Genomic DNA, 144,179 nt, shown 5'->3' with positions numbered 1-144,179 from the left:
TCCCCCTGGTTTATTCAAACAGGACAGGTTCGTTCCTGTCAGAGACCAGGCCACTCCCCCTGGTTTATTCAAACAGGACAGGTTCATTCCTGTCAGAGACCAGGCCACTCCCCCTGGTTTATTCAAACAGGACAGGTTCGTTCCTGTCAGAGACCAGGCCACTCCCCCTGGTTTATTCAAACAGGACAGGTATGTGTAACGTCAGTGAAATAAAACACCTGATTCCTCTATTCATCCTCTGAAGATTTTCACTCCCATCCCTCGTTCCTGTTCCATTACAGAGTGTTTGCATCATGCTGTTATACAAAAGGGCTTTTATAAGGACTTTTTCTTATAGAACTCTACACGTAACTGTCTATACTGAGTCCATATTACTGACACGTGTGCTCTCAAGGGTTGCTTCATACTGTTATGAGTTATACAAATACTGTGGGGGTTTTCTTACGGGTTCCTTTTATTGGTTCAACAAGCAACACTTTGTGTACCGACACATTCATAGAACCACGAATACACACGTATAACCACACACACATAGAACCACGAATACACACGTAAACACAAATAGCCAAACCACATCCCCCAGCATCTATACACACACACACACAGACGCACACACACAGACACACCTGCAGACACACACACACACACACACACTGCATAACCTAGCAGAGAAAACATGTAGAGACCCCCAGGGTCCCCTTCCTAACCTGGCAGTGATAACATGTAGAGACCCCCCAGGATCCCCTTCCTAACCTGGCAGTGAAAACATGTAGAGGCCCCCCAGGGTCCCCTTCCTAACCTGGCAGTGATAACATGTAGAGGCCCCCCAGGGTCCCCTTCCTAACCTGGCAGTGATAACATGTAGAGGCCCCCCAGGGTCCCCTTCCTAACCTGGCAGTGATAACATGTAGAGGCCCCCCAGGGTCCCCTTCCTAACATAGCAGTGAAAACATGTAGAGACCCCCAAGGTCCCCTTCCTAATCTGGCAGAGAAAACATGTAGAGACCCCCCAGGGTCCCCTTCCTAACCTAGCAGTGATAACATGTAGAGACCCCCCAGGGTCCCCTTCCTAACCTAGCAGTGAAAACATGTAGAGACCCCCCAGGGTCCCCTTCCTAACCTGGCAGTGATAACATGTAGAGGCCCCCCAGGGTCCCCTTCCTAACCTGGCAGTGATAACATGTAGAGGCCCCCCAGGGTCCCCTTCCTAACCTGGCAGTGATAACATGTAGAGGCTGTGTGTGTGTGTGTGTGTGTGTGTGTGTGTGTGTGTGTGTGTGTGTGTGTGTGTGTGTGTGTGTGTGTGTGTGTGTGTGTGTGTGTGTGTGTGTGTGTGTGTGCATGTGTGTGCGTAACTGATCATCATGTTTACCTAGACAAAAGAGAGGTTGTTATGGAAATAGTTTGGCCTGTAGTGTTTGTTCCTGTTTACTTATGAAAACACTCATCAACGATGATGGAAACAGCATTACTTACACAACTAACCTAGACCGGAAACAAACTATTCAGGGAATTCTAGGTAATGACATCGCTGAATTCTTCCACCATGTGACTCCATCTCCCAGCATGCTGTTCACTCAGCTACAGTTCCCCGGTTGAGCTCTCTGTTTCGACAGCAGCTGTGATCGATACACATGATGTCCTCAGGCCTTCTTTATGGGGTCAGTGGATAAGAGACCACAGACAGAGCCCTTGATAAAATACACCGTAATGTGCCAATGTGTTGTGTTGTGTTGTGTTAGACTACAGCATATGCAGTAGTCTTACATTTTTTGACTAGTACCCAGTCCTAATAGCATCATCAGAGTTCCCTCTGGTCTGGCGTCACCCCAGTTCCCTCTGTCCTCTGAGTCTGACCTAATGGTTCCATAGTGTGATGGAGTGAGAGTAGTACTATGGGTATCAGCATGTCATAGATATTGATAGAGAGTAGTGTAGAGTCAACCTGGTCTCAAGAGCACTTCGCAATATTCTTTACGTAAATCTGAGACGCTCCGTTTAGTATGATATGTTATGTTTTGGATGGTATGTACTAATTTGTGAATGTCCATCACCCATTTAGTATGATATGTTACGAATTACAATTCATATGTTACAATTTTACAAAACATACAATATGTTACACAATAAAATCATTTTCAAAACGCACAATAATTTACCGATTTGCCAATACGTTACGAATTCTAGCTAGGTGGCTAACATTAACTAGGTTAGGGGTTAGGGTTAAGATTAGGAGTTAGGTGAAAGGGTTTAAGGTTAGGGTTTAGGGGAAGGGTTAGCTCAGATGCTAAGTAGTTGCAAAGTATATAAAAAGTTGTAACTCGTTGAAAAAGTTACTAATTAGCTAAAATGCTAAAGTTGTCTGGGATGAGATTCAAACTCACAAACTTTTTGCGTTATATTCCCACCCCTCCATCCCTCCCAACTACTCTACTCTTGTGTTTTGTCTTAAGTAGCCATACTAAACGGAACATATCATACTGATTTGAACGTCTCGGCTTTATGTTGACTATTTTACGTCTAGTCTATGAGACCAGGCTGGTAGAGTAGTAGTGGTAGTGTCAGCACGTCATAGATATTGATAGAGAGTAGAGTCAAATAGCTATAGTGCTGTGAGCCAAGAGATCCGTTTGGCAGGCGCCCGTCCATTCCTAGACAGCTCTCTCAGACCACTTACAATACTACATTCATGTGGTGATTGAAAGCGGTTGGACTGATTTAAAAAGCTTGGTGATGGTGTTTACAGAGTTAGACTAAGGTCAATGAAAAGGGTCCTGAAAAGCAACGGATATGAAATTGGCACAATTTCCAAATTATGATCCAATTTTGTGTTCTTGCCAACTCCTTTGCTGTCTTTGTCAAGCCAAACACTGGCACCCAGGCTAAGTTTAGAGGTACAGACTGACTGGCACCCAGGCTAGGTTGAGAGGTACAGACTGACTGGCACCCAGGCTAGGTTGAGAGGTACAGACTGACTGGCACCCAGGCTAGGTTGAGAGGTACAGACTGACTGGCACCCAGGCTAGGTTGAGAGGTACAGACTGACTGGCACCCAGGCTAGGTTGAGAGGTACAGATTGACTGGCACCCAGGCTAGGTTGAGAGGTACAGACTGGCTGGCACCCAGGCTAGGTTGAGAGGTACAGATTGACTGGCACCCAGGCTAGGTTGAGAGGTACAGACTGGCTGGCATCTCCAGGTGTTTCACTCATTATGTCCTTTACGTTTCCACACAGCATCCAGCTATTCACAATCTTGTGACATGCTGCCCATGATGGTGTCATGACTCCACACACACACACACACATGCACACACACACAGACGCACACACACAGACACACACACACACAAACACACACACACAACACACACACACACAAACACACACACACACACAAACAAACACACACAAACACACGCACACACACAAACACACACACACAAACACACACACACACAAACACACACACACACAAACACACACAAACACACACACAAACACACACACACACACACAAACACACACACACAAACACACACACAAACACACACACACAAACACACACACACACACACAGAGATGCCACTGTATGTTTCCTCCAAGCATCCCAGCTCTAAAAAATATCTGTTAATTGACCTATTATGAGACCATAAGTGGAACAAAAATGCTTTAAAAATGCAGGAAATAGAAAAGGAAATGAATACATCAGTTACAGTCACTGTTGCGTCACCAACCGCCAAACCGGAAACGGGCTGTCACTCTAAACGCTGCCGACACTAGGACCCTGTACTATCCCTGTAGTGGTGAGTAAGTGGGGGAGTTTCCTTTTTTTTCCACTTCGCTGACGTCGCAGTTCTCATACGTGCCGGAGTGAACGTGATAGAACAGTACAAGGTGGCAGAGAGAGCGACCAGGATAGCATACAGACCGTTCTGAGATCCGCGAGCAGAGCATCCCTAAGGTACGTACCACTATCACTGTCATTATAGGCTGTAAAGGAAATCATTGTTGGAAGAGGGGCAGAGGGACAACAGGATAACGATGACACGATGATTTGGTTATTATCTGTTATGGTGATGATGATGATGATGATGATGATGATGGGAGTGAGAAATCCTCCTCAGCTGCCACAATGGGATGTAGTTATTTTGTATGGAATTGGGAACCAACCATGCTGTTGCTGACTGTCTGGAAGGTCGGTTGAGTAACTGAGGCTATGTAACGATGGAGACTATCAAAAATATGTCATTATGACAGAGAGAATGGGATGGATGGATGAGAGATTATGAAATGATTATTTTTTAGTATATTACCTTTTAAGAATGTGTCTATTTCTATTATTTTATAAGTAGGCATCAGGGCATGGCATTTTATTATTGCCCAAAAATAGTATATTATAAATCCGTTATTAATAACCCTTATAATAAGTGACAGGCCATTCATTCAGCTGGGTGTGCGCTATAGTCGTGACACCGGCCACGGCATACTGGGCACCGGTTGGGGGGTGTAACAACAGGTTCCTCTCTTCTCCGAACAGCGTGTCGCCATCAACATCATAAAATGTACGATGTCTATCACAACCGCTGAGAGGCTCAAATATCAACCTGTAGCTTCGGTAAGTCTGTTTTTGGTTACACGTAGGCTTAATATATTTTACATTTTACAACGGTCCAGTTAACAACGGGATAAACATGTAGGCTATGCGCCAAAACCAACGCTCAGATGGAACTTTGCGCATCATCGCAGAGTGGGGCGACTGTAGTGACGTAGCCTAGATGACATAGCTCCGGGAAATCTCTATACTGTAGTAGGCCTATCTCTAGCCCAGTTCTAGGGTCCCCTGTCCCCCAACAAGCTATGTGGGATGAAAAGAACATGAAGTAGTCTATCGACATCATACCAGGTCCGTGTTATGTGTCTGTGAGTTTGGAGATGCCAAACTCTATTTTGAGCGCACCATCATATTTCACGGTGAACGCGCGCACCTGTAATGTGCTTTTACTTTCACGTCAATCGTCATCTCGTTGGATCTCTCACTATTTGAAGAGTCTATCTATGTGGTTCCTCTGCCGGGTGCCCACATTAGCATCTGCGCAGAGTTGCTCAGCTGATGTAACAATACCTTGCGAAGCTGAAACCATGTATTCTCACTCCACATCTCTCAGGGACCAGGTGTGTGTGTGTGTGTTTGGAAGTGTTTAAATATACCAGAAGTCCCCACAAGAATAGTAGACAAACAAACATTTGACCAACTGGGTACATTTTGTTGGTCCCCACGTGGTCAAATGCTATTTCTGTGGGGTTTAGGGTTAAGGTTAGAATTAGTGTTAGAATTAGGTTTAGGGTTAGGAGCTATGGTTAGTTGTATGGTTCGGGTTAGGAGCTAGGGTTAGGATTAGGGTTAAGGTTATGTTTTTGGGTTACGGTTAGGGGTTAAGGATTTTGGGATTTTAGGATTTTGAATGGGACTGAGTTGTATGTCCCCACAAGGTTAACTGCGCAATACTGTGTGTGAGAGAGAGAGAGAGAGAGGGAGAGAGGGGGGGGGGGGGGGGGGGGAGAGAGGGAGAGAGAGAGAGGGAGAGAGAGAGAGAGAGGGGGGGGGGGGAGAGAGAGGGGGGAGAGAGAGAGGGAGAGAGAGAGAAAGAGAGAGAGAGAGAGAGAGAGAGAGTATATCATCCATGATCCCCATAGCACGTTGTTATAAATCATTGATCGATTCAGCACGCTGGTCACGTTCCAGACGCACCAACACAGGCTGACTTGCTGTACCGCGTTGCTAGGTAATTGTGGTCAGCGAATCCATCTCTGTCCTGTCCGGTGAATGACCCACAGACCACAGACCCTGTTAGCTTATGCACACGATCACACTTTATAAAGCAGAGACCCTAACAACAACATAAACGTCAAACAGTGACATCGGAGGGTTCACTCATTGACGGCGGCGGGCTGCGTTCACCTCAGAGTTTTCTGTTAAAGGAGAGTTCTGTGAAGTGATGATAATAATGATGGGAAAGTTGATGTGGTTCAATATATATATATATTTTTTCCATTATTATTTATTTTTTACTTTACCCTTTTTTTCGCCCCAATTTCGTGAAATCCAATTGGTAGTTACGATCTTGTCTCATCTCTGCAACTACCCTACCGACTCGGTAGAAGCGAGGGTCGAGAGCCATGCGTCTGAAACACAGCCCTGCCAAGCCGCACTGCTTCTCGACACACTGCCCGCTTAACTCGGAAGCCAGCAGCACCAATGTGTCGGAGGAAACATCTTCCAACTGACAACCGCAGTCAGCCAATTTTGACTTTGTGGCTGTGGTAACTAGTGACAACCCCCTTATAGCTTTTGGCTTTCCATAACCGTTAGTGATGCGCGCACCGTATCTCTATAAGACATTCCGAGCGCAGTCGACGTCTTGTCTTAAAAAGCTCATAAGTTTTTGGACATTCAAATAAAAACATTTGTTAATACTGCTGTTTTTATAATACTATATTTGCTGTAGGTTAGGTATTCAAAGGACCGTTATGCCCGCACAACATAGGCCATGTACAGTGGGCTATGGTAGCAGGTCTATTTATGAGATAGGCCTATATGTCGGGTCTTAAAGGGGAATGTATTTGTTTGGGTTCTCAGTATCAGTCTTTCTTCAAGATGGAAACAGAACTGTGTCACCGTCAATCCTTCCCTTTAAAGCTGCGCTCCAGAGAATTAATCGAACTTGGAGTTTTGGCTTTAAACTTGTCCACGTGAAGACATTCCAAGGATTTCGCGGGAAAGGAGAGCGACCCCAGATGTTTTTACACATTCTTATTTCCAATGACGGCCTACCCCTGGCCCAACCGCTGGGCCCGTTGTGTGCCGCCCTATGGGACTCTCAATCACGGAGCTAAGCAGTGTTCGTCCCTGGATGGGAGACCAGATGCTTCTGAAAGTGGTGTTGAAGGGCCAGTGGGAGGCACTCTTTCCTCTTTCCTAACTCTTTCCTTCTTCTCTAACGGATTCGTTCTCGCGCAGGATCATATTTTTTTTTTTTTTTTACCTTTATTTTACTAGGCAAGTCAGTTAAGAACAAATTCTTATTTTCAATGACGGCCTGTATTAGGTTATAAGCGCTAATTGGGCTACAACAGGTGTCAGTTAGGCTATAGGCCCACTGCTAGACTAGACACACCAGACATAGATCTACTACCAACCTCTATAGACTAGACACACCAGACATAGATCTACTACCAACCTCTATAGACTAGACACACCAGACATAGATCTACTACCAACCTCTATAGACTAGACACACCAGACATAGATCTACTACCAACCTCTATAGACTAGACACACCAGACATAGATCTACTACCAACCTCTATAGACTAGACACACCAGACATAGATCTACTACCAACCTCTATAGACTAGACACACCAGACATAGATCTCATAAAGCTCATTAGTATATTAACAGTGCCACTAACAACCTCTATAGACTAGACACACCAGACATAGATCTACTACCGACCTCTATAGACTAGACACACCAGACATAGATCTACTACCGACCTCTATAGACTAGACACACCAGACATAGATCTCATAAAGCTCATTAGTATATTAACAGTGCCACTAACAACCTATTATAGGAAAAATCCTGTCAAGTGTTTTAAAGGATCTGGCATTGAGAATATTTGATTAAAGCCAGCCTCAAGCATATCAGAATAGCCCCATTGTGTTTACGGAAGTTAAATCCATTATTTCTGAGAAACTGCAGCACAGATAACTCCTTCCTGTGTGTGTGTGTGTGTGTGTGTGTGCGTGTGTGTGTGGCTAGCTCTCTGTATCGATGGTGTCTAGGTCATAAATATCCCTCAGAGAATGCTTGGCCTGGGGGGGGGGGCCTGCCATGGTTGCTGATGTGTGGCGGTGGCACTAAAACCCATTGCTTTCTCCATTGCTGAAGTGAAACTGTAAATCTCCAGAGTCCATTACGGCTCTCCATGGAGCCATGGCTAGCCATTACTCAGTCAGCCTCCTGTAGCTATGTTTGTAAATCTAATATATTGTGATGGTGGTGGTGAGTGTGATTATTACAGACTGTGTGTATATGGGGGGAAGCAGAATATATTTCTGAAAGTACACACACAGCAAAGATGATTGCAATACTGTAGTGTCCTCCAGGTGTGCAAGGTCACCTGGCCGGGATACGGAGAGTAAATAATGGATTGTGTTTATATTGAACATTGCAGTCTGGTTTAAATCATTGTTGCTGACCGTATTCCAACCTGCTGTTGCACAATGAATACAGACCAAGGCCAAGTCACTTCATGCAATTCTGTTCATCAATATGTCATTTAATCAATATGTAATTTAATCAATATGTAATTTAATCAATATGTCATTTAATCAATATGTCATTTAATCAATATATCATTTAATCAATATGTCATTTAATCAATATATCATTTAATCAATATGTCATTTAATCAATATATCATTTAATCAATATGTCATTTAATCAATATATCATTTAATCAATATGTCATTTAATCAATATATCATTTATTCCACAACATTTATTAATCTAGGGGCTCCCGAGTGGTGCAGCGGTCTAAGGCACTGCATCTCAGTGCTTGAGGCGTCACTACAGACACCCTGGTTCGAATCCAGGCTGTATCACAACCGGCCGTGATTGGGAGTCCCATAGGGCGGTGTACAATTGGCCCAGCGTCGTCCCGGGTTTGGCCCAGCGTCGTCCCGGGTTTGGCCCAGCGTCGTCCCGGGTTTGGCCCAGCGTCGTCTGGGTTTGGCCCAGCGTCGTCCCGGGTTTGGCCCAGCGTCGTCCCGGGTTTGGCCCAGCGTCGTCCCGGGTTTGGCCCAGCGTCGTCCCGGGTTTGGCTGGTGTAGGCTGTCATTGTAAATAATAATTTGTTCTTTAACTGACTTGCGTGGTTAAATAAAGGAGAAATAAAATTCAACAGTAATAATTAAGGCAATGACAACATGGTTACTGGGCTTAGGATACAGATAGGCAGCTGTGTTACTACCGATATACAATGATAGATCTACGCTGATTATGCACGTTCTATGACTTCTATTTCTATTGTAGCGACCTTTATTCCCAACACCTAGCAACCTCGTCAAGAGCTTTGGATCTCTTGGTGTAACAGCTAAGGTGTTGGGTTGACAGACGCTGGACCTGGGTTCGAGTCCCGGTCAGGACTAATCCCAACACCTAGCAACCTCGTCAAGAGCTTTGGATCTCTTGGTGTAACAGCTAAGGTGTTGGGTTGACAGATGCTGGACCTGGGTTCGAGTCCCGGTCAGGACTATCCCCCCCCCCCCCCCAGAGTTATCTATACCATAACCCACCCCCTCCTCTTTCTCCTCTCAGATCCAAAGTTAGAGGACCATGGGAGGTGCGGTGGTGGACGAGGGACCTGGGGGGGTGAAGGCACCAGACGGGGGGTGGGGCTGGGCTGTGCTGTCCGGCTGTTTCGTCATCACTGGGTTCTCCTACGCCTTCCCCAAGGCTGTCAGCGTGTTCTTCAAGGAGCTGATCAGAGAGTTCGACGTGGGGTACAGCGACACAGCATGGATCTCATCTATACTGCTGGCTATGCTGTACGGCACAGGTAGAGGATGTACACACACACACACACACACAGGCAGGTACCCGAGTGGTGCGGTGGTCTAAGACACTGCATCGTTGTGCCACTAGAGATTCTGGGTGGGCCGGGCGCAATGCACGCTGACACGGTCGCCAGGTGTTCGGTGTTTCCTCCGACACGTTGGTGCGACTGGCTTCCGGGTTCAGTGGGCATTGTGTCAAGAAGCAGTGCAGGTTGGTTGGGTTGTGTTTCGGAGGACGCACGGCTCTCGACCTTCGCCTCTCCCCAGTCTGTACGGGAGTTGCAGCGATGAGACAAGACTGTAACTACCAATTGGATGATAGTTGGGGAGAAAAATAAAAAAGACAGGTACACTGATACTGTCTAACACAAAACACACACACACACGCACACACACACACACACACAGATACTGTCTAACACAAAACACACACACACACACGCACACACACACACACAGATACTGTCTAACACACACACTGACACACAGATTCAATATGTGTGTGTTCCTCTCCCTGCAGGTCCTCTGTGCAGTGTGTTGGTGAATCGTTACGGGTGTCGTCCGGTGATGATGGTGGGGGGACTTTTTGCCTCTCTGGGGATGATTCTGTCTTCCTTCTCCACCAGCATCCTCCACATCTACCTCTCTACTGGAGTCATTACAGGTTGGTCCACATCTACCTGTTTACTGGAGTCATTACAGGTTGGTCCACATCTACCTGTCTACTGGAGTCATTACAGGTTGGTCCACATCTACCTGTCTACTGGAGTCATTACAGGTTGGTCCACATCTACCTCCATACTGGAGTCATTACAGGTTGGTCCACATCTACCTATCTACTGGAGTCATTACAGGTTGGTCCACATCTACCTGTCTATTGGAGTCATTACAGGTTGGTCCACATCTACCTGTCTACTGGAGTCATTACAGGTTGGTCCACATCTACCTCTCTACTGGAGTCATTACAGGTTGGTCCACATCTACCTCCATACTGGAGTCATTGCAGGTTGGTCCACATCTATGTCTCTACTGGAGTCATTACAGGTTGGTCCACATCTACCTCTCTACTGGAGTCATTACAGGTTGGTCCACATCTATGTCTCTACTGGAGTCATTACAGGTTGGTCCACATCTACCTCTCTACTGGAGTCATTACAGGTTGGTCCACATCTACCTGTCTACTGGAGTCATTACAGGTTGGTCCACATCTTCCTCCATACTGGAGTCATTGTGATACTGTATGTCTCCTAATTCTTTGACAGTCCTCTCCTGTCCCCCTGTCCTCCAGGTCTGGGCCTGGCGTTGAACTTCCAGCCGTCTCTGATCATGCTGAATCGCTACTTCAGTGAGAAGAGGCCCCTGGCTAACGGCCTGGCTGCTGCTGGGAGTCCTGTGGCCCTCTGCTGCTTATCACCTCTGGGACAGGTACAACACAACACCCCTAATCCCTGACCCCTAACCATAACTCTGCTGCTGGGAGCCCTGTGGCCCTCTGCTGTTTATCACCTCTGGGAAAGGTACAACACAACACCCCTAACCCCTGACCCCTAACCCCTAACCATAACTCTGCTGCTGGGAGCCCTGTGGCCTTCTTCTGCTTATCACCTCTGGGACAGGTACTACACTACACCCCTAACCCCTGAACCCTAACCCCTAACCATAACTCTGCTGCTGGGAGCCCTGTAGCCCTCTGCTGTTTATCACCTCTGGGACAGGTACGACACTACACCCCTAACCCCTGACCCCTAACTATAACTCTGTTGCTGGGAGCCCCATCACCCTTTGCTGCCTCTCCCCTCTACATTACACCTCTAACCTTTGACCCTAACCCTGACCTTAACCCTGCTGTCTCTTCCAGCTGTTGCAGTACCAGTACGGTTGGAGAGGAGGCTTCCTCATCCTCGGAGGGCTCCTGCTCAACTGCTGCGCCTGCGCGGCCCTCATGAGGCCCCTAGTGGCCCCTCCTAAACCCCACCAGCGGGAAGACGTAGAGAAGGAGGGAAAAGAGTTGGAGGTAGAGAAGACCCAGTCCAAACCCAAACCTCTCCTGGACTTCAGTGTGTTTAAGGACAGGGGTTTCCTGATCTACACCATAGCTGCATCTATTATGGTGAGTCAGAACAGGAACAATACTGTCCCAAATGGCATCCTATTCCCTACATAGTGCACTACTCCTGACCAGAGCTCTATGGCACCCTATTCCCTATATAGTGCACTACTCCTGACCAGAGCTCTATGGCACCCTATTCCCTATATAGTGCACTACTCCTGACCAGAGCTTTATGGCACACTATTCCCTACATAGTGCACTACTCCTGACCAGAGCTCTATGCACACTATTCCCTACATAGTGCACTACTCCTGACCAGAGCTCTATGCACCCTATTCCCTATATAGTGCACTACTCCTGACCAGAGCTCTATGGCACACTATTCCCTATATAGTGCACTACTCCTGACCAGAGCTCTATGGCACACTATTCCCTATATAGTGCACTACTCCTGACCAGAGCTCTATGGCACCCTATTCCCTATATAGTGCACTACTCCTGACCAGAGCTCTATGGCACCCTATTCCCTATATAGTGCACTACTCCTGACCAGAGCTCTATGGCACCCTATTCCCTATATAGTGCACTACTCCTGACCAGAGCTCTATGCACACTATTCCCTACATAGTGCACTACTCCTGACCAGAGCTCTATGGCACCCTATTCCCTATATAGTGCACTACTCCTGACCAGAGCTTTATGGCACACTATTCCCTACATAGTGCACTACTCCTGACCAGAGCTCTATGGCACCCTATTCCCTATATAGTGCACTACTCCTGACCAGAGCTCTATGGCACCCTAATTCCCTATATATAGTGCACTACTTCTGACCAGAGCTCTATGGCACCCTATTCCATATATATAGTGCACTACTTCTGACCAGAGCTCTATGGCACCCTATTCCCTATATAGTGCACTACTTCTGACCAGAGCTCTATGGCACCCTATTCCATATATATAGTGCACTACTCCTGACCAGAGCTCTATGGCACCCTATTCCCTATATAGTGCACTACTCCTGACCAGAGCTCTATGGCACCCTATTCCCTATATAGTGCACTACTCCTGACCAGAGCTCTATGGCACCCTATTCTCTATATATAGTGCACTACTCCTGACCAGAGTCCTAAGAAAAATTAATTTACAAATAAACTACAAAGTAGAAGCTATAGTTCTTCTATGTTTTTAAATTTGTTTTTTTGTATTCATGTCACTTGACTGCAATGAAATAGTCTGCCTTCGTTTCAAATTGACATGGTTAAGAGTTCATCTGATCCTAGGTTCTGGGTCTGTTTGTGCCACCGGTGTTCGTGGTGAGCTATGCCAAAGAGCTGGGCAACGAAGACACCAAGTCGGCCCTCCTCCTATCCATCCTCGGCTTCATAGACATCTTCGCCCGGCCCACCTGTGGCATCATCGCTGGGCTGAAGTGGGTCAGGCCCAGAGTTGTTTACCTGTTCAGCTTTGCCATGATCTTTAATGGATGCACTGACCTGGTGGGATCTCAGGTAGGGCTGGGCGTTTAATTACAGTAATGTGTTGGCTTGTTGAGGTTGATTTGGTTGTCATGTGTACATTTCTGTTTGTTGTATTGACTAATGATATATACAGCATCTAAACTATACATATGTGCTGTTAAAATCCCTGTTGTTACTGTATCAATACTGTTACTGTTGGTGTCCTGTAAATACTGTAAAATGTTACTGTAAATACTGTAAAATGTTACTGTAAATACTGTATACTGTACAATGTTACTGTAAATACTGTAAAATGTTACTGTAAATACTGTATACTGTACAATGTTACTGTAAATACTGTAAAATGTTACTGCAAATACTGTAAAATGTTACTGTAAATACTGTATACTGTACAATGTTACTGTAAATACTGTATACTGTACAATGTTACTGTAAATACTGTAAAATGTTCCTGTAAATACTGTAAAATGTTACTGTAAATACTGTATACTGTAAAATGTTACTGTAAATACTGTCAAATGTTACTGTAAATATGGTATACTGGAAAATGTTACTGTAAATATGGTATACTGTAAAATGTTACTGTAAATACTGTAAAATGTTACTGCAAATACTGTAAAATTCTACTGTAAATACTGTAACATTTTACTGTAAATACTATCTGGTTTCCATGTCACCTGCAGGCGAAGGACTACCCGTCTCTGGTGGTGTTCTGTGTGTTCTTCGGGATCTCCTACGGCATGGTCGGGGCGCTACAGTTTGAGGTTCTCATGGCGATCGTTGGCACGGAGAAATTCTCCAGCGCTATAGGACTGGTGTTGCTCATGGAAGCTATTGCTGTGCTGGTGGGACCACCTGGAGCAGGTTAGTACACACATGATTAACAGGTGGAGGTTGGGTTAGGGCTAGGTTAGGGTTAAGGTTAAAGTTAGATAAATATAATGGAGAATTTATCCAGTTTCCTCTCCCCTCTGATCTCTCTCCTCCTCCCTCTCTCTCTCTCCCTCCTCCTCCCTCTCTCTCTCCCTCCTCCTCTCTCTCCCTCCTCCTCCCTCCCTCTCTCCCTCCTCAGGTCGGCTGCTGGACGCCACTAAGAACTACATGTACGTGTTCCTGCTGGCAGGAATTGAGGTGGTCCTCGCCGCCGTGGTCCTGGCCACGTGTAACTTCCTGTTCATCAGGAAGAAGCCCACGGAACCCGCTGCGGAACTGGAGAACGGAACGGTTTCCGCGGAAATGGAGCTTCTCAACAAGCCTGTTGCTGCTGAGGAAGAGGAGGAGGAAGTAGAGAAGGGGGAGAAAGAGGTGAAGGAGATGAAGGAGAAAGAGGAGAAGGAGAAAGAGGAGGTGAAGGAGATGAAGGAGAAAGAGGAGGTGAAGGAGATGAAGGAGATGAAGGAGGAAGCGGTTGAGAAAGCAAAGGAGGACGAGGAAGACAGTGAGAAAAAGAAGGAGGAAGAGAAAAAGAAGGAGGAGATCAGGCCTGAGAGCGTAATGGTGGTCTCAGAAGAAGTGGAGAGCTTCCTTAAAGAACCAGAAGAACAAAATGGTGCCTTGCTCTCCAGTTTTGAGACACGTCTGTAGGAGGAAGAGAACCTGGCACAGGACAAACTACAGACTTTAAACTTAAACACTGCCAAGGGCACTTTAAAGGGCACTAAGAATTGTACTCCGCAGTGTACTTTGAAGGGCACTAAAAAGTGTACTTAGAAGTGGGCCAAGAAAGTGCTTAGAAAAGCATACTGGGGAAGACACAGCTGGTCCTAGCAGTATCCTCCTGTATCTAGTTGAGGTGTTGTTGTGTTGTTATGTTGTGTAGCTGTTCTCTGTGGGCTGTGTGCCATATCAACAACAATAACACACACACACACACACACACACACACACACACACACACACACACACACACACACACACACACACACACACACACACACACACACACACACACACACACAATCGTTAAGTGAAACTGATAAATGTCAAGTGAATAGCCGTGTTAATAGTGTTGTGCCCTGCCGTGTGAATTGTGAAGCTACCAGTGTGTAGTGCTGCAGGGCGATATATGGTAGACACCATGTTGTTGTCTGTAACAATGTGGAATAAATACCGTCACTTCCTACCACTGTTACTCTGGAACACAACATTACAAGTGTTCCGGAACTTTAACTAAACCCAGCGTGGAACATTCCGCTGTCAGTCAACATTCCGCTGTCATTCAACATTCCGCTGTCAGTCAACATTCCGTTGAGTGGCAGAATGAGGAATGAATGGATAGATATCTGGCTACTGTTATGCATATCATTTCACTCGGAGCTTTGGCACAGACGTTTAAAGGTATAGTGATGTTGAATGGTTGAATTTCACTCTGTAACCTTGTAGAGATTGTAGACTTTATTAGACTAGGACACACAGAGAGAGAGAGAGATGCCAATGAGAACACTAGACTAGTATCCCTGGTTACCTCCCTAATGGCACCCAGACAGAGAGATGCCAATGAGAACACCAGACTAGTATCCCTGGTTACCTCCCTAATGGCACCCAGACAGAGAGATGCCAATGAGAACACCAGACTAGTATCCCTGGTTACCTCCCTAATGGCACCCAGACAGAGAGATGCCAATGAGAACACCAGACTAGTATCCCTGGTTACCTCCCTAATGGCACCCAGACAGAGAGATGCCAATGAGAACACCAGACTAGTATCCCTGGTTACCTCCCTAATGGCACCCAGACAGAGAGATGTCAATGAGAACACCAGACTAGTATCCCTGGTTACCTCCCTAATGGCACCCAGACAGAGAGATGCCAATGAGAACACCAGACTAGTATCCCTGGTTACCTCCCCAATGGCACCCAGACAGAGAGATGCCAATGAGAACACCAGACTAGTATCCCTGGTTACCTCCCTAATGGCACCCAGACGGAGAGATGCCAATGAGAACACCAGACTAGTATCCCTGGTTACCTCCCTAATGGCACCCAGACAGAGAGATGCCAATGAGAACACCAGACTAGTATCCCTGGTTACCTCCCTAATGGCACCCAGACAGAGAGATGCCAATGAGAACACCAGACTAGTATCCCTGGTTACCTCCCTAATGGCACCCAGACAGAGAGATGCCAATGAGAACACCAGACTAGTATCCCTGGTTACCTCCCTAATGGCACCCAGACAGAGAGATGCCAATGAGAACACCAGACTAGTATCCCTGGTTACCTCCCTAATGGCACCCAGACAGAGAGATGCCAATGAGAACACCAGACTAGTATCCCTGGTTACCTCCCTAATGGCACCCAGACAGAGAGATGCCAATGAGAACACCAGACTAGTATCCCTGGTTACCTCCCTAATGGCACCCAGACAGAGAGATGTCAATGAGAACACCAGACTAGTATCCCTGGTTACCTCCCCAATGGCACCCAGACAGAGAGATGCCAATGAGAACACCAGACTAGTATCCCTGGTTACCTCCCCAATGGCACCCAGACAGAGAGATGCCAATGAGAACACCAGACTAGTATCCCTGGTTACCTCCCTAATGGCACCCAGACGGAGAGATGCCAATGAGAACACCAGACTAGTATCCCTGGTTACCTCCCTAATGGCACCCAGACGGAGAGATGCCAATGAGAACACCAGACTAGTACCCCTGGTTACCTCCCTAATGGCACCCAGACGGAGAGATGCCAATGAGAACACCAGACTAGTATCCCTGGTTACCTCCCTAATGGCACCCAGACGGAGAGATGCCAATGAGAACACCAGACTAGTATCCCTGGTTACCTCCCTAATGGCACCCAGACAGAGAGATGCCAATGAGAACACCAGACTAGTATCCCTGGTTACCTCCCTAATGGCACCCAGACGGAGAGATGCCAATGAGAACACCAGACTAGTACCCCTGGTTACCTCCCTAATGGCACCCAGACAGAGGTACCCTGTTTCTGTTTGTTTCAGTGTCATAACATTAACTACGATGGCAGAAATAGGTCACACTGTTTCTAGACTTCACAGTTTAATCTGTAGATGCTGGGTGAGTCCCAAATGGAACTCTACTCCCTATATAGTGCACTACTTTTTTTTATACCAGGGTCCCCATAGGGCTCTGTTCAAAACTAGTGCACTATATAGGGAATAGGGTTCCATTTGGAACCAGTCTGGCAGAACTAGCTGACAGAAACCATTCAGTCCGGAGGAACCAACGACCTCCCATGCAGATCTAAAAAACACAGAACTTTAAAAAATGTATTGATACATGTATTGATAAATGTATTGATAGATGTATTGATAAATGTATTGATACATGTATTGATACATGTATTGATACATGTATTGATAGATATATTGATAAATGTATTGATACATGTATTGATACATGTATTGATAGATATATTGATAAATGTATTGATACATGTATTGATACATGTATTGATAAATGTATTGATACATGTATTGATAGATATATTGATAAATGTATTGATAAATGTATTGATAAATGTATTGATAGATGTATTGATAGATGTATTGATAGATGTATTGATAGATGTATTGATAAATGTATTGATAGATGTATTGATAGATGTATTGATAAATGTATTGATACATGTATTGATAGATGTATTGATAAATGTATTGATAGATGTATTGATAGATGTATTGATAGATGTATTGATAGATGTATTGATAAATGTATTGATAGATGTATTGATAAATGTATTGATAGATGTATTGATAGATGTATTGATACATGTATTGATAGATGTATTGATAAATGTATTGATAGATGTATTGATAAATGTATTGATAGATGTATTGATAGATGTATTGATAGATGTATTGATAGATGTATTGATAAATGTATTGATAGATGTATTGATAGATGTATTGATAGATGTATTGATAGATGTATTGATAGATGTATTGATAGATGTATTGATAAATGTATTGATAGATGTATTGATAGATGTATTGATAGATGTATTGATAGATGTATTGATACTTTATGTCAGTATTAGTTAAGGAAGGCTAATATCCGTTTCATGCTAAGCTATATTTATATCCTTGTTCACTGCGTGTTCTGTTTTCTCAGTGCTGCATGTTAACAGATAAAGACGATGTTGACGTGGAGGTGTGGCTATTAGTCTACCTTGGATGCATCCCAAATGGCACCATGTTCCCTATGTAGTGCACTATTGTCCCTGGTCAAAAGTTTATTTATTTATTTAACTAGGCTAGGTCAGTTAAGAACAAATTCTTATTTTACAATGACGGCCCAAACCCGGATGACGCTGGGCCAATTGTGCACCGCCCTATGGGACTCCCAATCACAGCCGGTTGTGATACAGCCTGGAATCGAACCAGGTGTCTGTAGTGACGCCTCTAGCACTGTGACACAGTGCCTTAGATCGTTGCGCCACTCAGGAGGGACTAGGGTCCCACTAGGGTGCATTAACTCTACCTACATGTACATATTACCTCAATTACCTCAGCTAACCTGTGCCCCCGCACATTGACTCTGTACCGGTGCCCCCTGTATATAGCCTCCACATTGACTCTGTACCAGTACCCCTGTATATAGCCTCCACATTGACTGTGTACCGTAACACCCTGTATATAGCCTCCACATTGACTCTGTACCGTAACCACCTGTATATAGCCTCCACATTGACTCTGTACCGGTACCCCCTGTATATAGCCTCCACATTGACTCTGTACCGTAACCACCTGTATAAAGCCTCCACATTGACTCTGTACCAGTACCCCCTGTATATAGCCTCCACATTGACTCTGTACCGTAACCACCTGTATATAGCCTCCACATTGACTCTGTACCGTAACACCCTGTATATAGCCTCCACATTGACTCTGTACCGTAACACCCTGTATATAGCCTCCACATTGACTCTGTACCAGTACCCCCTGTATATAGCCTCCACATTGACTCTGTACCGTAACCCCCTGTATATAGCCTCCACATTGACTCTGTACCGTAACCACCTGTATATAGCCTCCACACTGACTCTGTACCGGTACCCCCTGTATAAAGCCTCCACACTGACTCTGTACCGGTACCCCCTGTATATAGCCTCCACATTGACTCTGTACCGGTACCCCCAGTATATAGCCTCCACATTGACTCTGTACCGGTACCCCCTGTATAAAGCCTCCACATTGACTCTGTACCGGTACCCCCTGTATAAAGCCTCCACATTGACTCTGTACTGGTACCCCCAGTATATAGCCTCCACATTGACTCTGTACCGGTACCCCCAGTATATAGCCTCCACATTGACTCTGTACCGGTACCCCCTGTATATAGCCTCCACATTGACTCTGTACCGGTACCCCCTGTATATAGCCTCCACATTGACTCTGTACCGGTACCCCCTGTATATAGCCTCCACATTGACTCTGTACTGGTACCCCCTGTATATAGCCTCCACACTGACTCTGTACCGGTACCCCCTGTATATAGCCTCCACATTGACTCTGTACCGGTACCCCCTGTATATAGCCTCCACATTGACTCTGTACCGGTACCCCCTGTATATAGCCTCCACATTGACTCTGTACCGGTACCCCCTGTATTTAGCCTCCACATTGACTCTGTACCGGTACCCCCTGTATATAGCCTCCACATTGACTCTGTACCGGTACCCCCTGTATATAGCCTCCACATTGACTCTGTACCGGTACCCCCTGTATATAGCCTCCACATTGACTCTGTACCGGTACCCCCTGTATATAGCCTCCACACTGACTCTGTACCGGTACCCCCTGTATATAGCCTCCACATTGACTCTGTACCGGTACCCCCTGTATAAAGCCTCCACATTGACTCTGTACCGGTACCCCAGGTATAAAGCCTCCACATTGACTCTGTACCGTAACACCCTGTATATAGCCTCCACACTGACTCTGTACCAGTACCCCCTGTATATAGCCTCCACATTGACTCTGTACCGGTACCCCCTGTATATAGCCTCCACATTGACTCTGTACCAGTACCCCTGTATATAGCCTCCACATTGACTCTGTACCAGTACCCCTGTATATAGCCTCCACATTGACTCTGTACTGGTACCCCTGTATATAGCCTCCAGATTGACTCTGTACTGGTACCCCCTGTATATAGCCTCCAGATTGACTCTGTACCGGTACCCCCTGTATATAGCCTCCACATTGACTCTGTACCGGTACCCCCCTGTATATAGCCTCCACATTGACTCTGTACCGGTACCCCCTGTATATAGCCTCCACATTGACTCTGTACCAGTACCCCCAGTATATAGCCTCCACATTGACTCTGTACCGGTACCCCCTGTATATAGCCTCCACATTGACTCTGTACCGGTACCCCCTGTATATAGCCTCCACATTGACTCTGTACCGTAACACCCTGTATATAGCCTATATACCCCCAGGTATAAAGCCTCGCTACTGTTATTTCATTATTGCTCTTTAATTATTTGTTATTTTTACATTTTCTTCTATTTTTTATTAATTAATTTTTTACTCCACTTTATTTTAGTAAATACTTTCTTCACACTTATTTTTCTTAAAACGGTATTGTTGGTTAAGGGCTTGTAAGTCAGCATTTCACTGTGAGGTCTACTTACACCTGTTGTATTTGAAGTATGTGACAAATAAAATTTGATTTGGGATGCAGCCCTTGTTTATCTGTTGGGAGCAACACAATGAAACTAAACACCTCAAAGAGTTGGAAATGAAAACACCACAGAAACAACAAGCCACAATTTAAAGTCAAGGTTTATTGTTCTTGTCAGTGGCTCAGTATAGACGATATGTTGAAAATCTTATTCAAGATTAGATCCTTAATATCTAATTGGAGTCAGTTCTGATTATTTTTGTTATTTGGCACTTCGGTTACATCAGATAGTAGATGAGACATGAAGACTCACAGTACCTTTGAATATTTCCCAAACTCATTTTGGTTATCCGAGCACTTCCAAGCACGACTCTGTGGAACCATGTGTGTTTCTGTCATACTTGTTCTGAGTATACACCTTGACTCTGTGGAACCATGTGTGTTTCAGTCATACTTGTTCTGAGTATACACCTTGACTCTGTGGAACCATGTGTGTTTCAGTCATACTTGTTCTGAGGATACACCTTGACTCTGTGGAACCATGTGTGTTTCTGTCATACTTGTTCTGAGTATACACCTTGACTCTGTGGAACCATGTGTGTTTCAGTCATACTTGTTCTGAGGATACACCATGACTCTGTGGAACCATGTGTGTTTCTGTCATACTTGTTCTGAGTATACACCTTGACTCTGTGGAACCATGTGTGTTTCAGTCATACTTGTTCTGAGGATACACCTTGACTCTGTGGAACCATGTGTGTTTCTGTCATACTTGTTCTGAGTATACACCTTGACTCTGTGGAACCATGTGTGTTTCAGTCATACTTGTTCTGAGGATACACCTTGACTCTGTGGAACCATGTGTGTTTCTGTCATACTTGTTCTGAGTATACACCTTGACTCTGTGGAACCATGTGTGTTTCTGTCATACTTGTTCTGAGTATACACCTTGACTCTGTGGAACCATGTGTGTTTCAGTCATACTTGTTCTGAGTATACAACTTGACTCTGTGGAACCATGTGTGTTTCAGTCATACTTGTTCTGAGTATACACCTTGACTCTGTGGAACCATGTGTGTTTCAGTCCTACTTGTTCTGAGTATACACCTTGACTCTGTGGAACCATGTGTGTTTCAGTCATACTTGTTCTGAGTATACACCTTGACTCTGTGGAACCATGTGTGTTTCAGTCCTACTTGTTCTGAGTATACACCTTGACTCTGTAGAACCATGTGTGTTTCAGTCCTACTTGTTCTGAGTATACACCTTGACTCTGTAGAACCATGTGTGTTTCAGTCCTACTTGTTCTGAGTGATGAATAATGACTGAATAAACTGCCATGTTCTAGTTCTGGGGTTTTGTTGACGTCACTCCGGTTGATGTTAAATAAGGAGAGAGCTGCTCTCGCTACCCTGCCTTCCCCTGTGGGTGTGTGTGTGTGTGTGTGTGTGTGTGTGAGAGAGAGTGTCTGTGTGTGTGTGTGTGTGTGTGTGAGAGTGTGTGTGTGTGTGTGTGTCCTCTTTTTAGCATCTGCTGCTTCCATTGAACATGTCGCCTCTTTCCTCCGGTTCTGTGGTAAAATCGTTACACAAACCACATGCACGTACACAGACACTCACACACTGACACAATCACAATGTTCCACGCTGAGGTCATTTCCTGTGTATGTTCCTTGTTGACATTCTGTTGGGTTCATTTGTCAGTTGAGCAATTTCATTTCTGTTTAAAACTTCCTAAAGAATACAAACAGAGTAGTCATTTTTATTAATAGCACAACTACTGAACACACACTACACAAATATGTCCTTTGTAAAATATCGTTCTTCTCCTAGTTTCAAACCGCTCTCACGACCCCCAAAAACAGACGTCTCTAGGGGTGTATTAGTGTTTCTATGCTGTGGTACTACGACATGTATCACGAAGGTCTATACTACAGTCCTAACCGCTCTATGATCTACGTGTGTATTGTGTTCAAAAGTGTGTGTACCGTTTGTCAATGTCTTCGGAAAGGCTAATAATACACTTCTTGTATTTAAATGCATTGATGTACTTACACAGGCCTCTATGGGCCTGTATTATATGTGAACATCTGGGTGAACCTGGGGCGTACTCATCAGGAACCAATCGGGAAAACAAAACGGATCAAAACAGGGAGGGACCTTCGTGAACTCGTCCAATAAGACGCACTGATCTGTAAGCGGTTGAGCTGTGGAAGCAAATTGTTCATAAGCATCAGGGATAATTATTTCTCGCACCTACATCCTATAGTTTCAGATCTGTGTGTAGACGAAGCAGAGGACGCGTCTTTAGACGATTGGGACGCAGCCATAATGTGGGCTGAATGCAGGCTATGACCTCACCTGGCCTCACCTGGGTGAAGATTACGTTTGCAAAATTCCAGGTACTTTCAATAAATAACATTCCCTGTTTTCCCAGAAATCCTGGTAGGAGGATTCTGAATTTCCAGCTTATTCCCTCCGGAATAAAAAAAAAAAAAATTGCCCAACCCGGATTTCGGGAAATTCAAGGAATTTATTGCAAGATGAACCCAGAGGTGCGAGAGAGCGAGAGAGAGGAAGGACATGGTGCCCATACTGGATCTACACATACAGTATGTGACGTAGTGACGCAACTTTCGAGGGACCACTTTTGTCTCATGAGCGCTACTTTCAGAACTACTGGCTAAGAAGTATACAGAAGCACAGGGGAATCTCTTTAAGACCGGTAAGACCCAACTTCAAATCAACACGTCTCCTTCACCACTAGAGTCGATACAGTCCTAGGCCACTGTTACTCTAACCACAAGCAAGCATACAAGGCCCTCCCTTGTCCTCCCTTCGGCAAATCAGATCACAACTCTATACTACTGCTTCCTGTCAACAAGCAGAAGCTCAAACAGGAAGTACCCGTAACGTGTTCCGTTGAGAAATTGTCCATTCGTTACAATCACTCTAAGAAGATCCATTGTAGAAATAGGCAGGGTTTATGACATTGTGTCTGTGGTAACTAGTGACTAACGAGACTATGCTACAAGACTGCATTGCTAGCGCTGACCTCAGTCACCGGCTTCATTTAGGAAATGCATCTCCAAAGTTGTCCCCACAGTGAAGGTTCGCCGCTTCCCCCAATCAAAAGCCCAGGATTAAACACAGAGGTTGGTGCTAAACTAAAGGACAGGGCTAAAGGACAGGGCTACCACACACAGAGCTATCGCAGCCAACCCAGAGGCTACGGCTGAGGACAGAAACAACAAGTCCTGCTACGACCTCCTCAGAGCCATCAAACAAGGTGGAATCATATATTACACAGGCTCGGCCTCCCACCGCATGTGGCAGGGCTCACAGTCCCTTACAGATCCTAAAAGGAAGACCCAGCCGTGGTCTGCCCAACGATGCCCCTCTACTAGACCAACTCAATGCATTTTATGCTTCACGCTACAACCAAAAACAACACAGAGCCGTGCATGAGGGCCCCCGCTGACACGGGTCTTGGCGATCTCGCTCTCCAATGCCGACATGATTAATATAGACTTGTTTAACTGTCCTGTTACAGCAGTGGGTTAATGGGGAAGGGGCCTGTTGTCCCACAGCGCTACTTAGTGGGGGACTACAGTGGTACAGATTGTCCATACTATGTTCACACCAACTTCTGTTCAGCTTGAAGTCGACACTAACTTCTAGCAACGCTACAAAACAGAGTCTAACAAAGCTACAAAAAAAGTGTCTAACAACGCTACAAAACAGAGTAACGTTATAAAACAGAGTCTAACAACGCTATAAAACAGAGTAACGTTATAAAACAGAGTCTAACAACGTTATAAAACAGAGTAACGTTATGAAACGGAGTCTAACAACGTTATAAAACAGAGTCTAACAACGTTATAAAACAGAGTCTAACAACGCTATAAAACAGAGTAACGTTATAAAACAGAGTCTAACAACGTTATAAAACAGAGTCTAACAACGTTATGAAACAGAGTAACGTTATGAAACAGAGTCTAACAACGTTATGAAACAGAGTAACGTTATAAAACAGAGTCTAACAAAGTTATAAAACAGAGTCTAACAACGCTATAAAACAGAGTCTAACAACGTTATAAAACAGAGTAACGCTATAAAACAGAGTCTAACAACGTTATGAAACAGAGTAACGTTATAAAACAGAGTAACGTTATAAAACAGAGTCTAACAACGTTATGAAACAGAGTCTAACAACATTATGAAACAGAGTAACGTTATAAAACAGAGTAACGTTATAAAACAGAGTAACGTTATAAAACAGAGTCTAACAACGCTATAAAACAGAGTCTAACAACGCTATGAAACAGAGTCTAACAACGTTATAAAACGGAGTCTAACAACGTTATAAAACAGAGTCTAACAACGCTACAAAACAGTTTGACTGCTGAAGCCACATGCTCATCAATGAAAACTGTAGTGACACCAGTGTACAAGGACTTATTCATTTATTTACACAATTTTAAAATACACAAATACAGTGGCGTTACAAATGACAAGACTTCCCATGACTCAGTGAGTGATGCATTGTGGGAACCGACGCAAGGTGTCCGGAGTCCGTCCCCACGTAGAGATGCAAACACAAAACAAGAAGGACATAAAGAGAGAGAGGGGAAAGACACGACATCGACCCAGAGAGAAACCAGAGATCCCACGTAAAGAACTGTACTTAACACAAGTGTACCTTGATCGTCATTACCCACAATCCCACACTGAAGAGAATGAGGTGGGAGGTTCTTTTTTTTTTTGAGACCATCAGCCGGTCGGTTCGAGGGTTTAAAACTAACTTACCCAAAACTACAATGGAGTGAAGCATTCATCCCCCCCCCCCCATACACTACCTTCATCATCATCATCATCATCATACTACACACAGTGGCTAATACAGAGCTGGAGGTAGAACTTAACCCTAACCACAGATCTAGGATCAGGTTATCCAACTAACTCCTAACCTTAACCATTAGGAGGATAACAATACATCTGATCCTGGAACTGCTACCAGCTCCTAATGCAGACATGATATTTCACCGTTGAGTACTAGGTACATCTTATATACATGACAACAGAAGACCGACGCACTAAACTAGACTGGTCCCAGATCTGGTTGGACTCTCTTGCCAACTCCTTGTCACTCATTATAATGCACTGAGTGATAAAGTTGACAAGACAGCACAAACTGATCCAGGAACCACTAAAGCCCCTTTAACCCAGACTACAGAAAAGGCCTACAGCACCCTGAGGCAGTACTACACTGAATGATGTGACGAGTGGGTTGGCCCTCTTCCTGAACTAACCAATAGGACAACCAGAAGAGAGAGAAACGTAGCATTGGTCGATAGTCTCCTGTACATCCACCAAACCAGACTTTGCCCTCTGGCAATTATCAGATCACTTTTTTCTTAGAAACGTAGTCTCATTACATTATAAACATTTTAAAATATTGATTGATAACAAAATAAAAAATAAAAGTTTGAGATTGTGGATTGAAAGCATAGGTTGAAAAAGGCATTTTAAAGCAGACCCCCCCCCAACACACATTTAACTGACCAACAAGTTCAACTACAAAAATAACTGCTACATGAGTGTGGAGACGGGTGATTCACAGCTTTCAGCCCCAGAACACCAACAGCAGAAGAGGAAGAGGAGGCTGAAGAGAGACGAGGTGATGGAGAAACAGACTGACTAGCAGAGAAGACATCGGCAACCCCCCCCCCCCATCCCTATGGACAAACAACCAGTCCTTATTTAAAACTGTCACACACACACACAGTCACCTTCAGAACAGTAGAGGATTTGCTTTCTCCCAGTCCCCTTTAAAAACAACAGAGAGGGACACGTCTCAAACAGCACCCTAATCCCTATTCAGTCCACAAGCATGTAGCTACACACACACATCGGCTGAACACGTGTAGTACGTGACCAATAAAATGGACCAGAGCCCATAGGGAGTAGGGTGGTGTTTGGGACACATTAAAACGTCTTCCCTCTAAACAAACCCGCTGTCCAGTTGGAGAATAGTACTCTCTTTCTCAGCATTGCATTGTGGGGATTAAGAGAGTCTTTTGAGGACATAAAATGGAACCCAGGCCATCTACCGCTGCACAAACAGACCTCTCTCACATGACCTTCAGAGCTTCAATTAGGGGGGTTATTCATTTAATATTACTTCCATCGTCTCTCTTTAAAACAGGAAACACACTTGACTTTTCACACAGACACCATTAATGATTTGGCATTCGTCAGTTGATATTCAGCCACCGTATAAAAACAGCAACACACACAGTCAGTGTAGTCAGAACAGAACACTGCCAGTACAAACAAACTTTTAATCAACTTCACCTAAAATACAAACACAGAGGAAAAAGTCAAGTAAATAAAGTAAAAAAAACAACAGGAAAGAGAAACAAGCTGATGGTTTTTATCAGGACAGCAACTCTGGAGGAGAACTGTCTGGCTGGGAGGAGCATCTGGTTCAGCATGGAGGAGGAGAGAGAGAGAGAAGTGATGGAGGAGAGAGAGAGAGAGAGAGAGAGAGAGGGAGAGAAGTGATGGAGGAGAGAGAGAGAGAGAGGGAGAGAAGTGATGGAGGAGAGAGAGAGAGAGAGAGGGAGAGAAGTGATGGAGGAGAGAGAGAGAGAGAGGGAGAGAAGTGATGGAGGAGAGAGAGAGAGAGAGGGAGAGAAGTGATGGAGGAGAGAGAGAGAGGGAGAGAAGTGATGGAGGAGAGAGAGAGAGAGGGAGAGAAGTGATGGAGGAGAGAGAGAGAGAGGGAGAGAAGTGATGGAGGAGAGAGAGAGAGAGGGAGAGAAGTGATGGAGGAGAGAGAGGGAGAGAAGTGATGGAGGAGAGAGAGGGAGAGAAGTGATGGAGGAGAGAGAGGGAGAGAAGTGATGGAGGAGAGAGAGGGAGAGAAGTGATGGAGGAGAGAGAGAAGAGAGAGAGAGAGAGAGGGAGAGAAGTGATGGAGGAGGAGAGAGAGAGAGAGAGAGGGAGAGAAGTGATGGAGGAGGAGAGAGAGAGAGGGAGAGAAGTGATGGAGGAGGAGAGAGAGAGAGGGAGAGAAGTGATGGAGGAGGAGAGAGAGAGAGGGAGAGAAGTGATGGAGGAGGAGAGAGAGAGAGGGAGAGAAGTGATGGAGGAGGAGAGAGAGAGAGGGAGAGAAGTGATGGAGGAGGAGAGAGAGAGAGGGAGAGAAGTGATGGAGGAGGAGAGAGAGAGAGGGAGAGAAGTGATGGAGGAGGAGAGAGAGGGAGAGAAGTGATGGAGGAGGAGAGAGAGGGAGAGAAGTGATGGAGGAGGAGAGAGAGGGAGAGAAGTGATGGAGGAGGAGAGAGAGGGAGAGAAGTGATGGTAGAGGAGAGAGAGGGAGAGAAGTGATGGAGGAGGAGAGAGAGGGAGAGAAGTGATGGAGGAGGAGAGAGAGGGAGAGAAGTGATGGAGGAGGAGAGAGAGGGAGAGAAGTGATGGAGGAGGAGAGAGAGGGAGAGAAGTGATGGAGGAGGAGAGAGAGGGAGAGAAGTGATGGAGGAGGAGAGAGGGAGAGAAGTGATGGAGGAGGTGGTGTGTAAGGGGCATTAAGCAGGTCTGTGCCCCATGTCAGTGTCCTCACTGGGGTTCACGAAAGCAGAGGGGTGGGGGGGGGGGGCAGTGAATGTTCTGGGTGTGCCAGGGGCAACAAAATCTCTCCTTCCCCCCTCTCCTCCTCCATCCCCGTCTCATCTCCTCCTCCTCCTCCATCCCCGATGAGCACGGCTGAACGCTCTCTGAGTCGTGTGTGTGTGTGTGTGTGTGAGAGAGAGAGTGTGTGTGTCATCCACCCTGTTACAACAGCATGAGCTTGTTACTTAGCAGAGATCAGTTGATGTCAAAGAGGCATAGCATCAGTCTGTGTGTTTTGATTGGCTGGTTGGATGGATGGAGTTGCTAGCGGATGACGAGGTCCTTGTCCTGCCTTTTGATTGGTTGATTGTGTAAGAGTCCAGGCTTCTGATGGGTTGACTGGTTGTTTCAGTAAGCGTCCTCCAGGTATTGAAGTGTGTGTTGGTGTGTGGTATGGTTAGGGCCGTGCATGGTCTAACCCTCCAGGGTGGTGACGGTGGTGGTGATGGGGGCAGAGGGACTCATCGAGGGGCTGCTGACTGGAGGCCACTGGGGGTGACACGAGAGAGAGCCTGGAGACGACAGAGAGGGCAGAGAGACAGAAGTTAGTACAGTAGCCATAGATCGTGACATTACACATTAGAAAAGGGGACTTGGAGGGATTTAAGAGGTTGAACACAACACACAGAGGGAGGGAGGGACAGCCCTCAAATACTACAGTCTATAGTCTACAAACATCCAGGTTATAGAGACAGCCAGCCAGCCAGCCAGCCTGCCAGCCAGGCTCCGTAAGAAGCATCTCAAGGTCCTGGAGTGGCCAGTCTCCAGACCTGAACCCAATAGAAAATCTTTGGAGGGAGCTGAAAGTCCGTATTGCCCAGCGACAGCCCCGAAACCTGAAGGATCGGGAGAAGGTCTGTATGGAGGAGTGGGCCAAACTCCCTGCTGCAGTGTGTGCAAACCTGGTCAAGAACTACAGGAAACGTATGATCTCTGTAATTGCAAACAAAGGTTTCTGGACCAAATATTAAGCTCTGCTTTTCTGATGTATCAAATACTTATGTCATGCAATAAAATGCAAATTAATTACTTAAAAATCATACAATGTGATTTTCTGAATTTTTGTTTTAGATTCCGTCTCTCACAGTTGAAGTGGACCTATGATAAAAAATTACAGACCTCTACATGCTTTGTAAGTAGGAAAACCTGCAAAATCGGCAGTGTATCAAATACTTGTTCTCGCCACTGTATATGGGGCAGCAGCCTCTAAGGTGTAGGGTTACATAACAGGGTGGAAGGCGGCTAGTGATGGCTACTTAACAGTCTGATGACCTTGAGATAGAAGCTGCTAGTGATGGCTACTTAACAGTCTGATGACCTTGAGATAGAAGCTGCTAGTGATGGCAACTTAACAGTCTGATGACCTTGAGATAGAAGCTGCTAGTGATGGCAACTTAACAGTCTGATGACCTTGAGATAGAAGCTGCTAGTGATGGCTACTTAACAGTCAGATGACCTTGAGATAGAAGCTGCTAGTGATGGCTACTTAACAGTCTGATGACCTTGAGATAGAAGCTGCTAGTGATGGCTACTTAACAGTCTGATGACCTTGAGATAGAAGCTGCTAGTGATGGCTACTTAACAGTCTGATGACCTTGAGATAGAAGCTGCTGTCGGGCATTTTTACAAATATTTTAACCAAATTCTTATTTACAATGACGGCCTACACCGGCCAAACCCGGACGATGCTGGGACAATTGTGCGCCGCCCTATGGGACTCCTAATCACAGCCGGTTACGATACAACCTAGAAATTGAACCAGAGTGCCTGTAGTGAGGCCTCAAGCACTGAGAAGCAGTGCCTTAGACCGCTGCACCACTCGGGAGACCACTCAGGCAGATGTGCTTCTAGCTCCTAAGCAGCAATAACATCCACTAAATAGGTGTATGGACCAATAACATCTGTTAAATATGGACCAATAACATCTGTTAAATATGGACCAATAACATCTATTAAATATGTGTATGGACCAATAACATCTGCTAAATATGTGACCAATAACATCTGCTAAATATGTGACCAATAACATCTGCTAAATATGTGACCAATAACATCTGCTAAATATGTGACCAATAACATCTGTTAAATATGTGTATGGACCAATAACATCTGTTAAATATGTGTATGGACCAATAACATCTGTTAAATATGTGTATGGACCAATAACATCTGTTAAATATGTGTATGGACCAATAACATCTGTTAAATATGTGTATGGACCAATAACATCTGTTAAATATGTGACCAATAACATCTGTTAAATATGTGTATGGACCAATAACATCTGTTAAATATGTGTATGGACCAATAACATCTGTTAAATATGTGTATGGACCAATAACATCTGTTAAATATGTGACCAATAACATCTGTTAAATATGTGACCAATAACATCTGTTAAATATGTGACCAATAACATCTGTTAAATATGTGTATGAACCAATAACATCTGTTAAATATGTGTATGGACCAATAACATCTGTTAAATATGTGTATGGACCAATAACATCTACTAAATATGTGTATGGACCAATAACATCTATTAAATGTGTGACCAATAACATCTGTTAAATATGTGACCAATAACATCTGTTAAATATGTGACCAATAACATCTGTTAAATATGGACCAATAACATCTGTTAAATATGTGACCAATAACATCTGTTAAATATGTGACCAATAACATCTGTTAAATATGTGACCAATAACATCTGTTAAATATGTGTATGGACCAATAACATCTGTTAAATATGTGACCAATAACATCTGCTAAATATGTGTATGTGACCAATAACATGTGATTTGATAAGCAACAGGATTGTGGAGAGGACTGAGGCTGGGCTGTAATGTGGCCTCCCTCCACTAGAGGGCGAGAAGGGGCCATGAGTGACAGAGAACAAAAGAACCAAAACAGACACTGTTGTCTTGAACATCATGGTCTTTCTATAAGCTGACTGAAGGATGTATTAACGTGACTAGAGGATAGTGATTATGACTCTAGAAAGGAAGAGAGTCGAACTGAACATCCAGTGGGCGGCAGGGTAGCCTAGTGGTTAGAGGCAGGGTAGCCTAGTGGTTAGAGGCAGGGTAGCCTAGTAGTTAGCGGCAGGGTAGCCTAGTGGTTAGCGGCAGGGTAGCCTAGTGGTTAGCGGCAGGGTAGCCTCGTGGTTAGAGGCAGGGTAGCCTCGTGGTTAGAGGCAGGGTAGCCTAGTGGTTAGAGGCAGGGTAGCCTAGTGGTTAGAGGCAGGGTAGCCTAGTGGTTAGAGGCAGGGTAGCCTCGTGGTTAGCGGCAGGGTAGCCTCGTGGTTAGAGGCAGGGTAGCCTAGTGGTTAGAGGCAGGGTAGCCTCGTGGTTAGAGGCAGGGTAGCCTCGTGGTTAGAGGCAGGGTAGCCTCGTGGTTAGAGGCAGGGTAGCCTCGTGGTTAGAGGCAGGGTAGCCTCGTGGTTAGAGGCAGGGTAGCCTCGTGGTTAGCGGCAGGGTAGCCTCGTGGTTAGCGGCAGGGTAGCCTCGTGGTTAGCGGCAGGGTAGCCTCGTGGTTAGCGGCAGGGTAGCCTCGTGGTTAGCGGCAGGGTAGCCTCGTGGTTAGCGGCAGGGTAGCCTCGTGGTTAGCGGCAGGGTAGCCTCGTGGTTAGAGGCAGGGTAGCCTCGTGGTTAGCGGCAGGGTAGCCTCGTGGTTAGCGGCAGGGTAGCCTCGTGGTTAGCGGCAGGGTAGCCTCGTGGTTAGCGGCAGGGTAGCCTCGTGGTTAGCGGCAGGGCAGGGTAGCCTCGTGGTTAGAGGCAGGGTAGCCTCGTGGTTAGCGGCAGGGTAGCCTCGTGGTTAGGGGCAGGGTAGCCTCGTGGTTAGAGCGTTGGGCCAGAAACTGAAAGGTTGCTAGATCGAATCCCCGAGCTGACAAAGTAAATATCTGTCGTTCTGCCCCTGAACAAGGCAGTTAACCCACTGTTCCTAGACCAGTTAACCCACTGTTCCTAGACCAGTTAACCCACTGTTCCTAGACCAGTTAACCCACTGTTCCTAGGCCGTCATTGTAAATAAGAATTTGTTCTGAACTGACTTTCCTAGGTAAATAAAGGTCAAACGCTTAGGGCGTTTGCTGTATTCAGTCCATTCAAGGAGGGCAGGTTGCACACACACTGAGAACATCAAACTGAAATGAGAGTTTGGATGAGGGTGTTTGGATGCAGCAGGTGGATTATAGTTACTGCATTATTTCTGTATAAACGCAGTCAGGCATTTGGCAGTGGCTGTTACATACAGAAACCCAAGCAGAGACCTTACAGAAACCCCAGCCATCTCAGAGACCTTACAGAAACCCCAGCCATCTCAGAGACCTTACAGAAACCCCAGCCATCTCAGAGACCTTACAGAAACCCCAGCCATCTCAGAGACCTTACAGAAACCCCAGCCATCTCAGAGACCTTACAGAAACCCCAGCCATCTCAGAGAACTTACAGAAAACTTCAAAGTGGAAGAAAAATTCTAACTTGTATTTTTTATTAAATGGAAAACAACACAGTAATATATACTGATTAGATAAGTATTCAACCTCCTGAGTCAATACCTGTTGGAATCACCTTTGACAGAGATCTGGGAGCAGGCGATAGAGACTATTGGGAGTCTTTCTGGGTGAGTCTCTCAGAGGTTTACACACCTGGATTATACAAATATTTGCACATTATTCTTTCTAAAATTCTTCAAGCTCTGTCAAGTTGGTTGTTGATCATTGCTCGACAGCTATTTTCAAGTCCTGCCATAGATGTTCAAGCTGATTTAAGTCAAAACTGTAACTCGGCCACTCAGGAACAGTCAATGTCGTCTTGGTAAGCACCTCCAGTGTAGATTTGGCCTTGTGTTATATGTTATTGTCCTGCTGAAAGGTGAATTCATCTCCCAGTGTCTGGTGGAAAGCAGACTGAACCAGGTTTTCCTCTAGGATTTTGCCTGTGCTTACCTCCATTCTGTTTATCTGAATCCTTAACTTTCTAGTCTTTGCCGATGACAAGCATACCCATAGCATGATGTAGCCTAACCCATAGATATTTATATAGGGGGGGGGGGGGGGGGGGACATAGCCTAACCCATAGATATTTATATAGGGGGGGGGGACATAGCCTAACCCATAGATATTTATATAGGGGGGGGGGGGGGGGGGGGGACATAGCCTAACCCATAGATATTTATATAGGGGGGGGGGACATAGCCTAACCCATAGATATTTATATAGGGGGGGGCGTAGTCTAACCCATAGATATTTATATAGGGGGGGGACGTAGCCTAACCCATAGATATTTATAATTTATATAGGGGGGGGGGAGACGTAGCCTAACCCATAGATATTTATATAGGGGGGGGGGGCTTAGTCTAACCCATAGATATAGAGACGTAGCCTAACCCATTGGGGAATGCGGAACATGGAAAGAATGTGGAACTGAATCTGTGGATAGAACTCCATCTCTTCTTTATTACATCACCAAGAGTTCCAGAATGGAATGTTTCCTGTCCTCCAGAACCAGAGATTCCAGAGTGGAGCCTTACGGGGTGTATCTACTATGGCATACTCTGGAACTCTGAGTGTAAAATACCATTTCACCTGTCTGATTCTTTCAGGTTCAGTTCAGATGAAGGAGAGGAGACATGGGGATCAAGTCACTTTAGACCTGAGTCATACTATATATAGACTCGGCTAGAGACTATTGAGATGTGACCTGTTTCTATAGGGGGGTTAGGGTGAGGTCGGGAGCTGACAGTCTAAAGAAGGTATGGTAACAGTGTGGCTATCAAGACGTAGCCTAGCCCATAGATATTTATATAGGGGGGGGACGTAGCCTAACCCATAGATATTTATATGGGGGGGAGACGTAGCCTAACCCATAGATATTTATATACGGGGGGGGGACGTAGCCTAACCCATAGATATTTATATGGGGGGGGGAGAGACGTAGCCTAACCCATAGATATTTATATAGGGGGGGGACGTAGCCTAACCCATAGATATTTATATGGGGGGGGAGACGTAGCCTAACCCATAGATATTTATATACGGGGGGGGGACGTAGCCTAACCCATAGATATTTATATGGGGGGGGGAGAGACGTAGCCTAACCCATAGATATTTATATAGGGGGGGACGTAGCCTAACCCATAGATATTTATATGGGGGGGGGAGACGTAGCCTAACCCATAGATATTTATATGGGGGGGGGAGACATAGCCTAACCCATAGATACTTATATACGGGGGGGACGTAGCCTAACCCATAGATATTTATATTGGGGGGGGGGGAGACGTAGCCTAACCCATAGATATTTATATAGGGGGGGACGTAGCCTAACCCATAGATATTTATATGGGGGGGGGAGACGTAGCCTAACCCATAGATATTTATATACGGGGGGGGGACGTAGCCTAACCCATAGATATTTATATAGGGGGGGGACGTAGCCTAACCCATAGATATTTATATGGGGGGGGAGACGTAGCCTAACCCATAGATATTTATATAGGGGGGGACGTAGCCTAACCCATAGATATTTATATGGGGGGGGAGACGTAGCCTAACCCATAGATATTTATATAGGGGGGGCGTAGCCTAACCCATAGATATTTATATAGGGGGTGTGGGGGCATAGCCTAACCCATAGATATTTATATGGGGGGGGGGGGGGGGGGGGGACATAGCCTAAGCCATAGATATTTATATAGGGGGGGGGGGGGGGACGTAGTCTAACCCATAGATATTTATATAGGGGGGGGGGGCGTAGCCTAACCCATAGATATTTATAATTTATATAGGGGGGGGGGGAGACGTAGCCTAACCCATAGATATTTATATAGGGGGGGGGCTTAGTCTAACCCATAGATATTTATATAGGGGGGGGGGGGGGGGGGGACGTAGCCTAAGCCATAGAATTTATATAGGGGGGACGGACGTAGCCTAACCCATAGATATTTATATAGGGGGGGGACGTAGCCTAAGCCATAGATATTTATATAGGGGGGACGGACGTAGCCTAACCCATAGATATTTATATAGGGGGGGGGGGGGGACGTAGCCTAAAGGCGTCAGCATGCTTCCATCCATCTGGAGCCTAGCTGAACTCAGCTGAACCCAACGTGTGTGCTCACATACTCCCTTAAAAAAAACAGCTTGCATAACGAGAAAAAAAGCGGCAATAGTACTGTTTGTCCATCTCGAGACGCCGTAGCCAGATTTCTGTCATAAATTGAAGGTTTTTTTTTTTGCCAAGGAGTTCTTAGTCACGTAACTTCACATCTAAGATCGGTGGAGCATTTCTCAATGAAAGAAATGTGCATGAAAAGAAACTCTCTCTCATTGAATGACAACAAACACTTCATTGAAGAATCCCTAGTGTGGACCAGAAGCCCGCGGACGCCTTCAGCCTATAGATATCTCTCCAGGGAGGGGATTAGATATCTCTATAGATATCTCTCCAGGGAGGGGATTAGATAACTCTATAGATATCTCTCCAGGGAGGGGATTAGTGTTGAAGGGACACCTACACTCTTACCTAACATTACTGTGTCCAAAATGGCACCCTTCCCCCCCCTATATTATAGTGCACTACTTCCCGACCACTACCTCTATAGGGCCTGGTCAAAAGTAGTGCACGACATAGTGAACAGGGTGCCATTTGGGATACCAGTAGTGACTCACCAGCCATTCACACCACGACGTGACGAAGCTGCTACTTCCTCAGATGATGATGATGGAAGGAAATGCTATTCTGAGTTGGTGAGAGGAGGAGGGAGAGTCAACCGAGTGTGAGGTAAAACTGGCTAATAGCACCTAGAGGTGTGTTCCAAATGGGATCCTATTCCACATACAGTACATTCAGAAAGTATTCAGACACCTTCCCCCTTTATACACATTTTATTAAGTTACTCTTATTCTAAAATGGATTAAATGTGTTCCTCATCAATCTACCCATTAACGACGAAGACACAAATACAAAAAAACTGAAATACCTTATTTACATAAGTATTCAGATTCGAAATTGAGCTCAGGTGCATCAAATCCTGGTGCATCCTGTTTCCATTGATCATCCTTGAGATGTTTCTACTACTTCAATTGATTGAACATGATTTGGAAAGGCACACACCTGTCTATATAAAGGTCCCACAGTTGACAGTGCATGTCAGAGCAAAAACCAAGCCGTGAGGTCGAAGGAATTGTCCGTAGCGCTCCGAGACAGGATTGTGTCGAGGCACAGTTCTGGTGAAGGGTACCAAAACATTTCTGCAGCATTGACGGTCCCCAAGAACACAGTGGCCTCCATCATTCTTAAATGAAAGAAGTTTGGAACCACGAAGACTCTTCCTAGAGCTGGCCGCCCGGCCAAACTGAGCAGTTGTGGAAGAAGGGCCTTGGTCTGGGAGGTGACCAAGACCTCGATAGTCAGTTCCTCTGTGGAGAGTGGCCAAACGGAAGCCACTCCTCAGTAAAAAGGCACATGACAGTCCGTTTAGAGAGTTTGCCAAAAGGCACCTAAAGACTCTCAGACCACAAAAAACAAGATTATCTGATGAAACCAAGATTGAAGTCTTTGGCCTGAATGCCAAGCTTCACATCTGGTGGAAACCTGGCACCATCCCTACCGGAGAAGCATGGTTGTGGCAGCATCATGTGGGGATGTTTTTCAGCGGCATGGACTGGGAGTCTAGTCAGGATTGATGGAAATATGAACAGAGCAAAGTACGGATAAACCCTTGATGAAAACCTGCTCCAGAGAGATCAGGAACTCAGACTGGGGTGAAGGTTCACCTTCCAACAGGACAACAACCCTAAGCACACAGCCAAGAAAATGCAGGAGTGGCTTCGGGACAAGTCACTGAATGTCCTTGAGTGGTCCAGCCAGAGCCTAGACTTGAACATGATTTAACATCTCTGGAGAGACCTGAAGATAGCTGTGCAGCAACACTTCTCATCCAACCTGATAGAGCTTGAGAGGATCTACAGAGAAGAATGGGAGAAACTCCCCAAATACAGGTGTGCCAAGTTTGTAGTGTCATACCCAAGACTCAAAGCTGTAATCACTGCCAAAGTCACTTCAACAAAGTAATGAGTAAAGGGTCTGAATACTTATCAAAATTACTTTGTCATTACGGGGTGGTATTGTGATGTCATTACGGGGTGGTATTGTGATGTCATTACGGGGTGGTATTGTGATGTCATTACGGGGTGGTATTGTGATGTGATGTCATTACGGGGTGGTATTGTGATGTCATTACGGGGTGGTATTGTGATGTCATTACGGGGTGGTATTGTGATGTCATTACGGGGTGGTATTGTGATGTCATTACGGGGTGGTATTGTGATGTCATTACGGGGTGGTATTGTGATGTCATTACGGGGTGGTATTGTGATGTCATTACGGGTGGTATTGTGATGTCATTACGGGGTGGTATTGTGATGTCATTACGGGGTGGTATTGTGATGTCATTACGGGGTGGTATTGTGATGTCATTACGGGGTGGTATTGTGATGTCATTACGGGTGGTATTGTGATGTCTTACGGGGTGGTATTGTGATATCATTACGGGGTGGTATTGTGATGTCATTACGGGGTAGTAATGTGATGTCATTACGGGGTGGTATTGTAATGTCATTACGGGGTGGTAATGTAATGTCATTACGGGGTATTGTGAGGTCATTACGGGGTATTGTGAGGTCATTACGGGGTATTGTGAGGTCATTACGGGGGTATTGTAATGTCATTACGGGGTGGTATTGTAATGTCATTACGGGGGTGGTATTGTGATGTCATTACGGGGTGGTATTGTGAGGTCATTACGGGGTGGTATTGTGAGGTCATTACGGGGTGGTATTGTGAGGTCATTACGGGGTGGTATTGTGAGGTCATTACGGGGTGGTATTGTGATGTCATTACGGGGTGGTATTGTGATGTCATTACGGGGTGGTATTGTGATGTCATTACGGGGTGGTATTGTGATGTCATTACGGGGTGGTATTGTGATGTCATTACGGGGTGGTATTGTGATGTCATTACGGGGTGGTATTGTGATGTCATTACGGGGTGGTATTGTGATGTCATTACGGGGTGGTATTGTGATGTCATTACGGGGTGATATTGTGAGGTCATTACGGGGTGGTATTGTGAGGTCATTACGGGGTGGTATTGTGATGTCATTACGGGGTGGTATTGTGAGGTCATTACGGGGTGGTATTGTGATGTCATTACGGGGTGGTATTGTGATGTCATTACGGGGTATTGTGATGTCATTACGGGGTGGTATTGTGATGTCATTACGGGGTGGTATTGTGATGTCATTACGGGGTGGTATTGTGATGTCATTACGGGGTGGTATTGTGATGTCATTACGGGGTGGTATTGTGATGTCATTACGGGGTGGTATTGTGATGTCATTACGGGGTGGTATTGTGATGTCATTACGGGGTGGTATTGTGATGTCATTACGGGGTGGTATTGTGATGTCATTACGGGGTGGTATTGTGATGTCATTACGGGGTGGTATTGTGATGTCATTACGGGGTGGTATTGTGATGTCATTACGGGGTGGTATTGTGATGTCATTACGGGGTGGTATTGTGATGTCATTACGGGGTATTGTAATGTCATTACGGGGTGGTATTGTGATGTCATTACGGGGTGGTATTGTGATGTCATTACGGGGTGGTATTGTGATGTCATTACGGGGTGGTATTGTGATGTCATTACGGGGTGGTATTGTGATGTCATTACGGGGTATTGTAATGTCATTACGGGGTATTGTGATGTCATTACGGGGTATTGTGATGTCATTACGGGGTATTGTAATGTCATTACGGGGTGGTATTGTAATGTCATTACGGGGTGGTATTGTGATGTCATTACGGGGTATTGTGATGTCATTACGGGGTATTGTGATGTCATTACGGGGTATTGTGATGTCATTACGGGGTATTGTAATGTCATTACGGGGTGGTATTGTGATGTCATTACGGGGTGGTATTGTGATGTCATTACGGGGTAGTGTGATGTCATTACGGGGTATTGTAATGTCATTACGGGGTATTGTGATGTCATTACGGGGTATTGTGATGTCATTACGGGGTATTGTAATGTCATTACGGGGTGGTATTGTAATGTCATTACGGGGTATTGTGATGTCATTACGGGGTATTGTGATGTCATTACGGGGGGGTATTGTAATGTCATTACGGGGGGGTATTGTGATGTCATTACGGGGGGGTATTGTGATGTCATTACGGGGTATTGTGATGTCATTACGGGGTATTGTGATGTCATTACGGGGTATTGTGATGTCATTACGGGGTATTGTGATGTCATTACGGGGTATTGTGATGTCATTACGGGGTATTGTGATGTCATTACGGGGTATTGTAATGTCATTACGGGGTGGTATTGTAATGTCATTACGGGGTATTGTGATGTCATTACGGGGTATTGTGATGTCATTACGGGGTATTGTAATGTCATTACAGGGTATTGTAATGTCATTACGGGGGGTATTGTGATGTCATTACGGGGTATTGTGATGTCATTACGGGGTATTGTGATGTCATTACGGGGTATTGTGATGTCATTACGGGGTATTGTGAGGTCATTACGGGGTATTGTGATGTCATTACGGGGTATTGTGTGTAGATTAATGAAGAAAAACAAAACAATTGAATCCATTTCAAAAAAAGGCTGTAACAGTAACAACATGTAGAAAAAGTCAAGGGGGTGTGAATACTGTCCTAATGCACAGTATCGTACAATACCTTTAACCAGTGCCCTAGTAGTGCACCATAGAGGGAGTAGGGTTCCATTTGACAAGCAACCAAAAAATGATGCTATGAAGAAGCCAAGATGTGCGACTGGTTAGGAGAATACAGTTAGAGGTTGAACAATGCTGTTGTGGTGGACCAACTTGTTAGGAGGGAAAACAGGACTAGAATTGTCTGGCAGCACATTACTAAAAGACGCTATAAAGAAGCCAAGATGTGTGACTGTTAGGTTTCTGCACCAAACTTATATAGGAGAGACTTTTTGTTCATCTCATTCAATACACTATATACACACACAAAAGTATGTGGACACCCCTTCAAATTAGTGGATTAATCTATTTCAGCCACACCTGTTGCTGACAGGTGTATAAAATCGAGCACCATGCCATGCAATCTCCATAGACAAACATTGACAGTAGAATGGCCTTACTGAAGAGCTCAGAGACTTTCAAAGTGGCACCGTCATAGGATGCCACCTTTCCAACAAGTCAGTTAGTTTAATTTCTGCTCTGCTAGAGCTGCCCAGGTCAACTGTAAGTGCTGTTATTGTGAAGTGGAAAGGTCTAGGAGCAACAACGGCTCAGCAGCGAAGTGGTAGACCACACAAGCTAACAGAACGGGACCGCTGAGTGCTGAAACGCACAAAAATCATCTGTCCTCAGTTGCAACACTCACTACAGAGTTCCAAACTGTCCCTGGAAGCAACGTCAGCACAATAACTGTTCGTCGGGAGCTTCGTGAAATGGGTTTCCATGGTGATGAGATGGGTTTCCATGGTGATATGGGTTTCCATGGTGATGAAATGGGTTTCCATGGTGATGAAATGGGTTTCCATGGTGATGAAATGGGTTTCCATGGTGATGAAATGGGTTTCCATGGCCGAGCAGTTGCACACAAGCCTAAGATCACCGTGCACAGTACCAAGCGTCAGCTGGAGTGGTGTAAAGCTTGCTGCCATTGGACTCTGGAGCAGTGGAAACACGTTCCCTGGAGTGATGAATAACGATTCACCATTCTTTATTCATGGCTGTGTTCTTAGGCAAAATTGTGAGTGAGCCCACTCCCTTGGCTGAGAAGCAACCCCACACATGAATGGTCTCAGGATGCTTTACTGTTGGCATGACACAGGACTGATGGTAGTGCTCACCTTGTCTTCTCCGGACAAACTTTTTTCCGGATGCCCCAAACAATCGGAAAGAGGATTCATCAGAGAAAATGACTTTACCCCCGTCCTCAGCAGTCCAATCCCTGTACCTTTTGCAGAATATCAGTCTGTCCCTGATGTTTTTCCTGGAGAGAAGTGGCTTCTTTGCTGCCATGTTCTTATGCTATCTGAGTGACTGAAACGTACGGAACTAAAGTGTTTTCATTTCGGATTCTAGAACTAGAATGTCTAGTTTTTAGAACACTGATTGTTACTTCTCAAAGACGATCTCATGTTAAATATATATATATATATATATATATATCAGTCTGTTATCTTATCGACACACTTCACATCTGGTTTTAGTCCTTTAAGTTGAATTTATTGTCTTCTTCAGTGGTGGCCCGCCACTGCTAAAAATGAATATAGGGGAAACACTGACGCGCTGCAACATTACAGCCATGTCTTTATGACGCCCGTGAAAAGGTTTCACATTCCTGTGCGACTGTTTGTGGACGCCCTGCGGTGTTGATCGTTAAAGTGTCATCAGAGAGAGTTGAAAAGGAATGAAGAACAATTCAAACAAGGATAGAAACATGACGAAGGTTTCAGACCTGTGAGAAGTGTGTGTCTAGCCTGTGAGGTGGACATACAGGGTGTTGTGTGTGTCTAGCCTGAGGTGGACATACAGGGTGTTGTGTGTGTCTAGCCTGAGGTGGACATACAGGGTGTTGTGTGTGTCTAGCCTGAGGTGGACATACAGGGTGTTGTGTGTGTCTAGCCTGAGGTGGACATACAGGGTGTTGTGTGTGTCTAGCCTGAGGTGGACATACAGGGTGTTGTGTGTCTAGCCTGAGGTGGACATACAGGGTGTTGTGTGTGTCTAACCTGAGGTGGACATAAAGGGTGTTGTGTGTCTAACCTGAGGTGGACATACAGGGTGTTGTGCGTCTAACCTGTGAGGTGGACATACAGGGTGTTGTGTGTCTAGCCTGAGGTGGACATACAGGGTGTTGTGTGTGTCTAGCCTGAGGTGGACATACAGGATGTTGTGTGTGTCTAGCCTGAGGTGGACATACAGGGTGTTGTGTGTGTCTAGCCTGAGGTGGACATACAGGGTGTTGTGTGTGTCTAGCCTGAGGTGGACATACAGGGTGTTGTGTGTCTAGCCTGAGGTGGACATACAGGGTGTTGTGTGTGTCTAACCTGAGGTGGACATACAGGGTGTTGTGTGTGTCTAACCTGAGGTGGACATACAGGGTGTTGTGTGTGTCTAACCTGTGAGGTGGACATACAGGGTGTTGTGTGTGTCTAACCTGTGAGGTGGACATGCAGGGTGTTGTGTGTCTAACCTGTGAGGTGGACATACAGGGTGTTGTGTGTGTCTAGCCTGTGAGGTGGACATGCAGGGTGTTGTGTGTCTAACCTGTGAGGTGGACATACAGGGTGTTGTGTGTGTCTAGCCTGTGAGGTGGACATGCAGGGTGTTGTGTGTGTCTAACCTGTGAGGTGGACATGCAGGGTGTTGTGTGTGTCTAGCCTGAGGTGGACATACAGGGTGTTGTGTGTGTCTAACCTGTGAGGTGGACATACAGGGTGTTGTGTGTGTCTAACCTGTGAGGTGGACATGCAGGGTGTTGTGTGTGTCTAACCTGTGAGGTGGACATGCAGGGTGTTGTGTGTGTGTGTCTAACCTGTGAGGTGGACATACAGGGTGTTGTGTGTCTAGCCTGAGGTGGACATACAGGGTGTTGTGTGTGTGTCTAACCTGTGAGGTGGACATGCGTGAGTCCTGTCGTCCAGTCAGGTCTGAGGAGGAGATGTTGACAGGAGCTCCACGATGAAGACGCATGCTGACCTTCCTCTCTCGCTCCATACCTGGGGTAGAGGACAGATACCTGGGGTTAGAGAGAGAGACCTCCATACCTGGGATAGAGGACAGATACCTGGGGTTAGAGAGAGAGACCTCCATACCTGGGGTTAGAGAGAGACCTCCATACCTGGGGTTAGAGAGAGAGACCTCCATACCTGGGGTTAGAGAGAGAGACCTCCATACCTGGGGTTAGAGAGAGAGACCTCCATACCTGGGATAGAGGACAGATACCTGGGGTTAGAGAGAGAGACCTCCATACCTGGGATAGAGGACAGATACCTGGGGTTAGAGAGAGAGACCTCCATACCTGGGGTTAGAGAGAGAGACCTCCATACCTGGGATAGAGGACAGATACCTGGGGTTAGAGAGAGAGACCTCCATACCTGGGATAGAGGACAGATACCTGGGGTTAGAGAGAGACCTCCATACCTGGGATAGAGGACAGATACCTGGGGTTAGAGAGAGAGACCTCCATACCTGGGATAGAGGACAGATACCTGGGGTTAGAGAGAGAGACCTCCGTACCTGGGATAGAGGACAGATACCTGGGGTTAGAGAGAGAGACCTCCGTACCTGGGATAGAGGACAGATACCTGGGGTTAGAGAGAGAGACCTCCATACCTGGGGTAGAGGACAGATACCTGGGGTTAGAGAGAGAGACCTCCATACCTGGGATAGAGGACAGATACCTGGGGTTAGAGAGAGAGACCTCCATACCTGGGATAGAGGACAGATACCTGGGATAGAGGACAGATACCTGGTGATCAACCTTTTTTTAACCAATGTGTTTTCACTAACCTGTGTGTGAGGTGTGTTTGTGTGTGTTTTCACTAACCTGTGTGTGAGGTGTGTGTGTGTTTTCACTAACCTGTGTGTGAGGTGGGTGTGAGGGGTGCGGGTGCGGCTGCGTCCTGTGCTCCTCTGGGTCGTCCGGAGGCGGAGGGGATCCCCCTGGCCCCTGCAGGGGCCCTGGCCTGTCCCTGTCTCAGTCTGTCCTCACCAGCTCTCCTCTCCCTCTCTGCATCCTCCGCTGCCCTGTTGGCGCCCTGGACACACAGAGACACACATCACCATGGAGACAACAGTCCCACCTCTTCACGATCACAACAACACCATGGAGACAACAGTCACACTGTCCCACCTCCCAACCCTTCACTATCACAACAACACCATGGAGACAACAGTCACACTGTCCCACCTCTTCACTATCACAACAACACCATGGAGATAGCAGTCACACTGTCCCACCTCCCAACCCTTCACTATAACAACAACACCATGGAGACAACAGTCACACTGTCCTACCTCTTCACTATCACAACAACACCATGGAGATAGCAGTCACACTGTCCCACCTCCCAACCCTTCACTATCACAACAACACCATGGAGACAACAGTCCCACCTCCCAACCCTTCACTATCACAACACCACCATGGAGACAACGGTCACACTGTCCCACCTCTTCACTATCACAACAACACCATGGAGATAGCAGTCACACTGTCCCACCTCCCAACCCTTCACTATCACAACAACACCATGGAGACAACAGTCCCACCTCCCAACCCTTCACTATCACAACAACACCATGGAGACAACAGTCACACTGTCCCACCTCTTCACTATCACAACAACACCATGGAGACAACAGTCACACTGTCCCACCTCCCAACCCTTCACTATCACAACAACACCATGGAGACAACAGTCACACTGTCCCACCTCTTCACTATCACAACAACACCATGGAGACAACAGTCACACTGTCCCACCTCCCAACCCTTCACTATCACAACAACACCATGGAGACAACAGTCACACTGTCCCACCTCCCAACCCTTCACTATAACAACAACACCATGGAGACAACAGTCACACTGTCCCACCTCTTCACTATCACAACAACACCATGGAGATAGCAGTCACACTGTCCCACCTCCCAACCCTTCACTATCACAACAACACCATGGAGATAGCAGTCACACTGTCCCACCTCCCAACCCTTCACTATCACAACAACACCATGGAGACAACAGTCCCACCTCCCAACCCTTCACTAACACAACATCACCATGGAGACAACAGTCCCACTGTCCCACCTCTTCACTATCACAACAACACCATGGAGACAACAGTCACACTGTCCCACCTCTTCACTATCACAACAACACCATGGAGACAACAGTCACACTGTCCCACCTCCCAACCCTTCACTATCACAACAACACCATGGAGACAACAGTCACACTGTCCCACCTCTTCACTATCACAACAACACCATGGAGACAACAGTCACACTGTCCCACCTCCCAACCCTTCACTATCACAACAACACCATGGAGACAACAGTCACACTGTCCCACCTCCCAACCCTTCACTATCACAACACCATGGAGACAACTGTCACACTGTCCCACCTCCCACCTCTTCACTATCACAACAACACCATGGAGACAACAGTCACACTGTCCCACCTCTTCACTATCACAACACCATGGAGACAACAGTCCCACCTCTTCACTATCACAACACCATGGAGACAACAGTCACACTGTCCCACCTGCTAATCCTTCACTATCACAACAACACCATGGAGACAACAGTCACACTGTCCCACCTCCCAACCCTTCACTATCACAACAACACCATGGAGACAACAGTCACACTGTCCCACCTCCCAACCCTTCACTATCACAACAACACCATGGAGACAACAGTCACACTGTCCCACCTCCCAACCCTTCACTATCACAACAACACCATGGGATCTTATTGACCAGGAATTTGCTCAATCAGCATTCAAAATGGCTGCCGTTGCCAGGCACACAACTGCTATTCGTAGACCAACAAAATGGCCACCGTGGACATTCCATTACTATGCCTCAATTACCTCTCCTTCCTCCCAAAGTGTGCACTGGTTCACATCACTGACTTGAAGAAATACAGTGGAACCTCCCACTAGCCCATGTCTCCACCAATCCCAACGCTTTACAGATTTGTGGGAAGTAGTGAACGAGTGTACACTTCAGGAGAAAGGAGATATTGTAATGAAAAGATTCCAGTCCGGGGTCAATGTAACGAAGGGGATGATTCAGACGTAGCAGAGAGACGTTACTCACAAACTTGAGCATGTTCCAGTCGAAGACGTAGTCGTAGGAGAAGCCCTGTCTGTGGAACAGGTTCCTGAACAGCTGTCTGAGGTACGAGTAGTCGGGCTTGTCATCGAACCGCAGAGAACGGCAGAAGTTCAGGTACGTGGCAAACTCCGCTGAGAGGAGAAAGGAGAGGATGGGTCGAGATACAGCTCTTTAATTATTATACAACTGGACATGGTAAACTCCCCTGAGAGGAGAGGATGGGTCGAGATACAGCTCTTTAATTATTATACACCTGGACATGGTAAACTCCCCTGAGAGGAGAGGATGGGTCGAGATACAGCTCTTTAATTATTATACACCTGGACATGGTAAACTCCCCTGAGAGGAGAAAGGAGAGGATGGGTCGAGATACAGCTTTTTAATTATTATACACCTGGACGTGGTAAACTCCCCTGAGAGGAGAAAGGAGAGGATGGGTCGAGATACAGCTTTTTAATTATTATACACCTGGACGTGGTAAACTCCCCTGAGAGGAGAGGATGGGTCGAGATACAGCTCTTTAATTATTATACACCTGGACATGGTAAACTCCCCTGAGAGGAGAGGATGGGTCGAGATACAGCTCTTTAATTATTATACACCTGGACATGGTAAACTCCCCTGAGAGGAGAGGATGGGTCGAGATACAGCTCTTTAATTATTATACACCTGGACATGGTAAACTCCCCTGAGAGGAGAGGATGGGTCGAGATACAGCTCTTTAATTATTATACACCTGGACATGGTAAACTCCCCTGAGAGGAGAGGATGGGTCGAGATACAGCTCTTTAATTATTATACACCTGGACATGGTAAACTCCCCTGAGAGGAGAGGATGGGTCGAGATACAGCTCTTTAATTATTATACACCTGGACGTGGTAAACTCCCCTGAGAGGAGAGGATGGGTCGAGATACAGCTCTTTAATTATTATACACCTGGACATGGTAAACTCCCCTGAGAGGAGAGGATGGGTCGAGATACAGCTCTTTAATTATTATACACCTGGACATGGTAAACTCCCCTGAGAGGAGAGGATGGGTCGAGATACAGCTCTTTAATTATTATACACCTGGACGTGGTAAACTCCCCTGAGAGGAGAGGATGGGTCGAGATACAGCTCTTTAATTATTATACACCTGGACATGGTAAACTCCCCTGAGAGGAGAGGATGGGTCGAGATACAGCTCTTTAATTATTATACACCTGGACATGGTAAACTCCCCTGAGAGGAGAGGATGGGTCGAGATACAGCTCTTTAATTATTATACACCTGGACATGGTAAACTCCCCTGAGAGGAGAGGATGGGTCGAGATACAGCTCTTTAATTATTATACACCTGGACATGGTAAACTCCCCTGAGAGGAGAGGATGGGTCGAGATACAGCTCTTTAATTATTATACACCTGGACATGGTAAACTCCCCTGAGAGGAGAGGATGGGTCGAGATACAGCTCTTTAATTATTATACACCTGGACATGGTAAACTCCCCTGAGAGGAGAAAGGAGAGGATGGGTCGAGATACAGCTCTTTAATTATTATACACCTGGACATGGTAAACTCCCCTGAGAGGAGAGGATGGGTCGAGATACAGCTCTTTAATTATTATACACCTGGACATGGTAAACTCCCCTGAGAGGAGAGGATGGGTCGAGATACAGCTCTTTTTCTACATCCAGTTGTATAATATATATATATGTGGAATAAAATGCCTGAATGTGAATCCTCTAGTCTCCAAGACAACAAGCGATACACTACAAACAGATGTTCTGAATCTGATCAGCTTTCTTCCTGGTTAGGTCACATGCTCAGGATAAACTCCTAACCCTATCCATCACACTTTGGATAGCTCTTCTGTGGTCCACTTTCAAAGACAGGGAGTGGAAATTCTATATGTACAAGGATCTACTATGTAAAAACGACCTGTTTTGACTTCAGAAAACCCCATCAACTTCCAGCCACAGACAGGTCTTTCAACTACTCACATGGATATCCTTTACAGAGGACCTCGATGGGGGTAGACATCTTCTTCTCACTGATGCGTTCGTACTTCTGTCTCTTAGTGGCAGCCTTCAGGCCCTGCCAGGGCAGACTGCCCAGGTTGAAGTACATCAGGACATAGCCAAGAGACTCCAGGTCATCACGACGAGACTGCTCTGTTGAGGAGAGAAAAGAGAGGGGAGGGAGAGAGAGAGGAGAGAGAAGAGAGAGAGAAGAGAGAGAGAAGAGAGAGAGAAGAGAGAGAGAAGAGAGAGGAGAGAGAGAGAAGAGAGGGGAGAGAGAGAAAAGAGAGGGGAGAGAGAGAAAAGAGAGGGGAGAGAGAGAAGAGAGAGGGGAGAGAGAGAAGAGAGAGGGGAGAGAGAGAAAAGAGAGGGGAGAGAGAGAAAAGAGAGGGGAGAGAGAGAAGAGAGGGGAGAGAGAGAAAAGAGAGGGGAGAGAGAGAAAAGAGAGGGGAGAGAGAGAAGAGAGAGGAGAGAGATAAGAGAGAGAAGAGAGGGAGAGAAGAGAGGGAGAGAAGAGAGAGGGGAGAGAGAGAGAAGAGAGAGGGGAGAGAGAGAAGAGAGGGGAGAGGGAGAGAAGAGAGAGGGGAGAGAGAGAAGAGAGGGGAGAGGGAGAGAAGAGAGGGAGAGAAGAGAGAGAAGAGAGAGAGAAGAGAGCGAGAGGGTCAGGGTGTTTGTGTTGTGTACTTGTTCCCTGGTGTGTGTAAGTAGTGTTTGTGTTTGTTTATATATATTGCCAAAAGTATGTGGACAGGTCAAACATCTCATTCCAAAATCATGGGCATTAATATGGAGTTGGTCCCCCGCTTGCTGCTATAACAGCCTCCACTCTTCTGGGAAGGCTTTCCACTAGATGTTGGAACATTGTTGCTATAACAGCCTCCACTCTTCTGGGAAGGCTTTCCACTAGATGTTGGAACATTGCTGCTATAACAGCCTCCAGTCTTCTGGGAAGGCTTTCCACTAGATGTTGGAACATTGCTGCTATAACAGCCTCCACTCTTCTGGGAAGGCTTTCCACTAGATGTTGGAACATTGCTGCTATAACAGCCTCCACTCTTCTGGGAAGGCCTTCCACTAGATGTTGGAACATTGCTGCAGGGACTTGCTTCCATTCAGCCACAAGAGAATTAGTGAGGATTAGTGAGGTCTGCGTTCCAATTCAGGTGTTCGATGGAGTTGAGGTCAGCGCTCTGTGCAGTTCAATCAAGTTCTTCCACACCAATCTACAAACCATTTCTGTATGGACCTGGTTTTGTGCAGGGGGACATTGTCATGCTGAAACAGGAAAGGGCCTTCCCCAAACTGTTTCCACAAAGCTGGAAGCACAGTATCATTTAGAATGTAACTGTATGCTGTAGAGTTAAGATTTCCCTACACTGTAACTAAGGGGCCGAGCACAACCCGTGAAAAACTGCCCCAGACCATTATTCCTCCTCCACCAAACTTTACAGTTGGCACTATGCATTGGGGAAGATAGCGTTCTCCTGGCATACGAAAACCCTAGATTCATCCGTCGGATTGCCAGATGGTGCAGCATGTTTCATCACGCCAGAGAATGCTCCAGAGTACAACATTTTCAGCTGACGCTTGGTACTGTGCAAGGTGATCTTAGGTTTGTGTGCGGCTGCTCGGCCATGGAAACTAATTTCACGAAGCTCCCGACGAACAGTTCTTGTGCTGACGTTGCTTCCAGAGGCAGTTTGGAACTCGGAAGTGTTCTGTTCTGTGAGCTTGTGTGGCCTACCTTCACGGTTGAGCCATTGTGGCTCCTAGACGTTTCCACTTCACAATAACAGCACTTACAGTTGACCGGGGCAGCTGTAGTAGGTCAGATATTTGACGAACTGACTATGACATCCTATGACGGTGCCACCTTGAAAGTCACTGAGCTATTCTACTGCCAATGTTTGTCTATGGAGATTGCATGGCTGTGTGCTCGATTTTATACACCTGTCAGCAAAGGGTGTGGCTGAAATCGCCGAATCCACTAATTTGAAGGGGTGTCCACATACTTTTATACATATAGTGTATATATCCTACCGATTCCCAGGTGTGTGTTGATGGATGCGTAGCGTGCGGTGCCGGTCAGGTTCTTGTTCTCGCGGTAGGGGATGTGCTGGTGTGTGCGGGCGTCGCGGTACTTCTTGGCCAGCCCAAAGTCGATGATGTACACCAGGTTGCCCTTCTTGCCCAGGCCCATCAGGAAGTTGTCTGGCTTCACGTCTCTGTGGATGAAGTTCTTAGAGTGGATGTACTCTATACGGCTGATCTGGAGAGGAGAGAGGTTGATCAATAACAGCTAGTCTGATCTGGAGAGGAGAGAGGTTGATCAATAACAGCTAGTCTGATCTGGAGAGGACAGCAGAGAGCTTGATCAATAACAGCTAGTCTGATCTGGAGAGGACAGCAGAGAGCTTGATCAATAACAGCTAGTTTGATCTGGAGAGGAGAGAGCTGGCGTTAGCATAATCAATAATGCACATAGAATGTGGATATACATGATGGGTGTCAATGGTAAAAAATTTAAACACCTGGAGGACACCTGGTAGTCTAAAATCCTGGAGGACACCTGGTAGTCTAAACACCTGGAGGACACCTGGTAGTATAAACACCTGGAGGACACCTGGTAGTCTAAACACCTGGAGGACACCTGGTAGTCTAAACACCTGGAGGACACCTGGTAGTCTAAACACCTGGAGGACACCTGGTAGTCTAAACACCTGGAGGACACCTGGTAGTATAAACACCTGGTAGTATAAACACCTGGAGGACACCTGGTAGTCTAAACACCTGGAGGACACCTGGTAGTCTAAACACCTGGAGGACACCTGGTAGTATAAACACCTGGTAGTATAAACACCTGGAGGACACCTGGTAGTCGAAACACCTGGAGGACACCTGGTAGTATAAACACCTGGAGGACACCTGGTAGTATAAACACCTGGTAGTCTGGACACCTGGTAGTCTAAACACCTGGAGGACACCTGGTAGTCTAAACACCTGGAGGACACCTGGTAGTATAAACACCTGGAGGACACCTGGTAGTCTAAACACCTGGTAGTATAAACCACTGCAGCACTACTGTTGCAAAAAATGAAGAAGAAGCGATTGCTAATCGGGACGTGATCTTTCCTTTTCAAGATGATTCCATACGTATCTAGATCCAGGGCAGGGGTTTCTCCATACGCATCTCAGCATTAGAAACCCCTGGATGGGTAGAAATGACAACGGACCTATATACAGTGCCTTGCGAAAGTATTCGGCCACCTTGAACTTTGCGACCTTTTGCCACATTTCAGGCTTCAAACATAAAGATATAAAACTGTATTTTTTTGTGAAGAATCAACAACAAGTTGGACACAATCATGAAGTGGAACGACATTTATTGGATATTTCAAACTTTTTTAACAAATCAAAAACTGAAAAATTGGGGGTGTTGGCCAGTGTCATTCAGGATGGGGGTGTTGGCCAGTGTCATTCAGGATGGGGGTGTTGGCCAGTGTCATTCAGGATGGGGGTGTTGGCCAGTGTCATTCAGAATGGGGGTGTTGGCCAGTGTCATTCAGGATGGGGGTGTTGGCCAGTGTCATTCAGGATGGGGGTGTTGGCCAGTGTCATTCAGGATGGGGGTGTTGGCCAGTGTCATTCAGGATGGGGGTGTTGGCCAGTGTCATTCAGGATGGGGGTGTTGGCCAGTGTCATTCAGGATGGGGGTGATGGCCAGTGTCATTCAGAATGGGGGTAGCCCCCGTTATAGTGGCCTCCTGAAGGTGGTCCCATACCCCCAGGTTGGCACGCGCCCTGCCTCGGTACACACACACACGCCAGTCTCTTACCATCTGGTCAGCCAGCAGCAGGACAGTCTTGAGGGAGAACTTGCGGGAGCAGAAGTTGAACAGGTCTTCCAGACTAGGTCCTAACAGCTCCATCACCATCACGTTGTAGTCGCCCTCCGCCCCACACCACTTTATCGTTGGGATACCCACTGTAGGGGAGACAGACAGGAGACAGAGAGACAGAGACAGAGAGACAGAGAGACAGAGAGAGAGAGAGACAGAGAGAGAGAGAGAGGGATGTTAGTCATGTTAAAGTAACCATGTGTTTAATCATATACCCATTGATACCCACTGTAGGGGAGACAGACGAGAGACAGAGAGACAGAGACAGAGAGAGAGAGAGATGTTAGTCATGTTAAAGTAACCATGTGTTTAATCATATATCGCAGCGTGGAGATGGTTGACAACATACTATAGCTCAAGGTGACCTCTACACAGATCTGAGGAGAGGAGGACGACAGAGGGAGGAGGAGGAGGGGAGGACATTTGATTCAGTTCAGGCTGAGATTAGATGCAATAAAAACAAAATCACAAGAGGTCAGCTCATATTAACCTAGTGTCTATCTACCTGTCTATCATCAGAGGGAGGTCAGCTCATATTAACCTAGTGTCCATCTACCTGACTGTCATCAGAGGGAGGTCAGCTCATATTAACCTAGTGTCCATCTACCAGACTGTCATCAGAGGGAGGTCAGCTCATATTAACCTAGTGTCTATCTACCTGTCTATCATCAGAGGGAGGTCAGCTCATATTAACCTAGTGTCCATCTACCTGTCTATCATCAGAGGGAGGTCAGCTCATATTAACCTAGTGTCTATCTACCTGACTGTCATCAGAGGGAGGTCAGCTCATATTAACCTAGTGTCCATCTACCAGACTGTCATCAGAGGGAGGTCAGCTCATATTAACCTAGTGTCCATCTACCTGTCTATCATCAGAGAGAGAGGTCAGCTCATATTAACCTAGTGTCTATCTACCTGACTGTCATCAGAGAGAGGTCAGCTCATATTAACCTAGTGTCTATCTACCTGTCTATCATCAGAGGGAGGTCAGCTCATATTAACCTAGTGTCTATCTACCTGACTGTCATCAGAGGGAGAGGTCAGCTCATATTAACCTAGTGTCCATCTACCTGTCTATCATCAGAGAGAGAGGTCAGCTCATATTAACCTAGTGTCTATCTACCTGACTGTCATCAGCGGGAGTTCAGCTCATATTAACCTAGTGTCCATCTACCTGTCTATCATCAGAGAGAGAGGTCAGCTCATATTAACCTAGTGTCCATCTACCTGACTGTCAGAGAGGGAGGTCAGCTCATATTAACCTAGTGTCTATCTACCTGACTGTCATCAGAGAGAGGTCAGCTCATATTAACCTAGTGTCTATCTACCTGTCTATCATCAGAGGGAGGTCAGCTCATATTAACCTAGTGTCTATCTACCTGACTGTCATCAGAGAGAGGTCAGCTCATTTTAACCTAGTGTCCATCTACCTGACTGTCAGAGAGAGAGGTCAGCTCATATTAACCTAGTGTCTATCTACCTGACTGTCATCAGAGGGAGGTCAGCTCATATTAACCTAGTGTCTATCTACCTGACTGTCATCAGAGGGAGGTCAGCTCATATTAACCTAGTGTCTATCTACCTGACTGTCATCAGAGAGAGGTCAGCTCATATTAACCTAGTGTCTATCTACCTGACTGTCATCAGAGAGAGGTCAGCTCATATTAACCTAGTGTCCATCTACCTGACTGTCATCAGAGGGAAGTCAGCTCATATTAACCTAGTGTCCATCTACCTGACTGTCATCAGAGGGAGGTCAGCTCATATTAACCTAGTGTCCATCTACCAGACTGTCATCAGAGGGAGGTCAGCTCATATTAACCTAGTGTCCATCTACCTGTCTATCATCAGAGGGAGGTCAGCTCATATTAACCTAGTGTCCATCTACCTGTCTATCATCAGAGGGAGGTCAGCTCATATTAACCTAGTGTCCATCTACCAGACTGTCATCAGAGGGAGGTCAGCTCATATTAACCTAGTGTCTATCTACCTGACTGTCAGAGAGGGAGGTCAGCTCATATTAACCTAGTGTCTATCTACCTGACTGTCATCAGAGGGAGGTCAGCTCATATTAACCTAGTGTCCATCTACCTGACTGTCATCAGAGGGAGGTCAGCTCATATTAACCTAGTGTCTATCTACCAGACTGTCATCAGAGAGAGGTCAGCTCATATTAACCTAGTGTCCATCTACCTGACTGTCATCAGAGGGAAGTCAGCTCATATTAACCTAGTGTCCATCTACCTGACTGTCATCAGAGGGAGGTCAGCTCATATTAACCTAGTGTCTATCTACCAGACTGTCATCAGAGAGAGGTCAGCTCATATTAACCTAGTGTCCATCTACCTGACTGTCATCAGAGGGAAGTCAGCTCATATTAACCTAGTGTCCATCTACCTGACTGTCATCAGAGGGAGGTCAGCTCATATTAACCTAGTGTCCATCTACCTGACTGTCATCAGAGGGAGTTCAGCTCATATTAACCTAGTGTCTATCTACCTGACTGTCATCAGAGGGAGGTCAGCTCATATTAACCTAGTGTCCATCTACCCGACTGTCATCAGAGAGAGGTCAGCTCATATTAACCTAGTGTCTATCTACCTGACTGTCATCAGAGAGAGAGGTCAGCTCATATTAACCTAGTGTCCATCTACCTGACTGTCATCAGAGGGAGGTCAGCTCATATCTACCTGACTGTCATCAGAGGGAGGTCAGCTCATATTAACCTAGTGTCTATCTACCTGACTGTCATCAGAGGGAGGTCAGCTCATATTAACCTAGTGTCTATCTACCTGACTGTCATCAGAGGGAGGTCAGCTCATATTAACCTAGTGTCTATCTACCAGACTGTCATCAGAGAGAGGTCAGCTCATATTAACCTAGTGTCCATCTACCAGACTGTCATCAGAGGGAGGTCAGCTCATATTAACCTAGTGTCTATCTACCTGACTGTCATCAGAGGGAGGTCAGCTCATATTAACCTAGTGTCCATCTACCTGACTGTCATCAGAGGGAGGTCAGCTCATATTAACCTAGTGTCTATCTACCAGACTGTCATCAGCGGGAGTTCAGCTCATATTAACCTAGTGTCTATCTACCTGTCTATCATCAGAGGGAAGTCAGCTCATATTAACCTAGTGTCCATCTACCTGACTGTCATCAGAGGGAGATCAGCTCATATTAACCTAGTGTCTATCTACCAGACTGTCATCAGCGAGAGTTCAGCTCATATTAACCTAGTGTCTATCTACCTGTCTATCATCAGAGGGAAGTCAGCTCATATTAACCTAGTGTCTATCTACCTGACTGTCATCAGAGGGAGGTCAGCTCATATTAACCTAGTGTCTATCTACCTGACTGTCATCAGAGGGAGTTCAGCTCATATTAACCTAGTGTCTATCTACCTGACTGTCATCAGAGGGAGGTCAGCTCATATTAACCTAGTGTCTATCTACCTGACTGTCATCAGAGGGAGGTCAGCTCATATTAACCTAGTGTCTATCTACCTGACTGTCATCAGAGGGAGGTCAGCTCATATTAACCTAGTGTCTATCTACCTGACTGTCATCAGAGAGAGAGGTCAGCTCATATTAACCTAGTGTCCATCTACCTGACTGTCATCAGAGGGAGGTCAGCTCATATTAACCTAGTGTCTATCATTAGAGAGAGGTCAGCTCATATTAACCTAGTGTCTATCTACCTGACTGTCATCAGAGGGAGGTCAGCTCATATTAACCTAGTGTCTATCTACCTGGACACTAGGTTTAGACTGGCCTGCCTGCCTGCCTTTAGACTGGCCTGCCTGCCTGCCTGTAGACTGGCCTGCCTGCCTGCCTGTAGACTGGCCTGCCTGCCTGTAGACTGGCCTGCCTGCCTGTAGACTGGCCTGCCTGCCTGCAGACTGGCCTGCCTGCCTGCAGACTGGCCTGCCTGCCTGCAGACTGGCCTGCCTGCCTGCAGACTGGCCTGCCTGCCTGTAGACTGGCCTGCCTGCCTGTAGACTGGCCTGCCTGCCTGTAGACTGGCCTGCCTGCCTGTAGACTGGCCTGCCTGCCTGTAGACTGGCCTGCCTGCCTGACTGCCTTTAGACTGGCCTGCATGCCTGTAGACTGGCCTGCCTGCCTGTAGACTGGCCTGCCTGCCTTTAGATTGGCCTGCCTGCCTGCCTTTAGACTGGCCTGCCTGCCTGCCTTTTGACTGGCCTCCCTGCCTGCCTGCATGCCTTTAGACTGGCCTGCCTGCCTGCCTGCCTGTAGACTGGCCTGCCTGCCTGCCTGCCTGTAGACTGGCCTCCCTGCCTTTAGACTGGCCTGCCTGCCTTTAGACTGGCCTGCCTGCCTGCCTGCCTGTAGACTGGCCTGCCTGCCTGCCTGCCTGTAGACTGGCCTGCCTGCCTGCCTGCCTGTAGACTGGCCTGCCTGCCTGCCTGCCTGTAGACTGGCCTGCCTGCCTGCCTGCCTGTAGACTGGCCTGCCTGCCTGCCTGCCTGTAGACTGGCCTGCCTGCCTGCCTGTAGACTGGCCTGCCTGCCTGCCTGCCTGTAGACTGGCCTGCCTGCCTGCCTGCCTGTAGACTGGCCTGCCTGCCTGCCTGTAGACTGGCCTGCCTGCCTGCCTGCCTGCCTGTAGACTGGCCTCCCTGCCTGCCTTTAGACTGGCCTGCCTGCCTTTAGACTGGCCTGCCTGCCTGCCTGCCTGTAGACTGGCCTGCCTGCCTGTAGACTGGCCTGCCTGCCTGCCTGTAGACTGGCCTGCCTGCCTGCCTGTAGACTGGCCTGCCTGCCTGCCTGCCTGTAGACTGGCCTGCCTGCCTGCCTGCCTGTAGACTGGCCTGCCTGCCTGCCTGTAGACTGGCCTGCCTGCCTGTAGACTGGCCTGCCTGCCTGCCTGCCTTTAGACTGGCCTGCCTGCCTTTAGACTGGCCTGCCTGCCTGCCTGCCTGCCTTTAGACTGGCCTGCCTGCCTGCCTGCCTGTAGACTGGCCTGCCTGCCTGCCTGCCTGCCTGTAGACTGGCCTGCCTGCCTGCCTGTAGACTGGCCTGCCTGCCTGCCTGCCTGTAGACTGGCCTGCCTGCCTGCCTGCCTGTAGACTGGCCTGCCTGCCTGCCTGCCTGTAGACTGGCCTGCCTGCCTGTAGACTGGCCTGCCTGCCTGTAGACTGGCCTGCCTGCCTGCCTGCCTGTAGACTGGCCTGCCTGCCTGCCTGCCTGTAGACTGGCCTGCCTGCCTGCCTGCCTGTAGACTGGCCTGCCTGCCTGCCTGCCTGTAGACTGGCCTGCCTGCCTGCCTGTAGACTGGCCTGCCTGCCTGCCTGTCTTTAGACTGGCCTGCCTGCCTGCCTGTCTTTAGACTGGCCTGCCTGCCTGTCTTTAGACTGGCCTGCCTGCCTGCCTGTCTTTAGACTGGCCTGCCTGCCTGCCTGTCTTTAGACTGGCCTGCCTGCCTGCCTGTCTTTAGACTGGCCTGCCTGCCTGCCTGTCTGCCTGCCTTTAGACTGGCCCGCCTGCCTGCCTTTAGACTGGCCTGCCTGTCTGCCTTTAGACTGGCCCGCCTGCCCTGCCTGTAGACTGGCCCGCCTGCCCTGCCTGTAGACTGGCCCGCCTGCCCTGCCTGTAGACTGGCCCGCCTGCCCTGCCTGTAGACTGGCCTGCCTGCCCTAATACAGTAGAGAGAATAGAGTAGTAGACTTGTGATCAGCATTTTACACTTTACCCAGCTCAGCTACAGACAGACACTAGTTCACAGAGACAGACATAGGCACGCACACACACACACACACACACACGAGAGGCCAAGTATATTCTCCATGCTCCAGCAATCTCCCTGTGTCGCAACACACACACACACAGTCTGGTGCGTTTGTCTCTTAGTCTTAAAGCCAAAGTGTGAGGAGACGTGCTTTTAGCATCTGTCATAGTGAGTACATGTCTTCCAGAGTGGAACTGGAGGAGACGTATATGGGCTAGCCAGGCAGAGTGTGCGTTAGCCAGGCAGAGTGTGCGTTAGCCAGGCAGAGTGTGTGTTAGCCAGGCAGAGTGTGTGTTAGCCAGGCAGAGTGTGAGTGTGCGAGTGTGCGTTAGCCAGGCAGAGTGTGCGTTAGCCAGGCAGAGTGTGCGTTAGCCAGGCAGAGTGTGCGTTAGCCAGGCAGAGTGTGCGTTAGCCAGGCAGAGTGTGCGTTAGCCAGGCAGAGTGTGCGTTAGCCAGGCAGAGTGTGCGTTAGCCAGGCAGAGTGTGCGTTAGCCAGGCAGAGTGTGCGTTAGCCAGGCAGAGTGTGCGTTAGCCAGGCAGAGTGTGAGTGTGCGAGTATGCGTTAGCCAGGCAGAGTGTGAGTGTGCGAGTGTGCGTTAGCCAGGCAGAGTGTGCGTTAGCCAGGCAGAGTGTGCGTTAGCCAGGCAGAGTGTGCGTTAGCCAGGCAGAGTGTGAGTGTGCGAGTATGCGTTAGCCAGGCAGAGTGTGAGTGTGCGAGTGTGCGTTAGCCAGGCAGAGTGTGCGTTAGCCAGGCAGAGTGTGCGTTAGCCAGGCAGAGTGTGCGTTAGCCAGGCAGAGTGTGAGTGTGCGAGTATGCGTTAGCCAGGCAGAGTGTGAGTGTGCGAGTGTGCGTTAGCCAGGCAGAGTGTGAGTGTGCGAGTGTGCGTTAGCCAGGCAGAGTGTGCGTTAGCCAGGCAGAGTGTGCGTTAGCCAGGCAGAGTGTGCGTTAGCCATGCAGAGTGTGCGTTAGCCAGGCAGAGTGTGCGTTAGCCAGGCAGAGTGTGCGTTAGCCAGGCAGAGTGTGCGTTAGCCAGGCAGAGTGTGCGTTAGCCAGGCAGAGTGTGCGTTAGCCAGGCAGAGTGTGTGTTTGTTAGCCAGGCAGAGTGTGCGTTAGCCAGGCAGAGTGTGTGTTAGCCAGGCAGAGTGTGTGTTAGCCAGGCAGAGTGTGTGTTAGCCAGGCAGAGTGTGTGTTAGCCAGGCTAACAGCAGCACATAGACCATCTCCAATGAGCAGGACACCAGGAGGCTGTTTTTAGCAGCCTGTATATAGGCTAGTTGAAAACGCTAGATAAGGGGTTCTCCAACTTGTTGGGGCCAGGGACCCCCTCATAACTCCAGTGAGACAGATATAGCATACGAGGAGTTTAACTAGGACTTTGGCAGCGTAGGGCTGGACGAACCAAGTTTCACACGCTGAGAAGGAACTTTTTTTTTTAAAAGGTCCACCTCTTTGCATCGGAGAGAAAAATGTGGCAGTTTTCAAGCTAATTTCCTACAATTCTAAGTCTCGGTTTTGGTAAAAAGCTGAGGGATGGGCCTGGAGAAATATAAGCCATTAAATTAGACAGAGCTGTGGATGTATGGACTGACCATCCATGATATCAACATTATAGTTTTAACCATGTTTTGAGGCTACACAGTTTTGGTTTACTTTGTTTCCAAACATTGGAGTAAAACCAGGTTGTATTCTGGGTTCTGATGGGGTACCACAGTTCATGAAGCACTTCTAAGTTATATTCTGGGTTCTGATGGGGTACCACAGTTCATGAAGCACTTCTAAGTTATATTCTTCAAGAATCAAGTGGGTACATCAGGGTTTGCCATACCAAAAAATTTATGTAGCAACTAAGGAATCTAGCTTTAAATTACAGTGCTTTTACGTAAATAAAATATATATTAATAGTTGTGGAATAAAATAAATATTGAGTTGAAAAATGGATAATTGGTGGAGTACTGTGGATACCAATATCCCTGTGAGCCTCCCAGGCCCATGTTGCCCAGGGTTAAGAACAGAACACTGTGGATACTAATATCTCTGTGAGCCTCCTGGGCCCATGTTGCCCAGGGTTAAGAACAGAACACTGTGGATACTAATATCTCTGTGAGCCTCCCGGGCCCATGTTGCCCAGGGTTAAGAACAGAACACTGTGGATACTAATATCCCTGTGAGCCTCCCAGGCCCATGTTGCCCAGGGTTAAGAACATACAATTGTAAATGAATAATATTGTATTCACAGATCCATTGGCCAAAATGTGTTTAATCTGCAGTTCATAGAAATAAGAATGATATTTTATATTAATATATTGAGATCCGCAGACCGACAAGGTCTTATATTTTTATATATATTTAAATGGGCAAGTCAGTTAAGAACAAATTCTTACATACAACTGGGTCAATACACCAGACCAGACCACCCCGGCCAAACCCCCCCCCCCCCCCCCAGCCCGGACGACGCTGGGCCAAATTGTGGGACGCCCTGTGGGACTCCAGATCACGGACGGTTGTGATACAGCCCAGGATCGAACCAGGGTCTGCGCCACTCGGGAGCCCCCATACTGGTACAGCAACATATATTTAGAAGCAGCTCAACCTTAGACTACATAGACCAGACCACTGGTTATATTAAGCAGCAGAATGTAGTGTCCATCTAAGGACCTGTAGGGTCACTCAGCACTAAATAGCCTGTCTGTATCCCATATGGCACCCTAGTCCCTATATAGTGCACTCATTTTGATCAGACCACTTTAGGGCCCTGGTCAAAAGTAGTGCACTATGTAGGGAATAGGGTGCCATAGAGCTCTGGTCTAAAGTAGTGCACTATAAAGGGAATAGGGTGCCATAGAACTCTGGTCAAAAGTAGTGCACTATAAAGGGAATAGGGTGCCATATGGGACAGAACTGGAGTCTAAAATAGCTTCCTCCCCACCTGGTTCTGTTCCAGAATCTGGGATGTATTCATTCGGGTAAAACCTAACAAAACATATTGCAACAACAATGTTGTGTTTCCTATTGGACCAGTTCAGGTCGTCCCTCCCTGTTTCAGTCCGTTTCCTACCGTAGAGCAAAATGATAAAGCAATATATATCATACTGATTAGCCAATATTGAGAGAGTAATATGGTGTGTATTGACCCAGTGGTCAGTCGGGTAATGAGTGGTCAGTGGTCAGTAAGGTAATGAGGACTATGGTGTGTATTGACCCAGTGGTCAGTCGGGTAATGAGGACTATGGTGTGTATTGACCCAGTGGTCAGTCGGGTAATGAGTGGTCAGTGGTCAGTAAGGTAATGAGGACTATGGTGTGTATTGACCCAGTGGTCGGTAGGGTAATGAGTGGTCAGTGGTCAGTAAGGTAATGAGGACTATGGTGTGTATTGACCCAGTGGTCAGTCGGGTAATGAGTGGTCAGTGGTCAGTAAGGTAATGAGGACTATGGTGTGTATTGACCCAGTGGTCAGTCGGGTAATGAGTGGTCAGTGGTCAGTAAGGTAATGAGGACTATGGTGTGTATTGACCCAGTGGTCAGTCGGGTAATGAGTGGTCAGTGGTCAGTAAGGTAATGAGGACTATGGTGTGTATTGACCCAGTGGTCGGTAGGGTAATGAGGACTACGGTGTGTATTGACTCAGTGGTCCGTAGGGTAATGAGTCCTATGGTGTGTATTGACCCAGTGGTCAGTAGGATAATGGGGACTATGGTGTGTATTGACCCAGTGGTCAGTAGGGTAATGAGGACTAAGGTGTGTATTGACCCAGTGGTCAGTAGGGTAATGAGGACTAAGGTGTGTATTGACTCAGTGGTCCGTAGGGTAATGAGTCCTATGGTGTGTATTGACCCAGTGGTCAGTAGGATAATGGGGACTATGGTGTGTATTGACCCAGTGGTCAGTAGGGTAATGAGGACTAAGGTGTGTATTGACCCAGTGGTCAGTAGGGTAATGAGGACTAAGGTGTGTATTGACTCAGTGGTCCGTAGGGTAATGAGTCCTATGGTGTGTATTGACCCAGTGGTCAGTAGGATAATGGGGACTATGGTGTGTATTGACCCAGTGGTCAGTAGGGTAATGAGGACTAAGGTGTGTATTGACTCAGTGGTCCGTAGGGTAATGAGTCCTATGGTGTGTATTGACCCAGTGGTCAGTAGGATAATGGGGACTATGGTGTGTATTGACCCAGTGGTCAGTAGGGTAATGAGGACTAAGGTGTGTATTGACCCAGTGGTCGGTAGGGTAATGAGGACTAAGGTGTGTATTGACCCAGTGGTCGGTAGGGTAATGAGGACTAAGGTGTGTATTGACCCAGTGGTCAGTAGGATAATGGGGACTATGGTGTATATTGACCCAGTGGTCAGTAGGATAATGAGGACTAAGGTGTGTATTGACCCAGTGGTCAGTAGGGTAATGAGGACTAAGGTGTGTATTGACTCAGTGGTCCGTAGGGTAATGAGTCCTATGGTGTGTATTGACCCAGTGGTCAGTAGGATAATGAGGACTAAGGTGTGTATTGACCCAGTGGTCAGTAGGGTAATGAGGACTATGGTGTGTATTGACTCAGTGGTCCGTAGGGTAATGAGTCCTATGGTGTGTATTGACCCAGAGGTCAGTAGGGTAATGAGGACTAAGGTGTGTATTGACCCAGTGGTCAGTAGGGTAATGAGGACTAAGGTGTGTATTGACCCAGTGGTCAGTAGGGTAATGAGGACTATGGTGTGTATTGACCCAGAGGTCAGTAGGGTAATGAGGACTATGGTGTGTATTGACCCAGTGGTCAGTAGGATAATGAGGCCTATGGTGTGTATTGCCTCAGTGGTCAGTAGGATAACGGGGACTATAGTGTGTATTGACCCAGTGGTCAGTAGGATAATGAGGCCTATGGTGTGTATTGCCTCAGTGGTCAGTAGGATAACGGGGACTATAGTGTGTGTTGACCCAGAGGTCAGTAGGATAATGGGGTCTATGAGGATAATAACGATGGTTGTGCAGCAATGCGTCATCTCTGTTTGATCATATAATACAACATGGTTGTGCTTTGTTCTTGCTGCTACACCGGAGGCTCATTTTACCACGCACACACACTGTATGAATATTCATGAGCTGGAGGATGGAGGGATGGCGCCCCAGAGAAGAGGAATGCAGCGCTCTGCCCCTCCCCCACACCTCCCTCCTTCCTCTTCCGTCTATTCCACCCTCTCCTCCCCAGGCGCACACACCATCTGGCCAGAGAGAGGGTGGGAGAGAGCGAGAGGGAGAATGAGAGAGAGCAGATAAAAGGAGAGATGACAGAGGGTAGAGGGGAGATGACAGAGGGAAAGGATAGAGGGGAAATGACAGAGAGGAAGGATAGAGGGGAGATGACAGAGAGGAAGGATAGAGGGGAGATGACAGAGGATAGAACCAATGATGGAGAGATCGAGAGGTGAGGGGATTGGTGGAGGAGAGGGGAGATGACAGAGGATAGAACCAATGATGGAGAGATCGAGAGGTGAGGGGATTGGTGGAGGAGAGGGGAGATGACAGAGGATAGAACCAATGATGGAGAGATCGAGAGGTGAGGGGATTGGTGGAGGAGAGGGGAGATGACAGAGGGGAGATGACAGAGGATAGAGGGGAGATGACAGAGAGAAAGGATAGAACCAATGGAGAGATCGAGAGGTGAGGGGATTGGTGGAGGAGAGGGGAGATGACAGAGGATAGAACCAATGATGGAGAGATCGAGAGGTGAGGGGATTGGTGGAGGAGAGGGGAGATGACAGAGGATAGAACCAATGATGGAGAGATCGAGAGGTGAGGGGATTGGTGGAGGAGAGGGGAGATGACAGAGGATAGAACCAATGATGGAGAGATCGAGAGGTGAGGGGATTGGTGGAGGAGAGGGGAGATGACAGAGGATAGAACCAATGATGGAGAGATCGAGAGGTGAGGGGATTGGTGGAGGAGAGGGGAGATGACAGAGGATAGAACCAATGATGGAGAGATCGAGAGGTGAGGGGATTGGTGGAGGAGAGGGGAGATGACAGAGGATAGAACCAATGATGGAGAGATCGAGAGGTGAGGGGATTGGTGGAGGAGAGGGGAGATGACAGAGGGGAGATGACAGAGGATAGAGGGGAGATGACAGAGAGAAAGGATAGAACCAATGATGGAGAGATCGAGAGGTGAGGGGATTGGTGGAGGAGAGGGGAGATGACAGAGGATAGAACCAATGATGGAGAGATCGAGAGGTGAGGGGATTGGTGGAGGAGAGGGGAGATGACAGAGGATAGAACCAATGATGGAGAGATCGAGAGGTGAGGGGATTGGTGGAGGAGAGGGGAGATGACAGAGGATAGAACCAATGATGGAGAGATCGAGAGGTGAGGGGATTGGTGGAGGAGAGGGGAGCAGTGAAAAAAGAAGGATATAGGGCACAAACGAATGAGACCCACAGGGCTCCAGGAACCCAGGTTATCGCTCCATCCTGTCCCAATGTCAGAGCACCCTGCTGGGGCAACCCTCCAGGGGTGAGGGGCTGGAGGGCTGGAGGGCTGTGATAAGCCTGTTACTGGGAGGGCAGGCTGTTACACACACAAAAGCTTGCACTTGCACAGGTACGCGCACACCGCATGGGGGAAGACACCATTAAACAACACACACCCTGGAGGGGGGAAGACACCCATCAACACACACCTTGGAGGGGGGGAAGACACCCATCAACACACACCCTGGAGGGGGGGAAGACACCCATCAACACACACCCTGGAGGGGGACACACCATTAAACAGCACAATGGTCAGTGGGACTAGGACACATGCAGAGGATCCAGACTGACTGAACGGCCAGGGTAAAGGTCACGGAGGATCCGGACTGACGGAACGGCCAGGGTAAAGGTCACAGAGGATCCGGACTGACTGAACGGCCAGGGTAAAGGTCACAGAGGATCCGGACTGACTGAACGGCCAGGGTAAAGGTCACAGAGGATCCGGACTGACTGAACGGCCAGGGTAAAGGTCACAGAGGATCCGGACTGACTGAACAGTCAGGGTAAAGGTCACAGAGGATCCGGACTGACAGTGGTGAGGCTGAATGTAAATGTAGACAGGGTTAACCCCAGGGCTAACTGGCTCTGTCCTGTTACTCAGCTAATTACAATGAGAAGAAGGAAAACCCACACTCACTGGAATACTTCAGCAGTTCATCTATTTTAGCATCAGCAGGTCAACACTACATTCAAACTACTACAGTATTCCAGTGAGAGGTCAACAATACATTCAAACTACTACAGTATTCCAGTGAGGTCAACACTACATTCAAACTACTACAGTATTCCAGTGAGGTCAACAATACATTCAAACTACTACAGTATTCCAGTGAGGTCAACACTACATTCAAACTACTACAGTATTCCAGTGAGAGGTCAACAATACATTCAAACTACTACAGTATTCCAGTGAGAGGTCAACACTACATTCAAACTACTACAGTATTCCAGTGAGAGGTCAACAATACATTCAAACTACTACAGTATTCCAGTGAGGTCAACAATACATTCAAACTACTACAGTATTCCAGTGAGAGGTCAACACTACATTCAAACTACTACAGTATTCCAGTGAGAGGTCAACAATACATTCAAACTACTACAGTATTCCAGTGAGAGGTCAACAATACATTCAAACTACTACAGTATTCCAGTGAGAGGTCAACAATACATTCAAACTACTACAGTATTCCAGTGAGAGGTCAACAATACATTCAAACTACTACAGTATTCCAGTGAAAGGTCAACAATACATTCAAACTACTACAGTATTCCAGTGAGGTCAACAATACATTCAAACTACTACAGTATTCCAGTGAGAGGTCAACAATACATTCAAACTACTATAGTACTCCGGTGAGTACAGGGTTTCCTTTCTATTTTGAAGTGTTTCCGATAGCCCACTACAGGCTGTTTGATGGGAGCGAGCCGTCGACTTTTTCACCTCAGCTAATTACAGCACACTCTCCACCTACACCAGGATCAATAGGTCAGGCCTGGACTAGAGCCATCTGGCAGACGGGGTCAGAGAACTGGAGTGAATGGAGGGGAGGTGGGTTATTATTTAAGTTAGGGGAGTGTTTTGGGGTAAGGAGAGGTGAGAGGACTGTATATAAGAGGGATGTGTTGAGATGAGTGAATGTAGTTAGATTAGCAGCAGTACATTAAAGGGTGGTGTGTTCTGGTATGGACCCAGCACAATGCAACACAGCTACAAGTCTGATATAGGACAAGAGTCGCCAGTTACAGGGATATTTTTTTTATTTGACCTTTATTTAACCAGGCAAGTCAGTTAAGAACAAATTCTTATTTTCAATGACGGCCTAGGAACAGTGGGTTAACTGCCTGTTCAGGGGCAGAACAGCAGATTTGTACCTTGTCAGCTCGGGGGTTTGAACTTGCAACCTTCCGGTTACTAGTCCAACACTCTAACCACTAGGCTACCCTGCCGCCCCATGACCAAAAGTGTCAAACATCTCATTCCAAAATCACGGGCATTAATATGGAGTTGGTGCCCCCTTTGCTGCTATAACAGCCTCCACACTTCTGGGAAGGCTTTCCACTAGATGTTGGAACAAAAAGGTCCCCCTTTTGCTGCAGGGGCTTGGCTCACAGTCGGCGTTAGGCCTGGCTCACAGTCGGCGTTTCAATTAATTCCAAAGGTGTTTGATTGGGTTGAGGTCAGGGCTCTGTCAAGTTCTTTCACACCGACCTCGACAAACCATTTCCGTATGGACCTGGCTTTGTGCCCGCAGGCATTGTCATACCGAAACAGGAAAGGGCTTTCCCCAAACTGTTGCCACAAAGTTGGAAGCACAGAATCATCTAGAATGTTATTGTATGCTGTATCGTTAAGATGTCCCTTCACTGGAACTAAGGGACCAAGTCCGAACGATGAAAAACAGCCCCCAGTCCAATGTCGGGTAGCTTTCTCCTGGCATCCTCCAAACCCAGATTCGTCCGCCGGACTGCCAGATGGTGCAGCGTGATTCATCGCTCCAAGGAAAGCATTCCACTGCCGCAGAGTCCAATGGCAGCGAGCTTCAAACCACTCCAGGCCGACGCTTAACACTGCACATGGTGATCTTAGTCTTGTATGTGGCTGCTCGGCCATGGAAAACCATTTCATGAAGCTCCCCGACAAACAGTTATTGTGCTGATGTTGCTTCCAGAGGTAGTTTGGAACTCGGTAGTGAGTGTTGTAACCGAGAACTGACAATTCTTAAGAGCTACGCGCTTCAGCACTCTGCGGTCCTGTTCTGTGAGCTTGTGTGGCCTACCACTTTGCGGCTGAGCCGTTGATGCTCCTAGACGTTTCCACTTCACAATAACAGCACTTACAGTTGACCGGGGCAGCTCTAGCAGGTCAGAAATATGACAAACTTACTTGTTGGAAAGGTGGCATCGTATGGCGGTGCCACGTTGAGAGTCACTGAGCTGTTCAGTACGGGCCATTGTGTGCTCGATTTTCTATACCTGTCAACATGTGTGGCTGAAATAGCCAAATACACTCATTTGAAGGGGTGTCAACTGGGCCAGTTACAGTGATCTAGATGAGAGCTGGTAGGATGACCACTAGGCCAGTTACAGTGATCTAGATGAGAGCTGGTAGGATGACCACTGGGCCAGTTACAGTGATCTAGATGAGAGCTGGTAGGATGACCACTGGGCCAGTTACAGGAGTGATCTAGATGAGAGCTGGTAGGATGACCACTGGGCCAGTTACAGTGATCTAGATGAGAGCTGGTAGGATGACCACTAGGCCAGTTACAGTGATCTAGATGAGAGCTGGTAGGATGACCACTAGGCCAGTTACAGAGATCTAGATGAGAGCTGGTAGGATGACCACTAGGCCAGTTACAGTGATCTAGATGAGAGCTGGTAGGATGACCACTGGGCCAGTTACAGTCATATAGATGAGAGCTGGTAGGATGACCACTGGGCCAGTTACAGTCATCTAGATGAGAGCTGGTAGGATGACCACTGGGCCAGTTACAGTGATCTAGATAAGAGCTGGTAGGATGACCACTGGGCCAGTTACAGTGATCTTGATGAGAGCTGGTAGGATGACCCCTAGACCAGTTACAGTGATCTAGATGAGCGCTGGTAGGATGACCACTAGGCCAGTTACAGTGATCTAGATGAGAGCTGGTAGGATGACCACTAGGCCAGTTACAGTGATCTAGATGAGAGCTGGTAGGATGACCACTGGGCCAGTTACAGTGATCTTGATGAGAGCTGGTAGGATGACCACTAGGCCAGTTAAAGTGATCTAGATGAGCGCTGGTAGGATGACCACTGGGCCAGTTACAGTGATCTAGATAAGAGCTGGTAGGATGACCACTAGGCCAGTGGGACAGATAAATGGTGTAGTGTCATACCTCCTCCCTGCATCATCTTGTAGATCTTGCTCTCGATGTGGAGCTGTGGGTGCTTGGTCTTCACACATTCTAGCTTGATGGCCACCTCCTCTCCTACCGAGATATCAGTACCTAGAGAGAAACACAAACAGATTACATATTAACACTCAGAATTGGTCAACTTCTTCATTGACTATCTTTATAAAGAAAGCTTGCAGGATTCCTTAAGAAACTGGATTTGTTACCGAACAAGTCTTGCACTACAACTCCACCACACATCACGAAGTGGAAATATTCACAGACCAGATGTTGTAGCCGAATTACACGCAATAGGATCATAGGCTCATTTAGCCAACTTGGATCTATCTGCTGGCTAACCAGGTAGAACAGATTGTGATGAACACACCATTCTGTACATCTCCAGCTGTTTGAGCAGCATGCTATCCTGTCCACTTTGTTCAGGTGTTGAAATCAAGTGTCCTACCTGATTTATCAGAATGAGAACGAGTTGCCAATTCCTTGTAGAAGTGTTTTTTATAAAACACAGACTAAACAGCCAGTATAATGGTCTTTATTTGACTAAAATGCTGCTGGCGATATGTGATACACGGGAGACTAATTGGGCATTGCTTTTCCACAATCAATGTTCATTGATACTCCTGTGGCAGTAGTGTCTGCTCTGCTCTCAATCTGAGGAGTTGAGACATAAACAGGGGATTGGTTTGAAATGTTCATTTTGTTTTTGTAAGTGACAGGGGGAGGGGCTTAGGGTGTGTATGTAAACTACAGAGAAAGAGGAGAAGCAAGACGTTTCACTCTCACCAAAAATCTGTCCAAAAATAAGCCCAATGCGTTTCTATGCGCTTATTTTGGAACTCAGCTTGTCGCCTGCCTTTCCGCCTTTGGGACAACGACTCCCATTGTTAGGGGCAGAGACATGAGCCTCTCGCCATTATATCGAGATCTCTGGTGGAAATGGGAAGGTTCACAGCAGAGAAGGAGCGAACGAGACCAAGAAGACATGAGACCAAGAAGACATGAGACCAAGAAGACATGAGACCAAGAAGACATAAACACTCATAAAAACCAAAAATACAAAAAAATATATATTTTGCGATACGTATGGTGAACATCATTGATAAATCACCCAGCGCGACAGCATCATCACATTATAATCCACTTCATTAGAAAACAAATGCCTCAATCAGCTTTACTCATCAGTAAATGTATGAGTAGCCCAAGCCATCCCAGTGTCAATCAAACACGGCCCTACAGAAACACATCGGGACCTTGATTAAACCATCTCAGTTCCTGCTGAAAACACATCCTGTCCGTGATTAAACCATCTCAGTTCCTGCTGAAAACACATCCTGTCCGTGATTAAACCATCTCAGTTCCTGCTGAAAACACATCCTGTCTGTGATTAAACCATCTCAGTTCCTGCTGAAAACACATCCTGTCTGTGATTAAACCATCTCAGTTCCTGTTGAAAACACATCCTGTCCGTGATTAAACCATCTCAGTTCCTGCTGAAAACACATCCTGTCTGATTAAACCATCTCAGTTCCTGCTGAAAACACATCCTGTCTGATTAAACCATCTCCGTTCCTGCTGAAAACACATCCTGTCTGATTAAACCATCTCCGTTCCTGCTGAAAACACATCCTGTCTGATTAAACCATCTCAGTTCCTGCTGAAAACACATCCTGTCTGTGATTAAACCATCTCAGTTCCTGCTGAAAACACATTCTGTCTATGATTGGCTGTCTGAGTCATGAGCACCAACTCTACCACCTACTCTCTTTTATAGTCTCTCCCTCCCTCCCCCCTTTCCCTAGTCTCTCTATAAATGCTGTCCCTCCTCCTCACCCCCGTCTTCTGGCATGGCTGTAGGAGAGTGGGATGCCTCAGTATTCATCGTCACCAACTTGTTACGACAGCATTCCCTAAATAACCAACGTTGCAATATAATAAACACTGCTTCTCAGCACTCATCCTTCCTACTGTTCATGGACAGATTGGTGACAACACCATCGCTCAAGCATCCAACAAAAATCTCTGTTCTCAACCCATTCATCAACAACATCCGTGGGTCTCGTTCAGTAAGCACCAAACTAAAGATAAAAGGTCAGAAGTGGAGAGTTACTATCTAAGCAGCTATACAGTGGTGCATCCTAATGAACATGACCCTGGTGTATCCCCCACCCCAAGATCAATATAAGGATGTGGGGAGGGAGGGGGTATTTAAATCCCATCGGAGGTCCCCTCCCCCTGGTCCAATCCCACCGGAGGTCCCCTCCCCCTGGTCCAATCCCACCGGAGGTCCCCTCCCCCTAGTTCCTCTGGTAGGGGTGTAAATGGGACTAGTTCCTCTGGCAGGGGTGTAAATGGGACTAGTTCCTCTGGTAGGGGTGTAAATGGGACTAGTTCCTCTGGTAGGGGTGTAAATGGGACTAGTTCCTCTGGTAGGGGTGTAAATGGGACTAGTTCCTCTGGTAGGGGTGTAAATGGGACTAGTTCCTCTGGTAGGGGTGTAAATGGGACTAGTTCCTCTGGTAGGGGTGTAAATGGGACTAGTTCCTCTGGTAGGGGTGTAAATGGGACTAGTTCCTCTGGTAGGGGTGTAAATGGGACTAGTTCCTCTGGTAGGGGTGTAAATGGGACTAGTTCCTCTGGTAGGGGTGTAACAGAGTCTATACATGTTATGTAACTAACCAAAACTTTCCCTCCTTTCACCTCACTAATGCATTTACGTCTGTGTGACAGATAGGTAGTGTGTGTAAATGGCTTTGTATAGAGCCAGCGTAACTGGCTCGCTGCCCATCATCGATTCCTATGTGTGTGTGTGTGTGTGTGTGTGTGTGTGTGTTAAATCACTCCTCATCCAGTAAATAAACATGATTGATTAGTAACCCTGCTAGTATAGGTTAGTTAGTAACCCTGCTAGTATAGGTTAGTTAGTAACCCTGGTAGTATAGGTTAGTTAGTAACCCTGCTAGTATAGGTTAGTTAGTAACCCTGCTAGTATAGCTGTCAATGTGGGTTAGTTAGTAACCCTGCTAGTATAGCTGTCAATGTGGGTTAGTTAGTAACCCTGCTAGTATAGCTGTCAATGTGGGTTAGTTAGTAACCCTGCTAGTATAGCTGTCAATGTGGGTTAGTTAGTAACCCTGGTAGTATAGCTGTCAATGTGGGTTAGTTAGTAACCCTGGTAGTATAGCTGTCAATGTGGGTTAGTTAGTAACCCTGGTAGTATAGCTGTCAATGTGGGTTAGTTAGTAACCCTGCTAGTATAGCTGTCAATGTGGGTTAGTTAGTAACCCTGCTAGTATAGCTGTCAATGTGGGTTAGTTAGTAACCCTGATAGTATAGCTGTCAATGTGGGTTAGTTAGTAACCCTGCTAGTATAGCTGTCAATGTGGGTTAGTTAGTAACCCTGCTAGTATAGCTGTCAATGTGGGTTAGTTAGTAACCCTGCTAGTATAGCTGTCAATGTGGGTTAGTTAGTAACCCTGCTAGTATCGACATGACGGGTTAATGGTCAACGTGGGTTAGTTAGTAACCCTGCTAGTATAGCTGTCAGTGTGGGTTAGTTAGTAACCCTGCTAGTATAGCTGTCAATGTGGGTTAGTTAATAACCCTGCTAGTATCAACATGAAGGGTTAATGGTCAATGTGGGTTAGTTAGTAACCCTGATAGTATAGCTGTCAATGTGGGTTAGTTAGTAACCCTGATAGTATAGCTGTCAATGTGGGTTAGTTAGTAACCCTGATAGTATAGGTTAGTTAGTAACCCTGGTAGTATAGCTGTCAATGTGGTTTAGTTAGTAACCCTGGTAGTATAGCTGTCAATGTGGGTTATTTAGTAACCCTGATAGTATAGGTTAGTTAGTAACCCTGGTAGTATAGCTGTCAATGGGGGTTAGTTAGTAACCCTGATAGTATAGGTTAGTTAGTAACCCTGGTAGTATAGCTGTCAATGTGGTTTAGTTAGTAACCCTGGTAGTATAGCTGTCAATGTGGGTTATTTAGTAACCCTGATAGTATATGTAGGTTAGTTAGTAACCCTGATAGTATAGGTTAGTTAGTAACCCTGGTAGTATAGCTGTCAATGTAGGTTAGTTAGTAACCCTGGTAGTATAGCTGTCAATGTGGGTTAGTTAGTAACCCTGGTAGTATAGCTGTCAATGTGGGTTAGTTAGTAACCCTGGTAGTATAGCTGTCAATGTGGGTTAGTTAGTAACCCTGGTAGTAAAACTGTCAATGTGGGTTAGTTAGTAACCCTGATAGTATAGCTATCAATGTGGGTTAGTTAGTAACCCTGATAGTATAGGTTAGTTAGTAACCCTGATAGTATAGGTTAGTTAGTAACCCTGATAGTAAAGCTGTCAATGTGATCCCTCAGGCTTTTTGCACGCATTCAGTTACAAGAAAATATTGAAGCAAAATGCAGTTAATTCTGTAGACCTCACCAACTGGAGGAACCAGTGATTCCCATTCCATCACCAACTGGAGGAACCAGTGATTCCCATTCCATCACCAACTGGAGGAACCAGTGATTCCTATTCCATCACCAACTGAAGGAACCAGTGATTCCCATTCCATGCAGACATATTTAGAATTGTTTGTATTAAAGGAACCAGTGATTCCCATTCCATGCAGACATATTTAGAATCGTTTGTATTAAAGGAACCAGTGATTCCCATTCCATGCAGACATATTTAGAATAGTTTGTATTAAAGGAACCAGTGATTCCTATTCCATGCAGACATATTTAGAATCGTTTGCATAGGAGGGGCCTGTATAGACTGATTGAAACATGCACAACTCAACAATGACAAACTATTCCCACTACATAACATAGACCTACTAAAATGTACCCAACATTAACCACTACCCCCTTCATAACACACACGTCAGTGGGGAGGGCTGCAGGGGTTTGTGGGTATCCATCATGCTGTCTCAATGCTCCATTGGACATACCACCAGCCCATTTCCATCTAAATGGAGCTTCTCTATTGTTCAGGGGAGGGACAGGACACAGAAAATCTTGTCACACTGCTGCACTCAGGCTATACACACACACACACACACACACACACACACACACGCTCTGAAGCTACGCACAAAACTATAAACACACAGACAACACTGCCTTTAGCATCGCTATCGAAAAGGAAAGGACTCTCTCTCGGTTCACAGCACATTAGGATAATGGTTGTGACGGTGCAAGTCTAGACGTTCAGCTCTCCCCTATTCACGTCAGACGAGGCCAGCGAGGTTCACGCTCTGGCTGCAGAGCAACAGGCCTCTCTCCCTCGCCTCAGAAACACGCCTGGACAACAAACTCAATGACCGCTGGGCTGCTCTTTTCAGATCCAGAGCATTCAGTCTATGTAGTGTGAACATATGAACAGGCCAACTAGCAAGTTGAGGTTGGGAAACACAGGAACGTGCAACAGCATAGAACACCAACCAAACAAACATGTTGTTCTGCTCCAACTCATCAACAAGAAAAGACTAGGAGGTCTCTCTCTCTCTCTATAAACACAACGCCTGAAAATAAACTACACAGATTTCACTCTGTCTACAAAAACAGGCCTTCCCTGTGGCACACCATGCTTGTGAAACACAGAAACATGCAACAACAGAACAAGAACACCTCTCCTTCAGCTCCAACTCATAAAGAAGAAAGGCTAGGAGGTTAGACGCTCTCTCTCTATAAACACAAAACGGTCAGGGTGTGGGTTATCTTGGCTAGAGATTATGTAGGCATGAAGTAAACGCGAGAGACAACGTTTTAGGGGAGCCAGTCAGGGTGTGGGTTATCTTGGCTTGGGATTCTGTAGGCATGACGTGAAACACCGTTTTAGGGGAGCCGGTGTGGGTTATCTTGGCTAGGGATTCTGTAGGCATGACCTGAGACACCGTTTTAGGGAGCCGGTGTGGGTGTGGGTTATCTTGGCTAGGGATTCTGTAGGCATGAAGTGAACGTGAGACACCGTTTTAGGGGAGCCGGTCAGGGTGTGGGTTATCTTGGCTAGGGATTCTGTAGGCATGAAGTGAACGTGAGACACCGTTTTAGGGGAGCCGGTCAGGGTGTGGGTTATCTTGGCTAGCGATTCTGTAGGCATGACGTGAACGTGAGACAACGTTTTAGGGGAGCCGGTCAGGGTGTGGGTTATCTTGGCTAGGGATTCTGTAGGCATGAAGTGAACGTGAGACACCGTTTTAGGGGAGCCGGTCAGGGTGTGGGTTATCTTGGCTAGCGATTCTGTAGGCATGACGTGAACGCGAGACAACGTTTTAGGGGAGCCGGTCAGGGTGTGGGTTATCTTGGCTAGGGATTCTGTAGGCATGACGTGAACATGAGACTACGTTTTAGGGGAGCCGGTCAGGGTGTGGGTTATCTTGGCTCGGGATTCTGTAGGCATGAAGTGAACGTGAGACTCCGTTTTAGGGGAGCCGGTCAGGGTGTGGGTTATCTTGGCTTGGGATTCTGTAGGCATGACGTGAAACACCGTTTTAGGGGAGCCGGTGTGGGTTATCTTGGCTAGGGATTCTGTAGGCATGACCTGAGACACCGTTTTAGGGAGCCGGTGTGGGTGTGGGTTATCTTGGCTAGGGATTCTGTAGGCATGACCTGAGACACCGTTTTAGGGAGCCGGTGTGGGTGTGGGTTATCTTGGCTAGGGATTCTGTAGGCATGAAGTGAACGTGAGACACCGTTTTAGGGGAGCCGGCCAGGGTGTGGGTTATCTTGGCTAGCGATTCTGTAGGCATGACGTGAACGTGAGACAACGTTTTAGGGGAGCCGGTCAGGGTGTGGGTTATCTTGGCTCGGGATTCTGTAGGCATGAAGTGAACGTGAGACTCCGTTTTAGGGGAGCCGGTCAGGGTGTGGGTTATCTTGGCTTGGGATTCTGTAGGCATGACGTGAAACACCGTTTTAGGGGAGCCGGTGTGGGTTATCTTGGCTAGGGATTCTGTAGGCATGACCTGAGACACCGTTTTAGGGAGCCGGTGTGGGTGTGGGTTATCTTGGCTAGGGATTCTGTAGGCATGAAGTGAACGTGAGACACCGTTTTAGGGGAGCCGGTCAGGGTGTGGGTTATCTTGGCTAGGGATTCTGTAGGCATGAAGTGAACGTGAGACACCGTTTTAGGGGAGCCGGTCAGGGTGTGGGTTATCTTGGCTCGGGATTCTGTAGGCATGAAGTGAACGTGAGACTCCGTTTTAGGGGAGCCGGTCAGGGTGTGGGTTATCTTGGCTAGGGATTCTGTAGGCATGAAGTGAACATGAGACAACGTTTTAGGGGAGCCGTTCAGGGTGTGGGTTATCTTAACAGGAATGTGATACGTCTTGACAGATTGAGCAGGGAACACACCACTCCTACTCCTGCCCATACTGCAGGGTTGTGTGTGTAGACATGCTCAGACACCCCTTAAGGAATCAAACTAGCAACTAGCTACAACCTGACCTATTGAAGCAATAAGGCCCGGGGAGATGTGGTATGTGGCCAAGATACCACGGCTAAGCGCTATTCTCAGGCTCGACACGGCTCAGGCTATTCTCAGGCTCAGGCTATTCTCAGGCTCAGCCCCCCCCCCCCCCAGTTCCTGCTGTGGTGGTGGTGGTGGTGTAATATAATGGGTTCCTGCTGTGGTGGTGGTGGTGTAATATAATGGGTTCCTGCTGTGGTGGTGGTGTGGTAATATAATGGGTTCCTGCTGTGGTGGTGGTGTAATATAATGGGTTCCTGCTGTGGTGGTGGTGTGGTAATATAATGGGTTCCTGCTGTGGTGGTGGTGTAATATAATGGGTTCCTGCTGTGGTGGTGGTGTGGTAATATAATGGGTTCCTGCTGTGGTGGTGGTGGTGTGTAATATAATGGGTTCCTGCTGTGGTGGTGGTGGTGTGTAATATAATGGGTTCCTGCTGTGGTGGTGGTGGTGTGTAATATAATGGGTTCCTGCTGTGGTGGTGGTGGTGTGTAATATAATGGGTTCCTGCTGTGGTGGTGGTGGTGTGTAATATAATGGGTTCCTGCTGTGGTGGTGGTGGTGTGTAATATAATGGGTTCCTGCTGTGGTGGTGGTGGTGTGTAATATAATGGGTTCCTGCTGTGGTGGTGGTGTGGTAATATAATGGGTTCCTGCTGTGGTGGTGGTGTGGTAATATAATGGGTTCCTGCTGTGGTGGTGGTGTGGTAATATAATGGGTTCCTGCTGTGGTGGTGGTGGTGTGGTAATATAATGGGTTCCTGCTGTGGTGGTGGTGGTGTGTAATATAATGGGTTCCTGCTGTGGTGGTGGTGGTGGTGTGTAATGTAATGGGTTCCTGCTGTGGTGGTGGTGGTGGTGGTGTGTAATATAATGGGTTCCTGCTGTGGTGGTGGTGGTGTGTAATATAATGGGTTCCTGCTGTGGTGGTGGTGGTGTGTAATATAATGGGTTCCTGTTGTGGTGGTGGTGTAATATAATGGGTTCCTGCTGTGGTGGTGGTGTGTAATATAATGGGTTCCTGCTGTGGTGGTGGTGGTGTGTAATATAATGGGTTCCTGCTGTGGTGGTGGTGGTGTGTAATATAATGGGTTCCTGCTGTGGTGGTGGTGTAATATAATGGGTTCCTGCTGTGGGGGTGGTGGTGGTGTAATATAATGGGTTCCTGCTGTGGTGGTGGTGGTGTGTAATATAATGGGTTCCTGCTGTGGTGGTGGTGGTGTAATATAATGGGTTCCTGCTGTGGTGGTGGTGTAATATAATGGGTTCCTGCTGTGGTGGTGGTGTGGTAATATAATGGGTTCCTGCTGTGGTGGTGGTGTAATATAATGGGTTCCTGCTGTGGTGGTGGTGTAATATAATGGGTTCCTGCTGTTCTGGTGGTGTAATATAATGGGTTCCTGCTGTGGTGGTGGTGTGGTAATATAATGGGTTCCTGCTGAGGTGGTGGTGTGGTAATATAATGGGATCCTGCTGTGGTGGTAGTGATGTAATATAATGGGTTCCTGCTGTGGTGGTGGTGGTGGTGTGTAATATAATGGGTTCCTGCTGTGGTGGTGGTGTAATATAATGGGTTCCTGCTGTGGTGGTGGTGGTGTGTACTATAATGGGTTCCTGCTGTGGTGGTGGTGGTGGTGGTGTAATATAATGGGTTCCTGCTGTGGTGGTGGTGGTGTAATATAATGGGTTCCTGCTGTGGTGGTGGTGGTGGTGTGTACTATAATGGGTTCCTGCTGTGGTGGTGGTGGTGTGTAATATAATGGGTTCCTGCTGTGGTGGTGTAATATAATGGGTTCCTGCTGTGGTGGTGTGTAATATAATGGGTTCCTGCTGTGGTGGTGGTGGTGTGTAATATAATGGGTTCCTGCTGTGGTGGTGGTGGTGTGTAATATAATGGGTTCCTGCTGTGGTGGTGGTGTGTAATATAATGTGTTCCTGCTGTGGTGGTGGTGTGTAATATAATGTGTTCCTGCTGTGGTGGTGGTGTGTAATATAATGTGTTCCTGCTGTGGTGGTGGTGTGGTAATAATGTGTTCCTGCTGTGGTGGTGGTGTGGTAATATAATGGGTTCCTGCTGTGGTGGTGGTGTAATATAATGGGTTCCTGCTGTGGTGGTGGTGTGGTAATATAATGGGTTCCTGCTGTGGTGGTGGTGTGGTAATATAATGGGTTCCTGCTGTGGTGGTGGTGTGGTAATATAATGGGTTCCTGCTGTGGTGGTGGTGTGGTAATATAATGGGTTCCTGCTGTGGTGGTGGTGGTGTGTAATATAATGGGTTCCTGCTGTGGTGGTGGTGGTGTGTAATATAATGGGTTCCTGCTGTGGTGGTGGTGGTGTGTAATATAATGGGTTCCTGCTGTGGTGGTGGTGTGTAATATAATGGGTTCCTGCTGTGGTGGTGGTGTGTAATATAATGGGTTCCTGCTGTGGTGGTGGTGTGTAATATAATGGGTTCCTGCTGTGGTGGTGTGTAATATAATGGGTTCCTGCTGTGGTGGTGGTGTAATATAATGGGTTCCTGCTGTGGTGGTGGTGTGGTGGTAATATAATGGGTTCCTGCTGTGGTGGTGGTGTGGTAATATAATGGGTTCCTGCTGTGGTGGTGGTGGTGTGTAATATAATGGGTTCCTGCTGTGGTGGTGGTGGTGTGTAATATAATGGGTTCCTGCTGTGGTGGTGGTGGTGTGTAATATAATGGGTTCCTGCTGTGGTGGTGGTATGTAATATAATGGGTTCCTGCTGTGGTGGTGGTGTAATATAATGGGTTCCTGCTGTGGTGGTGGTGTGGTGGTAATATAATGGGTTCCTGCTGTGGTGGTGGTGTGGTAATATAATGGGTTCCTGCTGTGGTGGTGGTGGTGTGTAATATAATGGGTTCCTGCTGTGGTGGTGGTGGTGTGTAATATAATGGGTTCCTGCTGTGGTGGTGGTGGTGTGTAATATAATGGGTTCCTGCTGTGGTGGTGGTGGTGGTGTGTAATATAATGGGTTCCTGCTGTGGTGGTGGTGGTGTGTAATATAATGGGTTCCTGCTGTGGTGGTGGTGTAATATAATGGGTTCCTGCTGTGGTGGTGGTGTAATATAATGGGTTCCTGCTGTGGTGGTGGTGGTGTGTAATATAATGGGTTCCTGCTGTGGTGGTGGTGGTGTGTAATATAATGGGTTCCTGCTGTGGTGGTGGTGGTGTGTAATATAATGGGTTCCTGCTGTGGTGGTGGTGGTGTGTAATATAATGGGTTCCTGCTGTGGTGGTGGTGGTGGTGGTGTAATATAATGGGTTCCTGCTGTGGGGGTGGTGGTGGTGTAATATAATGGGTTCCTGCTGTGGGGAACCCATCCTGCTGTGGTGGTGGTGGTGTGTACTATAATGGGTTCCTGCTGTGGTGGTGGTGGTGTAATATAATGGGTTCCTGCTGTGGTGGTGGTGTGTACTATAATGGGTTCCTGCTGTGGTGGTGGTGTGTACTATAATGGGTTCCTGCTGTGGTGGTGGTGGTGTGTAATATAATGGGTTCCTGCTGTAGTGGTGTAATATAATGGGTTCCTGCTGTGGTGGTGTAATATAATGGGTTCCTGCTGTGGTGGTGTAATATAATGGGTTCCTGCTGTGGTGGTGTAATATAATGGGTTCCTGCTGTGGTGGTGGTGGTGTGTAATATAATGGGTTCCTGCTGTGGTGGTGGTGGTGTGTAATATAATGGGTTCCTGCTGTGGTGGTGGTGGTGTGTAATATAATGTGTTCCTGCTGTGGTGGTGGTGTGTAATATAATGGGTTCCTGCTGTGGAGGTGGTGGTGTAATATAAGGGAGAGGAGGGAAGAGGCGAGCTGGAAAGACAGGACAGAGAGGGGAGAGAAGGACAGAGGAGGTGGTGGTGGTGTGTAATATAATGGGTTCCTGCTGTGGTGGTGGTGGTGTAATATAATGGGTTCCTGCTGTGGTGGTGGTGTAATATAATGGGTTCCTGCTGTGGTGGTGGTGTAATATAATGGGTTCCTGCTGTGGTGGTGGTGTAATATAATGGGTTCTTGCTGTGGTGGTGGTGGTGTAATATAATGGGTTCCTGCTGTGGTGGTGGTGGTGTAATATAATGGGTTCCTGCTGTGGTGGTGGTGTGGTAATATAATGGGTTCCTGCTGTGGTGGTGGTGTGTAATATAATGGGTTCCTGCTGTGGTGGTGGTGTGTAATTTAATGGGTTCCTGCTGTGGTGGTGGTGGTGGTGTGTAATATAATGGGTTCCTGCTGTGGTGGTGGTGGTGTAATATAATGGGTTCCTGCTGTGGTGGTGGTGTAATATAATGGGTTCCTGCTGTGGTGGTGGTGTAATATAATGGGTTCCTGCTGTGGTGGTGGTGTGGTAATATAATGGGTTCCTGCTGTGGTGGTGGTGTGGTAATATAATGGGTTCCTGCTGAGGTGGTGGTGTGGTAATATAATGGGATCCTGCTGTGGTGGTAGTGATGTAATATAATGGGTTCCTGCTGTGGTGGTGGTGTGTAATATAATGGGTTCCTGCTGTGGTGGTGGTGGTGTGTAATATAATGGGTTCCTGCTGTGGTGGTGGTGTAATATAATGGGTTCCTGCTGTGGTGGTGGTGGTGTGTACTATAATGGGTTCCTGCTGTGGTGGTGGTGGTGTAATATAATGGGTTCCTGCTGTGGTGGTGGTGGTGGTGTGTACTATAATGGGTTCCTGCTGTGGTGGTGGTGGTGGTGTGTACTATAATGGGTTCCTGCTGTGGTGGTGGTGTGTACTATAATGGGTTCCTGCTGTGGTGGTGGTGGTGTGTAATATAATGGGTTCCTGCTGTGGTGGTGTAATATAATGGGTTCTTGCTGTGGTGGTGTAATATAATGGGTTCCTGCTGTGGTGGTGGTGGTGTGTAATATAATGGGTTCCTGCTGTGGTGGTGGTGGTGTGTAATATAATGGGTTCCTGCTGTGGTGGTGGTGGTGTGTAATATAATGGGTTCCTGCTGTGGTGGTGGTGTGTAATATAATGTGTTCCTGCTGTGGTGGTGGTGTGTAATATAATGGGTTCCTGCTGTGGTGGTGGTGGTGGTGTGTAATATAATGGGTTCCTGCTGTGGAGGTGGTGGTGTAATATAAGGGAGAGGAGGGAAGAGGAGAGCTGGAAAGACAGGACAGAGAGGGGAGAGAAGGACAGAGGAGGAGATGGAGTGTGTTGAGGGTAACTGAAGCTGGTATGACAGTTTGACATTTGTTTCACTGTGTGAAATGGACAGGAGTGTTACACCAATTGACTGGCTAACAAAACCCCTCTTATTTCTCAACACTGAGCTGCTTATTTCAAGAAGGGTAGAAAGTAAAGCTTTATTCAGCCAGCCAAATCAACAGCCTCTCTACTCCTCTCTCTCTCCCTCTCCCTTTCCTCTCTCTTCATAGCCTGGAGGCAGCTGGCCCTTATTTATCCCCCAACCCTCCTAGTCTCTTCCCTGTCCCTGCTTATCTCTCCCTGTTCTGGGACTCAGTTGGGGCAGAGGGGCTGTTGGCTGGATAGACTATCTGCAATCATGTCATCCATGCGTAGAGGAACACAGAGATCCACAGGGCTGGGTGGTAAATCAGAGCCCATAGCATGTCATGTTATGCTATCAAAGTGAGGAGAGGGAGGGGGGGAACTCCAACATCAGTCTAGTAAAAACACCACGTGTCCAAACATTGAACACAAACACACTAAAAACAACATCGATGTTTTGTAAATGTTGGCCACTTCTCAAAGTAAAAATTAAAAAAAAACTACTTAACTAGGTAATTGTCAAAGATTAGCGTGATAGGTTGTTAACTTTGCTAAACGTCTTCAATTGGATAATATGAATACAATGAGAGAGAATGCCATACTCAGATGCAGCTGAAACGTGTACAACATGAAGCCTAGTAAACCCTTCCGTTTACAGGAACGTTGTCCTCCCTCTAACGGCACGTGACAACAACAGAAAGAGGATGAAACACGCTCCTGTCTGGTCAGGAGAACAGACCTATAGGGGGAGAGGTCTCAACCAGCTGGTGGTGATTATAGACCTCTGGTCTGGAGAACAGACCTATAGGGGGAGAGGTCTCAACCAGCTGGTGGTGATTATAGACCTCTGGTCTGGTCAGGAGAACAGACCTATAGGGGGAGAAGTCTCAACCAGCTGGTGGTGATTATAGACCTCTGGTCTGGTCAGGAGAACAGACCTATAGGGGGAGAGGTCTCAACCAGCTGGTGGTGATTATAGACCTCTGGTCTGGTCAGGAGAACAGACCTATAGGGGGAGAAGTCTCAACCAGCTGGTGGTGATTATAGACCTCTGGTCTGGTCAGGAGAACAGACCTATAGGGGGAGAGGTCTCAACCAGCTGGTGGTGATTATAGACCTCTGGTCTGGAGAACAGACCTATAGGGGGAGAGGTCTCAACCAGCTGGTGGTGATTATAGACCTCTGGTCTGGTCAGGAGAACAGACCTATAGGGGGAGAGGTCTCAACCAGCTGGTGGTGATTATAGACCTCTGGTCTGGTCAGGAGAACAGACCTATAGGGGGAGAGGTCTCAACCAGCTGGTGGTGATTATAGACCTCTGGTCTGGTCAGGAGAACAGACCTATAAGGGGAGAGGTCTCAACCAGCTGGTGGTGATTATAGACCTCTGGTCTGGTCTGGTCAGGAGAACAGACCTATAGGGGGAGAGGTCTCAACCAGCTGGTGGTGATTATAGACCTCTGGTCTGGTCTGGTCAGGAGAACAGACCTATAGGGGGAGAGGTCTCAACCAGCTGGTGGTGATTATAGACCTCTGGTCTGGTCTGGTCAGGAGGAGATAAACCACCTGGTGGTGATTATAGACCTCTGGTCTGGTCTGGTCAGGAGGAGATAAACCACCTGGTGGTGATTATAGACCTCTGGTCTGGTCTGGTCAGGAGGAGATAAACCACCTGGTGGTGATTATAGACCTCTGGTCTGGTCTGGTCAGGAGGAGATAAACCACCTGGTGGTGATTATAGACCTCTGGTCTGGTCTGGTCAGGAGGAGATAAACCACCTGGTGGTGATTATAGACCTCTGGTCTGGTCTGGTCAGGAGGAGATAAACCACCTGGTGGTGATTATAGACCTCTGGTCTGGTCTGGTCAGGAGGAGATAAACCACCTGGTGGTGATTATAGACCTCTGGTCTGGTCAGGAGGAGATAAACCACCTGGTGGTGATTATAGACCTCTGGTCTGGTCAGGAGGAGATAAACCACCTGGTGGTGATTATAGACCTCTGGTCTGGTCAGGAGGAGATAAACCACCTGGTGGTGATTATAGACCTCTGGGCTGGTCAGGAGGAGATAAACCACCTGGTGGTGATTATAGACCTCTGGTCTGGTCAGGAGGAGATAAACCACCTGGTGGTGATTATAGACCTCTGGTCTGGTCAGGAGGAGATAAACCACCTGGTGGTGATTATAGACCTCTGGTCTGGTCAGGAGGAGATAAACCACCTGGTGGTGATTATAGACCTCTGGTCTGGTCTGGTCAGGAGGAGATAAACCACCTGGTGGTGATTATAGACCTCTGGCCTGGTCTGGTCAGGAGGAGATAAACCACCTGGTGGTGATTATAGACCTCTGGCCTGGTCTGGTCAGGAGGAGATAAACCACCTGGTGGTGATTATAGACCTCTGGTCTGGTCTGGTCAGGAGGAGATAAACCACCTGGTGGTGATTATAGACCTCTGGTCTGGTCTGGTCAGGAGGAGATAAACCACCTGGTGGTGATTATAGACCTCTGGTCTGGTCTGGTCAGGTCAGGAGGAGATAAACCACCTGGTGGTGATTATAGACCTCTGGTCTGGTCAGGAGGAGATAAACCACCTGGTGGTGATTATAGACCTCTGGTCTGGTCTGGTCAGGTCAGGAGGAGATAAACCACCTGGTGGTGATTATAGACCTCTGGTCTGGTCTGGTCAGGTCAGGAGGAGATAAACCACCTGGTGGTGATTATAGACCTCTGGTCTGGTCTGGTCAGGAGGAGATAAACCACCTGGTGGTGATTATAGACCTCTGGTCTGGTCAGGAGGAGATAAACCACCTGGTGGTGATTATAGACCTCTGGTCTGGTCAGGAGGAGATAAACCACCTGGTGGTGATTATAGACCTCTGGTCTGGTCAGGAGGAGATAAACCACCTGGTGGTGATTATAGACCTCTGGTCTGGTCAGGAGGAGATAAACCACCTGGTGGTGATTATAGACCTCTGGTCTGGTCAGGAGGAGATAAACCACCTGGTGGTGATTATAGACCTCTGGTCTGGTCAGGAGGAGATAAACCACCTGGTGGTGATTATAGACCTCTGGTCTGGTCAGGAGGAGATAAACCACCTGGTGGTGATTATAGACCTCTGGGCTGGTCAGGAGGAGATAAACCACCTGGTGGTGATTATAGACCTCTGGTCTGGTCAGGAGGAGATAAACCACCTGGTGGTGATTATAGACCTCTGGTCTGGTCAGGAGGAGATAAACCACCTGGTGGTGATTATAGACCTCTGGTCTGGTCTGGTCAGGAGGAGATAAACCACCTGGTGGTGATTATAGACCTCTGGCCTGGTCTGGTCAGGAGGAGATAAACCACCTGGTGGTGATTATAGACCTCTGGCCTGGTCTGGTCAGGAGGAGATAAACCACCTGGTGGTGATTATAGACCTCTGGTCTGGTCTGGTCAGGAGGAGATAAACCACCTGGTGGTGATTATAGACCTCTGGTCTGGTCTGGTCAGGAGGAGATAAACCACCTGGTGGTGATTATAGACCTCTGGTCTGGTCTGGTCAGGTCAGGAGGAGATAAACCACCTGGTGGTGATTATAGACCTCTGGTCTGGTCAGGAGGAGATAAACCACCTGGTGGTGATTATAGACCTCTGGTCTGGTCTGGTCAGGAGGAGATAAACCACCTGGTGGTGATTATAGACCTCTGGTCTGGTCTGGTCAGGTCAGGAGGAGATAAACCACCTGGTGGTGATTATAGACCTCTGGTCTGGTCTGGTCAGGAGGAGATAAACCACCTGGTGGTGATTATAGACCTCTGGTCTGGTCAGGAGGAGATAAACCACCTGGTGGTGATTATAGACCTCTGGTCTGGTCAGGAGGAGATAAACCACCTGGTGGTGATTATAGACCTCTGGTCTGGTCAGGAGGAGATAAACCACCTGGTGGTGATTATAGACCTCTGGTCTGGTCAGGAAAACAGAGACTGTGAGCTCATCTCTTTCTTGGCAGGTTTTACAGAGCAGGGCCGTGTTGTTCCACTGCACAGAACTTGGAGGTGGGGGGCTGGGGACAAGCATGTGGTATTGATCAGCCCAAGCCCCAGAGCATAACACTGGCATGTACAGTACACCTGCTGAAACACACCATAGCTATGTACCAACACAGATCCCAGACCTGGTGTAAAACCTTGGCAACCAGAACTCGAGTGCAAAACACTCACCGGCCTCAATGCTTGCACACAAACACATTCCCAACTCTCAAAGTAGGGGCACAACAGGTCAGCTTCCCCGGGTGTGAAGAGCTCGGACAACTTTATACAAGTCCTTTAAGTAGATGAACACACAGTGTGAGTTTGTGTAACACAGTTTAGTCACTGATTTACAGACTATGAGTTGGAGCAATGTCAGGTAATGTTGCAACAGCGTTTTAAAGATCACTTAACAACACATTATGTTAGTAGTGGAGGGACTGGGGGGAGAGAGATGGATGACTGTTAGAATTTCTGTCAGGAGTTTGTAAACACTGGTGTTCCAGCTGAGTTCTCTGCTCTCTATTGGTTGGTTGGTGTTCCAGCTGAGGTCTCTGCTCTCTATTGGTTGGTTGGTGTTCCAGCTGAGTTCTCTGCTCTCTATTGGTTGGTTGGTGTTCCAGCTGAGTTCTCTGCTCTCTATTGGTTGGTTGGTGTTCCAGCTTTAATGCCTTTATTTTATTTAACTAGGCAAGTCAGTTAAGAACAAATTCTTATTTTACACTGACGGCCTACCCCGGCCAAACCCAGACGACACTGGGTCAATTGTGCTCCGCCCTATGGGACTCCCAATCACAGCCGGATGTGATGCAGCCCGGATTCGAACCAGGTACTCTCTGGCCAAACACTGACCTCATCCTCACGTCTCGTTGCCTATGACAACACACACACACCGGGTCTTTACAGGACCAGGAACACAGAACAGAACACAGCACGCTACCGAGACCCTTAAGAGATTCCAGCTGTGTTCAAAACCATGATTACCTCAACACACACACACACACACACAGAGACACACACAGAGACACACACAGAGACACACACAGAGACACACACACAGGGGATAGAACATGATTACACCATTGTATGAAGTGAACCAGAGTGAGCGGCTTTCCATCCATCTTCTATCTACACATGAAAGCAAACAGCTACAGGGGTTTCTAGGAGAGAAAACAAGCATTGAACAGGATACTTATTAGTTTAGTGCCAAATGGCACCCTTTCCCCTAAATAGTGCACTGATTATGCCCATACAGGGGGCCCATTTGGGACTCAACCAACGGCGATAGATCAGGTAGTTGTGTCTGAACAGGGCATTAAGAGCAGCTGGCTGTAACAATAACTCTGTTCTGCCCTTCTCTGTGTCCGCAAATGGCACCCTATTCCCTATGTAGGCCCTGGTCAATAGTAGTGCACTACATAGGGAATAGGGGGCCCGTTTGGTACGCACCCTGCGACATCATTACATCACATACATCTCACAACAGGGGCTTTGGTGGAGTGGTCTGTTACAACGTGCAAGACACAAAGAGACGCACACACGGTTCGCTCGCACGCACACACACAGTTCTCACAGGGAAAAGGAATGTTGTGTGTGTGAATGAGGTAAGGGACAGGTCTTCCCTTCAGACCCCAACTAAAGGGTCAACTAGTTAAGGAAGAGTAAACTATTTGATTTCTTTCTTTCAAGTTCAGAATTGAGAACGTCAGAGCTCGGGCGAAGGCTGAGAGCGCCAGAGCTCGGGCGAAGGCTGAGAACGTCAGAGCTCGGGCGAAGGCTGAGAACGTCAGAGCTCGGGCGAAGGCTGAGAACGTCAGAGCTCGGGCGAAGGCTGAGAACGTCAGAGCTCGGGTGAAGGCTGAGAGCGTCAGAGCTCGGGTGAAAGCTGAGCGCGTCAGAACTCGGGTGAAGGCTGAGAGCGTCAGAACTCGGGTGAAGGCTGAGAACGTCAGAACTCGGGTGAAGGCTGAGAACGTCAGAACTCGGGTGAAGGCTGAGAACGTCAGAACTCGCGTGAAGGCTGAGAACTTCAGAACTCAGGTCAAGCGTTCTGAATCTAGTTGGAAGATTCCTGGAAGCCGATGATGGAATAAGGCAATTTAGGGGAAATTGCCTGAATTTTACAACGCTACACAAGAGGGAGTGAAATTCAGACCTCCACCAAGGAGACACATCTGACAGCAACACATTGTAAGCAGCATGTAGGCTGGCTTCTCCACAGGTACAGCTGTTGCTGTGAGAGCAGCTAATCTACCAACGGGGATGTACTGTACAAACATGCAATAAAGAGATCGCTCACGTCGCCACAGGTTGAACATCACTTCTGTGTGTGTGAGCTGCCAGGCTGCCTACGCCCTTATTAAAGACCAGGGGTGTTTCTCTATAGTCTAGAATGGCTTCCTCTCATCAATGCGAGACAGGTCACGTCCCAAATTTAACTATATTGCCTATATAGTGCACTACTTTTGAACAGGGCCCAATAGAGCTGTGGTCAAAAGTAGTGGACAATATAGGGAATAGTGTGAAATGTGGATTTGGGAAGCACCCTGTGTCAGGACACAGTCACCAACACACCAGTGTTATCATTGTTCTGCGTCGCTCTGCAACAGAGACACATTACGGTCATATTATATAACTAGGTAATGGTGGTGACCTACACAAGACACCAGCAGTCTTGACAGACACACTAGAGACAACAGTCAGAGTCTCCAGCAGAACAACACAACCTGGGTCTTGTTCAGTTGGCACGAAGGACGAAGCGTTAGAAAATTAGGCGAAACTAGGAGGTTCTATCTGTAGCTGTCCAATAACAAATGCTTGCTTTGTGCCCGAACGAACACAACCCCAAACCTGAACACAGAGGACAGCCACTGTTCTTTTTTACCCCTTTTTCTCCCCAATTTCATTGTATCCAATTGGTAGTTACAGTCTTGTCCCCTCGCTGCAACTCCCGTACGGACTCGGGAGAGGCGAAGGTCGAGAGCCGTGCATCCTCCGAAACACAACCCAACCAAGCCACACTGCTTCTTAACAGAATGCCCACTTAACCCGGAAGCCAGTCGCACCAACGTGTCGGAGGAAACACCGTACACCTGGCGACCGTGTCAGCAGTCATGCTCCCTGCCCGCCACAGGAGTCACTAGAGCGCGATGCGACAAGGACATCCCTGCCGGCCAAACCCTCCCCAAACCCAGACGACGCTGGGCTAATTGTGCGCCGCCCCATGGGTCTCCCGGTTGCGGCCGACTGCGACAGAGCCTGGACTCGAACCCAGAATCTCTAGCGGCACAGCTAGCACAGCGATGCAATGCCTTAGACCACCGCACCACTCGGGAGACCAGACACTGTTCTGTTCCGACTCCAACCTGAACACAGAGGGAAAGCATTAGTAGACAACTTAAACTGCAGCAAGTCTAGTTTGTCTCAAAGACAGTGTTGGTCTGTATATATTCACACCCAGCCCAACACCCCACCAGAGACTGAGAGTACCACACCAGACAAAGACCACCAGTGCACTAGTCTAGGACAACACCAGGACAATACAGCCCCTGCTCCTCAACACTGGTTCCAGGACAATAGAGCCCCTGCTCCTCCGACCCTGGTTCCAGGACAATAGAGCCCCTGCTCCTCCGACCCTGGTTCCAGGACAATAGAGCCCCTGCTCCTCAACACTGGTTCCAGGACAATAGAGCCCCTGCTCCTCCGACCCTGGTTCCAGGACAATAGAGCCCCTTGCTCCTCCGACCCTGGTTCCAGGACAATAGAGCCCCTGCTCCTCCGACCCTGGTTCCAGGACAATAGAGCCCCTGCTCCTCCGACCCTGGTTCCAGGACATTAGAGCCCCTTGCTCCTCCGACCCTGGTTCCAGGACAATAGAGCCCCTGCTCCTCCGACTCCTACACTGCTGGCTGATTCCAAATCAACCCCTAGACTCCTACACTGCTGGCTGATTCCAAATCAACCCCTAGACTCCTACACTGCTGGCTGATTCCAAATCAACCCCTAGACTCCTACACTGCTGGCTGATTCCAAATCAACCCCTAGACTCCTACACTGCTGGCTGATTCCAAATCAACCCCTAGACTCCTACACTGCTGGCTGATTCCAAATCAACCCCTAGACTCCTACACTGCTGGCTGATTCCAAATCAACCCCTAGACTCCTACACTGCTGGCTGATTCCAAATCAACCCCTAGACTCCTACACTGCTGGCTGATTCCAAATCAACCCCTAGACTCCTACACTGCTGGCTGATTCCAAATCAACCCCTAGACTCCTACACTGCTGGCTGATTCCAAATCAACCCCTAGACTCCTACACTGCTGGCTGATTCCAAATCAACCCCTAGACTCCTACACATTAGTGCTTCATGTAGCCTGGGGCAGAAAGAATTGGATAGGCCCTGAAGCCTGCCAGTGGGCAAGGTGGTGGAGTCCTTAATATATAGCTAATTATCCAGTCCTTTCAGCGCAAATAGACGTGGCTAGGAGGCATATTCAGTAGTGCACACTGTAACAAAACGCTTTGCAAAAGAAAATGTCTATTATTTTACAATGATGTTGTCCTTTTTAATCTAGTTTGATTTGCGGTGTTGTTAAAACCAGAGTAACAAGTGATCCAACTAGGTCTAGCCCAGTTGTTGTTTGCAAGTAAAACAAATGAGGTAAGTGAGGGTATGAGCCCTTATCATAACCTACCCTGATGGAAGTTGGACACACACACACACACACACACAGGCCTGCATCAGTTTCTGTGTCACAAACATGACCTTGCTCTATCTCACCCCCAATGAATCAGCTGAAGCTGAATGAAGGAAAATAATCAATGAAAAACAGACAAAATACCATCCATCATGTTATCTAGGTTAGGCCACGGACAGTTTGTAATGTCCATGCATTTTATTTGATAATATCTTATAAACTTGTTAGGCCCCTATCCACCTGGACCAGAGGCCAGTTTGATCTCAGCCGAGAGTCGAAAGGGATGAGCAGCAGCACTTTCATCCATACACTACATACAAACCACCAGAACATGTCATAACATGGCCAATCTGACAACTAGTAGCGACGACAGTCAATAGGGATTGGAGTAGATAGCTGATACAACAACACTCCAGTGAAAATAGTGTTCCGCGCAGTTCCATCGCGTTAACGTTTTCAAGAGGGACTGATAACAACTGAAATGCATTACACACAGTTATATTATAATACCGGTGGTGAACATGTTGAGAGATCAGTCAATACAATATATGTCAAGTCAGCCATTGCCTCTGGCAGATCGTGAGTTATCAGTCAAATTGGACATTTAGAGACACTATATTCAGCTTTGGTACTTAGCTTATTGTTACAGACAGACCGCTTCCTGGTTGACTTCTGCACAACCAAACGTTATGTCTGTAGCTTGACAAAAGGTCGACAACATTGGACTCAAAACCTTTCCAGCTGGCTTAGCTAGTGGTTATGATCACCCAAATTAAGGTGGTTTATATCACCAACAAGAACAATTGACGTGTGTAGTATCTCATAGATATACTCTGATAAAAATATATCTGCGCATTGATAAGTTACATTCAAACGGGACAATTTGTTCCAACGTTTGCTAGAATCAGCTGGCGAAAACGGAACAGCTGACGTTGGATCGAGTCTACCGTTGGAGTTATTAGCCAGCTAGCAAATGCCATGTAAGCTTGCTATAAACAATGTTTTAAAAAAAAGCTAAAATAACAGATGAGGAAAATAAATACTATTAACTGTTTTATATTAGAAACTTACCCAAATAAATATCTCCAAACGAACCACTTCCAATTTTTCTGCCCAGTCTGTATCGGTTTCCCACTCTCAATTCCATGATTGACAATTTATAGCTAGCAAGCTAGCTCAAAATCCACAAAAAAAATGTTTCAGCAAAAGTCCAAGAAAGTTTTAGTCCAAATATATTTTTTAAAGGCAAAATTATTTCCAGAAACGGTTTATTTTTCTCTCTTCTTTCTGCTTCCCGTAGTCTATATCCGGATATAGTAACACTGTCCCTAGCTACAATCCAACAAACTATCTTTCACCTCTCTTTTTAAAACAATCCTAATGTCATAAAATCATAATAATGGGTTTGTTTTGAAGGTTAACGTGTGTAGTTTATGCTCTTGCTATTTTCGATATCATCCCGAATTGCTTTTCCCGAAGATGAAGATGGATTTTTGAAGACGTTGCCCTTGTATTTTTTTGCTATGTTCTTTCACCACTGTCTCTGCGTCTGGCTTTTTCCACATAGTTAATATGCGACTTCTCGTCGTTCAGCAATCTGTTGTACGTCGGTGTCGTCACTTCCCTTAGCAACGGCTGGCCATGGCAAATATCTGGCATGGGGGAGGGGAGCTGGGGCTGGGGCTGGGTTTGCCTTGACACAATAATAACAAAGCCAGGGTTGAATCAATTTCCTTTGTCCAGCATGACATGTAAAAGCTAGCATGAGTATTATCTAACTGTCATGTTCACAGTGTGTGTTTTGTCGTTTTTAATAACCTCTACAACAAACGTTTATGTTGAGATGAAATTATTGCACAGTATATTGAGACACACATCAATCTACAGTTATTTTTTATGTATTTAATGAATCGACATTGTGTAATAGTTAGGCCTACATAAGAAATAAGACAAATATATAATTTAAAACATAAAAATCTCAATCTCAACCTCTTTGTAAACATTAAAAAGGACATGTTGATCAATCAGGGAGTCTGGGTGTGTCTTTAGGCATGGGATGACAAGGAAATGGAGAGATGGCCTGTAAAACCAGGTGAAACCGGATTCCCTGTTAGTGTAACCCCAATGGAACCCTATCATAGTCTAAATAGTGCACTACTTTAGGTCAAAAGTAATGTACTATATGGAATGTGGTGCCATTTGGGACGCACACCCTGTGTGTAAACCCCAGTCTGTGTATCTGGTTAAAACAGGAAAGGCATAAAAACACTACAGCATCACTTGAATAACAACATCCTGTCAGCCTGTTCCACACAGCAACACTTCCTGGTTCAAGAGAAGTGGTACAAAATAAGAAACACACACAATTTTTTTTTTACAAAGGAAACACAAATTGTTGTCAGAGTGAACCCACGCCCACTGTCATTTAAGCTACGTGTGCATTTCTACTTTGTACATTCTTCCACTGCAAATCTACCATTCCAGTGTTTTACTTGCTATATTGTATTTACTTTGCCACCATAGCCTTTTTTGCCTTTACCTCCCTTCTCACCTCATTTGCTCACATTGTATATAGACTTGTTTATACTGTATTATTGACTGTATGTTTGTTTTTACTCCATGTGTAACTCTGTGTCGTTGTATGTGTCGAACTGCTTTGCTTTATCTTGGCCAGGTCGCAATTGTAAATGAGAACTTGTTCTCAACTTGCCTACCTGGTTAAATAAAGGTTAAATAAATAAATAAATACAAATGTATATATTTTTTCATGTAGTTCTCTCCTTGAGCTGTTCTGGTCTATTAATGTTCTGTATTATGTCATGTTTTGTGTTGGACACCAGGAAGAGTAGCTTCTGCTTTCGCAACAGCTAATGGGGATCCTAATAAAATACCAAACACCATTCTCCAATTGTCTGATAAAGTGACAACCCTGGTACACATAGATATCATATCTACCAGTCTACATACACAGTTGTTGTTGAAGAGGGTTCTCTCTGCTACCCCACGGCAAGTGGTACCTATGCACCAAGTCTAGAACCAACAGGACCCTGAACAGCTTCTACCTCTAAGTCATAAGACTGCTAAATAGTTTGTTAAATTGTTAACTAATAGCTACCCAGACTATCTGCGTAGCTATTAGGGGCTCCCAAGTGGCGCAGCGGTCTAAGACACTGCATCTCAGTGCATCTCAGAACAGTCCCTGGTTCAAATCCAGGCTCTATCACACCTGGCTGTGATTGGGGGTGTACAATTGGCCCAGGGTAGGCAGTTGTTGTAAATAAGAATTTGTTATTAACTGACTTGCCCAGTTAAATGAAAAAAAAATCTGCATTGACCCTTTTTACAGCAACTCTTTTGACTCATCACATACACTGCTGCTACTGTTTATTATCTATCCTGTTGTCTAGTCACTTCATCCCTACCTATATGTACATATCTACCTCTTGGTCGATATCTACGGCTTGGTACTGGTACCCCGTGTATATAGCCAAGTTATCATGACTCATTGTGTATTAATTCCTTGTGTTATTAATTCTCTATTTGTCTCTGTGTGTTGTTGGGAAGGACCCGTAAGTAAATATTTCACTGTTCGTCTACACCTGTTGTTTATTAAGCATTTGACAAATAACATTTTTATTTTATTTTATATGCCCTCATCTGCCCTCACCCCACCAACGGAAAAGTACAAACTATACTAAATATTTACACAGAAGTTTCCCTGCTGCTCCTAGTTCTTAGTAACATCTCTCAGCCCTCTCTGTCAATATACTTTTCCACCCTGCTTTGCCAGCTCAGGAATACAACCAACAAGTTAATAGTCTCATTTCACAGCCGCTCAGTTAGTGCCAGAGAACCCCCCCCATGGGACCTCTCATAACACACATGATCAATGCCCTCTGTTAGTTCTGACATAACTGGGTGGAAACCAAGAGGCACAAACTCCACTTATCACTCCAGTTATCCAATGATTTACTTTTTACAATCATGGCTTCTAGGAATGGCCATCAAGAGGTGTAAAAAGGAATGAGGAAAGGAGGAGGAGGTATGGGAGTGTCCGAAAACAACCCCACTTATATCCAGTACTACTGTCCTATCATGACGTCTATTTCATTCAAGTAACAGTTCACAGTCATCCACCCGTACTGCGATAAGACTTGAATCTGTCAGTCCATCTGGTGTAGGAAGTATCTGTCAGGACATGTTGTCATGACGTAGCTGTGACGTCGCCGGAGCAATGACTCAGCTCGCCCCTCCAGGCTCCAACACTTTAAAAGACCAGGGCATGCTGGGTAAATCAACCACTCAATCAAACTGTCCGAGTCCCAAATGGCACCCTATTATATATGCAGTACACTGGTTTTGACCAGAGCCCATACGGGTAGTGTATAGGGATTGGGACTAGGGTGTCATTTGGGCCAGATGTAACTGAGGAGATTCAAATGTCTCAGTCAGTGAGCGAGCGAGGCTTCACACAACCAGCCAGGCATGAGGACTGGGCTGTTATGAGTCATCCTGGTGTTGGCAGTTGATGTTATTCTTTAATAACACAGACCCCAAAGCAAATCAGGGTGGAGAAAACAGGTCTATTCAAATAGGACAAATCATGCCTGGAAGTAGATGGTCATTCTCCCCTGTCCTCAGTGATTATCTCCTGTGGTTCTCTCCTGTGGTTCTCTCTTGTGGTTCTCTCCAGTGGTTCTCTCCTGTGGTTCTCTCCAGTGGTTCTCTCCTGTGGTTCTCTCCAGTGGTTCTCTCCTGTGGTTCTCTCCAGTGGTTCTCTCCAGTGGTTCTCTCCTGTGGTTCTCTCCAGTGGTTCTCTCCTGTGGTTCTCTCCTGTGGTTCTCTCCTGTGGTTCTCTCCAGTGGTTCTCTCCTGTGGTTCTCTCCTGTGGTTGATCTCCTGTGGTTCTCTCCTGTGGTTCTCTCCTGTGGTTGATCTCCTGTGGTTCTCTCCTGTGGTTCACTCCTGTGGTTGATCTCCTGTGGTTCAGGGGACTTCAATAGGAATGACTTCAATAGGAATGACTTCCAGTTCTATTACCCTCGGCTGTCAGGGGACTTCAATAGGAATAACTTCAATAGGAATGACTTCAGTAGGAATGACTTTAATAGGAATGACTTCAATAGGAATAACTTCCAGTTCTATTACCCACGGCTGTCAGGGGACTTCAATAGGAATGACTTCAATAGGAATGACTTCAATAGGAATGACTTCAATAGGAATGACTTCAATAGGAATGACTTCCAGTTCTATTACCCACAGCTGTCAGGAACTTCAATAGGAATAACTTCAATAGGAATGACTTCAATAGGAATGACTTCAATAGGAATAACTTCAGTAGGAATGACTTCAATAGGAATGACTTCAATAGGAATAACTTCAATAGGAATAACTTCAGTAGGAATGACTTCAATAGGAATGACTTCTATAGGAATAAATTCCACTTATATTACCCACGGCTGTCAGGGGACTTCAATAGGAATGACTTCCAGTTCTATTACCCACGGCTGTCAGGGACTTCAATAGGAATGACTTCAATAGGAATAACTTCAATAGGAATAACTTCAGTAGGAATGACTTCAATAGGAATGACTTCCAGTTCTATTACCCTCGGCTGTCAGGGACTTCAATAGGAATGACTTCAATAGGAATAACTTCAATAGGAATAACTTCAATAGGAATGACTTCAATAGGAATGACTTCCAGTTCTATTACTCACAGCTGTCAGGGGACTTCAATAGGAATAACTTCAATAGGAATGACTTCAATAGGAATGACTTCAATAGGAATGACTTCCAGTTCTATTACCCTCGGCTGTCAGGGACTTCAATAGGAATGACTTCAATAGGAATGACTTCAATAGGAATAACTTCAATAGGAATGACTTCAATAGGAATAACTTCAATAGGAATGACTTCAATAGGAATGACTTCAATAGGAATGACTTCAATAGGAATAACTTCAATAGGAATGACTTCAATAGGAATAACTTCCAGTTCTATTGCCCACGGCTGTCAGGGACTTCAATAGGAATGACTTCAATAGGAATGACTTCAATAGGAATAACTTCAATAGGTATGACTTCAATAGGAATAACTTCCAGTTCCATTACCCATGGCTGGCAGGGGACTTCAATAGGAATAACAGTTCCATTACCCATGGCTGGCAGCATGTGATACTGTGTTTCCTCTGTGCTTCCCGGCTCGGCTTTCCCTTCCCTCTAAGTGAATTTACAGTGATCATCCGGATCCATTCTGCTCCAGCAGATATATGTCTGTGTCCCAAATGGCACCCTATTCCCTGTATAGTGCACTAAATTTGAACCTGAGCCCAGAGGCCCCTATGGGCTTCGTCATAAGTAGTGCACTATACAGGATGCCATTTGGGACACAATAGGATATAATCCCCAGAGAGTACAGCTGCTGTCTGTTTAATCTGGCTCTGCCAACACACACAATGGGTTTAGTACAGAGCTTTGATATTACCACCATGATTAATTTAAAATGCCCTAATTAAAATGAAAGTGTGCACATGAATTGTGAACACACACACACACACACACACACACACACACACACACACACACACACACACACACACACACACACACACACACACACACACACGGAGCAGAAGGCTGGACACATTGTTTTAGAGGATTTTCTTATAGTCCATTCACAGTAGTGATGTCACAAAAATTATCCCCACTTCATGATTATTTCCTGTATCTAACAGACCAATCAGAGTTGATATAGAAGGTGGTTACATAGACCACATGGCTAAAGGATATATACAGTGGGGCAAAAAAGTATTTAGTCAGCCACCAATTGTGCAAGTTCTCCCACTTAAAAAGATGAGAGAGGCCTGTAATTTTCATCATAGGTACACTTCAACTATAACAGACAAAATGAGGGAAAAAAATCCAGAAAATCACATTGTAGGATTTTTAATGAATTTATTTGCAAATTATGGTGGAAAATTAGTATTTGGTCACCTACAAACAATAAAGATTTCTGGCTCTCACAGACCTGTAACTTCTTCTTTAAGATGCTCCTCTGTCCTCCACTCATTACCTGTATTAATGGCACCTGTTTGAACTTGTTATCAGTATAAAAGACACCTGTCCACAACCTCAAACAGTCACACTCCAAACTCCACTATGGCCAAGACCAAAGAGCTGTGAAAGGACACCAGAAACAAAATTGTAGACCTGCACCAGGCTGGGAAGACTGAATCTGCAGTAGGTAAGCAGCTTGGTTTGAAGAAATCAACTGTGGGAGCAATTATTAGGAAATGGAAGACATACAAGACCACTGATAATCTCCCTCGATCTGGGGCTCCATGCAAGATCTCACCCCGTGCGGTCAAAATGATCACAAGAACGGTGAGCAAAAATCCCAGAACCACATGGGGGAACTAGTGAATGACCTGCAGAGAGCTGGGGCCAAAGTAACAAAGCCTACCATCAGTAACACACTACGCCGCCAGGGACTCAAATCCTGCAGTGCCAGACGTGTCCCCCTGCTCAAGCCAGTACATGTCCAGGCCCATCTGAAGTTTGCTGGAGAGCATTTGGATGATCCAGAAGAAGATTGGGAGAATGTCATATACCTACTGTGAAGCATCGGGGTGGAAACATCATGCTTTGGGGCTGTTTTTCTGCAAAGGGACCAGGACGACTGATCCATGTGAAGGAAAGAATGAATGGGGCCATGTATCGTGAGATTTTGAGTGAAAACCTCCTTCCATCAGCAAGGGCATTGAAGATGAAACGTGGCTGGGTCTTTCAGCATGACAATGATCCCAAACACACCGCCCGGGCAACGAAGGTGTGGCTTCGTAAGAAGCATTTCAAGGTCCTGGAGTGGCCTAGCCAGTCTCCAGATCTCAACCCCATAGAAAATCTTTGGAGGGAGTTGAACGTCCGTGTTGCCCATCAACAGCCCCAAAACATTACTGCTCTAGAGGAGATCTGCATGGAGGAATGGGCCAAAATACCAGCAACAGTGCGTGAAAACCTTGTGAAGACTTACAGAAAACGTTTGACCTCTGTCATTGCCAACAAAGGGTATATAACAAAGTATTGAGATACACTTTTGTTATTGACCAAATACTTATTTTCCACCATAATTTGCAAATAAATTAATAAAAAATCCTACAATGTGATTATCTGGATTTTTTCTCATTTTGTCTGTCATCGTTGAAGTGTACCTATGATGAAAATTACAGGCCTCTCTCATCTTTTTAAGTGGGAGAACTTGCATAATTGGTGGCTGACTAAATACTTTTTTTGCCCCACTGTATTGTCTACTGCATTTAGAGAACAAAGCAATATGGATTAATTTAGTTGGGATTCGTTGTAATAACGATTTAATCCAGAAGTATGTTTTTTTTTTTGTGAAGGAAGAAACACTTACTAAAATAATCGCCATAGATACCGTTGGACTAATTAATTTGTATTCTACTGGATGGCCTAAAGAGTAATAAAGTAATGACTGAACTGAATGAATATGCTAAACTGGTCCCCAGTGTGTAGACTCAGTTTCATGCTCTGTGGATTCAGACCTCTCCTTTTGTCCTCTGCTCTCTGAGCCACACATTTAGAAGAAGACATTTGTTTTTGTAAGGTAGGTAAGTGTTCTGATTTGCACATTGAAACATGCTACCTTCTGCAAGGTTTTACAAGCTGTCGAGGAACTAAGACACGTTGCAGTATAGGACATAACGACATTGAACGAGATGATATGTCATTCCTGCCCAAAGGCCTGAATTTAAAGCTACTCTCTCTGTTCCTTTCTTTTTCCTCAAATCTTAGCAATGTCCATTCAATTGACTTGTTTGTCCTAAAACCTATATCATCTTAGTTGTGCTTACTTCACACACCCTGCTCATGCAAAAACGAACTCTAAAATGGGGAGGTTTGTACATTTCGTGTCGACCAATCAACCTACAGGTTGTTTTAGAGTTTTAGAGTGAATGGACAAGTCAACAACAAGCTCAACACCAACTACAGTACTGTTGACATTACATATACAGATGGGCCTTGGACATCTGTCTGTGTAGTGTGTGTGTGTGTGTGTGTGTGTGTGTGTGTGTGTGTGTGTGTGTGTGTGTGTGTGTGTGTGTGTGTGTGTGTGTGTGTGTGTGTGTGTGTGTGCGCATGTTGGCCATTGTTCCTGGCCCTGGATGGTGTGTTTCAAGAAGGGGGTCAGCATGAAATTCGATCACCTTGGTTACACCACACGCACAGATACTCTCTGATCGTACATGCTGATTGGCTATAAGGTAACCAATGCCTGAGGCCACTGCTGTAAGTATTCTAATTCCATGGGTATCTCTCGGCCATAGCCTTCTATCGCAATACAAGACTGTCACATGGCTCCTAGGCTTGACTTGACACAGAGACATTACATAATGAAAGTACTCTGTCAGTCACGTTGAATCCAATGCGCTGGAAGTCTATTAGCGAGCTGTACCAAAACAATACGCACTCCCTTGTAAACCAAAACAATACGCACTCCCTTGTAAACCAAAACAATACGCACTCCCTTGTAAACCAAAACAATACGCACTCCCTTGTAAACCAAAACAATACTCCCTTGTAAACCAAAACAATACGCACTCCCTTGTGAACCAAAACAATACACAACCCCTTGTAAACCAAAACAATACGCACCCCCTTGTAAACCAAAACAATACACACTCCCTTGTAAACCAAAACAATACGCACCCCCTTGTAAACCAAAACAATACGCACTCCCTTGTAAACCAAAACAATACGCACTCCCTTGTAAACCAAAACAATACCCACCCCCTTGTAAACCAAAGCAATACGCACCCCCTTGTAAACCAAAACAATACACACTACCTTGTAAACCAAAACAATTACACACCCCCTTGTAAACCAAAACAATACTCCCTTGTAAACCAAAACAATACGCACTCCCTTGTAAACCAAAACAATACGCACTCCCTTGTAAACCAAAACAATACTCCCTTGTAAACCCTCTCAAAGTACTGGCAGAACCAAACACACTGCCAGGTAGAAATGTAGGGTCTTAATTTCATCACTCTTTTGTTGATGAGAATTTTTCTGCACCGCAGGACATGCAGATGAGATTCATGATTGACATAAATTCACTGAAAACCTGTTATAAAACCGGTTATATATTAACAATGTTGTACTTTTCATGTAGCCTAATTTTGGCCAGCTAATAAATCAAATCAAATCAAATCTAATTGTAGCGGCATAGGCAAGATACAGTAGATGGTATTGAGTGCAGTATATACATATGAGATGAGTATGTAAACAAAGTAGCATAGTTAAAGTGGCTAGTGATACATGTATTACATAAAGATGCAGTAGATGATATAGAGTACAGTATATACATATACATATGAGATGAATAATGTAGGGTATGTAAACATTATATTAGGTAGCATTGTTTAAAGTGGCTAGTGATATATTTTACATCATTTCCCATCAATTCCCATTATTAAAGTGGCTGGAGTTGAGTCAGTGATTTGGGAGCAGCCACTCAATGTTAATAGCTTTACCACCAGTCAAGCAACATTTTGAAGTAAACGTTCAAACCCTGTTGCTGCAGGTAGTTGCAGAGGAGATCAGAGGGAGACACATTGTAACAACATATCCAACTCACACTGTACAAGGAGACAGTAGTTACACAGTAGTTACACAGTAGTTACACACTCTCTCTCTCTCTCTCTCTCTCTCTCTCTCTCTCTCTCTCTCTCTCTCTCTCTCCCTCTCTCTCTCTCTCTCTCTCTCCCTCTCTCTCTCTCTCTCTCTCTCTCTCTCTCTCTCTCTCTCTCAAAAGTAGTGCACTATGTAGGGAATAGTGTGCCATTTTGGACACAGACTATTCAAATGTATATCTCCCCACAGACCATGTAGGGACCCTTTAGACCATGTAGGGCCCTTTAGACCATGTAGGTCCCTTTAGACCATGTAGGTCCCTTTAGACCATGCAGGGCCCTTTAGACCATGTAGGGCCCTTTAGACCATGCAGGGTGCCATTTGGGACTCATCCCGAGTCCCCATACATTCCTGCATCCTTCATAGTTTAATTCCGGTGTCTATACCTGACAGTCCAAATGCATGCTGGGGCTGGGTTCTATGGTGAATAGACTATGAGAGTGTTTTCTCAAGGGACCTTGTGTGTTTTGGCACAAGTGCAAAAGAAAAAGATAAAGTCAGCCAACAGAGTCCCATGAGTTAAAAACTAAACACTAGACAGATTTATACCAAACCTTTGATGGGGGCTTGAGATGTCTGATTATGGTTGTCTTCCATGATGCTCAGATACACCCCAACCTGAGAACTCTGTTCTGACACCTCTTCCATGATGCTCAGATACACCCCAACCTGAGAACTCTGTTCTGACACCTCTTCCATGATGCTCAGATACACCCCAACCTGAGAACTCTGCTCTGACACCTCTTCCATGATGCTCAGATACACCCCAACCTGAGAACTCTGTTCTGACACCTCTTCCATGATGCTCAGACCTGACACCCCAACCTGAGAACTCTGTTCTGACACCTCTTCCATGATGCTCAGACCCGACACCCCAACCTGAGAACTCTGTTCTGACACCTCTTCCATGATGCACAGACCCGACACCCCAACCTGAGAACTCTGTTCTGACACCTCTTCCATGATGCTCAGACCCGACACCCCAACCTGAGAACTCTGTTCTGACACCTCTTCCATGATGCACAAACCTGACACCCCAACCTGAGAACTCTGTTCTGACACCTCTTCCATGATGCTCAGACCTGACACCCCAACCTGAGAACTCTGTTCTGACACCTCTTCCATGATGCTCAGACCTGACACCCCAACCTGAAAACTCTGTTCTGACACCTCTTCCATGATGCTCAGACCTGACACCCCAACCTGAGAACTCTGTTCTGACACCTCTGGTCTCTTGGCCCCTCCCACCCCTACAGGAGGGCAGGTTCCGCTCAGCCCAGTCCAAGCACTTCTCTGTCCTGGCATCCCAATGGTGGAACCAGCTTCCCCCTGATGCTAGGACAACAGAGTCCCTGCCCATCTTCTGAAAACATCTGAAACCCTACTTCTTCAACGAGTATCTTAAATAATCCCACAGCACCCCGACTCGCAGCCTCTCCTCACCCCAACCCCCTCCAAAAAAGGATTTTTTATTAAAAAAGCCTTTCTTCCCCCTCTTACTAGCTCTGACTTAGCTGATAGCTACTTTACTGAGGAACAATGTACTTGCTACGGCTGTGATATGTGTTTGTCTCACCTAGCTATTTTACGTTGAATACACTAACTGTACGTGGCTTTTATTTCACTTAGCCCTGTATTGTTGGACCTCAGAGCTTATGATTGTCACTGTACCCTGTAATTACATGGTCAACCCTGTACATGTGACTGATAAACTCTCTAATCTAATCTAATTAGAGCATCTGGGGCCTACTGGTTGGAGCGTTGGGCCAGTAACCGAAAGGTTGCTAGATTGAATCCCCGAGCCGACAAGGTAAATCTGTTGTTCTGGCACTGAACGAGGCAGTTAACCCACTGTTCCTATGCTGTCATTGTAAATAAGAATTTGTTCTTAACTGACTTCCCAAGTTAAATATTTTATTATTATTTTTTTTTTATCTGGGGGGGGGGGTGCAACTCAATATTAGGAAGGTGTTCTTAATGTTTTATACGCTGTGTTTACGTGACCTTTTGAATGACTGGCATGTCAGTATGACAAGGGGGTTTATATTGCCATCTAGTGGCCGGTATGATATCAAAAATCCACCAGAGCCAAAAATCCATGCCGGGTTTTCTGTCCAACAGCACGACTAACGGCAGTCGCTGTCAAAAAACACCTTCCACGTGATCGCCTTATCTCAGCTGTCATTCGTTGGTCGAAGCACACGCTTTGAACAACATCACAACTGCAGCCAATCGCAGGAAACAAGGAAATGTTTCTTTCGCGCTCTGTCCCGAACATGAGCAATGCAACATCCTGCCGTTGATGCATGTTTATGTCTTCCGTTCAGTCATAGACTTCTAACTCATATTTCTCACCATGGACGGTGCATTGACTACTGAGCATCAGGAGGATGGGTCTTTGCGGAGGAGAAAGACAGAAGACGAAGGAGAGGATCAGATCGGGAGCAAGTTGTCAAAAACGGAAACCACAGGGTAACTTTTTTGTTGACAGCTGCCACTTCGTAGGTTGTGTCGGCCTCCCTCTGGGCCGCTGATCAGTAGAGTTGTTTAAGTTCACAGAGCACACAACCCACATTTTACAGCAGATAGAATAAACATAATGATTTAATCATCACATGCAATGATAAATCAAATGGGTGAAAGGAATACACTACTGAATTTCAAATCTAAGCTTGGCTTCACCCATGGTCTCTGTTTGGTACTGTACTCTATGGTACTGTACTCTATGGTACTGTACTCTATGGTACTGTACTCTATGGTACTGTACTATACTCTATGGACTGTACTGTACTCTATGGTACTGTACTATACTCTATGGACTGTACTGTACTCTATGGTACTGTACTCTATGGTACTGTACTCTATGGTACTGTACTCTATGGTACTGTACTCTATGGTACTGTACTATACTCTATGGACTGTACTGTACTCTATGGTACTGTACTATACTCTATGGACTGTACTGTACTCTATGGTACTGTACTCTATGGTACTGTACTCTGGTACTGCACTCTATGGTACTGTACTCTATGGTACTGTACTCTATGGTACTGTACTCTATGGTACTGTACTGTACTCTATGGTACTGTACTCTATGGTACTGTACTGTACTCTATGGTACTGTACTGTACTCTATGGTACTGTACTCTATGGTACTGTACTGTACTCTATGGTACTGTACTCTATGGTACTGTACTCTATGGTGCTGTACTCTATGGTACTGTACTCTATGGTACTGTACTCTATGGCACTGTACTCTATGGTACTGTACTGTACTCTATGGACTGTACTGTACTCTATGGTACTGTACTCTGGTACTGCACTCTATGGTACTGTACTCTATGGTACTGTACTCTATGGTACTGTACTCTATGGTATGGTACTGTACTCTATGGTACTGTACTGTACTGTACTCTATGGTACTGTACTCTATGGTACTGTACTCTATGGTACTCTACTCTGGTACTGTACTCTATGGTACTGTACTCTATGGTACTGTACTGTACTCTATGGTATGGTACTGTACTCTATGGTATGCTACTGTACTCTATGGTACTGTACTCTATGGTACTGTACTGTACTCTATGGTATGGTACTGTACTCTATGGTATGGTACTGTACTCTATGGTACTGTACTCTATGGTATGGTACTGTACTCTATGGTACTGTACTGTACTGTACTCTATGGTACTGTACTCTATGGTACTGTACTGTACTCTATGGTACTGTACTCTATGGTACTGTACTCTATGGTACTGTACTCTATGGTATGGTACTGTACTCTATGGTACTGTACTCTATGGTACTGTACTGTACTGTACTCTATGGTACTGTACTCTATGGTACTGTACTGTACTCTATGGACTGTACTCTATGGTACTGTACTCTATGGTACTGTACTCTATGGTACTGTACTGTACTCTATGGTACTGTACTCTATGGTACTGTACTCTATGGTACTGTACTGTACTGTACTGTACTCTATGGTACTGTACTCTATGGTACTGTACTGTACTCTATGGTACTGTACTGTACTTCTATGGTACTGTACTCTACTCTATGGTACTGTACTCTACTCTATGGTACTGTACTCTACTCTATGGTACTGTACTCTACTCTATGGTACTGTACTCTATGGTACTGTACTGTATGGTACTGTACTCTACTCTATGGTACTGTACTCTACTCTATGGTACTGTACTGTACTCTATGGTACTGTACTCTATGGTACTGTACTCTATGGTACTGTACTATACTCTATGGACTGTACTGTACTCTATGGTACTGTACTATACTCTATGGACTGTACTGTACTCTATGGTACTGTACTCTGGTACTGTACTCTGGTACTGCACTCTATGGTACTGTACTCTATGGTACTGTACTCTATGGTACTGTACTGTACTGTACTCTATGGTACTGTACTCTATGGTACTGTACTGTACTCTATGGTACTGTACTGTACTCTATGGTACTGTACTCTATGGTACTGTACTGTACTCTATGGTACTGTACTCTATGGTACTGTACTCTATGGTGCTGTACTCTATGGTACTGTACTCTATGGTACTGTACTCTATGGCACTGTACTCTATGGTACTGTACTGTACTCTATGGACTGTACTGTACTCTATGGTACTGTACTCTGGTACTGCACTCTATGGTACTGTACTCTATGGTACTGTACTCTATGGTACTGTACTCTATGGTATGGTACTGTACTCTATGGTACTGTACTGTACTGTACTCTATGGTACTGTACTCTATGGTACTGTACTCTATGGTACTCTACTCTGGTACTGTACTCTATGGTACTGTACTCTATGGTACTGTACTGTACTCTATGGTATGGTACTGTACTCTATGGTATGCTACTGTACTCTATGGTACTGTACTCTATGGTACTGTACTGTACTCTATGGTATGGTACTGTACTCTATGGTATGGTACTGTACTCTATGGTACTGTACTCTATGGTATGGTACTGTACTCTATGGTACTGTACTGTACTGTACTCTATGGTACTGTACTCTATGGTACTGTACTGTACTCTATGGTACTGTACTCTATGGTACTGTACTGTACTCTATGGTACTGTACTCTATGGTATGGTACTGTACTCTATGGTACTGTACTCTATGGTACTGTACTGTACTGTACTCTATGGTACTGTACTCTATGGTACTGTACTGTACTCTATGGACTGTACTCTATGGTACTGTACTCTATGGTACTGTACTCTATGGTACTGTACTGTACTCTATGGTACTGTACTCTATGGTACTGTACTCTATGGTACTGTACTGTACTCTATGGTACTGTACTGTACTGTACTCTATGGTACTGTACTCTATGGTACTGTACTGTACTCTATGGTACTGTACTGTACTCTATGGTACTGTACTCTATGGTACTGTACTCTACTCTATGGTACTGTACTCTACTCTATGGTACTGTACTCTACTCTATGGTACTGTACTCTATGGTACTGTACTGTATGGTACTGTACTCTACTCTATGGTACTGTACTCTACTCTATGGTACTGTACTGTACTCTATGGTACTGTACTCTATGGTACTGTACTCTACTCTATGGTACTGTACTCTACTCTATGGTACTGTACTGTACTCTATGGTACTGTACTCTATGGTACTGTACTCTATGGTACTGTACTGTATGGTGCTGTACTCTATGGTACTGTACTGTATGGTGCTGTACTGTATGGTACTGTACTCATTGGTGCTGTACTGTTTGGTACTGTACTCTATGGTGCTGTACTCTATGGTACTGTACTCATTGGTACTGTACTGTACATTCTAAATGTATTGTCATTCATATTTCACCAGTTTGGAGTCTTGCTTGGATGAGCCAGTTGAGTTGAGAAGTGTTCATGAAGTCATCAAGTATGGAGCCTCGTCTCTGCCAGGTTGGTACAGAGTATAGACTGTATACAGAATATAGACTGAATAGACTGTATACAGAGTATAGACTGAATAGACTGTATACAGAGTATAGACTGTATACAGAGTATAGACTGAATAGACTGTATACAGAGTATAGACTGTATCAGAGTATAGACTGTATACAGTACAGAGTATAGACTGTATACAGTACAGAGTATAGACTGTATACAGAGTATAGACTGTATACAGAGTATAGACTGTATCAGAGTATAGACTGTATCAGAGCATATACTGTATAAAGTACAGAGTATAGACTGTATCAGAGCATATACTGTATAAAGTACAGAGTATAGACTGTATACAGTACAGAGTATAGACTGTATACAGAGTATAGACTGTATAACAGTACAGAGTATAGACTGTATACAGAGTATAGACTGTATACAGAGTATAGACTGTCTAACAGTACAGAGTATAGACTGTATCAGAGTATAGACTGTATCAGAGTATATACTGTCTAACAGCACAGAGTATAGACTGTATCAGAGTATAGACTGTATACAGAGTATAGACTGTATAACAGCACAGAGTATAGACTGTATAACAGTACAGAGTACAGACTGTATCACAGCACAGAGTATAGACTGTATCACAGCACAGAGTATAGACTGTATCAGAATATAGACTGTATAACAGTACAGAGTATAGACTGTATACAGAGTATAGACTGTATAACAGTACAGAGTATAGACTGTATAACAGCACAGAGTATAGACTGTATACAGAGTATAGACTGTATAACAGCACAGAGTATAGACTGTATACAGAGTATAGACTGTATAACAGTACAGAGTATAGACTGTATAACAGCACAGAGTATAGACTGTATCAGAGTATAGACTGTATCAGAGTATAGACTGTATAGACTGTATCAGAGTATAGACTGTATATCAGAGTATAGACTGTATACAGAGTATAGACTGTATAGCAGTACATAATATAGACTGTATCAGAGTATAGACTGTATCAGAGTATAGACTGTATCAGAGTATAGACTGTATACAGAGTATAGACTGTATAACAGAGTATAGACTGTATCAGAGTATAGACTGTATCAGAGTATAGACTGTATACAGAGTATAGACTGTATAACAGAGTATAGACTGTATAACAGAGTATAGACTGTATCAGAGTATAGACTGTCTAACAGTACAGAGTATAGACTGTACACAGAGTATAGACTGTATAACAGTACAGAGTATAGACTGTATACAGTACATAATATAGACTGTATACAGAGTATAGACTGTATAGACTGTATAACAGTACAGAGTATAGACTGTATCAGAATATAGACTGTATAACAGTACAGAGTATAGACTGTATACAGAGTATAGACTGTATAACAGTACAGAGTATAGACTGTATCAGAGTATAGACTGTATCAGAGTATAGACTGTATACAGAGTATAGACTGTATACAGAGTATAGACTGTATAACAGTACAGAGTATAGACTGTATACAGAGTATAGACTGTATACAGAGTATAGACTGTATAACAGTACAGAGTATAGACTGAATAGACTGTATCAGAGTATAGACTGTATACAGAATATAGACTGTATAACAGTACAGAGTATAGACTGTCTAACAGTACAGAGTATAGACTGTCTAACAGTACAGAGCCTCTGAGTTTCAGAAGTCTTTTCATCCTTAGGAAATGACAGGACAGTGGAATGATGAAATAGCTCTAACACTCAGGTTATAGTGATACTGTCCCTGTTTGTTCTGCTCACCCAGGTTGTTTGGTCGCCATGCCGACCTGAAGACACAGTCATCAACCGTATTCAGTGAAAACTCAAATGTTACCTAAAGCACAAAGAACGAACCAATCTGTGCCTTTCCCTTTACAGCTAAGCATTATGACCCGGACACCACCGAGCCAATCAGCTCCGGCCTTCAGTCCCTGGAGGAGCTGTTGTCGTGGAAACGCAGCGAGGCCAACCCCTTCAACGTGGCGACGGTGCCCCTGGCCAATCGGGAGCCTTCTCTGGCCAGCACGCCGCACCGGACTCTGGTGAGTCACGACATGATGGGCGGATACCTGGATGACAGGTAGGTTGAACTCTCACCTGTGAAACAATGAACTGCCACAAGTAGACTTTGTTTGCACACGATAGGCTATTACTAAATTCTCACATAACAACGGACTCATTGTGTTGGAAGTCCCTTTTTTGGATTAAGTGTTTTGCTAAGTGGTACGACTAAATTCCCTCTCACCTTTGACCCCTGACCTCTCCCCTCAGGTTTCTGCAGGGAGCAGAGTCGGATGCTCCCTATGTGTTCTACCACTGGCAGTACATCGACGTGTTTAACTACTTCAGCCACAACACGGTGACCATCCCCCCGTCCGTCTGGACCAACGCTGCTCACCGACACGGAGTCATCGTCCTGGGTGAGACTCAACGGGGCCACGTCCCAATAATCTCTCTGTCCTCCTGAACAAGTGTGTACTTGTTCAATACTCCCTACGAATGGGAAAACATTGGATTGGTATAGACATTGGGGGTAGAGAGGGGAGTTTTTTTTTTACAACAGTCATTTCCTGTCAAATCCATGAAGGGAAGTGAATAAGTGCACACTTTGGGAGAAAGCAGAGATTATTGGGAGTCAATAATACCCTTGTAGTTATATATCTTTTCACAGTACCGAGCCGAGCCGAACCCCAGCTGTAGGGTCTAAGTGGGCCTGGTAATGTGTCGTGAAGCATGCTGAAATGTCCAAATATTCAAGTCATCACGGTCAGGTTCATTCTGGCCGGCCCAGCAGTGTGAAAGTGGTACAGTATTACAGTATGTAGTACATTATTGTACACTACTGGTTTCCACCAGTCTGTTCTCTGCCTTCACTCAGAGGAAGTGTTGTCTACCACTCAGAGGAAGTGTTGTCTACCACTCAGAGGAAGTGTTGTCTACCACTCAGAGGAAGTGTTGTCTACCACTCAGAGGAAGTGTTGTCTACACTCAGAGGAAGTGTTGTCTACACTCAGAGGAAGTGTTGTCTACCACTCAGAGGAAGTGTTGTCTACCACTCAGAGGAAGTGTTGTCTACCACTCAGAGGAAGTGTTGTCTACCACTCAGAGGAAGTGTTGTCTACCACTCAGAGGAAGTGTTGTCTACACTCAGAGGAAGTGTTGTCTACCACTCAGAGGAAGTGTTGTCTACCACTCAGAGGAAGTGTTGTCTACACTCAGAGGAAGTGTTGTCTACACTCAGAGGACGTGTTGTCTACACTCAGAGGAAGTGTTGTCTACCACTCAGAGGAAGTGTTGTCTACACTCAGAGGAAGTGTTGTGTGTGTGTGTGTCAGAGTGACTCTCACTGTGACCTTCAGGCTTTAGTCTGTGGTCTGTGTGTGTGTGTGTGTGTGTGTGTGTGTGTGTGTGTGTGTGTGTGTGTGTGTGTGTGTGTGTGTGTGTGTGTGTGTGTGTGTGTGTGTGTGTGTGTGTGTGTCGGAGTGACTCTCACTGTGTATGTGTGTCGGAGTGACTGTCTCACTGTGTATGTGACTGTGTGTGTGTGTCGGAGTGACTGTCTCACTGTGTACGTGACTGTGTGTGTATGTGTGTGTCGGAGTGACTGTCTCACTGTGTGTGTGTGTGTGTGTGTGTGTGTGTGTGTGTGTGTGTGTGTGTGTGTGTGTCGGAGTGACTCTCACTGTGTATGTGTGTCGGAGTGACTGTCTCACTGTGTATGTGACTGTGTGTGTGTGTGTCGGAGTGACTGTCTCACTGTGTACGTGACTGTGTGTGTATGTGTGTGTCGGAGTGACTGTCTCACCGTGTACGTGACTGTGTGTGTGTGTGTGTGTGTGTGTGTGTGTGTGTGTGTGTGTCGGAGTGACTGTCTCACTGTGTACGTGACTGTGTGTGTGTGTGTCGGAGTGACTGTCACTGTGTACGTGACTGTGTGTGTGTGTGTGTCGGAGTGACTGTCTCACTGTGTACGTGACTGTGTGTGTGTGTGTGTGTGTGTGTGTGTCGGAGTGACTGTCTCACTGTGTACGTGACTGTGTGTGTGTGTGTGTCGGAGTGACTGTCTCACTCAGGTCATATACAGTGAGATGTACAGTATAAGGGGTTGAACCTAACAGATGACATTCTAATAGTTTACACAGTGTACATGAGAGAGAACACAAGCCTTCTATATCAAACAGATGACATTCTAATAGTTTACACAGTGTACATGAGAGAGAACACAAGCCTTCCATATCAAACAGATGACATTCTAGGTGTTGGATTCATATCTGAAGCGGTTGGGACGTTTGCCTTCTACAGTACTGATAGGGCTCACGTTGAGAATATAGGTGCACTGCTGATTGGTCTGTTTGAGTTCCACAGTGACTGATCGACGGCTGTGATTGGCTTGTTCTCCAGGCACCTTCATCACTGAGTGGACGGACGGGGGGAAGATGTGCGAGGTCTTCCTGAAAGAGGAGGAGTCTTACAGGGCCGTAGCTGATAGGCTGGTTCAGATAGCCCACTGTTACGGCTTCGATGGTTGGCTGATCAACATCGAGAACCCTCTCGGTGTGAGTTTTATAACTTTTAACAGTTTGTTATTCTGTACTAAACTCTTGTCTATTGCTGTGCTGTAGAGACGTTGGTTTTCATTATGTTGTGGGTGTGTTGAAAAATGGCACTATATTCCCCCTCCATTCCCTATAACTAGTGCACTATATTCCCCCTCTATTCCCTAACTAGTGCACTATATTCCCCCTCCATTCCCTATAACTAGTGCACTATATTCCCCCTCTATTCCCTATAACTAGTGCACTATATTCCCCCTCTATTCCCTATAACTAGTGCACAATATTCCCCCTCTATTCCCTAACTAGTGCACTATATTCCCCCTCTATTCCCTAACTAGTGCACTATATTCCCCCTCTATTCCCTATAACTAGTGCACTATATTCCCCCTCTATTCCCTGTAAGTAGTGCACTATATTCCCCCTCTATTCCCTATAACTAGTGCACTATATTCCCCCTCCATTCCCTATAACTAGTGCACTATATTCCCCGTCTATTCCCTATAACTAGTGCACTATATTCCCCCTCTATTCCCTGTAAGTAGTGCACTATATTCCCCCTCTATTCCCTATAACTAGTGCACTATATTCCCCCTCTATTTCATATAACTAGTGCACTATATTCCCCTTCTATTCCCTATAACTAGTGCACTATATTCCCCCTCTATTCCCTATAACTAATGCACTATATTCCCCCTCTATTCCCTGTAAGTAGTGCACTATATTCCCCCTCTATTCCCTGTAAGTAGTGCACTATATTCCCCCTCTATTCCCTATTAGTGCACTATATTCCCCCTCTATTCCCTATAAGTAGTGCACTATATTCCCCCTCTATTCCCTATTAGTGCACTATATTCCCCCTCTATTCCCTGTAAGTAGTGCGCTATATTCCCCTTCTATTCCATATAACTAGTGCACTATATTCCCCTTCTATTCCCTATAAGTAGTGTGCTATATTCCCCCTCTATTCCCTAACTAGTGCACTATATTCCCCCTCTATTTCATATAACTAGTGCACTATATTCCCCCTCTATTCCCTATAACTAATGCACTATATTCCCCCTCTATTCCCTGTAAGTAGTGCACTATATTCCCCCTCTATTCCCTGTAAGTAGTGCACTATATTCCCCCTCTATTCCCTATTAGTGCACTATATTCCCCCTCTATTCCCTATAAGTAGTGCACTATATTCCCCCTCTATTCCCTATTAGTGCACTATATTCCCCCTCTATTCCCTGTAAGTAGTGCGCTATATTCCCCTTCTATTCCATATAACTAGTGCACTATATTCCCCTTCTATTCCCTATAAGTAGTGTGCTATATTCCCCCTCTATTCCCTAACTAGTGCACTATATTCCCCCTCTATTCCCTATAACTAGTGCACTATATTCCCCTTCTATTCCCTATAAGTAGTGCGCTATATTCCCCCTCTGTTCCCTATAAGTAGTGCACTATATTCCCCCTCTATTCCCTATAACTAGTGCACTATATTCCCCCTCTATTCCCTATAAGTAGTGCACTATATTCCCCCTCTATTCCCTATAAGTAGTGCACTATATTCCCCCTCTATTCCCTATAAGTAGTGCGCTATATTCCCCCTCTATTCCCTATAAGTAGTGCACTATATTCCCCCCTCTATTCCCTATAAGTAGTGCACTATATTCCCCCTCTATTCCCTAACTAGTGCACTATATTCCCCTTCTATTCCCTATAAGTAGTGCCCTATATAGTGAATCCGGTGCCATTGGGGACACAGCCAGTCTTTACACCTCTTCACCTGTAGACACTTGTTTACTTCTGAAAGGAGTGTACAGGTTAAAGCAGTATGGTAGAAACAGCAATAATGACCTCATCAGTTGTCTGCACACTGTGCTAAACCCAGAACGTCAACAATGACAAGTCTCCTTTAGGTCGACAGCCTCTCTGTTATCTGCTGTCCTACAGTATACTGACCTATATTACTGTGCTAAACCCAGAACGTCAACAATGACAAGTCTCCTTTAGGTCGACAGCCTCTCTGTTATCTGCTGTCCTACAGTATACTGACCTATATTACTGTGCTGAACCCAGAACGTCAACAATGACAAGTCTCCTTTAGGTCGACAGCCTCCCTGTTATCTGCTGTCCTACAGTATACTGACCTATATTACTGTGCTGTGAACACGTTGGCCTGCCACGTACAACATGACAACAGTGCAGCCTTAATGGGTCCTGGTCTAAAGTAGTGGACTATGGGGACAGAGGGGGCCATTTGGGAAACACGTTGATGATTGATAACGTGTATGTTCCCTGCCCTCCGTCTCCTCTCATGTAACTAGGAGACTGCTGTGAAGAACACTCCTCTGTTTCTACGTTATCTGACGGACCAGATGCACGAGAGAGTCCCTGGTAGTATGGTGTTGTGGTATGACTCTGTTCTGGAGAACGGACAGCTCAAATGGCAGAATGAACTCAACCCATCCAACAGGTAGGTGGAGGGGGGAGAGGAGATGAGGGAGGGGGGAGGGAGTGGAAAATGTGGATAGGGAAGATAAGGAGATCTTATACACCTTTCTCTCTCCACTCCCCCCTTCACCTCTCTCTCTCTCTCTCCACTCCCCCCTTCTCTCTCTCTCCACTCCCCACCTCTCTCTCTCTCTCCACTCCCCCCTTCACCTCTCTCTCTCTCTCCACTCCCCCTTCACCTCTCTCTCTCCACTCCCCCCTTCACCTCTCTCTCTCCACTCCCCACCTCTCTCTCTCTCTCCACTCCCCCCTTCACCTCTCTCTCTCTCTCCACTCCCCCCTTCACCTCTCTCTCTCTCTCTCTCCACTCCCCCCTTCACCTCTCTCTCTCTCTCCACTCCCCCCTTCACCTCTCTCTCTCCACTCCCCCCTTCACCTCTCTCTCTCCACTCCCCACCTCTCTCTCTCTCTCCACTCCCCACCTCTCTCTCTCTCTCTCTCCACTCCCCACCTCTCTCTCTCTCTCCACTCCCCCCTTCACCTCTCTCTCTCTCTCCACTCCCCCCTTCACCTCTCTCTCTCCACTCCCCCCTTCACCTCTCTCTCTCTCTCTCCACTCCCCACCTCTCTCTCTCTCTCCACTCCCCCCTTCACCTCTCTCTCTCTCTCCACTCCCCCCTTCACCTCTCTCTCTCTCTCTCCACTCCCCCCTTCACCTCTCTCTCTCCACTCCCCACCTCTCTCTCTCTCTCTCTCTCCACTCCCCACCTCTCTCTCTCTCTCTCCACTCCCCCCTTCACCTTTCTCTCTCCACTCCCCCCTTCACCTCTCTCTCTCTCCACTCCCCCCTTCACCTCTCTCTCTCTCCACTCCCCCCTTCACCTCTCTCTCTCTCTCCACTCCCCCCTTCACCTCTCTCTCTCCACTCCCCCCCTTCACCTTTCTCTCTCCACTCCCCCTTCACCTCTCTCTCTCCACTCCCCCCTTCACCTCTCTCTCTCCACTCCCCCCTTCTCTCAGAGTGTTTTTCTCAGCGTGTGATGGTATCTTCACCAACTATAACTGGACAGAGCAGAACCTGGAGGGAATGAAGGCCTACTCAGCTGCTCAGGGCCGGCTGGCGGACATCTTTGTTGGGGTGGACGTGTTCGCCAGGGGAGAGGTGGTGGGGGGGAAGCTAGAGACTAATAAGGTTAGAACTGGGAGGGGAGGGTCGGAGGGGGGGGGGGGGGGGGGGGGTCGGAGGGTCGAAGGGGGTGGGGGGGTTGGAGGGGGAGGGTTGGAGGATTGGAGGGGGAGGGTAGGAGTGGGAGAGGGGGAGGGTAGGAGGGGGGAAGCTGGAGACTAATAAGGTTAGAACTGGGAGGGGGAGGGTCAGAGGGTATGAGGGGGAGGGTAGGAGGGGTAGGGAGATGGTGTGAGAAGGTGGGGGTTGTGTGTGTCAGTGCTTAGTCACAGGTACGTGTGTGTGTGTCTTCTTAAAGAAATGGAGTTTATTATGGTTGTGTGTGTGTGTGTGTGTGTGTGTGATCATACAGTGGTGTGTGCTCGTAACAATATATAAACACCAGTCCCTCCCTCCCTCCCCAGGCTCTGGAGATGATTCGTAAACATGACTTCTCTACGGCCATCTTTGCTCCAGGCTGGGTGTACGAGTCCATCCCAGACAAGAATGACTTCAGGAAGGAACAGGACAAGTGAGATGAACTTCTGCTGCTTTTACTGTCTAGTGTAGCGCTGTGGTTGTTTTGTCTAGTGTAGCGCTGTGGTTGTTTTGTCTAGTGTAGCGCTGTGGTTGTTTTGTCTAGTGTAGCGCTGTGGTTGTTTTGTCTAGTGTAGCGCTGTGGTTGTTTTGTCTAGTGTAGCGCTGTGGTTGTTTTGTCTAGTGTAGCGCTGTGGTTGTTTTGTCTAGTGTAGCGCTGTGGTTGTTTTGTCTAGTGTAGCGCTGTGGTTGTTTTGTCTAGTGTAGCGCTGTGGTTGTTTTGTCTAGTGTAGCGCTGTGGTTGTTTTGTCTAGTGTAGCGCTGTGGTTGTTTTGTCTAGTGTAGCGCTGTGGTTGTTTTGTCTAGTGTAGCGCTGTGGTTGTTTTGTCTAGTGTAGCGCTGTGGTTGTTTTGTCTAGTGTAGCGCTGTGGTTGTTTTGTCTAGTGTAGCGCTGTGGTTGTTTTGTCTAGTGTAGCGCTGTGGTTGTTTTGTCTAGTGTAGCGCTGTGGTTGTTTTGTCTAGTGTAGCGCTGTGGTTGTTTTGTCTAGTGTAGCGCTGTGGTTGTTTTGTCTAGTGTAGCGCTGTGGCTGTTTTGTCTAGTGTAGCGCTGTGGTTGTTTTGTCTAGTGTAGCGCTGTGGTTGTTTTGTCTAGTGTAGCGCTGTGGTTGTTTTGTCTAGTGTAGCGCTGTGGTTGTTTTGTCTAGTGTAGCGCTGTGGTTGTTTTGTCTAGTGTAGCGCTGTGGTTGTTTTGTCTAGTGTAGCGCTGTGGTTGTTTTGTCTAGTGTAGCGCTGTGGTTGTTTGTCTAGTGTAGCGCTGTGGTTGTTTTGGGGATTTTGTCTAGTGTAGCGCTGTGGTTATTTTGTCTAGTGTAGCGCTGTGGTTGTTTTGTCTAGTGTAGCGCTGTGGTTGTTTTGTCTAGTGTAGCGCTGTGGTTGTTTTGGGGATTTTGTCTAGTGTAGCGCTGTGGTTATTTTGTCTAGTGTAGCGCTGTGGTTGTTTTGTCTAGTGTAGCGCTGTGGTTGTTTTGGGGATTTTGTCTAGTGTAGCGCTGTGGTTGTTTTGGGGATTTTGTCTAGTGTAGCGCTGTGGTTGTTTTGTCTAGTGTAGCGCTGTGGTTGTTTTGGGGATTTTGTCTAGTGTAGCACTGTGGTTGTTTTGGGGATTTTGTCTAGTGTAGCGCTGTGGTTGTTTTGTCTAGTGTAGCGCTGTGGTTGTTTTGGGGATTTTGTCTAGTGTAGCACTGTGGTTGTTTTGGGGATTTTGTCTAGTGTAGCGCTGTGGTTGTTTTGGGGATTTTGTCTAGTGTAGCGCTGTGGTTGTTTTGTCTAGTGTAGCGCTGTGGTTGTTTTGGGGATTTTGTCTAGTGTAGCACTGTGGTTGTTTTGGGGATTTTGTCTAGTGTAGCACTGTGGTTGTTTTGGGGATTTTGTCTAGTGTAGTGCTGTGGTTGTTTTGTCTAGTGTAGCGCTGTGGTTGTTTTGGGGATTTTGTCTAGTGTAGCACTGTGGTTGTTTTGGGGATTTTGTCTAGTGTAGCGCTGTGGTTGTTTTGTCTAGTGTAGCGCTGTGGTTGTTTTGGGGGATTTTGTCTAGTGTAGCACTGTGGTTGTTTTGGGGATTTTGTCTAGTGTAGCGCTGTGGTTGTTTTGTCTAGTGTAGCGCTGTGGTTGTTTTGGGGATTTTGTCTAGTGTAGCACTGTGGTTGTTTTGGGGATTTTGTCTAGTGTAGCGCTGTGGTTGTTTTGTCTAGTGTAGCGCTGTAGTTGTTTTGGGGATTTTTGTCTAGTGTAGCACTGTGGTTGTTTTGGGGATTTTGTCTAGTGTAGCACTGTGGTTGTTTTGGGGATTTTGTCTAGTGTAGCGCTGTGGTTGTTTTGTCTAGTGTAGCGCTGTGGTTGTTTTGGGGATTTTGTCTAGTGTAGCACTGTGGTTGTTTTGGGGATTTTGTCTAGTGTAGCGCTGTGGTTGTTTTGTCTAGTGTAGCTCTGTGGTTGTTTTGGGGATTTTGTCTAGTGTAGCACTGTGGTTGTTTTGGGGATTTTGTCTAGTGTAGCGCTGTGGTTGTTTTGTCTAGTGTAGCGCTGTGGTTGTTTTGGGGATTTTGTCTAGTGTAGCACTGTGGTTGTTTTGGGGATTTTGTCTAGTGTAGCGCTGTGGTTGTTTTGTCTAGTGTAGCGCTGTGGTTGTTTTGGGGATTTTGTCTAGTGTAGCACTATGGTTGTTTTGGGGATTTTGTCTAGTGTAGCGCTGTGGTTGTTTTGTCTAGTGTAGCTCTGTGGTTGTTTTGGGGATTTTGTCTAGTGTAGCACTGTGGTTGTTTTGGGGATTTTGTCTAGTGTAGCGCTGTGGTTGTTTTGTCTAGTGTAGCGCTGTGGTTGTTTTGGGGATTTTGTCTAGTGTAGCACTGTGGTTGTTTTGGGGATTTTGTCTAGTGTAGCGCTGTGGTTGTTTTGTCTAGTGTAGCGCTGTGGTTGTTTTGGGGATTTTGTCTAGTGTAGCACTGTGGTTGTTTTGGGTATTCTGTCTAGTGTAGCGCTTGTGGTTGTTTTGGGGATTTTGTCTAGTGTAGCGCTGTGGTTGTTTGGGGATTTTGTCTGGTGTAGTGGGATGTTTTATCGAACGCCACACCTTAAATGCCTCTGGGAAATATGAAGTGATGCTGTCTATCTAAGGACTTTAGATGAGTACAAGGCATGTAGCTAACACCTGGCGCTAACACCTGGCGCTAACACTTGATGCGAACATCTGGCGCTAACATCTGGCGCTAACACCTGGCGCTAACACTTGATGCGAACATCTGGCACTAACATCTGGCGCGAACATCTGGCGCTAACATCTGGCGCTAACATCTGACGCTAACATCTGACACTAACATCTGACGCTAACATCTGACGTTGACGCTAACATCTGGCGCTAACATCTGACGCTAACATCTGACGCTAACATCTGACGCTAACATCTGACGCTGACGCTAACATCTGACGCTAACATCTGACGCTAACATCTGATGCTAACACCTGACGCTAACATCTGATGCTAACATCTGATGCCATGTTTGTTATACATGGTCCCTGGACCCTGTTGAATAAACTAATAAAATAGACTATATTTTCTCTCTTATAAAAGCGCTCACTCATACCACACGTAGCATAGCCACAGTCGAAAGTGACCCTCCTATGTCGTATCCTACAATGTCACATCCTGTTTCCTGTGTGCAGGTTCTGGTCTCTTCTGTCTGACTTCCTGTATGTCCACCGGCCCTCGTCGCCCCTCCCTTTCGTCTCCTCCTTCTGCCAGGGTGCTGGGACCAGCCTCTACTGGAGGGGACAGGTGAGTGAGTCAACCAATCAGAGGACGGGTTCTATGTCTAGAATATTCATAAAATTGCCCCCACCATGGCTGCCTGGGTATTGTGATGCAAAATTTTGTGGCTCATGCAATATAATGTATTTGTCAGTTGAGTTGTATCAACAAATCACAGCACATATTGATGGGTACACTTCCTGCTCTGCTCCTATGGGTACACTTCCTGCTTTGCTCCTATGGGTACACTTCCTGCTTTGTTCTTATGGGGTACACTCGCAATGGCTGCCAGTCCACCCATTATGCCATAATTGACTTGAATGGGGACGCCTGTTCTATTCATTTTATTTCTATGGCAGCACATGCAGTTAGGAGAGGAGGAAGGGAGAAAATGTGCTCAGCGGTTATTTCGGAGACTGCGGTCGTTTGGCTGCCCAATTATCGGTGTCCAAAATTCCATGACTGTCACACGACTCATAACAACAAGGATCTGGGTCTTCTTTGGAATGCATTGTACTGCAATATGTATCATTGGATGGGATTCTGTCCTATTCGTGTCCTGTAGTTACCCTCTGACCTGTCCTGTGTGTGTCTGTCTGCTGGGTTGTGTAGCGTGAGGTGGATCGTAGCTGGTTCAACCTGGATGCCCAGGAGCTGCAACCCCTATACTACAGAGAGACCCTTGAGGGGGAGGGCTGGCTGAGGACCCAGGGCTGCCCTGAAGATGCCTGGAGCGGGGGCAGCTCTCTGCTCGTAGAGGGCGTCCTACCCTCCATGCTGTCTAAAGTCTGCGCCAGGTAGGGGAGTGTGTGGGGGAGTGTGTGGGGGAGTGTGTGTTCATGAGGGCTTGTATATTCCTATTACAGCTTTAAGGATTCAAATGCTATGGCCTCTCTCTCCCCCTCGCTCCCTCTCTTCCCCTTCCCATTGCTCCCTCTCTTCCCCCTCTCTTCCCATTGCTCCCTCTTCCCCCTCTCTTCTCCCTCTCTTCCCCTTCCCTTCGCTCCCTCTCTTCTCCCTCTCTTCCCCTTCCCTTCGCTCCCTCTCTTCTCCCTCTCTTCCCCTTCCCTTCACTCCCTCTCTTCCCCTTCCCTTCACTCCCTCTCTTCCCCTTCCCTTCACTCCCTCTCTTCCCCTTCCCTTCACTCCCTCTCTTCCCCTTCCCCTTCACTCCCTCTCTTCCCCTTCCCTTCGCTCCCTCTCTTCCCCCTCTCTTCCCCTTCCCCTCTCCCTCTCTTCCCCTTCCCATCGCTCCCTCTCTTCCCCCTCTCTTCTCCCTCTCTTCCCCCCTCTCTTCTCCCTCTCTTCCCCTTCCCTTCACTCCCTCTCTTCCCCCTCTCTTCTCCCTCTCTTCCCCCTCTCTTCTCCCTCTCTTCCCCCTCTCTTCTCCCTCTCTTCTCCCTATCTTCCCCTTCCCATTGCTCCCTCTCTTCCCCTTCCCATCGCCCCCTCTCTTCCCCCTCTCTTCTCCCTCTTCCCCCTCTCTTCTCCCTCTCTTCTCCCTATCTTCCCCTTCCCATTGCTCCCCCTCTTCCCATTGCTCCCTCTCTTCCCCTTCCCTTCGCTCCCTCTCTTCCCCTTCCCATTGCTCCCTCTCTTCCCCTTCCCTTCGCTTCCTTTCTTCCCCTTCCCTTCGCTCCCTCTCTTCCCCTTCCCATTGCTCCCTCTCTTCCCCTTCCCATTGCTCCCTCTCTTCCCCTTCCCTTCGCTTCCTCTCTTCCCCTTCCCTTCGCTCCCTCTCTTCCCCTTCCCATTGCTCCCTCTCTTCCCCTTCCCATTGCTCCCTCTCTTCTCCCTCTCTTCCCCTTCCCATTGCTCCCTCTCTTCCCCTTCCCTTCGCTCCCTCTCTTCCCCTTCCCTTCGCTTCCTCTCTTCCCCTTCCCATTGCTCCCTCTCTTCCCCTTCCCATTGCTCCCTCTTCCCCTTCCCTTCCCTTCGCTCCCTCTCTTCCCCTTCCCTTCCCTTCGCTCCCTCTCTTCCCCTTCCCCTTCCCATTGCTCCCTCTTCCCCTTCCCTTCCCTTCGCTCCCTCTCTTCCCCTTCCCTTCCCTTCGCTTCCCTCTCTTCCCCTTCCCTTCGCTCCCTCTTCCCCTTCCCATTGCTCCCCCTCTTCTCCCTCTCTTCCCCTTCCCATTGCTCCCTCTCTTCCCCTTCCCATTGCTCCCTCTCTTCCCCTTCCCTTCGCTCCCTCTCTTCCCCTTCCCCTCGCTTCCTCTCTTCCCCTTCCCTTCGCTTCCTCTCTTCCCCTTCCCTTCGCTCCCTCTCTTCCCCTTCCCATTGCTCCCTCTCTTCTCCCTCTCTTCCCCTTCCCCACTCCCTCTCTTCCCCTTCCCATCGCTCCCTCTCTTCTCCCTCTCTTCCCCTTCCCATCGCTCCCTCTCTTCTCCCTCTCTTCCCCTTCCCCTCTCCCTCTCTTCCCCTTCCCATCGCTCCCTCTCTTCTCCCTCTCTTCCCCTTCCCCTCGCTCCCTCTCTTCTCCCTCTCCCCTCCCAGGATCTTTTCTCTCCAGGTGCCTTTATCCTCCAGGGTCTTTGTGTCTCTGATCTATAAGCCATCTCCTGGGGTCACTGTCTCTCTGGAGTTAAAGACTGCTGATGCTACACTCTGCACACACAGAGGTGTTCAGGATATACCTAGTGAGTCATATCACACAGAGATGTTCAGGATATACCTAGTGAGTCATATCACACAGAGATGTTCAGGATATACCTAGTGAGTCATATCACACACAGTTCAGGATATACCTAGTGAGTCATATCACACACAGAGGTGTTCAGGATATATCTAGTGAGTCATATCACACAGAGATGTTCAGGATATACCTAGTGAGTCATATCACACACAGTTCAGGATATACCTAGTGAGTCATGTCTCACACACAGTTCAGGATATACCTAGTGAGTCATATCACACACAGTTCAGGATATACCTAGTGAGTCATATCACAAACAGTGCAGGATATACCTAGTGAGTCATTACACACACAGTTCAGGATATACCTAGTGAGTCATATCACACACAGTTCAGGATATACCTAGTGAGTCATATCACACACAGTTCAGGATATACCTAGTGAGTCATATCACACACAGTTCAGGATATATCCAGTGAGTCATATCACACACAGTTCAGGATATCCCTGAGTTGTAAAGTGTTGTATTATTATTGATGTGTGTGTCTGTGTGTGTGTGTGTGTGTGTGTAGCCAGCAGTATTGAGCCTATTGCTTTAACAGAGGACCACCAGTTGATGAGACAGTTCTCTCAGAGCTGTGGACAGTGGAACCCAGACGGATGGACTGTCAGGTAAGAAGACCTCTGGGTGAGTGTGTGTTGGAGCTGCAGGGCTGTGCTCTGAGGGATGTGTGTGTGTGATATAGGCTAGTAATACTGTTTGTAATAACGTGTGTGTGTGTGTGTGTGTGTGTGTGTGTGTGTGTGTGTGTGTGTGTGTGATATAGGCCAGTAATACTGTTTGTAATAACGTGTGTGTGTGTGTGTGTGTGTGATATAGGCCAGTAATACTGTTTGTAATAACATGTGTGTGTGTGTGTGTGTGTGTGTGTGTGTGTGTGTGTGTCAGGTGTTCCCAGTTGGAGCTGCAGGGCTGTGCTCTGAGGGATGTGTGTGTCAGCGTGCGGCGTGATGGAGGAGATAAGGACACACCTTTCAAATGCCGGGTCGGAGAGATTATGGTGAGAGAGAGAGAACTTACCACAGAATTACCCGTCACCAGAATCATATCTGTCCCCGACTCTTAGGCCTCCTGGGGCCTCACTTATCAATATGGTTTAGAAACTGTTTTAAAATACGGAATTTAGAATTTAGAATGTTCGTAAGCATAAGGAAAAAAAGATTAGATTTCTAGAACAATCCTAAGAGCATTATAGGCACACCGGTAGGATATGACCGTTGATAAATACCGATTGTTCCCTGCCTCAGTTGCTCGTGCATGACCTTGGCTATTAGCATTTACTTTGGCTATTAGCATTGACCTTGGCTATTTGCATTGACATTGGCTATTAGCATTGACCTTGGCTATTAGCATTGACCTTGGCTATTTGCATTGACCTCTATGGTCAAAATCATCCCTTTAAAGCCTGTGGAGAATAACACAACCAGGAAGTACCAGCCGTACCAGGAAATACAACGACACAACCAGGAAGTACCAGCCGTACCAGGAAATACAACGACACAGCCAGAGACTGAAACAGAGGTGCCTCGTGTCAGAGGTCGAGTACAACCAGAGACTGAAACAGAGGTGCCTCGTGTCAGAGGTCGAGTACAATCAGAGACTGAAACAGAGGTGCCTCGTGTCAGAGGTCGAGTACAACCAGAGACTGAAACAGAGGTGCCTCGTGTCAGAGGTCGAGTACAACCACAATGTTTGATAGGACTCGCTCAGTTGTGGTTTGACCTGTACAAATGACAACATAGCTACAAAGACATGAGGACAATTCAAGTTGCTTTAGCAAATGGCAAATATACTTCAAATGAGTAGCTGGGCAACACTTTACTCAACAGCTCTCTCCTGTAGACGTAGTAGGCCGACACCTGTTGTTCTACAGAATGAACCAGTCGTGTTTTCCACCTGGCCACCACATACAGCAGAATGAACCAGTCGTGTTTTCCACCTGGTCACCACGTATAGCAGAATGAACCAGTGTTTTCCACCTGGCCACCACATACAGCAGAATGAACCAGTCCTGTTTTCCACCTGGCCACCACATACAGCAGAATGAACCAGTGTTTTCCACCTGGCCACCACGTACAGCAGAATGAACCAGTCGTGTTTTCCACCTGGCCACCACGTACAGCAGAATGAACCAGTCGTGTTTTCCACCTGGCCACCACATACAGCAGAATGAACCAGTGTTTTCCACCTGGCCACCACATACAGCAGAATGAACCAGTCCTGTTTTCCACCTGGCCACCACGTACAGCAGAATGAACCAGTCCTGTTTTCCACCTGGCCACCACATACAGCAGAATGAACCAGTCCTGTTTTCCACCTGGCCACCACATACAGCAGAATGAACCAGTCCTGTTTTCCACCTGGCCACCACATACAGCAGAATGAACCAGTCCTGTTTTCCACCTGGCCACCACATACAGCAGAATGAACCAGTTGTGTTTTCCACCTGGCCACCACATACAGCAGAATGAACCAGTCGTGTTTTCCACCTGGCCACCACATACAGCAGAATGAACCAGTGTTTTCCACCTGGCCACCACATACAGCAGAATGAACCAGTCCTGTTTTCTCCCAGATCTTTTTGTTCAATATAAGTAATGTTGTGACTGTTTGTACATTTCAATCATTTATAAAAGTGATTGATTTGTGTGTCCGTGTTTCCTATAAGATGTCTGTCTTTGTCTCCCCCCCCCCCCCCCAGATCCTGGATGCTGAGTCCCTCTCCGTTGCTCCCCTCCCAGTCCAGAGTGTGTGTCTCTATGACGTGGTGTGGCTGAGGGGCGCCAATAAACTTAATCTCAACGCCACCCTGCGCTGGCGTTACCCTGCCCAACTCGTACGCCACTTCCTGGTGTACTGGCGCCGGCTGAGGGGTCCAGACCCCCGGATCCCATCTGGCAAGCTGGCCCTGATTGGCCGAGCCTACTGCCCCTTATTCCGTGTGACCGAGCTGACGGTTCCAGAACCTCCAGGTCTTCTAGAACTGGTGGTGGAACCCGTATCCCGGGAGGGGTTCCGTGTTCCTGAATCCCAATGGGGGAGGAGGAGTCTCAGTTATACTGAGGAGAGGACGGACCAATCATAAGACACTGAAAGGGTATCAATGTACTGGTTGTCCCAAATGGAACCCTATTCCCTATATAGTGCACTACATGGACCCATAGGGCTCTGGCCAATGTAGAGCACTATATAGGGAATAGGGTGCCATTTGGGATGTACTACTGGACTTGCTACTCCACTTCCTGTCTCCTGGCCAGTCAGTGATAACCTGATTCAGTAAGCTAGTTTGTAGTGATGTGATCCTCCTAGTCACCTATAGAGTTAACCATTTTTTTCTAGTCAAGAAAGTATTAAAAAAATATAATTATCTTCCCAGAACAATTAGGGGAACTCCGAATTCAACATGAAGCACGCTGTAGGTAATTCCTGATTGAGCAGACATCTACAGCCCTTACTGTGAATGCAATCTGAGCAGATGCAGGATACTCAAGCAGAACATAGAGATTCCCCGATACAGAGAGATTCCCCGATACAGAGAGAGACTCCCCAATTGGGCAAAAGACCTTCCCCTCCGTGACCCAGAAACCAAGTGGTCAAGGAGCGTGTCAATACGTTAATCGGAGAACGAAGGAGGCTGTGGCCCCTCCCATTACGGACTTCCACAGAAGATGCACCAGAGTCTCCTCACGGCAGGAAGTGACACACACCCTTTTATTTTTTCTAAGGAGAAAAGCAAGCACACGTTTAAACTACACGCTACGCATCCTTTCATCTAGGAACAGATGATTCACCACATGCTAAATGAATTGAAGCATCAATAAAGATACTGTTTAAAAAACCTTCTGAATGTTGGAGTCATAACATTTCCACTACAGCGTTCCATGTTGGTTACTGAAAAACATTCTGAATGTTGTTGGAGTCATAACATTTCCACTACAGCGTTCCATGTTGGTTACTGAAAAACATTCTGAATGTTGTTGGAGTCATAACATTTCCACTACAGCGTTCCATGTTGGTTACTGAAAAACATTCTGAATGTTGTTGGAGTCATAACATTTCCACTACAGCGTTCCATGTTGGTTACTGAAAAACATTCTGAATGTTGTTGGAGTCATAACATTTCCACTACAGCGTTCCATGTTGGTTACTGAAAAACCTTCTGAATGTTGTTGGAGTCATAACATTTCCACTACAGCGTTCCATGTTGGTTACTGAAAAACCTTCTGAATGTTGTTGGAGTCATAACATTTCCACTACAGCGTTCCATGTTGGTTACTGAAAAACATTCTGAATGTTGTTGGAGTCATAACATTTCCACTACAGCGTTCCATGTTGGTTACTGAAAAACATTCTGAATGTTGTTGGAGTCATAACATTTCCACTACAGCGTTCCATGTTGGTTACTGAAAAACATTCGGAATGTTGTTGGAGTCATAACATTTCCACTACAGCGTTCCATGTTGGTTACTGAAAAACATTCTGAATGTTGTTGGAGTCATAACATTTCCACTACAGCATTTCCATGTTGGTTACTGAAAAACATTCTGAATGTTGTTGGAGTCATAACATTTCCACTACAGCGTTCCATGTTGGTTACTGAAAAACATTCTGAATGTTGATGGAGTCATAACATTCCCACTACAGCGTTCCATGTTGGTTACTGAAAAACATTCTGAATGTTGTTGGAGTCATAACATTTCCACTACAGCGTCCATGTTGGTTACTGAATGTCTGACCGAGTTCTGTTTGACAAAACAACATGGAGGACATTTTAGAAATGTATGAAAGAATTAAAGACTTAGTTTCATATTTTAGTCAAATCTCCACCAAAGCATTCAAACAGGGACACTATTTAGAAAAAAAAACGTTTATTTATTATTGTTCTTAAGCTCAAATTTACAAAGAAAATCAATCAGTTAAATCAACAGATCTTGAGTACCAGTCCGTATTCTCTGTAGTAGCTCTGGTGCAGGGTGTCTTTCAGCTGCTCTCTCACCATTGTCTTCCAATAGTGAAGAGCAAAGCCGGGGGAAAAAAACACCCTGGACCAGAGCTACTGCTGCAAGAGACGAGCTGAACACTGATATAGTGCACCATCTGAAATGGCACCCTATTCCCTATATAGTGTACAATCTGAAATGGCACCCTATTCCCTATATAGTGCACCAGTCTGGAAGCAGATTTTGTGGTGGATAATGGTACAGTATGGATGATGTGGGACTGAGCAGTTGGTCATCAGTAATGGTACGAGATAGAGATCAATCTATCTATGATGCTGGACTGAGCAGTCGGTTAGATTTGGTGATTCTTCCTGATTGCCTTATCTGACAGAGCCATTCCAGCTGGCATCAGAGTGTGTGTGTGTGTGTGTGTGTGCGTGCACGTACTAGAGCTGGGACGATAAACCAAAAATTACAGACACCATCTTCCTCATACCAAATAGTTTTGACTACATTTGGGGTGATTTTGCTACACAACGTTCCTGTGGATTGTTCTAGAACCATTCTTTGGGGGGAATTTTGCTACACAACATTCCTGTGGATTGTTCTAGAACCATTCTTTGGGGGGATTTTGCTACACAACATTCCTGTGGATTGTTCTAGAACCATTCTTTGGGGGGGATTTTGCTACACAACGTTCCTGTGGATTGTTCTAGAACCATTACCTGGTCAACAGTAATAGTCTATGCATTGTTGTTGTTTCCTGCTATGAAAACTCTACCTGTCCCTCAGGGCTGGCACCAGGATGAATCAGTTGGACTGGCATTTGATTTCCATAAGGAGACATGTTTTCTTCACGGGACTTCCTGTGTGTGAAGACATGTCATTTAACTGTGAAAATGTATGACCTTTTAATGTGCCATGAACACAACATGACTGGTTTTAATCTGGTTTTCAAACAAATCACCATGAAGTAGGTTAGCCTTGATGATGAGGGGCAAACGAAACTGTGTCCTAGCTAGCTAGCTAGCAACCAGTTACCGCTGCCTCCCACCTTATGTCAAGGAGTCCTAGCTAGCACAGTGTCCTTCTCTCCTGCCTTATGTAAAGGAGTCCTAGCTAGCACAGTGTCCTTCTCTCCTGCCTTATGTAAAGGAGTCCTAGCTAGCACAGTGTCCTTCTCTCCCGCCTGCCAAACACCTGCCATCGACGTCGATGCCACTGAACTGAGCCACTGAACTGAGCCACTGAACTGGCTCACCCCCGCCTCCCGCCTGTCTATCACAGTCCTAACTTAATAATGGCCCAATAGAACTATTAAAAAAGAGAGGTTCCTGCAGATGAAGGAATGACCACATGCAGTAACGCCCAGAATTGCGAGCCGCAATTACACCCTTCTCGTGGAGCGCACCATTCGCAGTGAATAAGACCTACATCAAGTAGCCTAGAGCTGGGAAGTTCCTGTAGGACATCAGCCTACATGGTTACCTAGCAACAATATCATGTCTACAGTTAGTTATCTAGTTTAGTGTTTTGATGTCGCCCTTCCTCAGGTGGTGAATCATATCGCCTACAGGCCAATATGCACAAAGATGTCAGCCAATTCTCTGAAGAGGCCAAAAATAAATGTGATCATTGTGGATCCTTTTGACAGGTTGCACATCAACTACTCCTTCCCTGGATATGTGGCATGGGAATATCTTACTTTTTGAATGGTAGTCTACCATCTCAGTTGTCTTACCTGGCCCTGGAAACACACCGTCTAGAGCCCTGCCGCTAATTTACATTTAAAAATGTGTCATTTAGCAGATGCTCTCATTCCCTCATCTTACAGAAGATGCTCTTATTAGCTCTTTGCTAGTGTAAAGTAACTAACCATTAAACACAGTAGTTCCATTCATCAGATAGGACTTTTAGTCCATGTGGTCCGGCTTTAGCACACCTCCCCCCAAAATAACTGATTTAACAATATTGCAAAAAAAATTTTGGAAATATATCACAATCTGGATTTGTTTGTCTCCATATCGTCCAGCTCTAGTGTGTGTGTGTGTTTGTCAGTCCTGCTGTGTGATCATCTTCAGCATCTGCAGTGCCATGGGTCCCTGGTCCGAGGGGATCTGATAAGAGAGAGAGCAATGAATCATGGGAGTGCAAGACAAAAAAGGATACTAGGGGAGGATCTCAATTGCATAACCTTCCTCCTTGTCTCCTTCTTCAAACCCATTGGATGAGAAAGCCAGAGGCCCCTCCCCTCATCTTCTCCAACAGGCTTTGAGAAGGAGAGAGGACACAATTGAGATATTCCCAATGAAAGGCTATAATGACTGAATACTGGGGTTCAATCTTCTGCATCACCTTCCTACTCCGACACTAGGATCACGTCCCAATAATCTCCCTCCTGAAGTGTACACTCATTCACTACTCTCCACCATTGTAAAAACAAGGGATTTATGTAGGCATGGGCTATAGAGGATGTTTCCATATACCAGTCATTTTGTTTCAAATCCATGAAGGGAAGTAAAACAAGGTTGCACTTTGTGAGAAAAGGAGAGATCAATATTACTGTTCCAACTCTGATGCTTGACCCCGTTTGAAAAGCTAATAAATATAAATGTTGAAAAGAAAATAGATTTTAGGACATGTGTTTCGGTTTCCTCACCATGTGACCAGCCTTGAGGATCCAGTAGAAGGAGAAGTTCTTGTAGGTCTTGTAGAAGGCGCCGGTCACCCCCGGGAAGGCAGGGTCGTCAAGGGCAGTCCATTTCATTTGGCTGAAGCTCTGGAGCCCCACCCACTTCAGCTGCTTCACCCATTGCTCCTGACCTGTGATTGGACAAAATTGATCATATGTATCCAATCAACAATCCTCATGTATGAAAGTCTATCAGGGACCAATAGTCAATGTATTAATGTAATATTGATTAATGGTTGACCTCACTATAGCCAGGGTTGGGGAGTAACGGATAATAAAAAAATGATCCGTTACCAGCTAAAATATAATCAGATGACTACAGATACTTTTGAAAAACTAGATCACTCAGATTACTTTTAAATTCAGAAATAATGTTTGCGTAAAAATCTTCAACATTGAAAAAAGGCATAAGTTTAACTTTGTTCCACCTGAGACAGTCTGACCACCAATCAGAAACCACTATGACACAATGATGACCACCAATCAGAAACCACTATGACACAATGATGACCACCAATCAGAAACCACTATGATGACCCGCCAAATGATGACCGCCAATCAGAAACCACGATGACACACCAGATGATGACCACCAATCAGAAACCACGATGACACACCAAATGTGTTTGATGGATTTGTGAGAAAAGAGCAGGAATGGATTTTTGTAAACTACAGTCTTCTTCCAATGGTGCGACTGCTGTCGGCATCCAAAGATGATCCAACCTGAATAAACACTTGGAGGTCAGGATGACAGCAGTGGTGTCGTCTACAGCAACACGGATATCACTTATGAGATCTTCATAGCGCATTGATGTGAATCACACTGCTGCTCTCTCATTTAGCTATACGCCATACGGATTGTGGTTGTTGTGGATGGCTGTTCACAAATGTGTATTGTAACCCAATAATGGTTGAATTGAAGATGTTTAAACTGCCTGTCAATCATTGTTTTTGAGACCAGTGGACAACCAGTAAAAAAAAATGTGATCTTGCAACAGATGCATAGTGTGGATCCCAGCCTGTGGAATAACAGCCTGTGGCGGATCCCAGCCTGTGGAATAACAGCCTGTGGCGGATCCCAGCCTGTGGAATGACAGCCTGTGGCGGATCCCAGCCTGTGGAATGACAGCCTGTGGCGGATCCCAGCCTGTGGAATGACAGCCTGTGGCGGATCCCAGCCTGTGGAATGACAGCCTGTGGCGGATCCCAGCCTGTGGAATGACAGCCTGTGGCGGATCCCAGCCTGTGGAATGACAGCCTGTGGCGGATCCCAGCCTGTGGAATGACAGCCTGTGGCGGATCCCAGCCTGTGGAATGACAGCCTGTGGCGGATCCCAGCCTGTGGAATGACAGCCTGTGGCGGATCCCAGCCTGTGGAATGACAGCCTGTGGCGGATCCCAGCCTGTGGAATGACAGCCTGTGGCGGATCCCAGCCTGTGGAATGACAGCCTGTGGCGGATCCCAGCCTGTGGAATGACAGCCTGTGGCGGATCCCAGCCTGTGGAATGACAGCCTGTGGCGGATCCCAGCCTGTGGAATGACAGCCTGTGGCGGATCCCAGCCTGTGGAATGACAGCCTGTGGCGGATCCCAGCCTGTGGAATGACAGCCTGTGGCGGATCCAAGCCTGTGGAATGACAGCCTGTGGCAGATCCCAGCCTGTGGAATAACAGTCTGTGGCAGATCCCAGCCTGTGGAATAACAGTCTGTGGCAGATCCCAGCCTGTGGAATAACAGTTTAAACTCCTCCTCCTTGGTAATAATGTGCTTCAGTCCATCCTGTCAATACCACTTTAATTAAGAAGACCACAATCGGATTCCTGCTGATGAAAAATAATATGTCCAGATCCACATCAGCCCCCGTCCAGATCCACATCACACCCTGTCAAGCTGCTACTAACTGATTCCATTCAGAAAGTAACCTACCCAGCCCTGACGACACCTCCCCGGCCCTGACGACACCTCCCCGGTCTCCACTGTTTATGCTTCAACAGATTTCACTACAAAATGTATGTGTTGCATGATGATTCTGTGCCCCTCCGACCTGTAAAGAACTCTAACTAGGGGAATCACTGACCCATGGTGTCCACTATGAGGTCCAGCTGTCCGTTGTAGACAGTGACGTTGACCCCAGCATCCAACAGCTGATCCACCACATCCACCACTGGCTTCATGAAGTCACCTGACATGCTGCTGAACACTGCCTCAGCCTGACCTAGAGCGGGAGACAGAGGTCAGAGAGGAGGGCGAGAGATTGAGAAGTGGAGCGGGAGACAGAGGTCAGAGAGGAGGGCGAGAGATTGAGAAGTGGAGCGGGAGACAGAGGTCAGAGAGGAGGGCGAGAGATTGAGAAGTGGAGCGGGAGACAGAGGTCAGAGAGGAGGGCGAGAGATTGAGAAGTGGAGCGGGAGACAGAGGTCAGAGAGGAGGGCGAGAGATTGAGAAGTGGAGCGGGAGACAGAGGTCAGAGAGGAGGGCACATTTATTTCTAAAGAAAGGTGCAATATGCAACCATTTCCTGGTTACAATTTTTTTTTTTTTTTTTTTTTTAAATAGTTCGCCTAATTTCAGTTTGTGACAAAACAATCGTGTAGAGAATCATTGTACCATCTAAAGCGCGGTGCAATAGCTTTCCATAACCAAAAATACTGTATTTGAGCTGTTTGAAGCTGGTGTACAAGACGCACAAAATGTAACTTAAGAATGCGAAGCATAGAAATAGCACACATAGAATAGATCTACCACTTCTTAGACTTCCTTTCAAGTAGAATGACAGATTTATAAAACCTACGTCTATGTGAATTTGGTCGGTTGCCAAAAAAGTTCAATATTAAATAAGCACTTTTTAAAATGAATCCATTTTTTGACCCAGTAGCAGTGTCTCACCTCCCCAGGTGACGTTCTGAGGGATGATTCCCAGCTTCTTCCTGATTGGCCCGTTCATCAACTGGCTCAGTGATTGGCGGTGGAGGGGGCTAATGTGGTGCCGCATCAGCAGGGCTGTGGGAGGGACCACGGAAAGTAAACAAACTTAAAAAAACAGGAAGTGACGGTGTAATCTAGTAAAGGACCATCTTTTCACAGACTGTATAATTTGTATCAAAACTTGTTACTTGTGTTTTAAAATATTGTATGACATATTTTATGTATGTTTCTGCATATATGTACCAGGATGTTCAAATAAACCTTTTGTTTGTTTGTTAGTTATTCTCTCGTTTAAGACGGAACTGAAAAGGAATCTTACAGAGGAATCCTTCTCCAGCCACGGAGGACATCTCATCAGGTTCCTGGGTGAGGATGTTGTAGAAGTTGACTCCGTTTGTGTTCTGGAAGCAGACGGGAGCTGAATGACCATGGCGTTCACACAAACACACAAAACTGACCTGTTCCACAACACTCAGTGATTCACTCACACACACACACACAAAACTGACCTGTTCCACAACACTCAGTGATTCACTCACACACACACAAAACTGACCTGTTCCACAACACTCAGTGATTCACTCACACAAACCTGACCTGTTCCACAACACTCAGTGATTCACTCACACAAAACTGATCTGTTCCACAACACTCAGTGATTCACTCACACAAAACTGACCTGTTCCACAACACTCAGTGATTCACTCACACAAAACTGACCTGTTCCACAACACTCAGTGATTCACTCACACACACACAAAACTGACCTGTTCCACAACTCAGTGATTCACTCACACACACACAAAACTGACCTGTTCCACAACACTCAGTGATTCACTCACACACACACAAAACTGACCTGTTCCACAACACAGTGATTCACTCACACAAAACTGACCTGTTCCACAACACTCAGTGATTCACTCACACAAAACTGACCTGTTCCACAACACTCAGTGATTCACTCACACACACACAAAACTGACCTGTTCCACAACACTCAGTGATTCACTCACACACACACACAAAACTGACCTGTTCCACAACACTCAGTGATTCACTCACACACACACAAAACTGACCTGTTCCACAACACTCAGTGATTCACTCACACACACACAAAACTGACCTGTTCCACAACACTCAGTGATTCACTCACACACACACAAAACTGACCTGTTCCACAACACTCAGTGATTCACTCACACACACACAAAACTGACCTGTTCCACAACACTCAGTGATTCACTCACACACACACAAAACTGACCTGTTCCACAACACTCAGTGATTCACTCACACACACACAAAACTGACCTGTTCCACAACACTCAGTGATTCACTCACACACACACAAAACTGACCTGTTCCACAACACTCAGTGATTCACTCACACACACAAAACTGACCTGTTCCACAACACTCAGTGATTCACACCACCACCACTGACCTGTTCCACGACACTCTCAGTGACAGACCAGAGCTCTGTGGCCTTCAGGTACTGCCCCTGATCCACCGCCTGCTTCACCGCCTCCGCTGCACTGCTCACCTCCCGCAGGCCGTAGTCATCTAGCAGGGACTGGAGGACAATGGGGAGACGGGTCAGAGAACTACATTACCCAACATGCAGCACTGTTCACCTCCCCTAGGCCTTAGTCATCCGCCTTCAAGAAGATCACTTTTGTCAAGTCCGTGCCTTTCAAAGTGAGTGTTGCATTATGGGGATAAAAATGGTCAGACTTACACCGACATGAAGTTTACAACAAAATGATGTGATCAAAAGGTCACGAAGTTGTCAGCAAGTTTCTGCTCTTCAACATCCTCCTGCAGCCATCGCCTGCATATAGTCAACCAATCATTAGTGTTTATGTTTGACCCACGCGAACAGGAACCAACTTTGCCGCGACTCAAAGAGTCAGTGAATATACAAATTAATGTGATATTTGAGGGTCTCTCACTAATTGATTGGTGACACCAAGCATTTATTAATTTGTTGGATCACTCGGTCACAATTTACCCATGATACATTACGGTTGTGACGCTCTCGAACGAGGCCAGGAGAGTGGAAGGCAATGTTTAACAACTACACTACCCAACATGCAATGTTCACCTCCTCCAGGCTGTAGTCATCTAGCCAGGTGTGGAGGGCAATGGGGAGACAGTCGAAGAAGAGGAAAAACTACAATACCAAAACTACAATACCAAGGTACCAAAACAAGCTGCATTTTCTATTCTCCAGACTTTAAAACAACCCAGTCTGCAGAAAGAACTGCATAGAATGTAAAACACATCAAAAGCTAAATGTGCCTGTAAAAAACAAACACGGAAAACACATTTTACTAGGCTGTGTGTGTGTGTGTGTGTGTGAGAGACTCACCGTGCTGTACAGATAAGGACCCCAGGTCATAACAGAGTCTGCAGATGAAGAGGAGAAGAAAGTTTGCTTTGCTGTGCAGTTCATTAGGCACCGAATGGGGACAAAAACAAAATGGGAAACGGAAGGGGGCTACCTGGACTCATCCAATACAGTGGTGCCATACTGAACACTACCCAGGATTATACCGTCAGTAGGGAACACACTGGTTAGCTAGCCAGGGGGGGGGGGGGGGGGGGGGGGGGGTGGAACAGCGCAGAACGAGGGCTGAAACCGAAAGGGGACCTACCTGAACTATTCCAATAAGAAATGAGTGTTCACATTGCAAAAACAGTTTGCTACGGGTGTGCACTTATGAACACACCCCTGGTGACTTTGACCTGAACAGTACAACAACCCCCTCATGCATGAAGCTGTACTGAGCCATCCAGACCAGGGTTTTACAAGAGGAGAAACCTGAAGCAGTAGATTAACCGTCAGTCACATGACCACACAGGGAGCAACAGCGGAGTACCAAATTACACCTTATTTCCTGTTAGGCCACTACGGTTGACCAGGGCCCATAGGGCTCTTGACGTAAGTAGTACACTATATAGGGAATAGTGTGGTATTTGGTACGCAGCGTATTCACGTGTGGTTAGTGAGCCTGAACTGGACACTAGTGGTAAATCTCAGGCGTTTCAGGGTTAGAGTAGACCTTTCTGGCCAATACAGTGTTGTACAGACTGGTCTGACTTTTAAAACAGCTGTCTGATGAAGGTTCTATCAGACATTATCTGATATTCACAAGGGAATAGTCATGTTCCGACGTCCTTCTAAGTGGGCGTCCGGACGCTCTTCTAAGTGGGCGTCCGGACGCTCTTCTAAGTGGGCGTCCGGACGCTCCTCTAAGTGGGCGTCCGGATGTTCTAAGTGGGTGTTCGGATGCTCTAAGTGGGTGTTCGGATGCTCTAAGTGGGTGTTCGGATGTTCTCAGTGGGTGTTCTGATGTTCCGTGCGCTGAGGTAAATACTGACCCAGTGGAGAAATCCAAGAGTCTCCCAGAGCCACTCCGGCAAAGTTACACTTCAGGGTTCCTTTTTCTACGGCCTAGAGAGAGAGGTGTGTTAGAACAGCAGACAATTGGTGAGTGAGTGAGACAAACACACAATTACTAGTCTTTTATCATGCCATTACTAAGTCATTTTACAACGGGTACCAGAAAATTCTCATTATGTATTGTAATTACTGTTTAATATTATTACCACCATAAAGATAATTACTATTGCTTCATCACTAACAGCCGAGTATATTCCAAGTCTTATTTGACCATCGTTTTTACACGTTTACTTTGATTAATGGAAAGGTTTTACTTTTGTGGTGCCGAGAGCCGATGAAGTGAAGTCCCCCTCAGTTGGGGTTGATGGAGAACAGAGTGCTACATTCCAGGCCAAGATTTACAGCTCCGTATTTGACGGCACCCCTTTCAAGCTATCACAAGACGAATAAACTGCTCTACCTTTACGACTGAATGGCCTGAGGAGGTCAGAAGACAGTCTGTCAGCAGTACACCTTGTGATCTGCATGGGTTACCACCAGCCAGGCTTGAGAGCCGAGAGATGTGTACCGAGAGACAGGGACTTTTTCGTCCCATTTTTTTGTGAAAATGGCACCAATAGCGCAAAATAAACACGTTTTCTTAAAACACTTATTTTATTTGAACCTTTATTTAACTAGGCAAGTCAGTTAAGAAAAAATTCTTTAAAAAAACTGACAGACTCAGGACATTGATATAACTCTGAGCAATGTGATGTTTCTCTTCTGATCCTCCAACGTCAGAAAAGCAACATAACGGGTATTTTACATGAATGTCCACACATTTACACAACGAGTGCTGGGTACCGACCAGCTATGCATTTCAGGGTAGAGATTGTGAAACTTCTGTACAAGAAAACTGTGTCGTGGACACTTATCCTCATATGAACTTGTGCAGGGTTTCTCTGAATCAACGGGGGGCGTTCCCCGTGCCACGTTGTCAAGGCTACTAGTGCACGCCCTCTTGAGTATCCCTATAAATGACAGGATCTGCTAACAGACATCAGATCAGGTTTCGTCGAGGCCACACCCTTTGAACGAATGAGCCCATCTCCTTGGAAACCAAAACACCGATCGACGAGAATTTTTCCTACGCAGAGAGAAGCAAATCCCCCCCCCCCCCCCCCCCCCCCCAGAGGACCCTGATGGAACCCACTGTTGCTCGTTCAAGACCAATAGACTGAGTTCACCATACATGCCGGGGGGAATCAGAGAAATGACCAACACAACTCTAATAGACTTTACATTTCCTGGACTGAGAGATTAAGCGTAGCCAGCTCAGAAGGGAAACCAGAGTGTGGCAGCATCAGCTGATTACAAGTCTGGTGAATGTACTATTGAGTACAGAATTGATATTGACCTGTGGAGATTCTCCCCTCAATGACTGAGTTGTATTCCGTTTTACCCTGCTTATAATACTCCATTAACTACCTCATTTAGTAAATAAAACCTTCAAACTGAATTACTTTTGGCGTCGAGTTCATTTGTGAGCGATTGGGTTCTTGACGTTTCAGAGCTTGACGACTTCAGAATGATAATGGAGTAATTGACTGTTCATTAAGACTATTGTTGATGTAGGATTAAATGGTATACCGGCTAGTGATAACTACCGATAAAGTTTATTCAAAAGGGCTCCAATCCAACCCTTATATGGTGACCCTCAGATTCATTTGGATAAGATAACCACATTTTATTTGATTTATTTCACCTTTATTTAACCAGGTAGGCAAGTTGAGAACAAGTTCTCATTTACAATTGCGACCTGGCCAAGATAAAGCAAAGCAGTTCGACAGATACAACGACACAGAGTTACACATGGAGTAAAACAAACATACAGTCAATAATACAGTAATCAAATCAATTAATTATTCCAGGAATTAAATCAGTCAATTATTATCTTGAATATCTATAGACAAGAGGCACAACTCCTCCCATGTCATTAAAGTATATTGAATTGAGAGAGACAGAGACAGCCAGAAAGACAGGAACCCAAGGTACTGTGCTGATCAGTGTGGGTAGAGGTTTGAGGAAGTAGGCCCCAACTTAGCACCAGTCATTAGTTCCTCTCTGTGTCATGCATGGCTCAACACATGACAGTGAATATCAGTCTTTAGTTTGAAAACCCTGTTCCATTACAGAGTCAGGTACAACTGAGCTACCAGTTTCTCCATGCGTGGTTCCTATTCACTTACATACCAAGTGTTAGAACTGGAAAAGGTTTCCCCACAGCAGAGACAGTAGGTTCTCATCCCAAATGGCTCCCCTTCTCCCTTTAGAGTGCACTGCTTTCAACCAGAGCCCATATACACTGTACAGGGAATAGGATGTCAATTGGGGGTGTAATTTGTGCCTACCTTAGTGAGTTCCAGCGAGATCGCGGCAGCCATCTTCCCTCCATAGGACTCTGAGAATATGTAGAAGGGCACGCTCTAGAGAACACAAAACAACAATAAGTTCCAAAAAAATTAATATGTAAATGCATTGAGTCGTTTGAGCCAATTACAGCCCTGTTCCAATACATCCCTCCCTCCCTAGAGGAGACTCCTGGGGTATGTTCAGGTCGGTTCAACATTTGAGCCAATACAGCCCTGTTCCAATACATCCCTCCCTCCCTAGAGGAGACTCCTGGGGTGTGTTCAGGTCAGTTCAACATTTGAGCCAATACAGCCCTGTTCCAATACATCCCTCCCTCCCTAGAGGAGACTCCTGGGGTGTGTTCAAGTTGGTTCAACATTTGAGCCAATATAGCCCTGTTCCAATACATCCCTCCCTCCCTAGAGGAGACTCCTGGGGTGTGTTCAGGTCGGTTCAACATTTGAGCCAATTACAGCCCTGTTCCAATACATCCCTCCCTCCCTAGAGGAGACTCCTGGGGTGCGTTCAGTTCGGTTCAACATTTGCATGACTGTTTGTACTGAATGAAAAGTTTCCTCAGAAACTGAGCATTTGAGGTATGTTTTCTCCTGTTTGGTGTGGTCTGATCAATATGGGTGTGACTATTTGAAAAATGGCAAAACTTGTGCAACACACAGGGTTTTAAGCAACAACAAAATCCCAGGACTGAAACTTAAAAGGGGGACTGCACTGCCTGATTTGGATTTGGTTCATTAAGAAATGCTAGCAGCCCATGACTGAATTCAAACACGAGTTGGTTACAGGGTATGGTTTGACCTGGTTGTCGTGTGTGTTCACAGGTGGGAAGAGTTACCCAAATTATTTAACCAATGAGCTTGAACCGGCGGGTGTGCGACCGTGGCAAAATTGGTTTGACTTTGGATAGCCCATCTCCGGGGCTGGTTAGGGCCCTTTCAAATTCCCTGATGTAAATGAGACAATATTTTCACATCTTTTAGTTCTCATTAAATGCTTTCAATATTTGTATATGAATTTCTACAATTTATAGATAGTTTGAGGTTTAAATCATTTAAATTTGGAGCTATTGGAAATGTTAAACATATTGTCCTGTGTACATTGTGTAATTTACTGATAGTGCCCGACTAACACCATAGGAATATCCAAAGTAAACCCACATTTACCACCGTCATTACAATTGGGTTGCATGCAGCTGCCCTCTGAATTGATGATGACTTGTGTGCTGCCAGCGGTGGGCAGGATTGAAACAAATCCAACATGCATTTACGTTGTGATGCAGTCCACGACCAACAAGTCTCACAAAACTATTTTGGACGAGATCGGCTTCGACAAGTTATCCTATACACACTTCGTAGTACATTGTGACAGTAGAAAAAATGTTTGACTCATATCGATGCCACAGACCGGTTTTCTAAATGAAAAGTCGTTTTTTAGGGGCGGTTACTCTTTAAGTTGATCTCAGCTCGAGGGTCACGTCGGGATTTCGAAATTCAGAGGGCTGCAAAGATGATTTATTTTATGACCGATTTATAAGTCAAAATCTAATTTGCGGGACAGAAAAATAGCAGATATTTGAAAATATATAAGTCCATCATTTCGCCATTCTTTCTATGTTGTTTTAGATGTTCCAGTGTGGCCTGGAGGTTTTTTCTTCTTCTCCCCAAATAATAACCCCCCCCCCCCTAAAAAATATATTATTTTGTTCTTACTCAAACCTCCTGCGTCATCCACATGACGGAAATAAGTTGCAGTGACGAGACCTTGAACCCCTGCCATACACAATCTCCCTCTGAGCCTCCATAATCACACCGTTCTCCAACTGGTCCATACAGTACCGTTTCCACTGAATTAGAAGCTGAACCCCGTTCTGAACTCACCCCTGGTGATCCGACCCGTGTGAAGCTGAACCCCGTTCTGAACTCACCCCTGGTGATCCGACCCGTGTGAAGCTGAACCCACCTGAAACTCACCCCTGGTGACCCGAACCTTGTGAAGCTGAACCCACCTGAAACTCACCCCTGGTGACCCGACCCGTGTGAAGCTGAACCCACCTGGAACTCTCCCCTGGTGACCCGACCCGTGTGAAGCTGAACCCACCTGGAACTCTCCCCTGGTGACCCGACCCGTGTGAAGCTGAACCCACCTGGAACTCACCCCTGGTGATCCGACCCGTGTGAAGCTGAACCCACCCCGGTGATCCGACCCGTGTGAAGCTGAACCCACCCTGGTGATCCGACCCGTGTGAAGCCGAACCCCCCCCCCCTGGTGATCCGACCCGTGTGAAGCTGAACCCACCCCCCCTGGTGATCCGACCCGTGTGAAGCTGAACCCCCCCCCCCCCCCTGGTGATCCGACCCGTGTGAAGCCGAACCCCCCCCCTGGTGATCCGACCCGTGTGAAGCTGAACCCACCCCTGGTGATCCGACCCGTGTGAAGCCGAACCCACCTGGAACTGTTCCTCCTTGTTAAAGAACTGTTTGAGCAGCACCAGCATGTCGGAGGCGACCGTAGCCACGTCAGTAGCGAAGGCCTCGTCTGAGTCCGTGTAGCTGAAGCCTGTTCCTACCGGGTTGTCAACGAACAATACACTGGAGTACTGAACCTGCAGGGGCAAAACACACACCTTAAACACCGACATCCACTTTTCATTGATGAGCCGTGTGTGTGTGTGAGGTTTACCCAGGAGTTTTTCCTAGGCTCAAGGTCTCTGTCCAGGGGTCCGATCTCTTCAAAGTTCCCGAAGCCACAGCCTGATCCTCCCGGACCTCCCTGGAATGGAGACATGTACCACTATTAGAGATATATCCTCTACCCTCCCTCCCTCTCCCTGTAAGAGATACAGAGGGAGGGATGGTAGAGGATGTATCTCTTACAATTCCACCCCAGTCATTATCATGAGCCTGCCCTCCCCAATTAAGGTGCTACCAACCACCTGTGGTGTAAGGTTACCCACTTGTAGCTAAGTAAGAGTCGTGTAGTGTAAGGTTACCCACTTCACTTCTAGAGCGGTAAGAGAGTAGTATAGTGTAGACCAGTGTAGTGTAAAGTTACTCACCTGCAGCCACATCACGAGAGGCAGCTGGGAGTAGCTGGCGGACGGGCTGTCAGCATAGTAAAGCCACCAGAACATATGTGCCCCCTCGCGTACATCAACATATCCCCAGGATTCTTTTGATTTTAGGGGATTCGAGAACCCTGCATACAAGAGTTGGAGATTTGGAGACATTGAAATTATGTTATAAAAAAAATGCTACGGGGGGGGGGGGGGGGGGGTCTGATCAGGAACACGTCAACATTGTAGCTAGCCAACTTTTGCTTTCACATTTAACGCTGACATGAAACCCGACGAAGTAAAGCAAATTAATGGATTTGATCAATTTGATTGCTGGAGCCTGAGTCACCGTACTTAGCGGACTAAACTCTGTGGAGTCACCGTCGTGATTTCAAACATGTTTGGATAACGGCGCAGTTAGTATTCAAACTGGAATTGAACAATTTGAAACACCGATATATCGGACACAATCACTCGACAGAGCTACTTACCTGTATCAATGGCCACGACAAGTAGCAACACAACGCTGCAAGCGCTTGTTTTCGTCAAACCCATCATCCCGACTTGTTCACAAGAACTTCACAATGACAACACTTTTCATTACACTATTGTGTCATGTCAGATATCAGTCACATGACTGACCGAATCCTCAGCTGACCAGAATATGGAAAATGGGGAGAGGCCATCAGGACATTTAGAGCCAATCAATGAGCATTGTGAAGCTAGCCACGCCTCATTGAATTGTGTCAAAATAAAAGTCCCGGGGAAAATGTCCTGTGAATTTTCCATATTAAAAGCCACGGAACACAGGCGATGTATAAACTGAAGATTGACCAAGAAAAATACATTTATTTATCAAGTCATAAGAACGCAATCATGATTTTATACTTCTGCCGGAGGGCAAAAGAGGTAATCAAATTATCAATCAATCAATCAAACCTCCAAATCATGTGACTACTCTGGAAACTTTTTTCAAACAGCACCTAGCAACAAATTTAGCTACTTTAAAACTAAATGACACAAAAACGTTTTTCTCTGTCACACGCTCAGTCACAACACACGTGCCTGGCTGTAAAAGTGCATTGTGAGTGACGTCGGGCAGCAGGCGCTCAGCTCGTGCACAGGCAGCAGCAATTTCAACAAATTGCAAATCATTGTTGGATGACTGCAGCTGCAGTAGCATGGGTTTAACAAGCCAAACCCAATGAATATAGTTGGTCACGAATGTTTGATCTTGAACAGAACTGTACAGCCAGAAGAACAGAAAAGAGAGTGGGAGTCTGAAACTGAACAAATGTCAAATCATATTTTTCGCTGAGATGGCCAGTCAATTTGAGTAACGTTGTTGTGTAAGACGCAGTTTTGCGCTATCACTCAATGACATCACAACGTCATTTAGCAACAAATCAACCTGCCTCTAGCGTCTTACCCTAAAAATGTGTTGGCAACACCGGTCTTAGAGTGAGCAGTCTTGACTCGTGACCTGAAGGAACGAGATGTCAACTCGTCCCAGCTAATGCTCTAGGGTTTGGATCCCATCAGAGAGTCTGTCTCTATCCATCTCATCTTTTCGCTGAGATGGCCAGTCAATTTGAGGAACGTTGTTGTGTATTCTACGCAAAGACGCAGTTTTACGCTATCACTCAATGACATCACAACGTCATTTAGCAACAAATCAACCTGCCTCTAGCGTCTTACCCTAAAAATGTCCCATCTTCTCTTGAATCCGCCACATCTTCTACTCAACCTCGTTCTTCAAGGCAACGATCCTGACTGCCTCAATCCCCTCTCAGGAACTGAGGAAGCTTCTCAAACTCAACTATTATCTGCTGTTCAGTGTGCTGGGCCTGGCTCTGGAGACAGGGAGAAAACTGTTCCTGACTTAGTTGCCATAATAAAGCTACGTAATTATTAAGTAAGTTACATAGGGGTGGCAGGTAGCCTAGTGTTTAGAGGGGCGGCAGGTAGCCTAGTGGTTAGAGGGGTGGCAGGTAGCCTAGTGTTTAGAGGGGCGGCAGGTAGCCTAGTGTTTAGAGGGGCGGCAGGTAGCCTAGTGTTTAGAGGGGCGGCAGGTAGCCTAGTGGTTAGAGGGGCGGCAGGTAGCCTAGTGTTTAGAGGGGTGGCAGGTAGCCTAGTGTTTAGAGGGGCGGCAGGTAGCCTAGTGTTTAGAGGGGTGGCAGGTAGCCTAGTGTTTAGAGGGGCGGGACGGCAGGTAGCCTAGTGTTTAGAGGGGCGGGACGGCAGGTAGCCTAGTGTTTAGAGGGGCGGCAGGTAGCCTAGTGTTTAGAGGGGTGGCAGGTAGCCTAGTGTTTAGAGGGGTGGCAGGTAGCCTAGTGTTTAGAGGGGCGGCAGGTAGCCTAGTGGTTAGAGGGGCGGCAGGTAGCCTAGTGTTTAGAGGGGTGGCAGGTAGCCTAGTGTTTAGAGGGGTGGCAGGTAGCCTAGTGTTTGGAGGGGCGGCAGGTAGCCTAGTGTTTAGAGGGGTGGCAGGTAGCCTAGTGTTTAGAGGGGTGGCAGGTAGCCTAGTGGTTAGAGGGGTGGCAGGTAGCCTAGTGGTTAGAGGGGCGGCAGGTAGCCTAGTGGTTAGAGGGGCGGCAGGTAGCCTAGTGGTTAGAGGGGCAGGTAGCCAGGTGGTTAGAGGGGCGGGGCGGCAGGTAGCCTAGTGGTTAGAGGGGCAGCAGGTAGCCTAGTGGTTAGAGGGGCGGCAGGTAGCCTAGTGGTTAGAGGGGCAGGGCGGCAGGTAGCCTAGTGGTTAGAGGGGCAGCAGGTAGCCTAGTGGTTAGAGGGGCGGCAGGTAGCCTAGTGGTTAGAGGGGCGGGAGGTAGCCTAGTGGTTAGAGGGGCGGGATGGCAGGTAGCCAGGTGGTTAGAGGGGCGGGGCGGCAGGTAGCCTAGTGGTTAGAGGGGCAGCAGGTAGCCTAGTAGTTAGAGGGGCGGCAGGTAGCCTAGTGGTTAGAGGGGCGGCGGGTAGCCTAGTGGTTAGAGGGGCAGGGCGGCAGGTAGCCTAGTGGTTAGAGGGGCGGGGCGGCAGGTAACCTAGTGGTTAGAGGGGCGGGGCGGCAGGTAACCTAGTGGTTAGAGGGGCGGTAGGTAGCCTAGTGGTTAGAGGGGCGGCAGGTAGCCTAGTGGTTAGAGGGGCGGGGCGGCAGGTAGCCTAGTGGTTAGAGGGGCAGCAGGTAGCCTAGTGGTTAGAGGGGTGGCAGGTAGCCTAGTGGTTAGAGGGGCGGCAGGTAGCCTAGTGGTTAGAGGGGTGGCAGGTAGCCTAGTGGTTAGAGGGGCGGCAGGTAGCCTAGTGGTTAGAGGGGTGGCAGGTAGCCTAGTGGTTAGAGGGGCGGTAGGTAGCCTAGTGGTTAGAGGGGCGGCAGGTAGCCTAGTGGTTAGAGGGGCGGGGCAGCAGGTAACCTAGTGGTTAGAGGGGCGGCAGGTAGCCTAGTGGTTAGAGGGGCGGCAGGTAGCCTAACAGAAGAATACGAAACGGGTGGGACTTACCTGAATTTGTCCAATAAATAACTCTTGTTTTCATTGCAAAAT

At 46.5% G+C, this 144,179-nt stretch overlaps 4 protein-coding genes across 5 annotated transcripts in view; 2 read left to right on the top strand and 2 right to left on the bottom strand.

Annotated features, from left to right (window-relative positions):
• Positions 1–18,285, top strand: part of LOC109883819 (monocarboxylate transporter 4) — a 22,061-nt gene extending 3,776 nt beyond the window's left edge. Inside the window, exons 1-8 of one of the 2 annotated variants that reach the window (XM_031819970.1) lie at positions 3,833–3,962; positions 9,385–9,625; positions 10,144–10,287; positions 10,912–11,048; positions 11,482–11,733; positions 12,957–13,184; positions 13,838–14,018; positions 14,227–14,878. In XM_031819970.1, coding sequence (XP_031675830.1) covers positions 9,403–9,625; positions 10,144–10,287; positions 10,912–11,048; positions 11,482–11,733; positions 12,957–13,184; positions 13,838–14,018; positions 14,227–14,738 — 1,677 coding nt within the window. In that variant the 5' untranslated portion in view covers positions 3,833–3,962; positions 9,385–9,402 and the 3' untranslated portion in view covers positions 14,739–14,878. Of the gene's footprint in view, positions 1–3,832; positions 3,963–9,384; positions 9,626–10,143; positions 10,288–10,911; positions 11,049–11,481; positions 11,734–12,956; positions 13,185–13,837; positions 14,019–14,226 lie in introns of those variants that run through there. The other variant, XM_031819971.1, reaches the window with a different exon arrangement.
• A 6,930-nt stretch (positions 18,286–25,215) lies between these two features.
• csnk1da (casein kinase 1, delta a) lies at positions 25,216–91,451 on the bottom strand. Its single transcript, XM_031819938.1, has 9 exons — positions 90,942–91,451; positions 68,421–68,531; positions 52,216–52,364; positions 50,420–50,648; positions 48,362–48,532; positions 46,358–46,506; positions 44,105–44,282; positions 43,132–43,241; positions 25,216–28,955 (listed from the first exon to the last, which is right to left on the bottom strand). Exons 1-9 carry the CDS (start codon positions 91,015–91,017, stop codon positions 28,905–28,907), a joined length of 1,224 nt encoding a protein of 407 aa, XP_031675798.1. The 5' UTR covers positions 91,018–91,451; the 3' UTR covers positions 25,216–28,904.
• Positions 91,452–102,784: 11,333 nt separating this feature from the next.
• On the top strand, positions 102,785–125,061 carry LOC109885205 (cytosolic endo-beta-N-acetylglucosaminidase-like). Its single transcript, XM_031819939.1, has 14 exons — positions 102,785–103,059; positions 106,435–106,514; positions 108,406–108,607; positions 108,799–108,947; positions 110,929–111,083; positions 113,399–113,547; positions 114,546–114,717; positions 115,116–115,222; positions 118,446–118,557; positions 119,143–119,327; positions 121,023–121,165; positions 121,734–121,833; positions 122,111–122,222; positions 123,924–125,061. Exons 1-14 carry the CDS (start codon positions 102,944–102,946, stop codon positions 124,305–124,307), a joined length of 2,166 nt encoding a protein of 721 aa, XP_031675799.1. The 5' UTR covers positions 102,785–102,943; the 3' UTR covers positions 124,308–125,061.
• Positions 125,062–126,073: 1,012 nt separating this feature from the next.
• On the bottom strand, positions 126,074–141,279 carry LOC116371031 (retinoid-inducible serine carboxypeptidase). The gene is made up of 13 exons (XM_031819940.1): positions 141,144–141,279; positions 140,656–140,795; positions 140,280–140,369; positions 140,047–140,202; positions 137,582–137,656; positions 135,170–135,242; positions 134,157–134,194; positions 133,230–133,358; positions 132,099–132,180; positions 131,741–131,854; positions 130,932–131,069; positions 128,822–128,985; positions 126,074–128,279 (listed from the first exon to the last, which is right to left on the bottom strand). Exons 1-13 carry the CDS (start codon positions 141,208–141,210, stop codon positions 128,217–128,219), a joined length of 1,329 nt encoding a protein of 442 aa, XP_031675800.1. The 5' UTR covers positions 141,211–141,279; the 3' UTR covers positions 126,074–128,216.
• Between the last annotated feature and the right edge of the window lie 2,900 nt (positions 141,280–144,179).

The sequence above is a fragment of the Oncorhynchus kisutch genome, unplaced genomic scaffold, assembly GCF_002021735.2.
Source record: "Oncorhynchus kisutch isolate 150728-3 unplaced genomic scaffold, Okis_V2 scaffold2905, whole genome shotgun sequence".
NCBI classification, from domain to species: Eukaryota; Metazoa; Chordata; class Actinopteri; order Salmoniformes; family Salmonidae; genus Oncorhynchus; species Oncorhynchus kisutch.
Note: the sequence above shows the minus strand (reverse complement) of the source record. Positions and strands in the feature narration are given on the sequence as shown.

Coding starts and splice junctions, on each gene's coding strand:
- csnk1da (XM_031819938.1), bottom strand. CDS start 91,017: ATGGAATTGAGAGTGGGAAACCGATACAGACTGGGCAGAAAAATTGGA. Junction 68,532..90,941: donor GTTTGGAGATATTTATTTGG/GTAAGTTTCTAA, acceptor GTTTCTCTCTAG/GTACTGATATCTCGGTAGGA. Junction 48,533..50,419: donor CAACACACACCTGGGAATCG/GTAGGATATATA, acceptor TCTCCTCAACAG/AGCAGTCTCGTCGTGATGAC.
- LOC109885205 (XM_031819939.1), top strand. CDS start 102,944: ATGGACGGTGCATTGACTACTGAGCATCAGGAGGATGGGTCTTTGCGG. Junction 108,948..110,928: donor ACACGGAGTCATCGTCCTGG/GTGAGACTCAAC, acceptor CTTGTTCTCCAG/GCACCTTCATCACTGAGTGG. Junction 119,328..121,022: donor CTGTCTAAAGTCTGCGCCAG/GTAGGGGAGTGT, acceptor CTCCCCTCCCAG/GATCTTTTCTCTCCAGGTGC.
- LOC116371031 (XM_031819940.1), bottom strand. CDS start 141,210: ATGATGGGTTTGACGAAAACAAGCGCTTGCAGCGTTGTGTTGCTACTT. Junction 140,203..140,279: donor AGCCTAGGAAAAACTCCTGG/GTAAACCTCACA, acceptor TTGCCCCTGCAG/GTTCAGTACTCCAGTGTATT. Junction 134,195..135,169: donor CTCTTGGATTTCTCCACTGG/GTCAGTATTTAC, acceptor CTTCATCTGCAG/ACTCTGTTATGACCTGGGGT.